Source organism: Osmerus eperlanus, chromosome 13, assembly GCF_963692335.1.
Source record: "Osmerus eperlanus chromosome 13, fOsmEpe2.1, whole genome shotgun sequence".
In the NCBI taxonomy this organism is placed as follows: Eukaryota; Metazoa; Chordata; class Actinopteri; order Osmeriformes; family Osmeridae; genus Osmerus; species Osmerus eperlanus.
This window is the reverse complement of record NC_085030.1, coordinates 9,399,310-9,520,552: the sequence shown is the minus strand read 5'-3', so window position 1 is coordinate 9,520,552 and position 121,243 is coordinate 9,399,310. Positions and strand designations below refer to the sequence as shown.

The following is a 121,243-nucleotide window of genomic DNA, read 5'->3' as shown; positions in this document are numbered from 1 at the left end:
TAACCTGTTCTAGTGCATGGGTGTGTATGTCAGTGTGTCTGAGTCTGTGTGTACGTGTGTGTGTCCGTGAGTGCTCGTGTGAGTGTGTTCACAGGGAGGGGGCAGTTGTATGTCCTCAGTGGATGACAACAGAAGTGTGCTATGTTGCCAAACCTCTGATATAGAGCTACAGCCTCCGACATCCCTAAGGGACAATAGGGGGAGGCCTGGGCATTTCCCTCCCTCACACTGTCCCATCAATCGCTGTGGGAGCCTGGGGACCTCCGGCCAACCATCAGCCTGTCTCTGTCCATCACAGGGTCTGACAGGAGCACTGGTCGGCTTGCTGGCTGGCTGGTGGGCTGGCCGTCCCTCTGGCCAATCTGCACCTCAATCAGCCCAGTGCTGGTGGGCACAGCCTGCTCCTTCTGCTGCATGTCACAAAGAGCCAGGAGGCACAGAGGAAGTGCAAATATCCTCTAATGGCCTTGATCCAGATGGATGCGCCCATGACAATAGGCCTCCGTGCCTGTGGTGGCCTGTCAGCGGGCAACACAGGGGCCACCACAATGACTCAGCAGAATTATGCATGCAGGCCCAGGAAGCATTGACATGTTAACGAGCAAAGCCAGTTGCTATGATAATTGATTTAGCCCATTCCAGGACAGAGGGCTCTTTTCTCTCACCATCTTTTAAAGCCACTTTTGGGACATAAGGCAGGCTGAGAAACAATGGAGAGAGTAGTAATAATGGGATTCAGGAGGGTACCTTTTCTCTGCCTATTCACCACTTAACATGAGGTCATATATCTCTAAGTTTCAGGGTTGTCGAGGGGGACCCTCTTGAGGGGGGGGGGGGGGCGGTGCTGTGGCCTTCGGAGGTCACCTCTGCCAGTATGCTGACTGACAGGCAGCTTGATGGGAGGTAGAAATATGACAGGGACAGGGTCGAGCCTGATAAGAGAGTGTGCGGTAGGGAACGTTTGAACAACCTCCTTCCACTCTTTACCCAGTGGACGTATGGACCAGAATGCTGTTCGTAACGGACCCCAAGCTTTTTGAAGCGTTGCTCACAAGAAAACACCATCGGCCTCCATCCACCGCTGTGTGAGTAATATCACACCTGTCACATGGGAGAGCTGACCTGTTTAACCAAACATCAGCATCAATGACATTCCTCCTGGTACTTGGCTTTTGACTGGGATGTTTGGTTACGTCATGGGGAGCCTGATAACCCTCCCCCCCTCCTCCCCCCTCCCCCCAGGCCCCATAAGGTCTCAGTGAGAGTGACCACTTGTGTACAGCTGGGGAGTGTTTGGTTAGTAATGTAAAACCAGGAAGCCTTTGAAACCTAATGAAGGGCTCTTCTGGAGGAGGTTGGAGGTTCACCGTTATGAGGAGACTCAAAGCCTTCTTCGAGGACACCCTGGGGCAGGTCAGGGACATGGACGACTCCTCTCCAACTCCAGCTGCACGCCGGAGTGTGTGTGTGGGTGTATGTGTGTGTGTGTGTGGAGGGGGGGGGGGGAGGGTTACAGTGTGTCACTTGCATTGTGTGTGGGTTATAGTGTGTCACTTGGAATGCATGTGTGTGAGTGTGCGTGTGACAGTTCGAGAGTGTGTGCTTGTGTTTACTGTAAGAGAGTGTAGTTTGGAGTGTGTGTTGGACATGATGTGTGTTCCAGTTGGATCACTGGCATGCCCAAAGACCCTGCTGTGCTACTGGTTTCATTCAAACCAGGCCCAAACCAAACACAGGGTGTGTATGTATTGCCACATTAATTTTTATATTTCCTCCAAATGGTGCCAATCGGCAGACAGGAGTGGAGAGAAAGGATTACAAAGCACAACTCTTAGCACTTTTAGGGCAGCTTTCTCCCATGTTAACAAGATGGTAGTTAATGCTCCGGCGTTTACTACGGTGGTCGCATGTATAATTAAGATGCTGTTGCATTTGTCATAAAAGTCCCCGGGGAGCAGGAAATGTTGCTAGAGCAGTTTTCACTTTGAACAGTGGAAAATTAAAACTGTCAAAACCTCACAACGCTGTTTTGACATCATTCCAGCGTTTATGGATTTTCCTGTGCGGTGAGGTCTTGTATAAAAAAAAAAAATGGACGGGGTTTAAGTGTTTCACCTTGTGCTTGTTGGGGAAACAAAGGTTACAATGTTTGCTCAATGCAGATGCTCTTCTGGGAGGTCTGGCCTCAAGTGCTAATTCACGGGAACCATGTTTGCGTTGCACCCGTCAATGAGGAGATGCTAATGGGTTTGTCCTCATTTAGATAGGAATGACCTGTTTAAGAGTCAAAATTCCATCCATTTATCAAGCTTTTTCATAAAACTAGCTCCTCTAGCTCCTCTAAACTGCCTTGTTAGAGACATTCTTTCCTTTCACAATAGATGATTTAAAACAAAGACAGACCCTTGTGAGAGTACACAGGAAAAAAGAGGGGTCGATCTCATGGAGTTTTGGTTTTTGGGGGGCGGACGTGGGGGGCAAAGCCACCCTGATAACCTCTTAGCCCAGATATGAGCTAGTATGGAACAGATGTGTATTCATGCACGTAAGTGCCAAAGACGAAAACATTGAATTGTCGCTAGCCTTTCAGTGCTTGCCTGGGTGGGATGTGTTCATCTCTGTTGACAGTCAGACTTACACACTGTGAACTGAGAGCCTGTTCGCTGGAGATCAATCATGTTGGCAGCAGAGAGTTCTGCTGCCTGTGCTCCACCTCCCTGTTTTTCAGGGTCAATCGGTACACCACAGTATTTGGAATGAACTAGTTAAAATCTGTTTTAGACTGCTAATGCTGGCCCAGTGTGGTGTGGAGGTTCTGGTGTACGATGTTTAGTCCTGTGTATCAGACAGCAGTCATGGTGCCAGCCAGCGTGGCCCCTTTGGTATCTGTGGAGACAAACGGGGGTTGTCATGGTCCCCATCCTGTCCCCTCCGTCACACCAGGAACCTATCATCCCCATGACTTCCTATCTATGCTAACATGGGGATCAGAGGAGATGCCTGCCTCGTGTCACCTCTCTCCTTATCTTATCACCCCACCTCTCTATCCTGCATCTGTGCATACCTGCCACCCTGCATGACGGATCCCCCCAGCCAGCCCTCCATTTCCAGCTCTCTGTTTCTCTCCTCTCTGTCTATCCATTGCTCTGTCAAGCCCACAGCTCTCGCAGATCGTTTGCCTTCAAATGTGACGTTTCGTGGTCTCTGCGTTGATTCACGTAAAATATTTCCGAACTTCCCCAGCATGTGCAGTATATAAACCAACAATATTTAAAAACCTATCCACAGCGACATAATATGCATTCTACATACAAATCTGTCTCACTCTCAGCTGAGGAGCTTTACTTAACTCTTCAATAAGTACAACATACCACATGTGAATTAACAAACCGAACAGATGAACCAAAAGGGATAGAAAAAAGTTGTCTCGACCCCTACAGTATTTGGGTCCAGAGTTGGGCAGTCCAGACAGTAAATCCGGTCTGACTTACCCCCCCTGTGGTCCCCTACACGCCCCCTTAGCCTCTTTGTCTCCATTGAGCCGTACCTCCCCCAGCCTGATTATTTCTTATCATGTATTTATTTGTTTAATCCACCCCTCCCCCTGCATCACTTGGCAACCCGCTCCCCCATGCACTGGCTGTCTGGCAGTAAGGCCCCTCCAGCCCCTCCCCCACCAACCCCCCCCCCCCCCCCCCCCGCCTCTCTCTAGCCCCAGTCCCAGTCCCAACCCAAGCCACCACAATGGGCGGAGGTTCCCTCCATAGCCCAAGAACCCCATCCGTGGGCGGAGAACCCCCCCTTCACTTGCATGCGGCCACCACTAGCCAGCCCGTATGCACACCATAAATAATGGATGCATTAGCATGCATGAATATCTTTTTAGGGGGGGGGGGTTGGGGGTGCCTTAATTCATTATTAATCCCCTCACAGGCAAAGGGGACTGGTGCCTCTGCCTGTAGCGTAGGGTCCGACTAAACCCTGCTTTAGGAGCTCTGTCTCAGTGTGTGTACACACGCTCCCCCTCGCCCTCCCGAATCAGCCTCCAGCCACACCCAACAGCCTGACTCCACCCACCCCCCCATCCCCTTCAGTCGTTCCCAAAAAAAACACATCTGGAAAGGGGGATAATCTTCAGTTTGAGAGGGGGTGGATGGGGGGGGGGGCTCGTCCCAGGGGGTCCACAGCAGGGTGACTGTACCCTGTCAGGGTTTTTTGGTGGCAGGTGGTTGACGCTGCATTTCACCAGGGTTCACCGGGGTTCGTGGTAATCAGTGGCACAGGTATGGTCTAATACATAGCAGAACAATGGAATCAACCCGTGTCTATCTAAGCTGTCACTGTTTTGAAGGTTAAACAGCCTTGTTGCTATTGACTTTGAAGTTGCCATCAGCGCCATTTGGTCCTGGGATGGCAGGCCTGGTTGAATGGAGGCTGGGGGAGGGGGGGGGTTGACAAATACGATTTTTGGTCACAAAGTGTAATGTGGGGCAGGGGGGTTATCGAGGGGTTATCGAGGGGTTACGTGGCGATACAATCTTTTCATTGAAACAGTAGCTGGAAAGGAAATGTGTTTCATCAAATGCGATGTAATGCCGTAATAAGGCTCAATATTAAGCTGGGTTTGGCTCATAAAGAGCACGTGTTGCTGGCAGATAAAACATTTAACACCAGTAAACAACAACCACATTGGAACTCTATGTTTGCGGGTGTGGAAGTTTAGGTAGGGAAGGTTGGACTTGTTTTCTTTAGACTTGTGTGTCTGTCAGTGTGTGTGTGTGTGTGTGTGTGTGTGTGTGTGTGTGTGTGTGTGTGTGTGTGTGTGTGTGTGTGTGATTATGTGTACGTTTTTGTGCCTGCGTGGCTAGCATGAAACATATTCTGAACCCTACACCCCATCCCCCTCTCGCACCACTAGGTTGCACTGCCTGACTCCCAGCCTTCCCTCCTGCCTGCCTCAAGCCCCCTGACTCAGTCCAGCCAATCACGGATCTCAAAGGGGGGTGGGGGGCGGTGGGGGGGGGGGGGTGGGGTGGGGGGGGGGATGGGGGGGGCACGCTACAACCTCCTCGAATCATAAATCATTATAATAAACACACACACCCACACATACACATGCACCCACACACACATTAAAACACGCTGGATATTTGCCTCTTTAGTCACATAGATATGAATGTACATAATCCTGTTTGCTTGAACCACCATGCAACATAAATATAACTGACCCAGATAATAATGTCAAACTTGAACCACAGCTTCATTATTATGTGTTTCATAACAGTCCTCTTTTTTCTGCAGAAAACTGCAACACTGTGTGCTTCCAAGTAGCAGAGAAAAAAGTGAAACATTTGCTTTTTTAGGATTAAACTATGATACAGGCCTTTTTCCCAATCAAGGTATTTGTATAGAAAAGGACCCACTTGAATATACTTTCTGCACTCCCCTTGGATTACACTTTACACTTGTGTTGAGTTATGATAGAAAAGTAGAAAAAACATGTACAAAAGCCAATATGTCTTACGTGTGAACAGATTCTATTCACCCAGGTATTCTGGATCCCACCAGCATGGGATGTGCTGCAGCATGATTGGTGGAGGAGGGATGGTGCGGGGGGGGTGTGGGGGGGGGGGGCTGTGGGCTGCAGGGGTTGTTTTGCTGACATGGAGAGGGCCCGGGTTCTGGAATGTTCTCAGCTCAATGTTTGGGTCTGGGCTGCGTGGCGCGGGGCCGGGGCTGCTTTGGGGGTGGTGAAGGCTACAGGCACCATGCTGGGCCACTGAACTCCAGTCAACCCTGGGAAGACCTCTCCAACCTGCACAGGAAATTGAAATACAGTGCAGTATTGGCATGCTGATGGTCATCTATCAGCGGGGCCGGCGTGGGGACGGGTGTAAGGGGAGCCCCGTCGTAGATCAGAGATAGGCTGCTGGGCCCGGGTTCAAAGGTAAAGAGGAGAGACCTGGGTCTGGAAAGAAGATAGGGCTGCTCACAGGGGTCCCTGGCCCTCACCAACCTCCATCACACAGCAGCCAGCCCTCACCCCGACCCCGGCCCTCACCCACCTCCATCACACAGCAGCCAGCCCTCACCCCGACCCCGGCCCTCACCCACCTCCATCACACAGCAGCCAGCCCTCACCCCGACCCCGGCCCTCACCCCAGAAGTGTCCACCCTGCACCTCCTCTTCATTACCCAGAAGTCCAGTCATGTAACCCCTCCCACCCCCAGGGGTGCTGTCTCTATCAGCTTACTCTAGTTCATGTACATCAGCGCAAACTTAGCTGGGTGACTGAGAGCCAGAGGAGAGATAGACTTGGGTCAACAGCCACGGTTATGTAAGGCCAAACTCTTATCATTTTAAGTACAAGACCACATGCATAACATTAAGGAGACACACACTGATTTTTGAAGGTAATGTAATTTGGTATAAGAAAGTTAAGTCATTCATGGGGTGTACTCCCTTTTTCTCTGTAATTATTGCTTGTCAGCTTGAACTATTTCTTTAATGTTGCATATTAGATTAAAACAGTAGGTGATGATGCTGCCTCCATTGCATAATGTCCTCAACGTAAATGCGCACATCGCACCAGGAAATGCAACTCGACTGCATATCGGTGAGGGAAGGGATAGGGCTGGATCACACTGAGATTATATAAAGTATAACGGGCGGGTGTCACCGGATGATCGGAGAGACGTTAGGTACCACTTTAAATGTTCACAAATGTCAAGACGGCATAAATCTCAATTACGTATTGTTTTGCGTGACCTTGTGAACTCGTCCGCCGTTTGAACTGGAAAGAAATTCCATTCATTATATTATTTTATTTCTGGATTACTGGCTTGTTATGTAGTACATTGACAGGAAGTGACATCAACGGGTCCGAACTCAGAACATGTCGCAGGACGGGTTGACTTGCATGTCCAGAACCTTATTGTCTAAAGGATGCTCCGCTGCAGGTTCAGAAGTGATGTTCGCTGATGGATGCAGGAGAGAACCACGCAGGCGAGACAGACACACTGGAGACTGAGTGAGTCGCGTGCTGACTGAGCGCTTTTTAAAACCGTGACTTTCATCCACGCAAGTTCAGATGCAGTGCCATACTTTTTTCCATCTGACATCAATGACGCAGTAACGAATAGAGCTGGTATTGTGAAAAGGGTGTTCCTGAAATCCGAGTGTGTCGTGTTTTCAGGGATATAGTGGGCACATCTGGATGTTCGGCAGTGAGACAAGTGACACAGTCGAGTTCAGTCTGAATGGCAGGTTCCTCTGTCAGAAAACAGAGGGGGGTTGGAAACGCGTCAGACCGGCTGAAGTGGATACTTAACCGCTGAGATTGTTACAAAGAGCTTTAGCGCATTTTTGTGCATCGTATTAACAATTTAAACAATTTTACGTCATTAATAATTTTATGTCATTAAAAAAATACCGGTGACTGGAGTGTAACATCCTAGTGTTGACGATCAGTTGGCGCATCTCTCCTCCGCGGGACAGCGAGGATGCTTTGAGTCGACAATTCCGTGTCTAGACTGAAAGTGCTGCAGTCGGTCACGTGGTATTTGTTATTGTCCGCCCTCTTTTAGATAACCTAGTATGTGGATAAACTGTTAGTTTCATAATGGATTGCAATATACATAACAATTTGTACTGAATTTCTTGGCATGGAGTTCCACTCTCAAATTCAGTGGCTGAGATACATAAATGGTTGGATAAAATACCAATAACTTGTATGTATTTGCATCGATTCAGAAGGAATTGTTGATGTTATCTATCATTATAATTCAGCATCTTATGAATAAGCATATCATATTTTGTCATAACGTGTGCTACTATAATTTGTAAACTGGGTTCAAATATATTATACAATCTTGTTAAAAAGTTATTGCACGGTACCTATAACTTAAATAGTTCATCACATCATAGTTCAATACTGACTGAAAGACCAAGTGAAAACAAGCCTTCTTATCATAAATGTTTTAACTGATGTATGCGAGCAAAACGATGCTTCCGATTAGCGTACGTGAGTAATATTGCATGCTTTCTTCACAACTGCTGCTGCTGCAAAGGCTGGCGTGATGCCCTTCGTGCAGATGCCTGTGGGATTACGAGTGTGTATGACTCATGCTGCAGTTTGCTTGCATGTCTGCAGTCATAGCTTTATTATTCATGCTTGCGTGTAGACAGGGGTACTTAATCTCTGGGTGGACTATGACATTGTCAGGGTCTGTGTGGACCTGCAGTCCAGGCTGTGCAGAGGAGTGTGAGATAAACTACCAGGGACTGGGGCTAAGCATGGCAGGAGCTAAATGCCTGGCCTGGCCTGGCCTTTGGGGCCAGTGGTAATTAGCTGGGCCAGGCTAGTGAGCATGGCCATATATTTACCGTGCTGAAATGGTCTGGGCAGGGGGTCTATTGGTGGTCGACAGGTGCAGGGGGAGGAAGGCGTCAGGAGTTTGGGGGAATCGAAACCAGAGATGGGGCACAGCAGCTCCTCACCCCCTGCCCTGGGGTCAGCTCCTCACCCCCTGCCCTGGGTCCCAAAGCTGAGCAAGTTCAACAACTTCCCTCCCTCCCTCCCTCCCTCCTGCACCCGACCCCATCCCAACCCCCACCCCATGTCAGACTGTGTTTGAATGTGTGTGTGTGTGTCACAATGTTGTGTGTGTGTGCCTGTGCGTGTTAATGTGGTGGCTAGCTAGTGTGTCATTGGGTTGAAGGGGTCAGTGAGCTGTGTTTTGGGTGCAGTGATCATCTGTCTGACTATATTTTTCTCAGTCTGGGAGACAGAGCTCTGGGAACAGTTCCCTTCACAGCACCACGGGACTGGTAAAAGCCCATGACACATCCTCTAAAGAGGTCTCACTGCTCTGGCATTACATAATTTTTCCACTCATTCATTCCTTCAACCATTAATACATAAATAATTGCATTGCATCATTGGCATCATTTTCACTGAGTAACCTCTAGCTAGATGAAAAGTCTGGTGTTTGATGTTAGTTCGAGGTGTGTTTGAGTAGTAAAGTGGTGTGTTGTTACTGTGCTGTTTTCCCGCTTCCTGTTCTGCTTGGACGGCCTAATCCTAGTTACAACCATTACAAATCCTGCTGTCTTGACGTGAGAGCCCAGACAGGAGACTGCCTCTGCAAACTTGGTTTCATTTAGCATTCCTCTGGGCTTTATGGGCAGGTGTTTGAAATTACGGGCAGGATATTTATTGGAAACTTTAAAGGCAACATTTTTGCTTACCTCTCAATTAGACAAACAGACGCAGGCGCATACAGTGCAGCGTATGGACACAAACGTGCATGCGGGCCTGTGCCCTTACATGTGAACCAAACGTGCACACGCATGGAATTGTGCAGAGAACTAGGCATGCATGCACACAAGCATGCACACATGCTCTCGCGCTGTACGTGGCCTCACGTACACACAAGCGCGCGCACACACACACACACACTCAGAGTGGGATGCAAACGACTTAGCGGGGAGATCAGATCCTCGGGGGGCCCTGTGCGCGTCCCTCTCCCTCCTCTCTCTCTGTTGCTGGAAGCGGGCGAGAGATCGGTGACCTGTAATTATGGAGGCTTAGCAGGAGCTGTGGCTCCAAGGTGCTCCACTCCAGTCAAGGTGCAGCCTGGAGACCGAGGCTGGCCCCTTCTCAGGGCCTGATTGTTGACAGCTGGGTGAGCCATGTCAAGTGGCAGGCTGGGAAATGTAAAATCCCTGATAAAGCACAGAGCCCTAAAAAGCCATGAAGCTCCTGTAATGAGGAAAGTGATGGGGTTTGGCTGTGCTGAGCACGCAGCAGAAACTCTACCGGCAGAGTGTGTGTGTGTGTGCATCTCTGTGTGTCTGGGAGGAGGAAAAGGGAAGGCGGTGTGTGTATCTGTCTCTCTCTGCGTGTCTCTGTGGTGGAGAGGAGAATCAGAGTGAGAGAGAGAGAGAGAGAGAGAGAGAGAGAGAGAGAGAGAGAGAGAGAGAGAGAGAGAGAGAGAGAGAGAGAGAGAGAGAGAGAGAGAGAGAGAGAGAGAGAGAGAGAGAGAGAGAGAGAGAGAGTGTGTCTGTGCGTGCGCCTCAGAGGAGGAGAGGGGAAGTCAGAGTGTGTGTGTGCTTGACTCTTCTAATCCGGGATTTGGTGGGATTCACAATATTCCAACAATGTAAAACCCGGTAGTCAGGTCAGCACTGCCACAGAGAGGCAACCCAAATCTTCCCAGGGTCACCCGTCAGGGCAGGAAGACATAAATCATACAGCTACTCCGCCGGTTCTGCCTCTCATGGATGACTACACTTTCTCCCTTTGAAAATCCACCTTAATACCCATGTAGACCTACAGTTTGAAGGTCTATGTTACAGTAAATGCAATCCTGCTTCAGAACAGTGGAATGATTCCCGATATTAGCAGCGGCGTTCCGCTTTAGAACGATTCCCGAGCCGCTGCAGCCGTTAAACGCATTCCTGGTTTTGTGGAGGCCATTATCCCTGCTTCTTAATCACCACCTCAGCTTTTTATAAGCTCCCTGAGTGTGTGGCTGGGGGGAGGGTGGGGGGGTGGGGGGGTGATGGGGGGGACCACATGTGGGCGCAAATCAGGAAACACGCACACACCGACACCGAGCCCCCCCTCCCACCTAACTTGATCTACACTAACCCACTGAACTGAATCACCCCTCCCCCACCCAACATCCCCTTCCCAATGTCTCTTAACTCAAATTGCCAACTCATCTGGAACACAGCCCCCCCCCCCCACACACACACACTTTTTAAAAGTAATCAGATCTTACTAGCTCAGCTAAAACAATGCCCCTCCAACCACATACCCAGCCACCCACCTAGCCGTAGATATACACTCTGTTGTGTTGTACTGAACACCTTGAACCTGACCATCTGCCCCTCTCTCCCCCCCCCCCCCCTTCCCTCCCTCCCTCCGCCTTTTCCTCGTTCCTCCATTGGCACCTTCAGCTACCGTTAGAACACACCCACCACCAGCATGGTTGGACTCAGGATGTAACAGCTTCTGATTAGACAGTAACAGATTGGTCAGAGGATAGAGTGATGGTGGTATGAAGTGATGGATGACAGAAACGTTAAAAGAGGGAGCAGCAGTGTGGACCCCCCCCCCCCCTCTCTCTCTCTCTCTCTCTCTCTCTCTCTCTCTCTCTCTCTCTCTCTCTCTCTCTCTCTCTCTCTTTCCCAGTGGAGGTGGAGAAGCAGAGGCAGGTCTGGGAGTCCCCGGCGCACACTCGTCCACTCCATCCATCACTCTCTGCTTAGGGCCCGCTCCCCATCCACTGGGGAGGGGAGAGCTGGAGAGATGATTGAGGGGGGTGATTAAACTCAGCTGATGTTTGCTGGAGCGCTGGTGGTCATCTCCTCAGATACCCCCAGCCTGTTTAATGGCCTGGCTGCCTGCCTGTCTGCTGTGTTGCTAGTAGGTGTGAAGAGGCTTGTCTGGCTGCCATAGGCTCAAGTAGGAGCTAACAGCTGGGACCCTCCCAGAGCTTGCATGAGCCCTGGTGGATGAGACGGGGCGGTGGCTGTCAGGGCCATAACTCAGCCGGGGGACGGCAGTCTGCCAGGAGTGTCGATCAGAGAGAGAAGCAGAGGGGTTTGGAGGGTGGGAATGGGGCCTTGGTTGGGATGGCAGGGTGACTGTAGGAAGGGGTGGGGGCCTTCTGACTGTTTACCCTGCGCTTGATGGCCCCCCTGCCTGTGGCCACGGCAATTATCACCTTGGAGGAATGTGGAACCCTCGTGTTAAATTCCCCCTGCCTACCCTTCCCCTGTACCCCTCCGTACCCCATTCTCAGCAGGTCAAGGGCGGAGGGTGCTGTCTCTGCGAGATGCATTTAGATGAGGGAGTTGGGTGAAGGGAGAGGGAGGAAGGGAGGGAGAGTGGTTGGGGTATTAGAGCGTTATTCTGGAACTGTCTGGGCTGCTGTCCAGCTGCTGTCTTCCAAACACCCAGCTCCCCTCCACCCAACCTCTCTCCACCCAGCTCCACCCAACCTCTCTCTACCCAGCTCCACCCAACCTCTCTCCACCCAGCTGCACCCAACCTCTCTCCACCCAGCTCCACCCAACCTCTCTCCACCCAGCTCCACCCAACCTCTCTCCACCCAGCTCCACCCAACCTCTCTCTACCCAGCTCCACCCAACCTCTCTCCACCCAGCTCCACCCAACCTCTCTCCACCCAGCTCCACCCAACCTCTCTCCACCCAGCTCCACCCAACCTCTCTCCACCCAGCTCCACCCAACCTCTCTCTACCCAGCTCCACCGAACCTCTCTCTACCCAGCTCCACCCAACCTCTCTCTACCCAGCTCCACCCAACCTCTCTCCGCCCAGCCTCCCTACAGCCAGCCCCGATTCACCCAGCCTCTCTCAACTCAGCAGCAAAAGCACCAAACTAGGTAAATAGGATTATCATGGTCTATTTACAATGCAAATGGGATCCCCTTCCTCCCCGCTTGATTTAAGGACTCCCTCTCAGCAGACCTCACACCTTGTAGGTACACACAGGGTGAGGTACAGGGTGATCTGCAGATTCACCTGGCCCCCAAGTCCTCAGGCATCATCTGCTTCGATGTAGCTTGATTAACCACATTGTTTTTTTGCATAACCTTTAACGGCTGCATCTTTTGTTTCACTATTAGGTTTATGTCTACCTCAATAATTTTTTTAAAATCACTAACGCACATTGAAGGCCTTAGCTGTCTGGACTTTTAATGTGTTTGTTTGTGTCAAGCTGTTTTTAGTACACAAGTGTAAATCGCAACTTTACAAGTGACTGGAGTGAAACAGAATGGATGCCTGTGTGTTTTGATGTGTGTGTGCTTGCACATGAGAGAGGTGTTGGGTCCAGGAGGGTCAGCTGTGTGTATGTAGTGTGATGTAGCCTGCAATGGTGACACATCTGTCTGTGATATTGGAAATGGAGGACACACACACACGCACGCACACACACACACACACACACACACACACACACACACACACACACACACACACACACACACACATGCACGCAAACACCCTTCTCTCCCCTGCCTCTCTCCCTATCTTCCCTCTCCTGCTATCAAATACAGGAGTGAGAGAGGAGCAAGACTAGAACACAGTGTGAGATGGACCATCAGAAGTACTGGATGGACTTGCACCATGGAAATTGATTCGGTCTTGGGAGCACCATTTCCAGAGCGTGATTGATGCAGCAAAGCTCATACATTTTAATGTTCTGTTTGACAGCTACTCTTTCAAAGCGATCTGCCCAAAGACACTGTGGACTGTACAGTTTCCGGGAAGATAAGAAATAGAGAACCATTTGTCAGTATGTCGATCAGCCCGTATATTCCTGATGACGGCTTTGACATGATACAGACTGTATTTACTCTGTAGTTGCAGTTGGAGAAGGAACTAAAAAGTGTGCAACGTAGCGACTCTTCAACTCGTACCTCAGTTGACCCCCCCAGACCAGCCACTGGGCTCTGTGGTGAACGTTTTGCGTTAAGCTCACCATGAATGAGCAGTGCTGTGTGTGCCGCCAGCCTTGAACCTGAGGAAGTCTATGATAAACCCAGGTATCCCTGCAGTGTCCTTATGTCATCTTGTCCCTTTTAATTCGTGGCACTACAACCTTGCTTCTCTCCCCTCAAACCACGCCCCTTCCCTCTTCCCTATGTCCCTGGTGTCATCATTTATTTACAAGCAGACAGACACAATACACTCATCTCTTGGAACAACCCCACTGCCCCAAAGGAGGGAGTCAAGAGTTCAGCCCAAATCCACAGCAACCTCCTCCCCAAAACCCCCTTACCTCCTCCACGCCCATCCTCCTCAAACCTTCTTGCAGGGAGTTTCAACTTCATCGTTGTCATGGAGACCCCCCACCCCCAGCCCCCCTGGCCATAGCCCCTCCCACTCCTGGGGCTCCCCCTGCAGCCTGCACGGGGCCACATGAGATGAGAAGAGGAACGGGGGGGAGGGAGGGCAGCAGACTATTTTAGGGTCTCAATCAGTGTACTGTTAATTACCATGCATATCCCCATTGAGGAATACTCTCTTTTGATCTGGATCTGGGCTTTCTCATGATTATTTATTCAAATGGTGTAAATACTGTATCTGGGTTTGTCTGTGTACATTGTTTGTACAGTCGTTTGCAAGGGCCATAATAGGAAGGGATCACTGTAGTTGTGTTGTGCACAGTTGAATCAGGAGAAGTAGACCTTCTGGCCCTCTAAATTTGGCTCACTCAACTTACCTTCTTTAGCAGTAGTAGTTTGTAGTCTATCTGATAGCCTGACTGGAGATTCGCTGCTGGCACACTCCTGCCTCCCATGTGCATTACTCACTTGAGCACTCATCCACACATCCACTCACACACACACACTCTCATTCACACGCGCTTCTGCCTGGCTACACACACTCATGACACACCCAGACCCAGGCACTCTTGCCTTACTTGCTCACGCACCCAGACTCACACACATTCAAGCACCCGCTCCCTTGCACGGCCGGTAGCATGGTAGTAGTAGCGACAGACCGAGAAAGAAAGAGAGAGAGGGATGATGGCTTTTTAGAGTCTCTACTCTCAGGGAATAGTATGTTACATCACATGACCTGTCCTTGAGGACTAGTCCTAGACATTGCTCTGGCTAGACTTAGGAAAGTCTATTATATAAACTCATGTGTGCTACTACTACTTATTCCCTGCTGTTGTTCTTCTACACTGTCCTTATGCACATTTCATGGTTGTTCCGGTGTTTGTGTAACTCTGCTCATCACACAATGCACAGCTAAGGAAATATGTATTCCCTCTGTTGTTGTCAGGTGTTTCCCCTGTCCATCCTCTCCAGCAGGCCGGTCCTGCACGTGTGTGTGTTTGTGTGTGTGTGTGTGTGTGCATGTCCTCTCTCTGGTTCGCTGCCTCAGCACAAAAGAACGACCAGGCCACCCTGGTCTTTGTTTTGCTCTTATAGGGAACTACCATCAGATTTAGGCTCAATGAGGCGTCTCCGTTTTGTGGGGTCTGATAAAGTGCTAACTAAATCGTCTGGGCTGGCCTGGCCCAGTGTTGTCCAATTCTATTCTCCATAGTGTGTGCGTGTTTGTGTGTGTATAGGGGAGGGGGGCAGCCGCCTGCCTGCTGAATGTATGTCTATGTAATGCTTGGTTGGTGCTGAACACTGGGGAGGGATGGGAAGGGGAGGGGCATTGAGGCAGGTTTAAGATGTCATCCAGTGTTAGCCGCTGTCTGCTGGGCTTAATTGTGACGAGGGATGATTAGGAAGGTGCCTGTTTAAGGCTCAATGAAAGTGTGGACTTCTTTTTTCCCCTGGTTCAATAGGAACCCTACTTTAAGGGATCTGTCCATTCAGTTTTCAAGATGGCGTTAAGGCGCAAGACTTGATATCGACCATCATCGTTACTTAGTGGAAACTCTCTTGGCCCCTGTGGTCTTCCTCTCTGGAATTATGGTAACATGCTTCATTTTCATGGTTTTAGTCATAACTGTATCCCTAATTGGCTTTGAAGAGATTAAAAAAGGAAAAAAAGTAAATTTGACACTAGCTAGTCACGCTGTGTGTGTGGCGTCTTCCAGGGCCTCTTCAAAGATGGCGGCGTGATGTAGCATTGCCTTCACCTTCCAAACCAAGCCGGACAAACGTGAGGATGGTCGCCTGATCAACGTCATTAAAACGAGCAAAACTAATACATGTTTGGGGAGAGGGGGACAAAGAGGGTGGGCCTTGGGAGTGCTGTGGCCCTTGTCTAAAGGAGTTAGGGGCCCCTTGTCGGCGTCCTGCGCTCCAGAAGCTGCTGTGATGGTAATTACCAGCCAGGGTGCACGTGTGGCAGTGTGGGAGGGAAGGGTGTTCCCGTATGTGTGCCTGTATGCCTTCACCCCGCCACCTCCCATCCCCCCACCCCTGCCCAACCACCAATGCATGACTCAACCCAATACCCCTCTGACCGACCACGCCATGCCCAAACCCCCCCATACCCTGCGCTGGGGAGAGGGGTACCAGAGAGCGAAAAAGCTTGTGTTGGGGTGTGCGGGGAAGAGGGGGAGGGGCATCTTTGACATGTCTGCTGGGAATGGCCGGGACAAAGACCCATTCCCTGCTCCGCCAAGTGGAAAATGGCAGGAGAGGAGGAGGTGAAGGAGGAGAGCCAGATACAGAGAAGGGCAGAATTAGGGAGATCGACTAATCACCAGGGCAACCCACATTGAATTGACATGTGAAATTTGGTTTCACCTAACAAGTCTATGGCAACATGACAATAGACTGGCCAGGTTGCAGTGGGGAGCCAGGGAGTAGATGTGACAACTGATTACCGAGCCATGGTCTTTGTTGGGAGCTGGTGCTGGGTGGAGGGGTTAGGATTGGGGGTTCCACTGGGGGATTAAAAGCCATTATGCCTTTTACCCTTTCAGACAAATCACTCTTGATTCCATGTTTCAACATGTAACACACTCTTAACCCTATAAGGGAGTTGTTTGCGTGTTTATGTTCATGCTTGTTTTTTTCCTTTCTTCTCTCTCACTAAACCTGTGAAAGCCAGCCAGCTATTTTCTTCTACATGTTACCACAACAACCGTGACCCTGATAATTCCAGGGACATGAAAGAGTAAAAATAGGGAATGCGGAAAAGCACAAATGAGGGTTGGAGTCTGCCCAATGTTGCTTTTATAAGAATCAATAAGCTATTAAAGGTCATGGTGAAGGCAAGCAGCACCTTGAATGGCGATGTCCTAACTCCTGAGTGGAGCCTGGTGACTGGTACCCTGGTAACCAGGACAGAAAGACTAGCAGGCAGTCTATTCACAGCTCACTCATTCTATAGACTAAGTACATTGATCGCTTTCACACATGGACAGTTATTGACTTGTCATTGTCTACAGCCAGCACACATACACCCCCACCCCTGCCTACAAACCGTGCTGCAAGAACTCATTACAAGTCCACAATAGAAGGCATACTTAATGGAGCTTACCTAGGGGACATTGTGTTAGTCTAACAGACGCTCTCTGCCTCTCCTCCCAGGACTGATGGTGGGAGCTCACCTTGGTGGTGTCTTACCTGTGCGGCTCAGTCAGGAACCCCCAGGGGACCCAAGTCAGTCACATTACTATCACCATGACAGCCAGGCACGGGTACGTCCTATTGGTGTCATTACACTCATACAGTTGTGATGAAGATGTGCTGCTGTGTTTGAGTTGTTCAAACACCCCCCCGCTAGCTATTGTGCTGCTGATAGAGTTTCTCATTGTCAGAGGTGACCCTTTAGAGCCATATGAAATCCCGACGTGGTCTCAGAGGAGGTACTTCGGTGTTCTCTTCCTCCCTCTCTCTCCTCCCTCCCTCCCTCCCTCCCTCGCTTTCTCTTTTCCCTTGTCTTCTTGTTGCTCTCACTCCCTCTCTTCCTCTGTCTCTCTCTCTCTTTTGCTCTTTCTATGTCTGTCTATCTGTCTTTTTGGGATCAGGGCCAAAAGATGTTTGTGTGAGAATGATTCACTGACTGCCTGTTCTTGCTTGTCTTGCAGTCACGCTCTCTCTCTCTCTCTCTCTCTCTCTCTCTCTCTCTCTCTCTCTCTCTCTCTCTCTCTCTCTCTCTCTCTCTCTCTCTCTCTCTCCCTCGTGTGATAGTAGTAACCCCCCCCCCCCCCCCTGCGTGCTCCCATCCTCTCTGTCTCTCCGTCTAGCGTGCATGCCAAGCAGAAGACTCCACCAGTCAATACACTCTGTGATGCTGCTCTGTTTGTATCAGAGAACGGCCTTCTCTTCCCAGCCACACACACACTACACAAAAACACACTGCTCACACACACACACACACACACTCCTGCCATTGATGCCACACCCCAGCCAGCCAGATATCTCGGCTCCTGGCCAATAATCACAGCTGGATTGGAGGGTTTAAATGTGTGTGTGTGACCATGGGGGAGTGGGGGCAATGTCTGGTGCACTGGATTGGTCCACTCTTACGGAGGGCTACGACAGACACTGATTGGATGGTTGGTAGCGTGCAGGACTCTGTACTGCTGTCTAGCACTGCCTCCCAGAGCGCTCTCCAGCAGCTCCGCATATTGGATGGGTTACAGCTTACAGCCATGCAAGTGTGTCGGTGTGCCTGTGTGTGTGTGTGTGTGTAAACGTGTGTGTGTGTGGCTCATCTGTGCGAGATAACTCTCGTCCTCTATGAGTAAATCTGCACTGTCTCCATTCCCCAAAGTGATCACGGAATGCATTCTCCTCACCCAGACCCGAGCGTTAAATATTAATGGTGGATTTCACTTTTGGCATCAACAATCAATTTCTCTGGCTCCTGTCAGTTAGATACATAAAGTAATGTCTGAAACATTGTTCCCCATGCCGTGTTTGAACAGGTCTCTCTTGAAAAAGAGATTAATCTCAATGAGAATAACCTGTAAATGTAAGGGTTACATGAAACACATTTAAAATACATTTTGCTGGAAAGGCAACCAGTCATGTTACTCCACCACTTACAGGGAATGCTTGTATTAAACAGTAGGTTTCTTTGACGTGGGTAGAGCAGAGATCTGGCTGTATGCAGGAGGTTTGGTTCCATCCTCCTCTGTTATTGTGACTGTAATGATACTGAGAGACTGGATGCAGCTGCCACTATCAGACAAAGCAGCAGGAGAGCTTGCTGAGGCCGGATGGCTGTGTGTGTGTGCGCGTGTGGATGTATGTGCACACGCTTGTGTGTGTGTGTGTGAGTACCCAAATACGTGCGAATGAGACGTCTGTGTGAGAGAGAGAGTGTTGGTGTGCATGTGTGTGTGTTTTTGCTTGGATTCTCCCCGACGCCCCCCATATACACACACACACACACACTTTCACCTCAGCCTCTCGGCCACTTTTACCTGGCAACAAGCTGGGGAGGACAGAAGGAAAGGAAGAGAGGTGTGCAAGAGTGGAGGAGAAGAAGGCAGGAGGAGAGTCAGAGAGTAGAAGAGAGTAGAAGAGAGTAGAAGAGAGTAGAAGAGAAGAGGAGCTGCTGGTAACTGCTAGTCTCCATGACAGAGTGTGTATAATGAGTGGAGCCTGGTCTGTAATTACACATGTCATCGCCATCCACTGTAATTGATGCAAGTGCAGCCCTGTGGCAAAGCCAGAGAGGGCTCATACTCACACACACACACACACACACACTCACACTTGCGCACACACACGCACAGACACAAACACGTGCACTCACACACGAACTCAGACAAACAATACACACAATTAGACACAAACACACACACATGCATACACACGTCCCAGCGTAAGCACAAGCATATGCGTGCACTCTCACACACCAATGTCCCATATCACAAACACACATGCGCGCACACGCTCACATGGACAGCTTACCTGGAATATTGCCAGACATACATGCATGGGCACACACGTGCAACCCCCCCCCCCCCTCCCCCGCCAACCAACGACCCGCCACTCATCACACACGCTACACACACACCACACGGCATCGCTGGCAGCCCGCGGAAGGTCTTCTTTATCTTGCCTGTCAAAAAAACACACAAAAAAAATCACCTGCCTGGCATCTCAATCTCCAGCGCTTAGCTTAGCTTAGACCAACCATCTGGCTCAGCAACTCTGGCTGCCCCTCTCTCTACTCACTCTCCCTCTCTCCCTCCCTCCGTCTCTCTCTAGCCCTGGTTTAATGTGTGTCAGCAGTCAGCCTCACAGTGGTCTTAGCCAGGATGCTAACGTGGCTTCCTATCCTTGGGCCTCGGTTGGTGGGTGATGGTGGTAGTGTGTGTGTGTGTGTATCTGTGTGTGTGTGTGTGTGTCACAGATGGCAGAGGGAGGGGTTGAGGAGGATGGAGGAAGAGGGGGGATGCTGGGTGATGGAGAGCTCTGTCGGAACCCTCAGACAGCTCGAGCGTCTCTCAGGCAAGGTGGTCCGTCTGCGGGCATCTGCACTGGCACAGACCCCCCCCCCCCCCCAGCACCCCCACCATCACCAAAACCATTGCTGCCGGTGAGAATGCTGCAGCGCTCCTTGGCAGGGTCGAGGGTGGCAGGGTCGAGGGTGGCAGGGCCGAGGGTGGCAGGGTCGAGGGTGGCAGGGCCGAGGGTGGCAGGGCCGAGTGTGGCAGGGCCGAGGGTGGCTCGGCGTGGGGAGGTGTCGCTGAGAGATGCTTTATGGAAGCAAAAACCTCCAAACAGCCTAAGGAACTGAACTCTGATGTGTTTGTTCCACTGCGGAGATGACAGAGTGTGTGCTGACGGATGATTAGCACTGGATGTGGCACTGGCATGCTCGTGTAGGGTGTGCGTGTCATCATCTCTTTGATTAAGAGTTGGATTCTAGTTTGGTGTCTGGCTGGGAATCTTTGAAGATGATCAGCTGTCTTGTGTTTGTGACACATCTGGACACATCGCTCAGTTCTCTCTGCTGGCTATTGATCACCGAGTAGGGGCAGCTGTGATTGGCTAGATAGCCTATTAAATTATTGTTGAGGACATGGTGGCCTCATGAGGATGTCAAGAAATCCACTTTGTCCTTGTCAAAAGAAACTTGCTGTGTACACTTTTTTCTCTGTTCCATAATCTATCTCTCTTCTGACATTTAGCCAAGCTGCATGCTTTCGACTCCCCCCACATCCATCTATAAAAAGGAAAATGGCATAGTTTAAGCAATTGCATAGAAATTCAATACATTGTTCAACAGTTTCATTGTGCACAGAAAGGCGCTTACAGGAAGACAGAAAGGGTAATGGTGCTCTCTTTGTTTCAAGAAGTGAGTGACAGACATAGTGGGAGGCCTTGGCTTTTGACACACACACACACACTATTAGCATCTCGGTGCGAGCGTTCTGCCTGAGTGACAGGGCCTCCGTGGGCAGACCGGGTCCCGTCCCATAATCCACAGTTGTTTACGGCGTGGGACAGTAGTGTCACAGCGAGGAGACGCTAGGCGCACACACTCACCGTCCGCACACACACACACACACACATCTGTTAGCAAGCATGGCACTGAGGTCGCTCCGGAGGTGTTGGTATGCACTGATTAGTGGCGGGTTGGCGCCGGCAAACCACCATGTTTCCTACTGTGCTTAGGCCTTCGCGAACAGTCGACAGAAGAGGCAGTTGCCATGGTTATCGGCCATTTTCTCGTCAGTGCATCGTTATCATTTGGGTTTTGATTTATTCCTACTTAAAGCCCATGCCTTCTGTAGGGACCAACTGTTAGACAAGCAGACCAATTGTTCCGCCATAAGTACCACCATTCCGGCCTCTATGTTCCTCACAAAGGACAAATGAAACACATAAAGAACGTGTGAACATAGAAAAAGTTGTGTCAACATCTTAGACCTACTGGTGCTTGCAAAGTATGGGGGAAAATGGCTTTGATGAAAGGGAATGAGATGGCCATCGTAATAATCTAATAACAACACATTTTTGCATGTGTTTTTGCAAGTTGAAAACACATGTTAGTCACACTTTTTGATCTCCCTTGAAAATGAAATTGCCAAAACACACCTTAATAGCACCTCCGGGTAAGATAAGATAAAAGTGAGATAGGATAGGAAGCTTTTTATGTCAAATTGAGCTTTACAGTGAACCTCTCTCTCTCTGTCTCACTCTTTCTTTTTCTCTTTCTGATGTTTTTTATTAAGACCTAACTCTTTCGTAGCATGACCCAAAACTGAGCGTAGCTGCATCTCAAACACAATTGTCTAGCACAGTCACCTCACTGCAGTATTGTGACACACATTTGGTCTATGGGGTCAGGGGGTTGGGCTGGTGCTAGGGCTAGGATGCCTTCGTGGGCTAGGGCTGGGGCTAAGGTTCAGACGAGGGGCTGGGGACAACCCTATTTAGTGTTTAATAGCCCTGTAAGCTGTTTATTTAGACCTTTTGCACCTCTCTTAACAGGAAACTGTCTACTACAATTGGATAACCGCTAATCAAATATATGCAGGACCTGAGTCAACACACTGGGGTGTGATATGTTGCCCTCCTCTCCCTTCTCTGCCAGACTCAGGTTGGAGCTGCCTTCTGCAGGCTTAGATCAGCCATCAGAAGGTCTTACCTCTCCCTGGATTCAGGACTTGGCCCCAGCCCTAGGTGTCTCTTCTCTGGCCCTCCTGACCTGACCTGCTCTGCTCTCCCCAGCCCTCTCTACAGCCTTCCTCCATCCCTCCCCCGGCCTGCCCAGGCCAGTCTGTCTGCTGGGACACCAGGCACCGTGTGACTGTTTGGAGAGCGTAAAGATAATCATGGGGCAATTAACGGGCACCAAAAGGCCACCATTAGTGAAGTGCAAACTGGTGATAGGACCTGGGGATGGGTGTGTTTGTGTGTTTGGGGGAGGAAGGGCGGGGGGGTGGAGATCGGAGGAGGTGAGGTGAAGGGCAGAGGCTCAGGAATAACAAACTGGAATGCTCGCATTAGCATAAGGAGTTTTTCTATGATAATCAGCAATGGTATATGCAAACGAGTCTGGTACAGATATAAGAGTATGTGGTCTCGGGGGCATGTTTATTTTGATAACAGTATTTACTCAGCAGATGCTTGGGGAGAGCAGCTGGAGCCATTGCTGCGTTCACATGTTAATTGGAGGGCCAACTGTTGTGACTCTGGTTCAACATGGGCCCAGGCAAAGGTTGGGAGGTCAAATGGAACCCTTGTTGGATTGTGACAGTGATGAGAGCTGGCATTTGTCCTGGAAATACTGTACTACACTGGTATTTCATGTCCTAAGTAAAGCTTTACTTTCTATGACTATAACACTTTTCATATCACTATCTTTCTCCCACACTTTTTCTCTTTCTACGGTACCTTCCCATTTGGTTCATGCTTAAAGTTTGGATATCCATTTTAATCTTCTTTCTTTGTGGTCCAAATCCCAAGACTGTGAATGATATCACCGAGGTTCGGTCTCTAAAAGAGAGAATGCGAGCAGGGGATAGGAAGGATGACAGAAAGAAGAGGAGGAGAGAGGGAGTAAGAGAAATCTGCCTTTCCTATAGCAACAGGCAGCTGCCACTCCTTGATCATGTGCCTCCCAGGAAGTGACTGAAATTGTTGTTGTTGTTATTTTACATATTCGTGATTCAAAAACAGAACTTGAATGGCAGCGAGCCCCCTCTATCTTGGTGACAGTAGGTTACCGTGATCCTCACCAGTGAGCAATGGGAATACGTGCCTGGAACAACAAAGCGAGCAGAGCTTAAAGTCTTATCCAGCCCCCCCCTCCACACACTCTCCCCCAGGAGCCCCCTCTCCTACTGAACGAAACTCACCTAGACCCACACTCCGTCATGTGATCAGAGAACACAGACGCACAGCATACACACACATTATTCACTTTTTACGATTGCTATATGGAGAGCAGTTGATTTCTGATCTCTCTTTCTCTTTTTTCTCCCTCTGTGTATGTGTGTGTAAGTCTATGTGAGTGCATGTTATCTCTTTCATAATCAGAGGCAGTTGAAGTGCCTCTCTCTAACTAAAGTGCCCTACATCTCAATGACTAGGTTAGGGCCCATCAAAGAAAAAATGCTAATTACAGCTCCAGATGCCAATTCTACCGACATCTATATCAAGAGCAATATCCCTTTAACTTTAACACCATTGTCAATGTAAGATGAACATTATGTGTAGTATTTGGAGCCATATGAATAGCAGTATATAATCTGTGACAGTATACTGAATCGCTGTCCTTTTGGAGCAAGGATGACAACAATGCACTGACAGGCAGACATACAGTCAGGCAGGTTGGCAGGAAGGAACAAATCCACACAGATGGGTAGACAGAAGGACAGACAGACAGACAAGTGAATAGACAGCCTGGCAGGTATAGAGACACACAGAAATAGGAAACATGCACACACACACACAAATACACATTATGAACACTCACTTGCACATACACGCCTACACAGACTTATGCACACATACACACACACACACACACACACACACCCACACATATATATAAACACATACACAGGCACACACACTCATCCATCCGCCCCCACACACTCTGGTAGCTGGCAGTGGGGCTTGACTGTGGTGGCTGCTCGGCTGGGAGGGTTGATGGGGACTGGGCCGGACAATGCTGGGCCTTTTGTCTCGCACGCTAATTGAGCGATCCCTGTGACCCCGCCATCCCTGTTCAGTGACATGACATCAGCACCAGGGTCACTGCCCTGAGCCCGGTGCCCGACACCCGGCCGCTGGCTCGGGCACGAGTGAGGGATGGAGTGCAGTGCAGTGATGCTACATGGTTGGTCTGCTTATGTTGTAAATGCGATATTGTGCATGAGACGCAAAATTATACAGTATTAATAGAAAAATGATTTCAGGTCAATTAATTTAGAATGTTATCAGTTCATCTTACATTGCGTACATTACAAGCCAGATTGTTTTCTCGAAAAGCAAAGAAAGGTTTATTTCATTCTTGTAAAAGGGAGCAATAAAAAAAAGACAGATGTAATAGTTTGTCTACTAATAAAATATTTGTCACTTTAACCATGCCCAAAGAACATCTGCAAGTAATTAAATAAGTGGTTTTGAGTTAACAAAGTAGAATTCTTAATTTTGTGTTGCTTATTATAGCTGGTAACCTGTTGCTAGGCAACGTAACGACAGCTGACGGCGGGAAGTCAAGAATGGAACCTTCGGCTGGAGTGAGTCAAGAGGTGACATTTGAGGCTCGTTTGCATCACAATCTACTTCACCAGTAATTCCTTGAATTTACTGTGCTGTTGCGATGCATGTGCTGATAACCAAACCAATTCCTTTAATGGGGAATTGCCTAAAATAGGCCACATTCCTAGTCTTTCTGTAGCATAGTTTAGGAATAGACGTAACTGCATTTTGAATTAAACATCTTTCTGTTTAGTACAGCTCAATCTGTCATGGATAAATCTTGGTTTATTTAAATCAGCAACCCCTGTCAATGTTATGTGTGTTGGCATGATGAGTCACTCTTACAGAATATGTATCTATTTATATGTCATTGACTTGGGCTTAAACTCAAAGAACACAAAGTACGCCTGTTAATCAGAGAACTGTGAGTGAATGACATGGCCGGTAAAAAAAAAAAAATGGTTTCAGTTTTATTATTTTTGAATATACAGTGTTTAGCGTTCTTCATGGTTCCTTTGGTGTCCTTTTCATCTTACAGAATATTTTAATTGTTTATGCATGTGTGTTCATGGTGGTCTGTTAGCTGCATAGATGCTTTGATATTGTGAGAGTATGCTGGAGGATTTCTGCTGTCATGAAGGGACGGGGGCAAGTATTTGTGTGTGTGTGTGTGTGTGTGTGTGTGTGTGTGTGCGTGGGGGGGGGGGGCAGATGAGCGCCAAAGTAGTTTTGAAGTATCTGTGAAAAGACCCCTTTTAATCCCTTTTATTTGCTTTGCTACCTCCACAAACCATTTGTCCACACTCCTCTCCTCTCTCCTCTCCTCACCTCTCCTCTCCTCCCCTCTCCGCTCTTCTCCTAGGCATTTAGTGTGCTACTGTGGAGGTGCAAGAACCCACAGACAGTTAAAAAAAGCCATCTGGCCAAGGGGGGTGGAGTTGGATAGTGGGGGGGTGTTGGGTAGAGGGGAGGGGAGTCGTGCTGAGCAATCAAAATGACGGACAGCAGTGAGAAGTGTTTTGCGGGCTCCCACAAACATGCGAAGTAGCCCGACTTGTGAGCTTTCACAGCTCCCTCTGGTCTGCAGGTAAACAAGACCAGGCCAAGGTATGCATAGTCTGCCTGTCTTAGTCAGTGTGTGTGACTGTGAGAAAGTGAGAGAGAAATAGAGTTGAACCAAGAGATGGAGATAGAGAACGGAGAGAGAGTGTGAATGATTGTGTATGATGTGAGTGCATATTGTTTGTGTGAAAGAGCATATATTTGTTTGGCTGTGTTTTTGTGTCAAAGTGTTTGTTAGCTCGTGGAGGTGGGCAGCTTTGTGAAGCCAGGGTTAGCAGGTGAAGCAATACAGCATCCATATTTCATGAAGCGTCCAAAAACTCTCCACCGCATTCGACACAGACTCTAGTTTTAAGCCCCGGTGCCAAATGTGCTCACAATCGTTTCTCACCCTCTCTGAACAAATATTATAATCCCATTCTCTTATGCTTCCATCCCCCCTCCACCCCCCCACCCCCCCCACCCCCCCGATCGCGGCCCAGCTCCCCAAGTGAAAAACCCTCCTTATGTGTGGAGGCTTCATTTTTCACTCTCCCTTTGGGGCTCTGTTGTCAGAGAGCAGCCCTTAGGAAGTCTTTATTTCAGCCAGGCAGGGCCTCTCGCGTTCCTCAACCCTCTCCCTCCGTTCTCATGGCTGTCCCCCCCACCTGCTGAGTCCCTGATCCCAGCCAGGGCAGCGCTTCAGCGGGGGACAATTACTGCCGCTCCCAGGCTTTGATCATCTGACCACATGGAAGCACAACAGCTGACCACATGTTTCAACAGACAAGAAGAAGGAGATGGAAAGGGAGAAAAGAGGAAGAAGCTAGAATATAAAGAGAGGGGGGAGAAGGAGGGAGGAAGGAGGAGAGAAACACCGGACAAAAAGTCCAATTGTACAATAGGAGCTTTGCAGAAAATGCTATCAATGTTTTTTATTTGTGTTGTAAACTGTTTTCTTTTATGGTCATGATTATGAATTTGGATTGGGGAAAACATACTTATTAGTATGTCTGGCCTCTTACAAAGTTCCGATTACATTTTCCTCTTCCTCTTTTGTGATTGTGGCAGAGAAGGAGAGAGAAGTAATTTGAGGTGATGCTTGTAAAACTGTAATTCTGACGCCTTTGTCGGCCAAATTGGCCAGCTAAGACTTGGTCTGCTGTTCTCTCTGCCCCAAACTCTGGTTCACTTTCAACAGGCTCTGCCACAATGTCACAGTCTCCCCATGTTGACCAAACACAGGTCACCCCAGTAAACCAAGCAGCGCACAGGGAGGCCAAGGAACATTAGGCCTTCTTCAAAGGATAAGGCAGAAACACCGGACTACCATCACAGTGAGGCCCGACCCCCCTGTATCACAGCAGCAAGGCTGTTTTTGAAGGGTTGGTGGCATGCGGTGGGGGTGGCGGTGGTGAAAGGTTGACAGATCGGTGGTAAGAGTTGTCGATAATTTATTTCCGACCAATGCTATTCAGACCATGAATCATAACATAAGAGCAGAAATCAGAGGGAAGGTTGATACTTCATCTACTGTGTTGGACTGTAGAGTATCTTCAGTAGCCATGAAACCACACACAGTTCCTGCTTTACCACAGACGGTAACACTGCATTATAGGAGGCTTTGTGATGATTGAAGGTCTGATGGAGGCTGGAAGGGTGGAAGATGGTGGTCTGGGTGCAGGCTAAAGGGGAGATGGGGGGAGGGAGATATGGCGGGAAAATTACGGGCCAAAAAAGGATGGGCGGGTGCTGTTTTTTAAGTCTGTTAGCCAATGATGGTCTCTTGGAGTGCCCCAATTGTCAAGCAGATCACTTAACCATAAGAAGGGAGCCAGGAAAAGAGGCTCTCCAGTGGCATTCTGAGTCAGTATGGAGCAGCAGGGCTTTCTGTGACTGGTTGACAGCTTTTATTCTGACCAGTCTGACAACTTGCACTCTTGCCTTTCTTCTGCAGACAGGAATACTTAGACAAGACGTGTGCATATGTACACACACATGCGCACACAGGCATACACACACATATACACACACAGACACACAGACACACACACACACACACGCCACTGCTCAGCAGTAAATAAAGAATTTAATTAATGTATAACTATGGGTTGTCATGAGTGAAACACATTTTTGTGTGATTAACAATTGATGACCTATACAATATTGCAAGTTTGATTATTTACAAATTATCATCTCACTAAAGCTAAGTATGCTAATGTTCTTAATTTTCTTTTTCTTTCGTCAGTGTAATATAAACAAAAGGAAAAACAAATTACTTCAATTTGCATTACTGCTATCTATCTATACTTTTGTTTTATTGAGTACATTAATAGAATTAGTAGCTAGATAAATGAATCAAATAAAAAAGTTTTCCTTAAGTTGTCATCAAGTCACTAAAGATCAAAATGTCTTTGTTTGGTGCTGAGTATGAGTGAAGTTGTTTACATGACAATAATACACTTATCTAGAAGTTTATATCCCTGCTAAGACAACAACTTCTTCTTTCAGTAAAGAGGAAGTCATTTTATGATGTAATTACCATCTCTGGCACTGGCCAATTGTGTACCTTTCTTAGTTCATAATCATTTTATCCGGCAGTTAAAAATAATTAACAAGTCATGCTCTTTTGTCGTCCACCATTTTAGGTCCTCGGTCCGGCAATGAAAGGCTTTTCCATAAGCACGGTCACATAATAGTGTCAGGATCCATTTTAAAGTGCAGTAATTCAGCGCTTTACAAGGGCTCATAAAATCCCAACATGCCCCGATAATGAGAAGCATGAATGGAAACTTGGAGTTCCTTGTGGCCCCCGGGTTGGTGTGTGTGTGTAGAGAGAGAGAGAGAGAGAGAGAGAGAGAGAGAGAGAGAGAGAGAGAGAGAGAGAGAGAGAGAGAGAGAGAGAGAGAGAGAGAGAGAGAGAGAGAGAGAGAGAGAGAGAGAGAGAGAGAGAGAGAGAGAGAGAGAGAGAGAGAGAGAGAGAGAGAGAGAGAGAGAGAGAGAGAGAGAGAGAGAGAGAGAGATGGTGGGGGTGAATGCTGGGAAATATCTCCTAGGTGAGAGAGGGAGACATAGTTGAAGAAGAGGGACGGGGTGGGGGACAGTTTCTGAGGACTGCTGTGATTGGTGCTCAGGTGTACAGTGGTGTGTGTTGGACTGAAGAGCCCCCTGGGTTGCTCCATGCTCAGAGTGATATCATATGGACAAGAAGCAAAGGTCACAGACATCTCAAGCACATAACTCATCTTCCCTGAGCCCATGCTTTGGCAGTCTTTATAGTGCCTTGACCTGTGACTTGACAGTGTCTTGACAGACCCTCCGTGTGTGTGTGTGTGTAGTCTGTGTAAGTGTTTGTCTGCTCAGACATGTACACTTCTATCTCTGTCTGGGTGTGGGTGGGTGTCTTTTTTAATGAAATGGATCTAATGAGGTTGGCAAGGTGATGGCAACCACGAGCTAGGAGGGCTGTCTATCTGAGCTTTGACTTGGCAGAGTTCTCCAAACTTCACAGACAGTCAGCCCACAGGCTGAAAATCCCTTAAAAATTTCTCTGAAACCTCTGTTCTCCCCAATTTAGGTAATCCCAGGTATTCCACCTCAAGAAAAATAAATGAAACAAACCCGAATGGCACTCTTTCCTCTGTATTTGAACGATATGGAGGAGTAAGTTCCGGTGTCTTCAAAACCTTCTCCTAACCACATCCACTGCCACACAGCCAGTAGGCTTATCTTCACTGCTATGTTTTCTATAATAGTTTAATAAAGCTTTATCTTGGGGCCTTCCCTGAAGCATAAGGCTACAAGACAGGTTAGTACAGGGCAGCTGCTGGAACCTGTGCCAACATGAGTGTGATTTACACTCCATGAAGAAAGCTGGCCTTGTGGACTGCTGGCTAGAAGCACTAGGGAGGCTGGACATGACCATAAATCACCCAGCACTGCTGAAGAAATCATACGAAATCCAGGATTGCAAGGAACATTTAGAGTTATTACTGGGGATCATAAATGTAGCTCTTATAAAGAAGCTTTGCCCTAGGGAGAGGAGAAGGGAAGGCAGAGGAAAGGAGGGGAGGGGAAGAGAGGAGGGGAGAGGAGATGGGAGGGGGAGGGGATAGGATATTGAGAAGACAGAAGAGAGCAGGACATGGGGTATTTAACAGGGGTACAGTAGACTGATGGCTGGTGGGATGGTCAGTCTTGGGATATAGATTCTCTCCCTCTTTCCCTTGCTCCACTTTTCTCCCTCCCTCTCCCCTCCATCTCAGCAGCAGTCACATAGACCCTGGCCACAGCTGATGCCAGTCACTGGAGATGAATTATTCACTCACTTGTCAAATCAATAATGACCTGGGCGTTTCTTCCCTCTCTCCTTATGGCCTACTTATTGGTTTGGGGAGAGGACAGATCATTTTGATGAGAGCTTGTCCAACTCCAAAATGGGCTTTTCGGGCTACGATTGGTAGTTGCCTATGTTTTTGGGCCCCTGCTGGGATAAAATGGTTGTCGCTTTTTTTTTCTTGAAGATTCATCTTTGAAAATTGGGAGTTAGAAAAGAATTCTGCAATAACTGGCTTATAGTTGGATTGAAATGAACGCACGTGATTTCTATGACAGTTTTGTCCTGGGAAATAGACACAGGGTGGCTGGATGGGGGCTGTCGCCATGGCACTGAGGGCATGGGCACGTTTGGATGGTTGAGCGGGCACAGTCTACCCCCTGCCCCTCCGTCTCTGTTCAGATGTCACTCAGTGTCGCCCAGCCTGTAATTTTCCATCTACTGTAACAGTGTGGGCACACCACCACCCAGCGACTTTAAAATAAATAAATAATTCATTAAATAATTAGTATCTCCACAACAATCTCTTTTGTTCTGTCAATCTAGCAGCACTCAAAAATCCTTATGAGAGACAGACATGAGATTGAGAAGGGGGAGGAGAGAAAGACAGAGTTCTGCTATTTTGAGAGAAAATTGGAACCAATTAAAAGTAATCGAAGGCTGATAAGTAAAAAGCATTTTAAAAATCTGATGCTTTAAAAAAAAAGAAAAACTTGGATTTGATCTCTCTCTTTCTCTCTTTCTCACATTTCTGACCTGAGTGTATGGACAATGACCATGTTATGTTGAGTTGGGGAGATATGAAAGGCTGTCAGGCTGGCAGAGACAGCTATAATGGGAGATGGCATTTGAGGTTACATGAAGAGAGAGGGGGGTTAATTCTACGTTAGGTGTGACACAACATTTTACCATGATTCCCACTAAACATATCCACTTACCAGTTATACCTAGATCAGTGCATTCATGGCATAGTGTTTACATCAACGGTGACATTGACAGTGGCCGCCTTCCAAAGTGCTTCTCCGTTGTCCCCACCACCTAGACAGCCACAGTGAGACGAGTACACAGTGTGACTAAAGGCCTGTCAGTGGTGGTCTGTGTGAGTTGCCAGATGTGTCTGTGACTCTGTTGTCTGTCTGTGCCGGCTTGGAAGAGCGGGGGCCTCCTTATGCTTCCACTGGCTGAGTCGTCATTATCATTGCCAGATGCAGGAAGCCCATAAACACCTATCAGTCTGTGGGGCCCCGGGTGAACACTCCTCACCCGGGGGCCTCTCTCCTGGAGCAGGGACTCTCCACAGCCCGGCTAGGCCAGCCATGCATGCTAACTCTAACGGTTTCCATTTACTACTATAGAAACCCAATTCTTTAATAGGGAACAAAAAAGATCCAATACACTGCTTTGTTCTCCGTGCCCCCATCTTTGTTTCTAGCTCTACGCCGAGTTGACGTGTCTCTTTTTAGGGAAATTAATGGAGAATTAATGATTTGGTTACTTCCCTGTCGAGCAGGAGCTTGGGTCTTGTTTTTAATCGGCAGACTTCTAGAAACTGATTGGAGCAGAAGGAATACGCCCAGTCCCCTCCTGCCAGACCTCACAATGAACGGGCTGATTTTTTTGATAGGGTCCTTCACTCAGGGGGCCAGCTGGAATTAGAAGTGGATTAATAATTTTAAACAAGGCTAAACCGCTTGGGTTGTCTGTCTGTCTGCTCTTAGCAATGCTTAGCCAGTGGTCCGTCTGCTGTGGCCGCCAATGAGTTACTCGTTACTCAAAACAATATATGAAACCCCAATGTCACCCTGATCGAGTGTTTCCTTTACTCAGTTGAAGTTTAGGGCAACTAAGGAAAAGGTTAGTTAGGAAGCCAAAGTGTTGTACAAACTTTATCATCTGTTTAATCTGTTTTAGTACTGATTTCTCTCTCTCTTTCTCTCTCAAAATCTCTCACTGTCTCTCTCTTTGTGCCATGTGTTTTTGATTCATTGTTTATAGTTGACCTATTCACTCCTCAGTGGCTGAAATTGTAGAGATCTAGTCTGTCATTTAGACAGTCTAATTTGGAGATCCAACATGCCAATCGGTTGTTATCCTACTCATCCTAACAACAACCCCCCCCCCCCCAGTCTCTGTCTCCTCCCTCGGAGGAAAAACACCCTTTGACACAAGGTGTTCCAAGGAGGACCAGACTGACTGGAGTACTGTACTAGCTGAAGGCCCTAGCTTAAAGAGAGAGGAGGCTGGGTAGGGAGAGCTGGAAAGATGCGCTGTGATGATAGAGCTCCAGAGAAGCCCGGTCACAGAGACAATGCTCACCTGTTGTCCTTTCTTACAGAACTGAGCTTGGGCTTCTTCACAGTTCTCTTGTTAATTGTGTGTGTCTGCATATGTGTGTACACGTGGGTTTTTGTTGTGCGTGAGTTTGTATATGTTCATGTGGAAGAGAGTCTGTGCGTGTTTGAGAGAGAGAGAACATTTGTGTGTGTCTCCCTTTGATTGAGTGTGCAAGGTGACATGGAGCGGAAACAAAACCGCTCTCAGTTATTAATTTTAATTGTTCTGTCTCTTCCTCTGCTGACAGGTCAGGCTGCTTGTGGCTGATGGGGGGGATTTCTAAAGGGTCCAAATTATCTACAAGGGAACACTAGGTCTGATACACCATTACACTAGTCCCCATATTATTTCCATTTAGAGTAGACCACTCAGGGTCGCCATGTCTTTAGTGCATTGAATCTTAATGAACAGTCCAAATGGACATATAGAAAGCACACATACAGATAAAGACGGACTAAAACGGTCAAAAACAATGACAAACTGACTACAGCATAAACCTATGGTTTTTTCCCTTTAATTTAGCCATTATAAAAATGTTCCGTGAATGTAGCAGGAACATTAGCCCCCTTCTGAGCTATTATGCCGGCTGTCTGGTGTTGCAATTTCACACTTCACTGACTCCGACAAGCAGTCTAGTAGAATCTCCATGCCCCAGATTTCACCTTATTTAGGTAATACAGAGAAATCGTTTTTCTGTACAAGGTAAATTAAGCAAAGTATATGACAAGCACACTATCTGAGATTTACTTTAACCATAAAACTTAGAATGAAAGGCTAATTAAAGGCTGTCTTTTCATCAGGTCTGTTGGCCACAGATGGACACAATCAGAATAGTTTACAGTAGATTTAGGCTACATTTAATCTAACAGATTCTATTTTACTATAATTTATTCTCTTTAAAAGCAGTATTTTACAAATGGAAACAAGCTCGTGAGATTGTTGAAACGTTTTCAGGTGAAAAGTGAACTTCCTCGAGAACCATTGGACGCTTAGCCTACAAGAACAACAAAATCCAAAAGTAGTTGTAATATCACTTTTACACAATTTACCAGTCTCACTCTTCTACTCCGTCAACCTATTCCTAATGTATGAACTACGGCATATTAAATGAGTAACAGCCAGACAGGAGGGTAATTCATTATTTATGTTTGCAATAAACACAAATTGTAGATGTTTCGTGGCTCAACTGCATCTCAATCTTAGTCGTAAGTGTAAACCAACATATTGTGGTGGAGAATAGCCATTAGGTGTAACGTAGGACAACATTGTTTCAGGATGAAAAACATCTTCAAAATGTCAAGATTAACGTGCAAAAGTTGAACGAATAGCCAGTTAACAACAACAAAGCACCTCTGTATGGGTATTTTTGAGATTTGTTGAAAATAGGCTACTTATTTAAATCTAGTATCTGTTTCCACTCCACCCACCATTCAATGACTTCGTTAATTAAAACGCCTTGGCCTACATTAATAACTGAGATAAGCTATACCAACTAATATCACAAGAGTTTCATTCAACTCGCTCACAGAAGCAACTGACACATGAACAATTTTAACAGAAAATAGGCACAATTTTGCCCATAGTGCATGATTGAGGTTTCCTTGACATTCGGTTCAACTGAGCCTTTCAAGGACATGCCAGGTGAATCGTTAATAACACGAACCACTGGCTGCACATTTTATTTTCGTGAGAATGGCAAGGCAGTAGGCCTCAGTTAAAATGTGAAAACCGTCACATCAGAAAAATGTACACCTGTTCTTTGCCGAAAAACGTAGTCGTTGCGTTAACTAAACACGAGACACGTTAATGAAAGTTTAATATAGGCCTAGGTCGATTAAAATGCCATTTTGATTGTTTGCTTTTTAGTTATTGATTACAAAATTAATACAAGTAATATTTTATTGGCAAGAGTACTTTAAACACGGATACAACAACAATAGCCACCATATCGAAGCAACAATATCGAAAATAAAAAGGCTACTTGAGGATGAATACAATATTGCTATAAATAATATTAATTACTTTACTTTACTTTAATTACTTAGAAACATTGTACAATCTAATATTATGCTTAGGCATTATTACGTTAAACTTCTAGTCTATGGGCTTAGAACGTACAGTTGTTATCTACAGATCACCAAAAAACAAGCAAACAAGCTCCACAACATTCAAACATTTTAGATTGTCAAATGGTCTGTTATTCTTGTAAGATAGCTTTAAGTAAAATGTAAAACAGTTTTTGGTTTCAGTTAGCACATGGTCCAGCCCTTCCATAAAAAACGAAATATGTAATTCATCATACCAGTGGGACTGATATCATTTCTTAATTTAATTTAAAGTATCGTTAATATATTTTAAAGGTGTCCCTTGCTCTCAGAAGCGAGTGAAGTGTAGAAGAGAAAATGGATATTGCCAATCAAGGACAATCCCTTACAAACTACTACTGAAATAAGAACATGAGTCAAGTTTCTACACAAATAACTCCACTGTGTTCAATATTTCAGATTAGTATTTTTTTTCTTCAAAACATATCTTGTTACCTCTAACCTATGTTCATTGTAGTTTAAAAGAAGAAACAGTCAGTTTATGTGAAGCTAGAGTGAGTTGCAAAAGATACATAAGTAATGTCTCAGCTCAGACCGAAAAATAAAGTTCCATTGATAATTGCATAAAATAGAGAAATGTAGAATTACATGGTACAACAAATATGCCAGGACTGTGCACTCTTAAAATGCCAGCTGAAAAAACAAACAAAGTATATCATCATCTTTTGTCCCTCATAAGGCTGGTCCAGTGGAGAATTGAAACAGGAAAAAGCAATTACTGGAAAGATTGTCCCACAGGCATTGAAAGACTATCAGCATGAGGGTTGGGATTGGCTCTGGGACACCTATGGCCCTTGCATTATCCTGGTATGAGGTCGCTTTGGCAATAGCCTGGCAATTTCCGCCAGCACCTGGCTCCCCACCCCCCTTTACCAGGCCCTCCTACCTGTTCTTTCCTTTCCTACCTCCCTCTGTCCTTCTATCCCTCTGTCCCTACTTTACCCATGTAGACACCCCTCACTTTCTCATTGTGTTCTCTTAGAATGGCAGCTGTAGTAAAAGAGCAATGGGTGGAAGACCGGTCACATCCAGTTGTCAAGGCCAAAGTTAATGACAGATACACGCATGCTTCACATACATGTGCATGAGGAGAGAAGTTTTCTTATTCAAGGCCAAATTGTCTGTTAATCTATTGTAGACAAATCACATGCGTCCAGAACCAGTTTAAAACGGTGCTGTAACAACGACACTAGAAACACTACTATTGCAGTGAAAATATGACCTGTACTTGCTATGTGGAGAGGATGAGAGCAAGGCAGGAGAGGTGTAGACTGTGTTATGTCAGCTGTGCAGCATGTGCAGTGCCCCAGAACTTGAGTTGTATCTTTGTTGAATATCTGACTCTCTCACACCAAGCAGGTGTCATTACATTAACCCCCCCCCCTTCATCTTTCTTCCATCTCCAGATGTTCCCTCAGCACAGTTGTGATGGATCATAGGTGATTCATCAGCATGCTCTCAGTCCATCCTTTATAGACCCCCCCAACAGGGTTGATCACCTGGGGTCCTGCATAGTTACCCTCGCATACACTCAGAGCACACCTACGACCTGCACTAACATCATGGTGTTGGGATTTGTCTATTTTCCCCTGTACTCAATATCAAACTCTTTGGCATTGTGTTGTTTCCCCCTTTGGCTAGGCCATTGCCCCCCGGTGTCTCGTGTGTGTTTTGAGCACGGCAATGTAAAAAATTGCTGTATGATTGTGTATCGAACCTGAAACACCTACACCCCAAACTAAACACATTACTTCCAAGTGGAAATGTTCCAAAACATATTGAGAAACAATAAAATGTCAGTGAGTTTTAATGCCCAATTAATTGATATATGAAATCCCAGTGGGGATTGAACGATATAGAAATGTATTCTCATTTGTGCAAAATGATATTGCATATTACACTCTGAAACTGAATAAAAATTCACATCCATCAAGAATCCAAAAAAGTAACGGCCATTGTTGGTCATACATCATATGTAATTAATTAGATTTAAATAAAGCCAGGATGGAACCCTAAATGTATATACAGTGTCCAAGGTGTCCAAGAGTTACTGTATTTGGGCACATAACAGAAGTATGACCAAATAACTACAGCCAAATTTGTTTTTTATTGTTTTACTTTAAACATATAAACATTTTAAATGATTCCAGTGAAACCAAATATGGCACACGAGCAGAACTGTGGGATAAGTTTACCATAGTTAGACGTGAGTTGAACATGTTCAGTTTCTAGACTGAAAACAAATGGATACATGAGCATTGACTGATTAAATATTTTGCTAACCCTGTGCTTGACCGATATGTTGGAAAGATTTGGGAAACTTTAATGATAATGTTTGTTTTCATACTTCATTGTCTGTTCATCTCCTGCCAGTGTAGCTGGTTGATAGTTATCTGAACCCAACCAAAAACACAAGGATTGAGGTTATTAAATTAGCTAAATAACATTAGGTCTACATGGAGCAGGGCCATTTGTATCCGTGTCACTTAGGAATTCCAGTATGCTTGTCTTTGGGAGATAAGACTACTAATGCATGTTTGTAACGATTATGTAGGCTACCTGACTAACGTAAAACTGCACCTGCTGAAATTGGCGACTCGTGTTAATTGTGCCAAATCCAGGCATCGTAATGCATGGAAAGTTAAATGATTGGAAAGTGATTTCTCCCTTGTCAACATAATGTTTAACACAACGCCTCAATGGAAACTTTATGATTGATGTGGAGTGTATTGTAGCGACGGCATGCATCTGTGGGTATGTTGAGGCTTTCCAACATGTTTTTGCCCAGAACGTTTTGGAATTTGCGCTGCGTAAAAGTCTCTGCGCGATGTAAAATGTACCCAGGTCTGAAGATGTATATAACCTTTAAACCCCTTCTTTTAACGAACCGTTTCAAATCGATGACATTAACTCGTATTGTCCTATATATTCTTTGTATGGATGAGGAGGGCGGGAGAGCTGTGATCTGCCTGAAATCCCTTGCCTAAGGCGAGACATTGGCACAGTGGGGTTTTCTCGTGGCCCAATAACAAAAGACTGGGCGGCTTTCAGGTGCAAACATTATTGGAGAGCAAAACTATGCAGGTTAACAACAGCAGCGGTAATTTGAAGGCTGTATCAGACGTAGACTTACTTGAGAGTATAAACGTGACATGGTCAATGTTCTTTAATTTGATTATAAACCGCCACCAAACCTCAAGTTTGCGCTTGCACGATAACTTAAGGGAACAGTGGATGTGTTGGGCGTAGCAAGTGTAAAATGATGTCAATTGCTCATTTGACACCTTTCAAAAGTGTTGAGAATATATCTGTCAAAAGACAAACGCTCTGCAATATTGCTGAACATCTGCTTTGCTGAAAGAGCGTTTGCCTCGACCTCGACTCTGGGGACCTATTAGTGTTGACTCAAACGCCTGCTCTGATGAGAGATTCATCAAGTCCTTGACACACTCCCAGATGTTAGAAATTTAATACACGTTTCTTGATCGACGTGTGATTTATACTTTTACACTTTGTGCCAATTCAACACTAGAATTATTATTTAGGGGCGAAATAGACGAGGGGGAGGGTTGACATGTTCAAGTAGTGATGACACCATGACGCTGAAAGTTTTGTAATGGACGGTGTGTAGTTCGGGGGGGGGGGACTCCAATAGAAACTTAGGGCCTACTTTATTTGTAAGATGAGACTCGAATGGTAGGCCCAGATAGAAACCTAGACAGCAATGTAGCTTTCATGTCCTTCAGTCTGTTCCAGAACTATAATAAGTCTTTATCTCCCCTGTTTATTATCTTCCCAGCTTCATAATTGCACTTTTCCTTGCCTCCTTAACATTGCAAATGGGATCTTTTCCGATAACATGCAAATATATTGGAAATGTAAATATCTCTAAACACTCAATTTACGAATCATTGTTGTAAATAGCCTAACAATGCCATTGTGCCACTCAGTTAGCATCACAAAAGCCGTGTAACACGTTTGGGGGAAAAAAGATTTTGAAGTACATCCTGTTGTGCTCAATGAACAAGCCTACCTGCATATCAACACCCGTCCGGCGATCTGCAGGTGAATACACAAGGGTCAAGGCAATCAATTGCCCTGCAAATTAATGACTATGGTGAAGGAAATGTCGGCTGATTGTTATCCCACTTGGAAAAACAATGGTATTATCTTTTTATACTATCATCACTATATATTATTTAATAAATATCAAATTCTAAGAATAAACTATTTGCGACAATTAGGCTACGTAACTGACTGTGAAGCCTTCAAGGCTTGCACTTTTGGGCCATTCATAAAACAATTAAGATTTCATGGTATAAACTTGTTTCCTCTTGAAAAAATCTACATTAGGGAATAGCCTAAACTTGAGACTAAAACTAACTTATCTGGGTCCCAGTTCAAATTTAGGAACTGAATCGTACATTGGTTATGTGAGTTTGTGTTTCTTTGAGAAATATAGGCCAGTGATATCAACGGCTCGTAAAGAAAATAACATGGTTTTGACTACCATTGTTATTCTACAAACAATGTAAAACGCAACTGGATTCAATAAGACACTGAACAAGATGGTTACTCAGTTTTGTGCATTTGTGCCACACTGGTCTATCTCTAAGCTGTAGACCCAGAAGCACAGGCTATTTGACGGGGGTAACTTTGAGACCTGAGTTTTTTATTTATTAAATATTTAGAGAGAGCAATGCTCTCTGTTACTAGAATAGACATTGTGAGTACTTCGAAGCACTCCAAAGGCAAAATAATTTTGCCACTGAGTTAATTAAGATCACAAACTCGGTTGCGTGACAGAAAGCGTTTGGAACCTGCTTGTATCGCTTTATCCTCTTACACCGCGCTCTCCCGCTTAGCCAGCAAATGCTATGAGCTTGAGGCGAGAGGGGGTTGACGAAGGTATGGAGAGGGTTGACGGGCTAAGTCAATCAATTCATAAAACTACGAGTTATGAGAATCAGTTCGTTGCAGAACAGGTTTGAAGGCATGTCTGTTTTTAGGACGACTATCCGCCCGTTGCATGAAAATAGTTGATTGCCTATGCGTGTAGCTTTTAGTGGGTATTAGGAGGTGCCAAGATGGATCATCGTTATCCTATATGACTGTGCGCATGGTGCCCGTAACCTAATCTAACAAGTCTATATGAGAAATCGAGATGAATGAACACTGGTATTCAAACATAACCCTGCAGCCTATTCATCTAGCCTGCACTGCTGTCACAGCCGCCACAAAACTCCTACCACGTGACTACCAGTGCGCTCTAATCCATTGAGAATCCTACGAAAGGAACCCTTTCATGTTTTTCTTTTGGATATAGCCTACCCAGTTTCTCTCCCCAAAAAGACCATACCACATCATTATCGGACTTCGGATGTATGTGCAATTTAAGGTATGATCCCTCTATCCTCCCGTTATAAATCACCGCGTGGAGGGTTCAGAATTGTGAGCTGGGCAATGAACACCGTTATTCTCAGAGCTACTCGTAGAGAAAGCCTGTCCCATTTCTTGACGTCATGGGGTCCACCAGAAAAGAACTTGAACTGCACTAAGAAAAATGTCCTGGCGAAATAGAGGAATGCGCTTGCGCAAGAGGGAATAACAGAATTTAAATAAATTCTTAAATCTGTTTATAGTTGAAGATGGGGGTAGGGCCGGCTTGAGATGGGGTTAGACACTGTGGGGGTTGGTATACTGCGCAATATGGGCTTTATTAATAAACTATGAAAATAAAAATACTATTCATCAATGCAATAGTATAAACTAAAGCAAATTTCGTAATCATTTGACAGCAAAGTGAACAGTTTGTAAATAATGTGAAATAGGAAACATTGTTTTAAGTAACTCATGTTTTTCCATAATACTAGGCAACGCTACTGAGCATTGTTTGCTTTAAAGTGCAGTCCGTGATGTTTTGTACTGAATTGTTTTAAGAACTGCTCTACTTGGCTTATGTATGGACGTTACATCAAACTTCCACGTTCATGGTGTGTCCTTATTTGCCCATCTCAACTGATCAGACATGTCTGATTTGCAAGTACTCTTTTTGCATTGAAACTTTCATTCCCATGGGTTAATGATTCGCTCACTGCCAAGAGAGTAGCCTACCAAGTAGGAAAGCTAACAGTTGGTAACTTTGCCATCCCTCTCCCCAGAAACAAGATGCTAAAATGGCGCCTTCATCAGTGTCAAGTTCAAGTGAACTGGCGCCTCAAACAGTCTGGAAAACAACTGAATTGCCTCGGAACTGTGAGTAATAGGCTACACCGCTGACATGAATAATCGACGTTGCAGCTGTTACTTTTCAGTTTTTTTTAATTTCAGTCAAAATTTATGTTCACATTTCTTCATAAATAGTTGGTAAAACAAATCAACCAACAAACAATTGCCTACTTTAAAAAGTACAAGAAACCAATGTCCCTGTCAGCTAAATAACGAATAGGCTTACTGTTGTCATTGCCTCGATTGTGGCACAGTGACACAGTTCATCAGTAAAACATTTTGCTTTTCAGGAATAACTTGGAGCATTACCCATTTCTCCCAGAAAGTGTTACAACATCACATTCTAGCTGCTTTTATACATCAGAAATATTCTTGGACTTCTGAACATTGGGCATGAAAGGTGGTGGAATAAGAAAAGGTATTTGTTTTAAATTAAGGTATATAAAATAGTATATAAAACATATATTCCTTAAATTATTTAAATAAACGTATTTCATATATCACTGTCACTTACGAGGTACTGTTTTTTACATTTTGTTTTAAGAGTAGTGCTGGTGGTCTGAAATCGTTCTCATATAAGCACAATATATTTTGTGTATGCATAAGATTCAATTCTTGAGAATAGGTTACAATGCAATGCTGTAACTCTTTGAGCCACTGAACATATTCTCCCCAAGCCACATATATCTAGTATTCCTTTGTCTAAATCTTGTTCACACAGAAATGTCATATTGACAAGTTATTCACACAAAACAAGCAAATGTGTAATCAAACTGCTCTATATGCAACACCACAGTACTTATAACAGATAACACGCTTAGTTTCACAGAAGAATTACATTTAAAACAATGCAAGCTGACAGACAAAAAACTTTTATTTTGAAGATACTGTGTTGTGACAGTTCCATTGTTGCCGATGGACACATTTAAACATACTTGCACAAAGACATTGCTGGAACTATAAAGGACTGCCATACTCGCTCATATGTTTGGGTATTTGACCTTAATTTGAAATACTCCAAATACTGTCACCTTGGTTTAGAATTCATGAACTTTGTAGTTTGTACTAATACATCTGCAAATGCGGCGAGTGCAATGGCTGATGGATGTCTCATATACTGATGTTATGCTACACTTGAAGTCTACTCGCTGATTCTATAAAAGTAAAATACACAAAAAGTTAATTTGACCAAAATGCGGATATCGACAGAATCGTTTTATATAGTTTGTCAACTCACTTGACAACAATTCAGCTTTACAGAATTGATGATTTACATGACCAATGGTCTCATAAGCTAAAGTAAAAAGTGATGGAAAATCAGCATTATATAGACAAATCCATAATATTTATATAGATGATATCTCAGATCCAAATAAGACACATGTATTGGTTAAAAAAAAGATACAATCGCAATATTGGAACTTTTGAGTTGACGATTTTGTTCAATGTTATGCTGGTTATGACCCAAAACTGTACAGACTTGTTAGAAAACATTTCCATAAATATCATTTCAGTTTCAGAACGTATACCCATAATTAAATTACAAATTGATAAATATGGCATCATGGATATGTATTTACAACGTTATTAACAAAAGGCAACGTTATATTCAACGGTAACAATCGTAACCTAATACCACATTTCTCCACCTGAAAACGGACGTTGACAACAGATTCGACCCCATCAAACAAGGAAATACATTCACGAGTATATATTTATTTATGATTTATTTTTTGTTCAAGTTCAAGACAAAGACTTTGGCACGTTTCTTAAGACTGTCTGAAGTTTTAACAATCAATTGAAAGGCGACAGTATGTGTCACCGTTATATAAAACACCGTGAAATATTTTCATTTCCTTTTTTAAATAAATTTTGAGAAAATACATAAAATGAAAAATAAAATAATCATCTGGAATCTGTAAACTAAAAAAAGAAAAACATTTTATTTATTCTTAGAAAGTATTATTTTATTATTTATGATTTATTTGTTTTCTTCGAACTCGGAATAAAAGTCAAATTTCGTATCCTGAGAACAGATGCGGGCTGCTTCCGCTTGATTGCTCTCATTTCTTCATGATCTTCAAATCCCATTTTATATACCTTAATGTGAGTAGTTTTTAAGGTTTCCTAAACCTCTTGGTCCACACTGAAAGGCTGCTTCTGACTTCAAACGTACCATTCATTAAAGTTGGGTGGCAGTCCATCACTGTGAGCAGACGTGTTTTGTACAGCTGACGGTGGTGTTTTTGTCGGGTCTTCAGTGTTCGCTGACACCAGCACTGGTGGTGTGGACGACTCGTATCCAGAGCTTGCTGCTGGAGACGACTCGGAACCTTGAGACTCGTGTACCTGCAGTAATGAGAGTGAAAAATTACAATAAATGAGGGGTTCCAATGATGATTGCTTTAGGCCGAATTCTTGGTTAACAAGCTTTAACTGGACATTTGATATGTTGCTTGCTATTACATAGGGTCATGCAAGACATGAACTCCATTACTTTTCTGTTTTAATTCTCGAAAAGAAATGACTTTGAATAGGCATCTCCTGAAAGCTAAACAGGTGTACTATTCAACTATAGCTAGGAGACAGCGTTGTGTTAATGTGTATAAGGTGTAATGAAGATGTTAATTACCTTCATGTGTTTCCTGAGAGAGCTGGGGTGTGTGTATGACTTGTCGCACACTTTGCAGATGTATGGCTTGTCAGATGTGTGCACGTGCATGTGCTTTTTCCTGTCGCTGCTGTTTGCAAAGCGTCTGTCACACCCATCGAATTCACACTTAAACGGCTTCTCACCTGTAACATGGGATAAACACAGTTTAGTATAAAACGCAGATATAGTCTAACCACTGTAATTGCAAACAAGCATACACACGCTCACAAGCTTGATGACAGAAATATTGCTTGCGCTACTGAGCGTTTTTCATTCAAATAAGATAGGCTATTGCATTGAAGTGCACTATTATGCATCTAGTTTGAGTAGTACAATACTAAAGCACTGTAATCTAATTTAACTGGTTATGTTCATTAACACAGTTGGGTTGAGGCTAATAGGCTAAGCTTAGGCTAGCCCAAGGTTTGGGAGGTAAACAAGGAAAGTGACAAACTGGTGTTCAGTCACACAAAAACACCCGCACCAAGACTGCTCCGTCTAAATTTAGTTAGGCTAATGTGCTCACACTTTAGCGTTTGGGCAATATGTGCCCCACTCAACCTCAACACACACACACACACACACACATACATGCTTCCACGCATGCACAGCGCGACACTAAGAGTTTTGTTTTGAGTTATAGATCAAGTTAACGCAATTTTAACAACACGTAGTAAATGTGTTAGGCCTTCAGCATGCCACAATAAATTCCTAACACTGGACAACCCCATCTTTAATTCAACATATTTTCTAATTGAAACCAAGAATAACAAAACATAACCTACTCGGGCCTTTGCGTCCCAGGCCTACGCTGCTCAAACAAACTACCTAGCCTGTCATTAATTATTAGAACACCCATGAATCGTCTTGTTCAAATAAAACAACATGTTTTGATTAGGCTAACAAATGACATTCGTTTGTTGAATGAGTGCTTAGGCCTACCTGTGTGTGTTCTTTTGTGAATTTTCAAATTTTCCGACCTGGCGAATATTTTTCCACATCCAGGAAATGGGCAGGGGAAGGGTTTCTCTCCAGTGTGTACACGAATATGATTCACGAGTTTGTACTTGGCCTTAAAAGATTTCCCTTCTCTCGGGCAATCCTCCCAAAAGCATATGTGGTTACTTTGCTCGGGGCCGCCAACGTGTTCCATTGAGACGTGCGTCACCATCTCGTGCATTGTACTGAAAGTCCTGTCGCAAGTCTTTTTGGGTCGGTTCATCTGATTTTCATCTATCCATTTACATGACATTTCTTGCTTAATTGGTTGCCTCATATATCTAAAGAAGGCCCCTGGACCATGGTGTGTCGGCACATTCATCCCCATATTCATATTGATTGGATGGTTGTAGTTGTGGAGCTGAGCAGCGCCATAAGGATCCGTCCGAGGGCTTGCGACCGGGCGATACGGGTCAGGTCTTCCAAAAATGTCCCCGCGTAAACCAAGATGCATTTGACTGTTGACTACATGTCCACTTGGTGAAGTATGGCTTACCGCCTGGTCGTGAAGCCCTGGAAATAGCAAATGTCCAGGGTTATCAGAGATTCCAGGAGGTCCGTGCAAGCTCCCCGCAGACGCGGCAAAGATCCCATGCTGGGCACTCGAAGCAGCGGACTCTCCCATGCCACGGTTCCGGAAGAGAAAGTCCCGGGTCGTATTGAACGCTCCCCCGCCGTACGAACCCACCTGTCCGCTGTGATGGTGTCCCAGGGCAGCTGCATACCCAGTAGCTTGCGGGGTAAAAGCTGAAGTCTGGCTGGAGGCGATATCGTGAGCCACCGGGCTGATTTTGAAAGCTGCGGAGTGAGAGGAATCAGCGAAGGGATTCAGTCCCAGACTTGGGTCTCTGTTTCCTATTTCATGGTGTCGTGGTGTTCCGAATCCCCCTACTCCTAGCGAAGGGAACTGCGGACCGCTATCAAGAAGCATAGTCATTGGGCTAAATCAGACGTAGACAATGAAAGAAAAGAAAATTAAACTGAAAGCCCAGGTTAGTGGAGCTTACGCTAGGTGCGAATAACGGGAACACGATTGCGGTGTGCTGAAACAGTAAATTTCAAAATAAAAAAAACTAAATGAAACAAATCGGGGAAAAAACAATCCTTCGGTTGTAGAGTGGGGAGACAACTCCCGTAACTGCAATCCGTGAGAAAGAGGATCAAACTTCCCCCCCTTTCCAGTAGAATGATGTCCTTGGACTGATAAAGTCAATCACTCACTCCCTGCACATAAATGAACTCGGGAGGCAGTGCTACGATGGCCAATGAGAGCTCAGCTGCCCCTTTAGCACGTGACGCCAACGAAGGGAGTTAATTGGCTAGATTTCTGTTGATTGGCACAGTTTGGTATTGAAAATGGCAGTTCGTCTCAATGGTTTAATTTGATTGGTTGGTTCAGGCATTATTTTTGCAGGTAAAGTAACGGGACACTCGCAAAATATGGGTCTTATTTTATTTCGCATGTTGATCTCACAAACTATTTAGAAAGTTAAATAAACATAATTTCTTCACTTTCAAATATATTACCAGAGGCCAATAATGTTAATACATATTTGTTCTAATGCAACATAGGCTACTTTGTGAAAGTGGACAGGCGGTTTGAGTTCAGTGCCTAACTTCATATAGGCCTAACGAATAAACCCATTTATTCACTACTAACACTATAGTTCTGTCACGATCCAGGCTAATCTTGTAATATGTCTTTAACCTACAAATGTTTAGATCAATGTATCTATGTATGTATGTATCTCTCTATCTCTATATCTATTTGTCTATCTATCTATCTCTTGTTATCTGAGCATTTTGGCTCTTATTATGAGAACATGAATGTACTTGGCAGAGTTCCGAAATGTGGCTTTCTTGAGCCGCTCGATGGGGGTGGGGTGGGCTATTTTTTTTTTTTTTGCAAAGCTCTATAGGGTGTAAGGCGGGGGAATAAAAGACAGAAAGAACGATGGCAGTAATTGTAATATCCTGAGATTTTTTGCCTAGCCAAAAATCCGTGCCATTGAGCGAGTTTCACAGGGTTGTCGCTGACTCGCTGCAGGATACATAAAATCTGATCAAGTTCAGAGACGCGTTGAGTGCTTCAAACGGCGCTTTATAACTCCAAGCCTTTCACATCCCTTTCCCCTCAATCTATCCCAGGAAGGAGCTCACATTCTTTATTTTAAGCATCTGAAAAAAGAGAAGTCTTCAAATCAGTCTTCATTCTGCTTTCGCCCTCATCCACCCCGCAATCACTCCCACAACATTTGCGTCGAGAAAAGTGTTTTAAAATGCAAGGTGAGTTTGATTTATTATGTAGCTTAATAATCATTTTCGCTGCCTCTTGAAAGACAGTTTGAGATAAAAGTTTAAGCTGTGCACGTGTTCATCCTTTACATATTACGGATTCTTAGTAGGCTAACCTTTTGTTATGATAACCAATAGCCTACTTCGTAATGACAAAATAACTAAAAAATAAACATGTAACTTATTTATTTCAAGCGGTAGCTATAACTTTTTGGGTAAGTTACACCGTTTTTCTCACGCATTAAGACTGCATTAAGAATCTCAACCAACTCTGCAAACGGTAAACGGCAAAACGATTCCTTCGCCCTCTTTTTTTCACCAGCTTCACGCGCTCAAACCCTCTGTAGCTTACTCTTTTGCCTTCTCTCTTTTACACACGTTACACACACTCTCATACCCTCCCTCCTTCACTCACTCTCTCTATTACACACTCACGCGCACTTGCATCCACCCCCATCTTCCCCTTCTCTCTACTGCCCTTCACCCCCCTTTCTCTTTGTCGCACACACACAAGCACACGCACACACACATCCAACACTCAGAGGGAGAGAACATGAGTTAACTGTGAGTTTGCCTTTCAGTGTTCGAGAATGAGATTTATGGCGACCTTCGTGAACTTTCGCATGTGACAGGCAGTTCAGTTTTCTTAACTTTCCCTCCTCGATATTTTATTGGCTTGTTGGAGTCGGCAAGGTTATTGTATATGGTATGTTCACAGTGAGAGTGTTACTATAAAATGATTAACGATTAGAAGCACGTGCACCGTTGTCTCTACAACGAAACACATTATTCATCTAGTTACCACCTTTCCTGAACTTGTGGGTTGCGGACAACATGGCAATCGAGAGGCTTCGACCTTTGGCCCTGAAATGGACTCACGAGTTGTTATAGGTTACTGTCTCCGTCAAATAATCGAAAGCAACTGTTGCACAGAGAAGAGACAAAAACATAAGCTGTAGTAAAACACGACAGACCAGTTTTTTTCAATAGCAGTTACTGAGTTGAATAAATATGAAAATAAGGAGAATATGTATAACGGATTTCATATGCCTGGACAACTGAAGCATGCAAGTCTAAAGCTGTAACTTAAATTAATGACTTAACTAATCTACCAAATTGGGCCTGATTACCTATCGCAGGTTGGAAGACCAGCCTTCCAGTTGTAGCGTTCAGGTCAACCAATGTCGTTTCTCACTTATTTGGGCAGATAAATAGTTTTGAATAGACATTTTAAATAGCTATAGCCTAGATTTCTGTCTGTAAACCCGAAATATGACGATACCTTTTTAGAATAGCAAACAGCATTATTTGTGATATGCTGATGCTGATTCTCTTCATTAGCCTATTTGCAGCGTCAAACATTTTTGACCTTTAACATTTGTCTGATCATACATAACATAGATTTATATATTTTACATATATTTCATGCCATAGATGTTGCGGGTTATTTTTATTGTTATAATGTAGGGCTATGGTAAAAAAAAAATCTAGAATTACAAAGTTTCAAAACATTTTAAAATTAGCAAACCACACCTATTCGTTAAAATATTGAATTCTGGATGCTCATGTTCAATTTGACCACATTTGTTCAATTAGAAAAAAGATAAATTTAAGATAAATTTTCGTGCATCATGCTTCAGCGGGTTTAGCCTAAACGTCTATCGGGCATGCGCTTTGAATCATAGACATTCTTGACTATAGGCTACATGCGTAAACTTTAAAAAACTCACGACTGTTGATTTCCTACAATCAGCAATGGTGTCTTCCCGGACACTACAAGCTGTATTTGATAGTTCATATTTGTTTGACAATGTAGGCTATAGGCAAAATAGCCTACTGGAAGGATAGGCTAAATCTGACCATCAATTGCATATTTAAGCAGACGTAGGTGCCGCATGTGCACGAGCCTTCATTGAAGAAACTTCATTGAAACGCGATAAACAATAGTTGGATAACAACTACGCGTTGCAGTGAATTACATTGCAAAACATATATATTGTGCAAACTGTGAATGCGTTGGTCCAGCAAAAGATTTAATATAAAATATAATAATACAAATAAAATCAATGGGAGCGATACTTTTCAGTCATAGACAAGTAGGGTTTTTTAAATTAGGAAACATAGGTGTTTTTGTAAGGAATATATATTTCTGCTAGGCTTTTGGACGTTTCTACATTGATGCAAGATGCATGTCTGTATTGGAAAAAAAGAAAGAGAGAGCTTTGAAAGTAACTTTGTTCTGGTTTGATATGGACATGATGGATATGATTTTCCTAACTGGCCTTCATCAATTGAGTGGCCTTCAAAACCATGAATGATTCTCAGCCTCTTGGATGCATTGACATTGCGATTGTTTTGAAATTACAGTGACAGAGAGACTGAACCTACCATCACATTTCTTAAACCATTCACTCATGTTAACCACTTCCTAGAGTGAATGATCAGTGAAAGATTGGTATACCAGGATATTAAAAGTCCATCCATAGCACTGCTTTTGTACATTGCTTGAGGTTACTTTTTACACAGACTCATGGTCTTATTTAGCCTCATCGTCTACTGACTATGTCAGTACAAGGACAATGGAATGAAAGCAACACAAGCCCTCTTGTAGATAGCCACAATGATACATGTGTCCTGTATTTGCAGACTAAAGGCTATGTCATGGTTAAATTCCAACCTGCATGAGTGCAGTGTAACTGTGCCGAAAGAGATGCAATACTCGTTTCATCTTATTAGTTGGTGATTTAGGAAGGACTAACATAGTTTATTAGTCCTTCATTGGTAGTAAACTATCTCAAAAACATACTTTTAGTGCTAATTTGGCTTACCATTCCTCATGTTGAGCAAGCCACCCCCCCCCTCCCTTCCACACACACACCACATTAAAAGACAAAAAGTAGCTATATTTCTGTATATGCTCAGTTGAGGTCTAGAGGTGAGTTCTCCTGGATGGGCTTCTACTGCCTGTGAGTTGTTCATAAGAATTGCTGTGATATGGCTCAACAAGTTAATTGACTCCTTGCTGTGGTTTATTGGAGCATCTGTCTGCAAATGGCTTCACCCCAAACCTGCTAATTCATCTAAATTTCATAAAGTCATGGTAATACTGTAACATGTGGTATCCTTCATTATCATATTATTCACAGACAGACACATACACACGCTCATTCACACATACATACAGAATGAATGCGGCACCAGTAGGTACGGTATGTCCCTCTTCAAATGGATCCATAAAGCTGCCAGCTTATGAATACTTTAAAGTGCCACAATATCATAGAATATGAATGGTGTGCTTGGGCAATGTTATGTCTACAGGCAATCTTGCACCACTAGATTTTTATCAAGTGAAGGTTGATGTACACGGTTGTGCAATTGTACATAAAACTGTACTGAGGCGTCTTTCTAACATGGCGACGGGTGCCATTTTAACCCGAATTTCTATAATCGCACATTGTTGAGGAGGCAAATAGATTGTTTAAGTTAGATTGATACCCTATCAATGTATTACAGACCACATTCACATCCTGTCACAATACTGTTTTAATATTGAATCAAACAATTGCAGTACTTCGCTCTAATGTTGTTTGAGGTCACGATGCTTTGACCTTCTTGGATTAAGTCTATTAAATGACCCTGTTGAAGTGTCACATTTTTTATGTGATTGAAAGATTGTCTGGTCTGATTCATTCTACTTTTTATTCTGTACCATGAAACCACAGATACTGTCTATATACTTGTATTTGGTCACATTTATGTTTGATTGATGGTATGTTTGAAATATAAGGTATTACTCAAAATATTACCATGCAGTTTTTACCTGCTAGACTGTTCCTCAATATTGTTTTATCATAACAAGCCAGTGGTCCTCAGCACCTGACACAAATCTTTGTAATGATGTCTTTGAGTGTGAAGGTTGAGGATTTCTATGAGCTTACTCTTTAACAGATAAGAGGCAAATTACTAACTTTCATCAATTTTAGCAGCCTTGTGCCATTTCCTTCAAAATTGCAGATTGAACGATCTCTATGCTGAAATTAATGATACTATTCTAATGATTTGAAGTATACCCATACCTCCATATGAGTAGACATTTGGCTATGTTGCATAATGTGTTGTAATGAGATGTGTATTCACAAGGTGCTTAAGTTAATGTAAAATGCTCAAAAATTTGACTAGTCTCATATCAACGTTGTTGGCTGTATTTGTAGCATTAAGTCATAATCATGATATTGTTATCAGGTTGCCACCCTTCAACCATTAGCCTACTAAATTAACTGACTGGAAAGGTGAAGTAGGGATACGGTTTGGTAGGAAGGACTGCCCCATTCATAAAGACTGTTTTCAGATAAATACATATAAAAAAGTATGAATAGCCTATTTCTCAGAATTATTGTCCTGTGTTACTGTTAAGATGAAGATTACGTAAATCCTTTGAATCCTACAACCCGCAGTATAGGCCTAGGCTTGATGCCCCAGTAAGGGCCCCTGTGTGCTTCCTTCAGCCTATAGGACTGGGACATTGACATAAGAACAACTAACCAAGAGTTGGAGGAAAAATTATGTCCAATTTAGAATGATAGATAATTGCCATTATTTCTAAATGTCTAACACAAGAATGAAAACACAAATGTATAAAATGTGTTATTTAATTACTGGCCATGTGTGGCTACCTAATCCAGTTATTGAAGTAGAATATTGTGAGTTATTTAGTTATTTTTTGGAAATGTTGGACCCACTCTTGACAACGCACTTTTCAACAGCATATTTCAGCTCTCATTTGCGGCAAGCTGTATTTTTCACAACCGAATGGACAACAGGTGCTGTAGTTATCATGTAGTAAGACTATAGTGTCACTTTGGACAAAGCTGTAGTCTATCTTGAAAAATATTTTTTTGCATTTATACACAAATATGGCCTTACTTAATTAATGGTTCAACGTTAAAAAACGTTTTGACCCAGAACTATTCAGTTTATTGTGTTATAATTGCACAGCCTACTTTAATACATGCATAGACTATCAAATCACATGTTGACTGAACCAGGTCGCTCTTCCATAAATAAATTGAAAGCTACGCTGGAAACAATTACATCCTTGCTGTTATTTTGTTGTTACCTTGGTACGTTAATGGCTGTGGCATTAATTTAGATGTCTGTTGTCATCCAGAAAAGTTGTCTAAATGCAGCTGTAATATCCACAAACAGTACAGAACATGCCAACTATTATAGTCTGTGAATTTCAATGGGACAGTCACAAAAAACTGTATATCCTCACCACAAATTAACCCCTTAGTGTCATTTTCAGACCAAGGGGTCGTAGCCAAAGTGTGGATCAATACGTAGGCTATGAAAATAGCCTACTTGTTGCATATTTGTTGGAGCTCCTTTAATTTAATTATTGGTAGTGTGAGCATATTTAACCGTATGTAAGTAACACGAATTAGAAAGGAATCCTGTACCTTGAGAACCACAATCCTTGCATGAGTCGATGCTGCGTAACACTTGTTTACAGCCTTTTAGTCATAAGATTTACGTTTTAGCAGGGCAGACCAACCAGATTTAATATCGAAAACGGTTGTACATGCTTTGCTATTTCAAATTACATGGCAATATTTAAGAATGTAGCCAAATGAAGAACACCTGGGGCTTTATTTATTTCATTTGCAAATGTATAGGGACTCTTATGTCTCGATTCCGTATCAACAACTTGGTTCAACAATTATACGTAAGATGTCATTGTCATATGTTTGGGTTGTTTTTGGTCTATATCAGATTGCATCGATAGCTTGACAGTTATGTTCTATCAGACAGTATAAGCAATATAAATAATGTCGAACTTTAAGGCGTTGTAATATGGCGCCTGAAGTTAAAGAGGCACCAATATTTGGCAGTGTATACGCGGCACATTTCAAAGCATTTTCTCTGCGATATTTGAAAACGGAGTCGTGCAGTGAACGCCTGCGTGTCCCTTTTAAAACAAACCCATGGCCTGTCAATCATAGCACATTCCAACCAATCCCAAAGCGCCCTTTTTTAAAAGCAGGTTTGCCTGCTGTGCTTTTATATTGCTCCATGGCCTGTTTCGAAGCATTTTTACTACCACGGTTATTGCCACAAATCAAGAGGGCAAAGTGAACGGCATGGGACTCACACCAACTTCAACGAACTTGAGTCTGGTTCCTGCTCCTGCGAAGTTCACGGCCAAGAATTTCACATGCAGATGATATACAGCAGGGAAAATGGAAACAAGATTTCTAGGTAAATCTTGAGCACTAATTTGGTTGATTTTGCAAACTCACAGCCAAACTCACAACAAAACATGACAAGCCTGTCGAGGTTTAGTGGCTGCCCTCTTTCTTGCGTCAACCCCGGGGAGAGCAATACTGATCCCAGCGTGGGGCTGCCACCTTTGGCAGGGGAGCACATGGGGCACCCCACTGGCAGTTCCTTAAAACTCTGCCCCTCGCACAATTTGCGAGACTACCCCGAGACGAGGTCCAGTGCATATGTTGACCATTCGGTTCCCCATTTTTCAGACTCTGGATACCCCAGCCACCGGTTAGAACACAGCCCTAGGGGCATTATCATTGGAGCCAATCTTTCTGGAGCCGGCATGCCACCCGTCACTGATCAACTGGCATCAAGAACGAACCAACATGGCGGGATTGGGAGGTATCGTGACCTCCCGAGCTATAGAGATACCAGAAGCCACGCTTTTTTCACCGCTTATCACGAGCAGGCCCATGGCTCCACCGACGCAACCCGAGACCTCGGAAGCCAAGTGATGTTGGGTCTACCTGGGGATATCCTCTCTCGGACGCATCATTACGGTCAAAGTATAAGTGGCCCAAGGGGAAACAGCCAACAACTTGTCACCCAGTTTCTCGGTCTGTATAAACCGCTGAACATGGCAATTCAACGTGGAGGGGGTGACGCTTTCCTCAGATGCTCTAAGCAAAGCCTCAAGCACGAGCTGGTGTGTAAGTGGAGTGACGGCCAAGAGGGGGTCGGGAAGCAGCTCTGCGCCAGAACTTTCGGGACCATGTATGAACTTGTCACCCATGTGACAGTGGAGCATGTCGGAGGACCAGAACACTCTGAATACGTGTGTCACTGGGAGAATTGTCCGAGGGAAAGAAAGCCTTTCAAAGCCAAATACAAGCTGGTAAACCACGTCAGAGTACACACAGGGGAAAAGCCCTTTCCGTGCCCTTTCCACGGCTGTGAAAAAGTTTTTGCAAGGTCAGAGAATCTCAAGATCCACAAGAGGACACACACAGGTTAGTAACAACAGTGACTTTAATAATAATAACATAACAAATTGTTAAATTGTATTGTATTGTAATAATATTATAACGAATAGCCTAGTACAAACAACAATAATTGTAAGATTACAAGGGTACACATATGTATAATATCCACCTAGGTTTCGACAATCGTTGATAGGTAATCGATAATAATATTTTAATGTCGTATTTATAAACTTCAGATTATGTTCATGTAAAATATCCACCTAGGTTTCGACAATCGTTGATAGGTAATCGATAATAATATTTTAATGTCGTATTTATAAACTTTTAATTCTGTGCGAGCACAGTAGGCTAAGTTACCTTATGTACCAAAAAACTAGGAGTTGATATTTTTACAGAATTGTATTTGAGGAAAAATGACTAGTAAAATATAGTATTTAATGTTCTTGACACTGAAATATAGATTTCACAACTTTTGATTGTTACGGTAACAGTTCATGTTTACGGGAAATCACTTATAGAGTAACCTATCTTTAAATTGTTATTATTGAATGTTATTTTATTTCAGATATTTTTATTTCATATAATAGTATTTGTATACAGTTATTATTCATAAAATATGGTGTTTTATTGTGTGCATACTGTATGCAACTAGCAATTCTTTATATGAAAAAATGGCTGTTTTGCCGCCGTAATTGCACTCATCAAGAATGAGAGACGTGAGGGAGTGAAAATAGTTCGACAGAGACCCTGTAGTAAGGCTGATACAGGCCCAGTTGTTTGGGTGCCGCTCCCACTCATTCAGCGAAATATATAAATAAATGCTGGGACACCAGAGAGTTGTGACGTAGCTTTCACGATTCGCTCAGTTGCAGTCTCAGTTGGGACGATTCTCTTCTGCGCTCGCGCAGGCACAAGGCTAGTAAAGAGCTCAAGCGCCAAGTAGGTTATGAGGTATAAACAACACAGTGCCTTTGTAGTCGAAGTCAGCTTTTTCGCAGAGATCAACTGGATTTAAATGCTTAAGCAAAACGTATGTGCTTTACAAATACTTAAAAAAGGCAATATTTTTTGCCATTGCAAATACCAAGTAAAACGAATGTAGTTGAGCATTGAATAATTTAATTTTTGTCTTAGTATATTTTTATCAATAAGAAGTCTGCATCATAAGATATATTGATAACACACACACACACACACACACACACACACACACACACACACACACACACACACACACACACACACACACACACACACACACACACACACACACAAACATATATCTTTGTTGCCTATACTGTGGAATTGATTTGTTAACATTAGTTTTACCATGACTTGTTGGAATAGATTTGTCTTCAATTGAGCTGCACATCAATTACAAACTGTCATTCGTCAGACATTTTGGTTAAATTCAGATTATATGCTTTTGTATTCTGAGATGATAATCATGCTTTGACTAGCTGAGGCCAATATTCAAATGTTCAATGACAGTAGGTTTAGGATTCATATTATATTATACTTCCTCACCTTATGAAAGTCTGAATAGGACAGAGTTGTTATAACATTGTGTAACACATGCTGATAAATATTGCATTCATCTCCCTTCAGTTTGGCAATCTAGCACATAATGGCCCTCCTTTCTTTAGCCTGTGAATACTCTTGAGGTAAATCACAATCATAGTGATGTTGCCTAGGATTACCTTTATTTTTACACAGCTTCACTCATTACAATATGTTGATATGTTATTCATTAGCCGTGATGTAACCAGTGAGCCTATTACTGCCTTTTTGGAATTCTCTGTGTGCTGTTAAATACTTGGTTAGAATACAGAACCCATGTCACATTGAGACCTTTCATTTTTACATGAACAGGTCAGACAAATATGTCGGAATAAACATATAATCTGATGGGGGTTTAACCAGTCTTTCACCACATGCAGAACATGGTACATGGTAACAAGCGGTCATTTCTCTCTTTGCATGTTTAGGTGAAAAACCTTTTAAATGTGAGTTCGAGGGCTGCAATCGGAGGTTTGCAAACAGCAGTGACCGAAAGAAGCATTCTCACGTTCACTCCAGTGATAAACCCTACATGTGCAAGGTCAGAGGGTGTGAGAAGTGTTACACCCACCCAAGCTCCCTTCGAAAGCACATGAAGTTACACTGCAAGTCCTACATGGCCAAAAGCATTGATGGGCGCTCAGAGGACAGGGTGCGCCTTTCAGAAGCCAGGTCACCTGAAATAGCGGAGCAAGCTCAAACAGTCCCATCCACTTCCAACACCGTGACTCGCGTGCTGCCCCTCACCTCATCTCAAGATTCCTTATCCCCAGAGATTCGTGAGGAGTCATCTCTGAGGTCACGTTTCCATCACACATTCGACAACAGTTTGGACTACTCCACACACAGGTCACAGCCTCTCCTGGATCCATTGTTGATACAACGGAGTAGTTACAGGCCCGAGCCTCAGTACCCATGCAGCCAAGCAGGCCATAATTTTGCTCAGAGCTCCAGAACTTTTACGTCCGGCTCTACATTTCAGAAAAGTATTGTAAATGGGTGGTATACGTGTCATAGTGGCGTGGATACTTTCTCACCAAAGCAGTGTAATAACAACATATCTTCGATTTGAATGTCAGCATATTATGGTATTGCCCTCATAATAAATGCCTGAATATGGACCTTTTGTAATGAAATAATTGGTATAGTGAGGTTACATATTATTTACTGTATTTACTGTGGTTGTTTATGAAAATGTATGCCACGTTGAAGTTATTATACGTCATAGTAAAAAAAGGCTATACAGCGTTGAAAAATTTGTCATGGTAAGCTTTAATTGTTGTGACGCAGATAGACCTATTGTAGGCTCGGCTTGAATCAATTGTGAGACGTGCCTATGTAACACGTGTACAATAAACAATCATCGTTCCTCTGTTGGGTTGTTCAAATTGCAAAACATAACTATAAAGCTATATCATGTTTCTGATTATCATTTACATGATAACCAGTAACCAATACTTAAATAAAAACGAGAATGGGATTTCAGTGGGAATGTTTGCTGTATATAGGCTGTAGGGCTCCTAAGAGATAAAGTAGCAGAAATATTACAAAAGGAAGTATTGTGTGCAGGCAAGGAAAGTGTATTTCGTTGAATGTAAATTTAGGGTATTGTATTGTCGGAAAGGAAACATGCATTAATCATGCACTTCTAAATGTAAGTCAGAAAATGAAAATAAAAAGTATCATTTAAGCATCATTTTTGCGTCAAGTTCAGTTTGTAGCCCATGGTTCATAAGGGTTTGTGCCTCGGTGAAGTGCTTGTGAGCTCTTTCACAGATTTGTTAAATATCATGTTAACGGATGAAAGCAGTGTGCATTATAAAGAGTTCAGCTGCTTTGCTTTATTCCAAGCAAGAATTGAGTATAGTTTATCAAGGAAGACAACCCCCCCACACCCCCATACACCCAAGCTTCTGTGCATATGTATATTTTATGCACTCTTGTTTGAAAGTTTTTTGGGGAGCACAATCAGTTGAGAGCACAATCCATGGATGATAATTAATATGTTAAATTAGAATTATACTGTACATACTGTAAAATAATTATGCATTCAATATTTCATTAAAGTGTATTTTCTTTGATCAAGCCTTATGTGATTTAGACCAATCAATGCCTTGGGCAAGGAAAATATGCAAAATTGCCACAATGACATCTCTCAGATTATGCACCCTTTGTTTATCTCAGAGTGACTAGCTAGGTATATTCAGTTCCGGTTTGTTGGGGAAAAATGTAGTTTATCCTTCAGTAATATTCCACAGGCCACATGTCATTGTACAGCGAATGCCAAGCATGGTCACTACCTATGGCTTAGGCCCACGCTCAATGAAGTTGTGATTTGTTTAAGGTAAGACATAGGCCAACAACCACCTATTTTATATTAATCAGAAAAAGTCAGGTATCACTGACATTATGTATTTAAATGTCGACATTTCTAGCTTGTTTATGATTTTAGATGATTATAAGCTGCATCTGTCAAAAATTGCCATATTTTGCTCACATGCTCGTCAAAATCAAAACGTATGACATTTACACAGTTGAATAAAGAATCTAGTATTTTTTTGTTATTCCAGTCATCCTATTGGTCTCTAAACAATGCGTTTCATGTGTTGTTCCAAAAGCCTTACTACCACTCCACCTGACAGTTCTTCAAGTCTGTATTTTCTTGTGTGAGTCTGTTAGATTTTAGTTATATAGACAAATTACATTGAAAACAAAAGTTTGACCACATCGCATTACAGCAAGGCTGAACACTCCTATATATTACTGAAACATGCATGACAGCAGTTTAAGAATTACATTGTACAGAGGATGCTTTTAGTTATGACCTTGGCAACACAAGGCTTATGCAATGACTTATGGCGTATTGCAATACATGTTCTCATCATGATTTTGAGTGATGTATTGAACATTTTAGTACACCGCAAATACATTATTTACACTCAAAATATTCTATGAAGTAAGAACGTAAAAGGGAGTGGCTGAAAACCAGTGACCACAGAATTAGGCTCAGCTAACTAAGCCGCTTATTTCTAGTGGGTTGGTGGGGATGTTCCTGACTACCTGGACAAAATTGCTAAGTAAGAATAGTGACACGTAAAAAAGTCCTTTATTTTGGACGGGAGCCGTGTTGGTTCTGCACACTTTTTACCTATTTGCAGTTTCTAGTACCTTAGCCGTCACTACCTCAGCATACACAGTCTAGTTCCTTACATGGAAGCACTTTACAAAAGGGGATACACTTGTAGGGACTTTCATCTGAGCGGAAGTGTGCTGCATTAGTGTACAGTATGTCATACACAAAAAAAAGAAGAGTGTTTTGATGCGGTCTTCTGCAAACCCCACTGAGTTCGACCACGGCTGGGTTTCCGCCCTCCATGTCAGCCGAGGGAAATAAATACTCAAGCGTGTCAGAGTCCAGAGCCATCTGCTTGGACTGTCGTCCAGCCAGGCACACCACGAGGATCCCTCCCCAAGATAAGACAGACAGTTTGGGTGGCTGGACGTGAGACTGTTTGGTTTTGTGAGAGGGTCGTAACTACTTAAGGAGCTACATTGTCTCCTCACGCTCCACCCTCAGCTCTCAGGTCAATACAACTCTTTGCACAGGGAAGTCATATACAGTCATCAAAATGACATCCGTTACTGTTTCCACGCAGCTGATTTGTGACTTATTATTAGTAGTTTTACCTTTCAAATGTCAAAGGTAATCCAAAATACAATAAAGCAGATAAATGAGATTTCTTATACTTATTCTCTGTATCATAAGCTTGTCACAGGTTCATAATAAATGGCACTCCAGTACGTGTTGTGATTACAACCATTCTAAGGCATAGAGGCAAAGCTGCAGCATTTCTTTCAACCCAAAGCTCATCTTAACTAAACCTCAGCAAAAAAACTATGACATCTCTATTAAATCACAATAGATATTTCTCTTTTCCCATTCAAAATGTCAGATCTTCTCTCTGAAAACATTTTGTTTGGGGGAAGACAGCGATTCCATTGTGTTCATAATTGTGGCCTACAAAATGTCTATTTCTTTAGCATGAAAAAATCTATTTCTCCATTTGATCTGTTATGCAAGCGCAGTTGGAATATATACACAGCAAGGCCAGAACGGAATACCCTGAAATGAGATTTTTCTCGTCACTAATACCCACAATTACTCTATACAGAAAGCACATACATATTCAGCTCTAGATTCTTTTCACTGACAAAGCAATGGCAATATTCCATAACCACCAAGCTCAACCACACCCTTCCCTCCCCCCGCTAATCACAACCTCTACTGGATGATGGGCCCTCCTCCCAGTTTGCTGTTTAATGTCCGCCATTTTTACTCGTGTGCACTCTGCCTAGCAACAAGAATTAACAGCGGTTTTGGGATGCATACGTAGAGCTCTTTTTCGCGTTCGTATGACCATCCACTGAATCACTGCTCGTTTGGCCTGTATATAGTGCCCAGTTCTCTGTGACACCATACCGGGATGTACGGACAGGTTCCATCAGTGCACCGGAGGGTGGTCTGCTTTGTCGCAACAGGGCTGTAGATGGGCTGCATCACCTCATCATTATTCCACTTCCTGTTTAAGCGTTGATGTGTGTCCACTCCCTACCATTCTACTCAACCTACAGCCCGCGTGGTTACACCAGCGCTGGTGCGTGGCTGCGTCGGCGTGGTTACACCAGCGCCGGTCCGTGGCTGCGTCGCCGTGGTAAGGGGGGAGTGAGGCCAACCAAGTGTGATTTTAATTGGATCCCTGTTTTTTTCCATCCTCCCCAGGTCAAGCCAGTAGTGTTGTTACCCCCCAACTCGCTTTCTTTTCATCCATCCCTTGCACACCCCCTCTTTTTTGCCACCTCCTCTCATTCCTCTCTCTCATCTGTCTCTCCTCTCAGCTAACTTCACCCTCCATGACTCCTTCACACTGGCCCCCTAATCTGTGCCTTCTCTTCAGTGTGGTTTCTCGGCAGGTAGGTGTCCTCCACTTTATTCTCCCCAATCATACAGCAGGCTCCGCTTATTTGTTCCCATCTACTGTATTTTTGGTCTTTGCCTCCTGCCCACAAAAAATGACAGTTCCACACAGTAAACTGGATGCAGCAGCTCTCTGCTCTGTCACCAGTTGTTTCATTCATTTTCACTCTCATTCCCTTTCCAAATAGAGCAAGTGAGTGTCTCAGGGGCTTGGCACACATGCAACTCTGATGCTAACAATGTGTAATGAGGGTGGTTGTGGAAAGGCAGGGACGTTGATTGTAAAGGTTAGGTTGTACAATACGTAATCCGCTTGTCAAAGAGATGAAACGCTAGAGTCAGTGGGAAATATTACTCAAGAAGTGTATCACTGAGTCACGTGACATTTCTTAAGAACATTCACAAGGTAATCTGTTACACTTCGCTTATCAATGCGCTTTCTAAAACCGCGGCAGCCAGTGGAAGGTCTCTTATGTAAGACAATGCAACAATTACAGTTAAACAGGAGCGGAATCATTTGGAGGATTTGGCGAATGGCAAAGCAGAGATTCGGAGAGCAGAAAGCAACTGTGTTCTGATCTTATGACATGGTCAGACTGATCCCTCCGATTTCTCTCTCATCTTCATCTGCAGTGCAGTGTTTTGGTGTCAGTGGTGGTGCCAGCCCCCTGTGTAGCTCAGCTGGTACCAAGCCTTATTAAAACAGCCCTCTATTCACACTCCCCAACTGGGGCTCCACTGTCAACTTAAGCTCAAGCCCCTCAAACACCCAGCTCTCTGATTCTGACTACTATTGTCGCAAGTCCAGGTTTCCCCCGAAAAAAGGGATATCGTAGAAGCAGCGTTGAGGCAGCATGGAGGGGAAGAAGACCACGCCCATCGCAGTATCTAATGCATTTTGCTCTTTTGATGCATTCCACTTTACCCCTGTGGATGGTTCCCCAAAACATATCCATCTTTTTTCATTCATTATCCATTCCTTACATAAGAGCTGTTTCTGACAGTTGCCAGTCTTTGGGAAGCCATGGAGACTTTAAAGGTCTTCTCTGAGCCAATCAGCACAGGAGGTTGCCTACGAGACTTACAATGGATATTTCATGGCAGGATGCAAAAACAAGTCAACAGGAGACTCGCAGAGAGGAGGTCCATAGTTGTGGCTCCGTGTGTTGCAAAAGGGCAACGCAAAGTGAATCCTTTGTGTTTGTCATTCAAAATCCACTTCTCTACGTTTTTCTGTGGTGGGGTGTTGGAGCGATTGAAGATGGGGCAAAGTCTTGCAAGCCCAGTACCCGCAAGGGACTTTGCCATCCTTTCAGGGGGGTGACCCCAACTTTTTCCCCCTTTCTTCTGATCTTCCATTCAGATCTGAGTCATCAGAGATCAACTAGGATGGCTCCCTTACTGTCCTCCACTTCTTGGCAAGGGCAACTGGCAGCTTTCATGTACATGGAGAGCCAGATGGATATGCTCAAAACAGCACGCTATAAAGTAGATATATTAGCTTCTTCTCTCTTGCTGCCTCATCGCATTCGATCTGTTAGAAATGATACGTTACTTTTTAATATTGATACTTAATGATTTACATTCAACAGAATGCATTTTGAGCACTTGTAAAAGAATGCTATGCAGCCTTTGATCAAAATGCCCTTAGAGCTGAGTCTCTTACATATGACCAAGATAGAACCAGCAGACCCCCCGAGTGCCTGTTGTCTTTGCTGTCTCTCAACACATCACATTTCATTAGTAACATTGAATGATTGTTGAGATATATCACTTGAATAGTTGTTCTATGAATTCATCTCCATCTTTTGAGGACGATTTTATGTTATAAAAAAGGGGTGATCACATTGATTGTGGTCCAGGGTATTTCAAAGCGGTATGTAATCGCGGGTGTTTAATTTTATCTGTAGTAGGATACGTCGCGAGGGGGCTGTGTAATCAAGCCTGTGAACTCCACATCTGAAGGAAGAAAGGCGTTTCTGATCACATCCCCACTGAAGTCCATCCTTTGCTGAGCGTGTCTGAGTTGGTGCTCTCAAGCTAATGCTACTTGGCACATGGCAGCTAAATGAATACATATACTTGACATGACGGCGTATGCAGTTTTTCTGCTCGTGTCATACTGTATGTACAGGTGCAGGGGGTCCGCAAAGGTGTGCTTCGGGGAGCAGTAAGTGGGCGAATGTATGGCGATCTCGCTGTTAACCTCTCCACATTACAAGAACACCTCAGGGTCCAGCGCTAGAGTGATGGATGTCGGGTGGAGGGGTGGGGTGATGAAGACCCAACCAGAACCAAGGAAATCCCCCTGGGCCATTTCAATTACAGTTGGAGCCAGCTTTCTCCCCCACCATGATATGTTGCTTTAAGGCCGTGACATTAGTGCTTGGGACAAATGGGATTTGGTGTGGTGCTGACCCTACAGTGTAGGGCCAGTGCAGGGAAGTTTAGAGGTACAGACACAGAAGCAGGGCTAAGTGGTTTAAAACACAGCCTTTAAACTGTAGTCAGTTCTTCTATTTGTCCAAGCCAATGATGAGCCAGCATGATGTCCACACATAGTACACACTAGCAAGCTGCAGCAACTAGCAATGCGATCTTGTGTCATTTTGTTTCTTCAGAAGTTTGGGAGTTTTTGATGGCCTTTGCATATCAGTAGCCACATGGCAGGGAGCACCAGGGCATGGGAGAGGGGAAGCACACACCAGTGTGCCTTTGAGGAACCCAGGTAGTGGATTTAATAGTGGGAAGAGGAAGGTAGTGGACTGTCCCTTCATCTTTTTCACGATCAATAAGATAGCCTAACCTCCTATTGACCACGTGCTATGATATGGTAATGTGATCTACAGTGTGTTGACTCTCCTGAGCCCTGAAGATCAAAAACAAGCGCCAATGGTCCATACAGGTGTCACACATCAGCCTTATTGTGGTCATGTGGCCAGCTGATCGCCCAGCTTCGCGTATCATGACTGTTTCAGACTTTTTAAATCTGTGAAGTCAGTACAGATGTCCTGTACCAGTGACTCTTAAAAATGACCAAGACAGATAAGACTATCTCATTCTGAGCTCCCAGGAGTAATCCCATGTTTTAGATGGATTGATTGGACCAAGGATCAAAACTCCATCCTCATCAAAGAACAGAGTATTTCATAGAGTTCCTTGAGCCCTTTATTAGAGTGGGATATAGCTGAGATAATTAGCAATCATCCCCGGCTCCACACCCATATCTTGTTCATTACCATAAACCTGCATGGCCACTGTTGTGGATGTCACACATGTTATTCTCCCAGTTATGTAAAACAGAATTATGCAATCACCCAGAGAGAGGCCCCACAAATATTATTTTTCCCTCCAAAAAACGATGTGTAAACAGTGCAATGTCATTTTTTCTTTTTTGCTTTGGCCTTTGGCTTGACAGATATCAGGTAACTGCAAAACTATGTCTTGATTACTTCAAAAGTCACATGAAGGATTGTGTTGTACAATCACAAGGTTTAATATCCGTACTCTGTAACCTTAAGGTGCACTTAATACCCCTAGGGAGTCAGGTGGCTGAGCGGTTAGGGAATTGGGCTAGTAATCAGAAGGTTGCCAGTTCGATTCCCGGCTGTGCAAAATGACGTTGTGTCCTTGGGCAAGGCACTTCACCCTACTTGCCTCGAGGGAATGTCCCTGTAATTACTGTAAGTCACTCTGGATAAGAGTGTCTGCTAAATGACTAAAGGTCATACAGGTGTTGCATTTTTAGCACACATGCTTGACTTTATTACAACATAAATGCAAGCTTGTGCATTAATATTACTAATTCAGTGTTGGGCTTGTATGTTGGATCAGGCTAATCTCCAAAAGACAATGTATGTCGACTCAATATGTTTTGATGTGTTCATTAGTAATGTCTCAGTGGAACCATGCATAATGCCAATAAGCCGAGCACTAAAACACTGTATTCTTCAGGGCCCACCTTTCAGCTGATTACAATGGCACTGTTACTACTGTTCACTACTCCTGGCTGCATGTGTCTTTTGAAATACAGAACTTATGGTTAGTTTCAAAAATATTTCTACAAAAGAAAACAGAAAAAATGTATAACAAATTAAAAGGAAAGCACAGTAAGTGCATTGGGGAACCAGCATGGGCTGTCGTTAATGCACATATAGTATGAACATGACGCCAGAGGCTAAGAGATGTCGTTGACGTAATTATGTAAACGCTTTTTATTATTCAGGGACATAATGAAACTGCCGATTATGTTTTACATTTTGTACATCCATCATCTGACATTAGACTTATGCATTCACTAGAAGGATGTCTATGTTTGCCTACTGTAAAGTCACTGGATATAACATTGTGGCATGTGATTGCTTTGACTTCTTTAGCCTTTCCTTTGAACATCTGAAGTCACTGGATGTTTTGTTTACAAAGCCTATTTAGACAAGTAAGGGTTGGAAATAATTAGGCCTGCGTGCATGAGTGTGGACATATTCCCTTTCAATCAGTTAAAAACCAACTCTGTTAATTAATGTTCTGTGCCGTTACTCTCCCCAAATAATTTCCTTAATAGCTACCACATTCCTTAGATCTGCAGTCAGCAGTGCATATTTTACTCTTTGTTTTTCCCCTTCATACTGTTTTTGTTCTCTCTTATACCACAGAATACCCGTTGACCCATATTTTTGATCTCATATTTGAAGTACATAATATGATATTCTGAGTCAATACAGACAATGGATACACTATTATTAGTTATATTTGAAGTACTGTATTACCCTCCTTCTAGAAGCTGGTTAAATGTGCTGTGTGTTCCTGTATTCCCCCAAATGAAAACATTAGCATCTCATTTGGGACTGGGTGAGGGCTGCGATTACCTCATGGAACTGGGTTATTTCATCACAGAGAAACCAGGGGAATTCAGCTGACGGTGCTGACTTTACTCACATTCCCCAGCTCAAGGTAGAGTTATGGCGAAGGCGTATCACACAAATCACACATGACAACATGAGATGGCACCTTTCCTGGTGTTTGTCTGGAAAGGTCCCCCTCACGAACATTAACATCCGATTTATCCTCTACACCATTTAACAACCCCCTCCCAGCCCCCTCCACCCCAACCCCAAAACACACACATATACACACCTAAATTGAAACAGATCGAAAGAGTTAGCACTTAGCTCTTAGCTTTGCCACCACATCCTGGAAAATTACTTCCTTCCAGACGTCAATTAGTCCTGGGAGAAGCCCAAGAGGAATCCTACACAGAAAGAAAGGATGATCAAAATCAGAGAGTAAATAGCATGACGCTCATCCCTGAGTGCATAAATTAATATGCAATGCTCACATTTGTGTGCTGATTAAAAGGCTATAGCACGTGATGAGTTATCAAAACAAGAAATAAACTACTTGGATTAATATTCTGCCTTTTAATTGGATAGATGAAAGACGCAATTAGTTGCACTTGAGTCAAGAATGTGTCCTTTTTCAAGTTGTCTCTTCCTTGTTTAATAGGAAAGGAAAATATAATGTGATAGTCATTCCTACTTTCTTTTTTGCATTAGGTTAAATCGTAATTTTATTTACTTTTTGAGTTGGTCTCTGTCTTTGATCTTGGATTCTCCCCAGATCCCTAGTAAACATTGTACAGCATGTCCGCAAGGTACTGCTTTCCCATCTATGACCACGTTGCTGTTGGTTCAGCACTTAACCTTTTAGCCCTTTAACCCTTACCCAGCCTTGTGAGTATAATTTAATGCAATTGTCTGGACTGCATACCAAGTGCAGATAGAGAACGATGATCAAAGCATCCCTCTTTAACAATGTAAAATACTCGTATTTATGCTGGACTCTAATGCCAGAAATTTGCTACAACAGTTTATGTCTCGGATGACAAAAGGCAGTCCCTTTATCTTACTACAGTTCTCGACAGTCACCTATTTATCCAGGATATTATTCCATACGTATAACTTACAGCCCAGTGAGGTGGATGAATTGGCAGTAGCTCTAACCCATCTAGGTGCACACAGCTGTGGAGAGGGACTAGCTAGTTGGCTGGATGGCTCTGTTGTTGCACAGCCCTTACTCATCAATCACAAATCAAAGCTTTGACAGTTCCCAACATTAAAGGACTTGTCCTGGTGTGTCCTGTGCCGAGAGGCTTCACTTTCCACTGAGCATATTAATATAGGTCACAAGGAGAGTCATCACTGATCGAGGAGAGTACAGGGATGCTCCAGAGCCACCAGCTCTGCTCCAGAGCCACCAGCTCTGCTCCATACACCAGACATACTCTACTGGTATTGATGCAGCTATCAAAGACACTGTATTACTGATATACAAGGTACACTGTAGGCTTACTGATGCTATGTGATATGCATGCATGATAGACAGATTTAAAACTGTAGTTGTGGTGACCAGTCAAAAGCAAGCTTTGCTAAAGAGATTCACCAAATATGCTCACTCTCATCATAAGGAACTGAAGGGAATGTGGAACAACCAACAGCCTTGCTATGCAGTAGAGGGTACTCTTTTTAGGTTTTAGGAGGCACTGCACAATTGAGTTACTGCTCTTGAGTTTTGAGTTAGAAATTAGTATGTTTTGTTGAACACATTTGTTTTTGACAGGATAGCATGTTTATTTCAGTATTTTCCAATACATGTATTGAAAAGTTTTATGCATGGAAGTGTATATCATATGATTGTGTTGGTATAATGAACCTGCTTGTTCTCAGTAGTGAGGAGCCTACAACAAAAAGACGTCCAATTTGTTTTGAAAATCTTTATCAAAGAAGACGGGGACTTAGGCCAAGGCTATTATCATTTTATACTGCTACATCGCAACCTCGCCACTGACAAACGCTGTTTTGCATGGGGTTACTATTTTAGTATTTTTTTCTAAACCACACAGTAGAGAGGTACTTCATTAAAGGTGGTGTAGGCAGGTTTGCGAAGCTATATATTTTAGCTTCTATTCCAAACGAATCAAACCATAATATCCCACCCCTCCCTTCAAACCACTCCCACAAAACACATGAACGTGTGGCCTGACTACATACCTGCTGAGAGAGTCTAATTAGGCCAGGAGAGAGATATTTTCTCACAAATTACCCCATGTCGCATTCACATGTAAGAACACACACGACACTATCATAATGAACATAAACATGGCTAACGTTAGTAGGCCTACTCACTACTTTCGTCTTTTAACTGTGAAATCTGGAACTGGAGTTTGCCTTTTCCGCCATTATTGTGCCTCTAGCTTGGTTGTTTAGAATACCTCTGCCTATAGCCTAGTTGAAAACTACAGTAACACGCATTGAGTGCAGGGGCAGAGTGCCCGCAGGTCGGTAGGTAGACAGACAGGTAGCCCATCCCATCATCTCGCAACCGTCTTAATGATTTGTCATGTTTATAACAGTCCTGCGTTGCCCACAGATGTCGGATTGATTTCATATTACCATCAAACCTTCAAGTTTATTTCGGGCAAAATATGACAAAAAGTGCTTCTCAACAACATTGCCTACACCATCTTTAAACTTTCTCAAGCGTAGCACATTATTTGCTTCAGTGAAAGCCTGCAAGAGCAACTTTAGAAATTGGCGGCTTCATTTCAGTAACATATCCCATCTTACACCTTTTGTAGTATTGAGGTCATGTTTCGTTAATCTTTTACGCAGACTCTGAATCCACCTTTCTGTCTATGGTTGAACACGTTTATGGGCTTCTAAGGCCATTGTGACCAGTCTTCTATTTATTTAATACAATTGTAGTGTGAACAGAAGAAAAAATAAACAGACTGACTAAACATACGATTCTTCTTTTGGGTTGTGAAAACCCTGTGTAAGGACACAAAAGGGGGACGTTTTCACCGCGGAAAGTAAATTCTTTTGAAGTGGAACGAATCATCTGAGGGATGGTTCTCGTTGTCCTAACAACGCAGCTGAATTGGAATGAGCCTCCCTTTTTGTTGAAGATATGTTTTCTTTCTTTCATTCAAAACTGATGATGATAGTAGTTTCACGCCCTGTCCACCCACATTGTCAGTCCAGAGTTTTTTTTTAAAGATAAGTCTTTACTTGGAGACGCCTAACACACGGCGGGTGACTCTTGGACTGTGACGTCAGCCTCGCCCTTCTTGTCTCAAAGTATTTACGCTTTATTACGCCCTGAGAGTGAAAGGAATCTCACATCAAATCCTCACCAATAACAGTTCTTTCGAAAACTGAAAAGATGCTTTCATGAATTGCCTACTTTTATTCATTTTCTTCATGATTATTCTGCATCAGTCATCAGTTATTTTCTGTAAGGGCGTTGAAAGGCCTAAACAAGAGCATCGTAATATGCCCCAACCGCATGCATTTGTCAAATTGATGTTTTTATTAACTAGACCCTCTTCATGTGTCTGGTCCTTATCAGGCAAATGATTATAAACTTAAATAGATGACTGATGGACGTATTGATCAATGACAAAAATATGTCTTTGGAAATAGCAAAAGTCTATTTAAAGGGATGTAACTGTCAGCTGTAGCCTATGTCAACGGTTCCCTCATACACCCTCAGGGGCTTGTAAAACGTAACTTTGCCCCCCTGACCTCAGACAGAAGAATTCCAATCTCTCACCCTTACTAAATCTTTTTCCCTTTACACTGGCTAGGCTATATCTTTGCTTCGCAAAGTTATAAACTGCCAGCCTTTTATGCAAGTCCTAGTAACCGAGGCATTTTATTGTCACCACGGGGGTACCGAGTTCAGGCAACAGTCATCCAAAAAGAGAGGTGAACTATTAGCGACAAGGGCGGGAGGAAGGATAACTTTTACTGACTTGTTGAAACCTCTGCCTGTTCACCGTTCTGTGGCCGAGGGCACTGATAAAGACATTTAGTGACGCATTTGAAACATTAGGCAGGCGTTACTTGTTATAGGAAAGCCTTGAGTATAGCCTGATATTGCCAAGAGCCCAAATACAATTGTAAGACATACAATTTCAATATCTGTGTCTTCTATTGAAAATGGTGTTTCTTCCACTACTAGCAATGACGTAGGCTATAGGGCTGTGCATGGTCTCATGCATTTCCATCGGACATTCACAGCAGTGGGCAATACGCATTTGGTATAAAGTCCGTGCATCATTGACACAGTGAAAATGGTTATAAACACGTCTGTAATTGAACATTTTGTATTTCGTATTTTGAAACACAAATCACTGATGCATGCCGTAACATTGTTTATCTGATTACACTGAATAGAGGTCCAGTTGAGCCTATGCGCCTCCATCGGTGTACAGGTGTGTGTCAGAGTGGTGAACTTGTTTGCATAATGTTTTTGAGAAAGCAGCCTGCATTTTGCTTACTCTTCATCTTTTAGTTGTAGAAAAATCTGTGACATGATTTTGTTGTGTAGCCTTCAGGCCTTTTATTCCTGCTATACGAAGGTAAACGTATTTGTATTCATGCACATGAAATGTTCCTTTCCTACAGGTTGTTGTTTTTATAGGTTGTGTACAACTTGTATTTTAGTCATTATAACGACTGAACGGTCGATCGAATGTCAGACCATTTAGACAACCGGGCGGGAAAAGGCCTACAATATAGGTGGGCTATGGGTCGGCTACGCTGCAATGCTATTGAATTATTTACATTAAACTTATTTACATTAAACTTCTACTTAAACTTCTACTTAAGTAGCCTAGGCGTAGGCTACTTAGTAGCTTACTTAGTAGCCACTACCTCTATCAACAAATTGAATGGTGGTCCCATTCAGGCTCACGAGAACATCAGCGTGTTGCGCTTTCGTTCTGTTCATCTTATGTTATTTAATTACATATTTTCGTTAACCTGAAGGGATGTGATCTCATTGAAGGTAGATAGGCGGTTATTTGTGGTTAGACTGCTGATGCACGGTTTGAACACCGCTCTAGGTTACTATGCTCTCCGAGTGATGTCACGCAGGGGTGGGTCCCTGTATGAAGCCACTAGAGGTAGTCTACCCCCGCCCCCCCAGCTCTCTCTCTCTCTCTCTCTCTCTCTCTCTCTCTCTCTCTCTCTCTCTCTCTCTCTCTCTCTCTCTCTCTCTCTCTCTCTCTCTCTCTGTCTCTCTCTCTCTCTCTCTCTCTCTCTCTCTCTCTCTCTCTCTCTCTCTCTCTCTCTCTCTCCAACCCATTGAGGGAAAAGGGCTGGGACTATAGCGCCTGCTTTGATGTTGTTTTCGAGATGCAAAGTAAACTCAAGGTACATTCCGATTTTGACACTACTGAAGTTTTACTACGACTCTATACATGTTATAAAATTGGACCTCGTTATAGGACAGGAAGTTTGCAATGCGTAGGCTATGTGGCACTATCATTTGAAAGAATGAGGAATTTGCGGAATAGCCTACATTTAGGCTTGACAACATATATAGCCTAGGTATAACATAGCCTATCTACACTAGCCTAGCCTAGTATAGATAGCCTACTGTCTAAGCTTCGAAAGAGACAGTGAAAGAGAAATTAAACGGGACAGGCTAAAACTTCGTTATGTTTATTGCAGACTTAATAGTAAAACTATTGATAAACTAAACGACAATTCCAAAAATCCGTAAGCGCACTGAAATGGAAAAAAATGGACTAGCCTAATTGACCATTAACTCAATAACACATTTTCTCCACTAAAGAGCAGATTATAGACTCAAACTATTGGTCGCGTGATGTTTGTCTGGAAGTTCCAGCATTCCCTTGGCGTGCAAGTATTTTTGTCATCTTTGCACGCCATGCGGTATCTGGTTGTCATTGTCGCCACGGCAGACTGGGAGCCGGGAGTGGACGCCAGCACCGTGCCAGTTGGCTCCACTTTGTGAAAACAACAGGCAGACGCAACACGATTCTAATCTTAATCGTTGCAGACGTGAAGGTCACTCTCGTGGCGATTGCTGTTCATGTGTTCCACTAGGTACAGTGCAGAACCATAGGCTTCACTTATATATCTACTTAACTCATTTTGTCAATAGTTACACACCAAGCACGGGTGGAGCGGTGGGGCTCGATTCAAAGACAGAAAAGGAAGATGCCGCTTTCAAAAATGCGCTGAAAAGATGTAACTTCAAATATAATTAACACTTAGGCCTACATTTTTTATCAATTTAAGGTCAAGTCGTTTTACTTGGATATTAAACTTTGACAACTAGCCTGTAGTTCTACGTTGGATATTTAGGCATGAGAGAAACGTGTCTTTCAGACTTCCCTGTCCCGTCGCAGGTAATGTAAGGTCATTCGGGACAAGTGACTGCAACAGACGTTATGCAATACAGGATGAGGCAGGGATTTATAAAGCTTGGCTTAGAGGCTATTTATTCATCATTTATCTGAAAAACTAGACAAAATAAAAGTCAATTCGAGTTTAAAACCGTTAGAGCCACGCTGTGATGTAGGTACAATAATGTGATAATATATCCCCGTTAAATGTTGCAAATTTAGGCTACTTAATTACTTAAAGTATTGCGTCGTAGAAGCACTTGTTATGGATAAGTAGTGGGGTTATATCTGGTCTTATTTTTCTCATAAAACACAATAAGTAAAACATAGAAAACGCAATATACAAGTAAAAACTTATTGTTAATTGTTATGGGTTATATTCTCCCAGCTAATACACTCCAGGACATTACCTCAATGTTATTTTAGTCTCCACAAAGGCATGGTTACTTACCAGTGGTATCAACTGACGAAAGTTATGTCCCAAGACTATTCAGGACGTACAAATGTGGGGACCTCTGAATGTCCTAATGACGTTATTTAGTAACGTTATAAAAGTTGTCTGAACGTAGGCCTCACGATTAGATCCCCTACTGGTACTTTAAGTAAGGATTACCTAAAATAACGTTTTCACAAAGTGTCATGATGTACAAGAAATCTACAAGACATTTGTAAGGTTTTACAGAGTTACTGAATGTCACAGCCTGTTTGGGAAATTATAGGTACATTGTTCCCCATTCACAGGTTATGAATGTACCTATAATGTACCTATAATGTCCCAAAAAGGCGACATTCAGTACCTCTGAAAGACCTTAGGAGAACATTATGAATGTACCGTCGCGAACAGGCTGTGACATTCAGTTCCTCTCTAAAACCTTGAGGGAACAATTGTCTCAGTTACGTTTTTTGTTAGCTGGGCTTATTACACAATAAAACAGACAACAATGTGAATCTTTGGGAATTTAGTTCTCGATAAAGTCAGGTTATTTTAGGTAGGTTGAATAATTTATGCAGCATATGGTCAAACAGAGACAAAGATTACAAATATCACTAATGTTGCTGGAGCACAGGACTGTACATCTGGCCATCAGTGTAGTTAAAGTCTCTTGGAGACTGCAAATATCAAGGGCCCGCTGATTATTTCTTGCACAGCAGGTTTGGAAATTATTTGAGTGTTGGGCTAATGATAACAAATGAGCTCTCAGAGCCACATGCCCGGGCCCCCTCACTATCATGGGGCCTATTAAAAGATAATAATGTTGTAATTAGCTTTGCTTTTTAAGGTGAACCTCTGCCCTATAAATATCAAAACTATATTTGTGCTTCGTTTGTGAACCGTTAAATTAACAATGTGGTACAACGTGTTTGAGGCATTGTTGTTTCAGTGTGTTTTTTTATGGCACCTTCGTTGAAATATGCCACAAGATTGCACTGCAAGGGAAGTGTAGTTGGTTTCCTCTACACACAAGCAGTGTTATGTGTCTCTAAGTGTGCCAGTAGAACACTGCTTGTAACAACCTTGCTTTGTAAACGAAAATCAAGCAAAACCTCAATGTTGTCCATGATCAACACACAGACAAACATCGTTATTTGTTGGGTTCTTTATTTGCTAGTGTCCTTTGTAAATTGCAAGGCTGGGACTCGTCTACACAGCAGTCTTAAAAATGTATATTGGAAATGTTTTTGATGTTGCACCCCTCTGCAGACACTTTCAGCTGTCTGCAGGTCTCCTAGCAACAGCAAACAAAGGCAGGGCCCATTTCAAGTTTCCCGCGGAGCGGCCGGTCCGGCGGTGCCTTTGATCTTGACTGGGAAAATAGCTGAGTGGGCACTACTCGCATTTGTCTTTCATTTACTCTGAACCCCCTCCCCAAAAGCTCTCTGGAACAGCCAAATCTTCATCTGTCCCCAGCATAGAGCCCCCTCCGCCCCCTCCACCCCTCCTTTTAATAATCTACCATGGAAAAGCTGCTCATTGAAACATTACAGTGTTTGGTTGAAGTTTGGCATTTTGTTTTGGTGCATAGTTACTGGAGTTAGCAGGGAAGACATTTAGTAGACTGCCGTTTGTGGTTTTGCTGTTTGGAAAGAGTGAGTGTCCAAACAAAGTCATGGGGATGTTCTCCATTGTTAATGTCTTCTCTTCAAAGCAGAACTAATACAGAATTTAGAGGCCTGTGTCCTAGGATTGTGGCCTCAGTTCTTTTATGGTCACATAATGTGTGTGTTTTCGTTGTCACACAAGCGTGTATAGTTTTCTGTGTGTGCATGAATGGAGCTGAACCTACTGTATTCTCGCCTAGGAAACAGAGGTTGCCTGGAGCTCACTAGACAAACCGCCAAGCTGTTGTGGATTTTCAGGGTCATGGGGTGTCCACAGAGGCCTTCTATTTAGAATTCTACAACCCAAAAGTGGGACGCAATGGAATTTTTCTTTTTTTTTAAGTTGATGCTTGCCGAGTAATAATGCTTTCGAAGTAGGTCCTGGGGAGTGTAATATAAATAGCACACTCTTGCTGTATGTATAAAGATGGAGGAGGAGAGATAGGGTAATAACTCAGGGCTATAGAATGTTCTCACTCTGGTGCCCTGTTTTCATCAGAAAGCGCTCAAGAGATTAAACAAATGGATGTGTTCCTCATTGTTTTGCTGTAATTTAGTGTAATTGATGTTTCCGTCCACTGCAGAGGCCTGCTAAAGCAATTGGTTGTGTGTTGTAGGGGGACATGCATCCCAGTGGGGTGTATTGACGCAGGCTGCTCCCTAACACAGTATTGTTGCTGTTTTAACACAAATAGTCTCCAATTTTTTGTGTGTCAGATCTCTGTTTAAACAGTGTATTCCAACTTATCTGACAATGTACATGGTGTCACATCCCTGAGGGAGTTTAACACAATTGTTATGTGTATATATTGTAATTTTGGCAAATATTTACATTTACATTTGCATTAATTTAAACTACAACATAAAATCCTGGACTGTCACCTATCTTATATTTCTGTATGTTTGTGCAGAAGCAAAGACACGTGTTAGGATCCGCTCAATCTGTGTTCTTCTGCCATAAATGATTGTCTTGGAATCGCTCCATGCATGTTTGTGCTATATAGGAATCTCGCCTTTTGACTATATGACATTTGTGAAGAGAGCACAAAAAACAATTGTACAGAAGGAGTGGGGGTGGGGTGGCATTTGTCAGTGCTCTCATTGGGGTTCAAAAGTAGGATTTAAAATGTCTGTCTTTGTCTAAATCCACACATTTTATTTTTGTAACTGAGAAATCTGTTCAGAGACCCCAACATTTTTCCAACTGTCAAGGGTGTCGTTTGTCAGAGAGAGAAAAAAAGAAGTGAAACTGTATTTCCACCCCCAGTCCTTCTGTAATATCCATGGCATGTTGTTTCCAAGTGGTAAGGTGAGAGTGTGTTGTGGTACGTACGTGTGGTACAATCACATCCCATTCACCAAATATGACCTTTTACTGACATAACACACCCATCCCAGGATTGCTCTGTCCTGTGACACACATACACATATACACCCACACTCAGACCAAATATGCACTCCAAAGAAATTCCTCTTTGACATTGTACCTAATATGACAGCCTCATCCTTACGCTATTTGAGGGTAACCTCTGAAAAGCTAAAGCTAACCGACTCTGTGGTATTGTCCTAAGCGATTGAGACATTAACCTTCAGTGCCGCCTCCATTCAGTGTTGTATCTCCTTCTCTACTCCCCCGTCCCCCTCCTCCCGCTCCACTACTCCTCCCTCAAGTCTTTCCTCACAACCCCTCCCTCTCCACTCCCTTTCTCTCTGCCTCAATCCCTCTTTCTCTCTCTCTCTCTCTGTCTCTCTCTCTCTCTCTCTCTCTCTCTCTCTCTCTCTCTCTCTCTCTCTCTCTCTCTCTCTCTCTCTCTCTCTCTCTCTCTCTCTCTCTCTCTTTCTCTCTGCCTCAATCCCTCTGTCTCTCTATATACCAGCCTGCCTGCGCTGTGAGACAACCAAGCCATTAGTCACTCACAGCACTGATAATGAAGCCACGGAGGTGGTCCAGGCCAGCGTGCTGCAGGAGCAGGAGCAGGACCCGGGGAGGAAGGTAGATTAGGATAATTGCCTGGTGTCTGGGGCACAGAGAGAGAAAGAGAGAGAGAGAGTAAAGAAATGAAAACAGTGAGGGATGAAGAGAAAGAGAGAGACAGAAATAGAGAGAATGAGAGAATAAAGATGTTTCACTGCTGCACAGGAGCATACTCAATAAAAACCAAGTGCAGAAATCATGACTGACAGGGGCAAAGAAGAAAATTGTAACAAAATGCAACTTTTCCCCAGGTATTGAAAATAGAAAGAAGCTGCTGTGTGATCAAATGAGAAGCGGTGAACTGAGGAGAATTTTGCTTGCAACATTTGTTGTCGTTGTTCATCTTCCAAATCACTGGATGTGCTGTGTGTATGTTTGTTCATCTAAGTATGGCCAGGGTCTCCTTCACATCAGTAAGCACTAAATATCCTCACTCACCGATGCTTTGAAGAATCCTTGGAGGTCAGGATTTTAAATTATGGTCTGCACCCACGCCACACTTCCTGTCTCCACTCACACAAATCCATTCGCCACACAATGCATTTCAAATCAAAGCAGAGTCCATGCCATCCATACCATGCCTTAGGAGACATTAAGCCATAGTATGTTACTTTCATGTATGATAGCATGGACCCTGTAAGCTTTGATGTGCTCACTTTTTAAAATGCTTTATTAATAATGACATACTGGCTCCTTCTGACGCTGAAGCTACTGCAACAACCCAAACCTGGCTCCCCTCTCTGTCCCTCTCTCTCTTTATCCTTTCTCTCCCCACACCTCTCTCTCTCCTCTATTCCCCCTCTCTCTATTTCTATCTCTCTCTTCCGTCCTTCCATATCCATGCCTACCTACTCTTGTTTTGAAGAGGGCCTGTGTGTATGTGTGTGATTACAGAGAATAATATGGACTCAGAAATGAAGGGAGAGGAGAGAACCTATCAGAGAGCTGCTGGTACAGGGGGCTGCTCTGCTATTGGCTGCCGCTGAAATCAGACACATCTTCATTTCTTCTCCCATCCATCCGTTCGAAGTGCCCTGCTTTCACATCCAAGTCCCGGGGGGAAGTGTCAGGATTAGAGTCCCTGTCTTTTGGCTGTGTGTGCATGTACTTGTGTATCTGTGTCTGCATGTATGTGTGTGTGTGTGTGTGTGTGTGTGTGTGTGTGTGTGTGTGTGTGTGCGTGTGTGTATGTGTGTGCAGTAAACATCTTACAGATACAGAGGGCTGGGCGCTAAGACACTGATAACACTAACCCTCCTCCAAGCTTGGCCTAGATACAAATGGCTTGTTGGAGCTGGTTGCTGGTTTCTAGGGACTGTGTCATTCCAGCTATTCCACCACATCTGCTCAATGTGAATGACTGAGGCTATGGCAGAATGCTCGTTTCCTGAACATGAGAGAGCACTCCAATTTGTCTCGCTGGTTTCTCACTTACAATTGTCAATGTGATTTCAACATAGTATTTTACTCAAATGCACCCAAAAACACATGTTCAATTACCCCTGAGCAATATCCTAATTGAGCATTCTCTGTCACCTCTGACAATGATATCTCAATACATCCCTTTATTTCTTGTTGGGATGTTTCATACTCTGTCACTAACCAATGTTTACAATGTCTTTATGCTATGTTCTTTGCAGTGACATCCCATAACAGCTCCAATTGGCAAGTCAAACAAATCACTGCATCACTACAGCTGAAGCTTTCTCCGCTCAAAGACTCCGAGCTACGAGAGAAATCACCACAAGACTGTTGCCAATGTCGGCACATCGCCTTGTCTACTACAGAGCAGCCAGTTGACACTGGGTGTCTGTACAGTGGCGTGACTTGGACCAGAGGGGCCCAGCCCAGCAGACTGACTCCTGTCCTGTCTGCCCAGAACGGAGCTCCCTCCCCGGCTGCTCCAGGGGCACCTGGCTCCCCTCCCTGCCATCCCTGACTGGATCAATGACTGAGGCCATGACAGCCCAGAGACCCAGGGGCCCCGGGGTCAGCATCAAAAGCCCCCTGCCCACGTCCTGACACCTGGTGCTCTCTTTAGGACGAGGGGGTACATTTCCAGCCCCCATACCGCCCCCCTGCTGCCCCCACAACCTCCATGAACAGGCTGCGGACATGGGACCAGGCCCTCCGTGTGATCTCCCTGGACCCCCCTCCCTTGCAGCCCACATGGGGAGGGAAGGTGAGGGGTCAGGCCCATCAGACCACCACACACTTCCATGTCCATTTGATGAAGGGATCTGTTTTTGATTTAATAATACCAACTGAATCCTGATCCCCCAACATGGAAAGCATTGAGTGATTGCTTGGAATGTGTCTTATCTGCAAAGCATACTCTTCATATGTGTCCGCCTGGTTCCCCTGCATGGTTAGTCAAGCAGTCTCCATTCAGGGATAAGAGAAACCCACAGGCCATCCTCATTTACTCACTTCAGTGAATACTAAAAGATACACAGACATAGCATCGTTCATTAATTTTTTTTATTGTGTTTCACTAGATAGTAAACACGGTTTGCACTTCAAGCAATTTTAGAGAGATACAACATGCTTTAGTTTTTTAATAAAAGCTGTTACAACAGTGTTTCTTCCTCCTGCATCTGTCTCTCCTACTAGGTAACACATAGACATATTGCATATGTCCACAAGGACAATCTGTACATGAGCTCCATACATCCATATTAATGAACACAGATTTATCTGACTGCTATCTATCGAGCCCTGCCATTATTTCCCTTCAATGTGTTTGCAGATCCCAGTATGTCCCCTACTCTTGTGAACAGGGATGAAAAGAGAGAAGATATGGAGGGAGAGGAGGGGGAAAAAGGTCTGATGAGTTTGGCATGGAGAGGACGGAGGCTGAGACAGATGGCATGAAGTCTGCGGCACTCTGGCGGGGCTCGCGTGGTGCTAAAATCCTCCTCGCACATTCCAACAAATCCTACCAGGAGGCTGGAGAGTCTGCCACAGCCTGCCGAGGATCCACACGCCTGCCCACATCCCTGCCCATCCCTACCATCCCTAACCCTCCCCCCTACATCCTCACCCCTTATGAGGGCTCTGATCAAGGGCATGCCCCCCTCCCCCTTCATACTGTTCGCACCAAGACCTTCACCCTAGACGATCAGTCTGAATACTGCATGCATTTGCCGTTGTTTACATTCGAGCAGGTTCATTGCCATGTAATAATGTTATGTGGAGGCCTGCCTGGATTGTCTCTGTGCAGTAGGGTTGGGACGGGGTTCGACTGGGTGGGACTGGGTGGAGGGGGTTGTGAAATTCATAGAGGTCCTCTCCTGCCACTCCAGTGTAAAATCCCATTGCGTAAACATTGGGCCAAATCATACAGGCAAAGACTGCACAATCCATTTATATCAGAGGAAGAAGACATAAGGAGCTTTTCAATTAGTCTCACTCGTGCCCGCATCAGCCTTGGGTCTTGATAAGAGACGCCGGGCAAGTTGAGCCCATCACAGTCCAGACATGCACGGCTCAGATTGACCCATATTCCCACTTGGTTAGTGAGGGCTTATGCTTCTCCGTATGTACAGTGTAACTGCACAGTAATTATGACACACTATACTGTAAAGTCCAATAGCTTCCCAACTCTCACTGCATGACATCTTTATGTGTCCCCTTACCCAAATTGTTTTGGATATCGTTTTACATTTCCGGGAGAGGGCTTTGATGCAAAGTGTTGATGCGCGTGGACAAGTGATTCATATAAAAATGAATTGAATCTACAATACAGTTTGCTTAGTCCCTCATCCACCCCCCTTCTCTCTCTGTGTATACATCCAGTATACAATATATACATAAACACATGGATGCATATACAGTATATATTCCCCTTTATTTCCCTGCTCATTGCCTTCTGTTGGATCTAATGAAGGAGTTGTGAGAATAGGAGATCCTGAAAGAGGGTAGCAGGGGACTGGGATATCACATTACTGTTCATAACAATAAAAAGAATCGTCTGTTTAATCTTTGTATGTGTTTTTTGCTCTGATGTCTCTCTCTTCGTGAAGTGCTTCTAGATGTTTGAATAGAAGTGTTTCCCATTAAAAGAAGATACAATCGATTTTTGAGTGTAATTTGTTTATTTTCTCTAGTGCCTTGTGGGAAGGATGTGAGGGGCTAGTCTGATGAAAGGTACAGTGGTGTACCATCTGGGCTGCCTAGTGTGTCTCAAAGCCCCACATGCCGGGCCCATCTCAAACCCAAAGCACTGAAGACAGAGAAGAATCTGCACAGTTACAGCTGGAGTTAAAGCCCTGAAAACACAGGAAATGTAAATCAACTCCCCCGCCCAAACATGACATACAGTATGAAAATCTATAATTATACCACAGTCAATCTCTTACAAAACGGGTCATGGACACAGCCTTTGAGAATGCCGGTCTTATTGGTAATTATAGAGAATAGAGATAAGGCAGTCTAAGGGTTGACCACAAAATCATAGCATACAGTACTGTATAAAACCAGACTCTTCAGACTTTCCAGCGCCAGACACATTGGCTGTCCTTCCTTGGTGGCAGGGCAGCATGGCATCCCAGAGCCCGCTGGCACAGCTGCCCCCCCACAGGATGGTAGAGTGGCCGGGTCGATGACCCCACGGGGCGCCCCTTGGCCAAGTCTGTCCATCCTCCGGCCAGGGAAAGGGCAGGGACTGGGAGGCCAGCCTCTCAGTGCATTGATCAGAGGCCAGGGCTCCATTAGCTCCCTCAGAGCTAAAGGTCAGCTAAGGCCAGTGGAAGGGGCCAGGGTGTGTGTCCTACAGGGTGACCCACTCTCGCACCCAGGGAGTGAGTCCTTGTCACTGTGGTCTGTCAGCTCATGGCCACAGGAGGGGTAGGGAGTATCTCTCCCTTGTCCTCCTGTCATACCATCCTCCCTCACCTCCTCTGACCCAACCTCAATGTATGGGTCAATGCATCCTGATGGCAAAGCCCTTCTTCATTTCCCCTATTTTGTTTGATTTTAGCTACGTTATCATTGTTGTTTTCTGAGATCTTACTAAACCCTGTCCAATCAAACACTTCTCCTTTCTAATTTGCCTCAATAGAAATGGCACCATTAATGAGACAGCCCATTCATGGGCGTGTACAGATGATCACAGAAACACAATTACATCAAATTTCCCATCCAGACACAACGTGTTGCATCAAGCTCATCGCTAAATGGCAAGCGTGTGGTATATGGTCTATATTAACGAAGCCCACCTGCGAAAGGGGATAATTGTGGTGCTAAATGCTGAGGAGGCGGACGGGAGGGCCGTGTTTCCTGTGTTGTTGGGAGGGGGTGGGGGAGTGGGGTGTGATGGAGAAGGCTGTTCCCAACTCTGCAACACAAAAAGGCATAAGAGCTCATTTACACATTTACCCGTGAAAACAGACAATGTGTGCACACCCATGTGCACTCACATGAACACACTCACAACACGTTTTTAGTTCGAACACAGGGTGACTTACAAGGAGTAATCATTTTTAGCACACACATAAATACACTATCCTACACACAACAGTGTGGATACTTTCCTGCACACTCAGATACACACACAAAGATGATTGTCTTTCTCCTCTCTCAGGTGGATTTTTTTTCTATCCAGCCATGGAGACCTCATCCTGGGAATTTGAGCAATTTCTGATTGAAAACAGTGCCGGTAATTAGAGCACTCACTATTTGTAACCACTTGGCATTGCATTAGTATGCAAAGCTGGCAGCCAGCTAATCTGGGGGAAAACGTTTGTTTCCTTAATTGCCCTCTTAGGACAAAAGTGAAGGAGGGGGGGAGAGAATAGAGTAAAATGTTACGTGCAAAAGAGAGAATGGAGGCTGGCGTGTTCAAGGGATGTGAGTCCCTGAACACAGGGGTTAAACTCTACTAATGGGCTGCAGACAACACACATGGGCATGAACACTCGGGCACAGAAACACACACATTCACTCACACGGGAAAAAATGTCAAATAATAAGTAAATAATAAGTGTAACAAAGACATCATGGAAACCTTCGTACCTTACTCGTCTGGTCTGTTGCCGGGCAGTCTTTTCTATGTCTCCCACCTGACACCCCCTGGCCCTCACCCCTCCTCCTGCTCACCTCCAATATCCAATATTGAGTGGTCTTGCCCATCTCTCCTTTACACAGTGTGATTTCACAGTCAGGGTATGAGTAGACTTCAATCTACACCTCATCATACTGAAGGTCATGCTGTCACAACCAGCCCCCTTGTAGTTTTGACCAAGTTCCAGAAAAGTCCATGTAATCACCTGCTATGAAAGTTAATTACGCATAATAATGCATGTAATTATTACTCATTATTATTACTATTATTAACTATAATATAATGGAAATTCATTGTCACCTTCCTTTCAGACTCTGAATTCCACTGGGATGCTCTCACTGTTGTCTGTCACATCTAATACAGGGCTGTTCTTCTGTCTGGGGTATAACCGTCAATACAACCCTTCCTCCCACCTCAATCAAACTGTCATCTGGCTTCTTTCTGCAGTGGACAACTGTTTCTCTGTCCTTTACTCACCACAATGAAGGAGTCCTTTTTTCTCTACATTTAGTGTCAAAGTTTACCTGCACTCCCCAAGGCTATTATTCTCTTTTCATCTCTCCTTTACTTTTGTCATACGGCGCTTGTCCAATCCATTTTTCCCTTACAGCTTGACTTTCACAACCTGTTGTGTTGGGTTGTCTAAGATGAATAGGTGTGCTTTCATAGTGTTCTTCTGGCTGGCTGCATCATACATGTGCTATGTTGTCTCCCTATTGTGGAAAGATAATGGCTTGGATTGACATTTTGTTTTGTTACCACCGCAAAAAGTTATGTGCATTATACCGAACATTATATTGGGTTTATTGTGTGGGTGCACTTTGATTATGCCTTGTTTACGCAGCACTGTCATTCTGATAGTGCAGCATTTTCTGTGTACCATTAATTTATCTCAAACATCTGTGTACCATTAATTTAAGAAGCATGATAATGATGATGATTCTCTGTAATTGCAGGACAGAAGGATCCATGTCTTGGCAGATATCATGGTCTGGTGTTCTTCATAGCCTATACACAACACACACACACACACACACACACAGTAAGAGATCAATAAAATGATGCTTTACTTCAAACAGACTTCAAATTAACTGTGGATGTGTAACTGTCACACCTAGAGCATCTTTGGTGTGATGAGATACAGGAATTTGTTTTTCAAACAGATGCATGCTCATGTATTCTCATGCATTGCTCCGAAACTGAAAATGTTGGGACATCTGTGTTCGGATATTCATAGGTTAACATCCACAGCATAAAGTCAAGATATATTCACTGTAGTTTGCTAAAGTTCATGTATGCAGAACTATAAATACAATTAAATACTTCTAAATACTAAATACTACAATATTTACATGTATAATATATGTATAAGATATAATTGTTACCGTTTTTATTTCCGAATGTCATTAGCTTGTTATTATTGTAGTAATTATGTCTATTAAATGTAATGAAAAATGGTTGCACGTGAATTACATGCAAGGACTCGCTTGGGTGGGACAACATAAAGCCTAAATGTTAGCCTTTCTTATAAATACCATACTTTGTCAATACCAAAATTGTGCTTAGGTCTCATAATTCTTAGTGAGGGTAGGGAGAAATGAAGGTAATGAAGGTTTCCGTCCGTTTAGCTAGGGCTGCTAATTAAATTAACTTACCTGGCTGCGCACCAGTACAACATTTGGGCTGTAGGCAAATGGTTGATGGCCTAACTTTCGGCTGAATTCATAAATGGACTAAGACAGACACTTCACGTCTACACAAAAACATTTGTAAAGGCCTACGTAAAGAAAATAGGTTACAATTGTGCTTTCAATTAGACCGCAGTCAGAACCACATGGCCGACGTTTTCCAATGATTACGGTCCCTTTACTGCCACTCATTCAAGTCTGTGAGTAATAAGGCCTTAGCTTGTTAACTAATTTAATCTCTCTTCAAAAGTCAAACGGGTTTTTCAGTTAGGCAGTAAAGAAAAAATATTTTCCCGGAGATTCTTGACCTTGGCTTCATAATGTAGGCTAGCCTTCATAGATATGCTGGGCCTGATCCATCACAAGGCAACAAAAAAGCCTAATTACGTTGCACTGGTTGGAATGCATAAAAAAAAGAGAACTGATACTCGAAACATGTATTTTCAATGTTTGTTTATGATAGGCTAAACACCATTTCGTTCATGGACCATTAAAAATACACATTTCACACGTATCGCTTGAGACGTGTGAAATATTATATTGGGAGTCAGGTGGCTGAGCGGTTAGGGAAGCGGGCTAGTAATCTGAAGGTTGCCAGTTCGATTCCCCGGCTGTGCAAAATGACGTTGTGTCCTTGGGCAAGGCACTTCACCCTACTTGCCTCGGGGAGATTGTCCCTGTACTTAATGTCAGTCGCTCTGGATAAGAGCGTCTGCTAAATGACTAAATGTAAATGTAAATTATAGGCCTAAGGATTTATTCATCCTAAAGTTGTAGTGGCCCTATAACAACATTAATAGTCGACTATGTGTATTGGAGGCTCACCTGTTGAATTATTACGCCATCACGAATTTAAGACAATGCTTTAAACCTTAAAAGAAAGGTTAAGGTTTTCGTTAATATTTCATGTTGTTTTACATTTGTGGCTTTGTATGTCAAGACATTAGGCGACGAAACGCCGAATCAGTAGCTTACAGCCTATAACTCTTGAACTCAATTGTATAGGGAAACTCATTAAATAGACTAATTAATTATTGGTGTCATGTAGCGTAGTCTACACAATGGTAAAAGGGTCAAAGAAACAACAACATAATTCAATAATGTTTGACAAAACTCGTGAATGACAGTGAACACCCGAAACCCGCATAAACTGAACAGTTAAGAACTTACAGGCTAGTGAATTAATTTTAATACACAATTTTATAAAGCCTAGTAAAAACCTTTTTTTATAGTTTGGAAAACTTACACCTCGGTAGGCTACTTTGAGCTATTTCAAATAACCTATTTAAAACGATAAGATGAAGTAATGAGTAATTTATTAGACATACTTCTTACTAATTGTGATTTCCTATCACAAGTTAATTTTTCACAGACGTACATTTCAGTAATTTTCTGCCAACCGTTAGATCTCAATTACTACGGAGGACAATGAAACTAGGAGTCTCGATCTGCAGACGCACATTCGATAAAACGAATAACTTTTTAACGTTTAATTAGGATAAATAATGCCAGGCTAATAGTTAAACTTTTTAAATACATTTTCAATAGCCTTGAAGAAGGGATACAACATCTAGACCCAAATCGTCTAACAGTCCAAATGCAGTATAGCCTAACCTACAGTAAAAGGATTTGTTCGTGGGTCATTTTTCATCTGAAATTATAAAACTAAAGTTTCTCTTTTCCAAACAATTGTAATAGCCTACAGGTGGCAACAACGTTTGATAGAAACAGCAAACAAAATTTCTAATGGAAAAAACATGTTTAATATAGAAATAACTTAACAAGTCCATATTTCACAATCTTCTTTTATTGGACCATTACAAAGATAAACTGCAAATGTTGTTATATCGACTAAATGTGCCATACATGTGCAGGGGACCTTGGACATTAAACCAAATAAATGTATAGGCTATCAATCTTAGATATGGATTGCAACCCTTACAGCTAAGTATGAGTCAATACATGCATAGAATTCAATGTACGTTGGCAAACTATGATAACTGTGTGGACATGACCTCATTAAGGCACCAGACAATTACATTATCAGTCAAATAATGCAATTATTAAGGCTATAGCCTAAACCAGAATCGGAAATATAATTTATTTCACCCCCTCCCTCTCTCTCTCTCTCTCTCTCTCTCTCTCTCTCTCTCTCTCTCTCTCTCTCTCTCTCTCTCTCTCTCTCTCTCTCTCTCTCTCTCTCTCACACACACTTCTCTCTCACCTCTATCTCTCTCTCTCTCTCTCTCTCACACACACATAATTTTGCATATTCAATTATCCTTTTATGGATCAGAATTAGGATTTTTAATTAGACCACCACCCATGTTCTAAAAATAAATCGAACGTAGACCATAGATGCTCATTTTTATGATTTTTCTGAGAATCTCAAAACATGAATTGCCCTGAGATGAGGTGAGATGTGTTTCGAATAGGTCATTTCACTTGTTCAATTATAATCAAGTCTTGTTTTTTTTTATTTATAAAACTACAACTTCCAACTGAAATGTTGTTCAACGGATGCAACACTTCCTTAAATTTGTCAGTGAGACAGTGGAAGGCCAAATGGCTTTTGTGGAGGGTTGATTCAGCCCCTGTGTGTACGCTGAAGTCCAATGTTCTCGCAACAAAGAGGGGGGCTTATCCACGTAATTTACACAATGCATAGGTCCGTGTTTACATGGGCTAGAGAGGGCCTCATCTTTTTTTTTTTACACCGGACTTAAATGCTAAAGTGGTGCATCGCTTACTTGTGAAAAGAGGCCCTTTTCCGGACTATATGTGGAGAACACTTCAGGAGCTTCTATTCATTTATAAACCCATTGTGAAGGGTTCACCAGAAGGAGCTGCTCTGTCTGCAAAGCACACCTGTAAATGCGTGGCGTTTACTCAAAACGTAGCGAGAAAAAACAGAATTTCATTTTTGTATACATAATTTACCGATTAATTCTGTTATGGAGTGTCAAAATATGTAGGGTATATGTAGGACTATATTGTCTGAGGGAAAGTTCTATGGGCGTATGTGAAGCCCTCTGTGACATTGCTTGAAAAAAGGGCTATGCCTACAAATACATTTTGATTTGACTAAATGCCATAAGTAGCAACAGCGTGCCTTGCGGGATAATTTAATGATTATCATTAACGTTTAAAATATTGAATCAATATACTATGAATTTTGTTTCGATTGCTCAAAAGTGTTATAGGCCCAGAAGTCTTATTGAGGCAGGCAATATAGCCTATATTTTAGATAGCAAGGGTCTCTTGATTCCTTGCAATTTGGTGCCATGATATGCAGGGACACAGTTAATGTTTGCAGTGTTTTTGGTAAGGGGATCTGAAATATAGTCGTAGGTAAATTGCAACGTAAAATGTATTTTTGTTTGTTACCATTAAAACCACGGTAAAGATTATACAAAGTTGAATTATTGCGGGTTTGTGTGGATGTAGGATACAGTTATATGCTTAAGCAGACTATTCATATTGAGTGAATCCGATGAAAAGCAACAACTATGACGTAGGAACAGTCGTTACCACCTGTTTTTTCTTATAGGGTGTCATCGCAAAAAGTATTTTCACTTTAAGCATCTTAGGCATTACACATTTTATAATAATATGCACACAATTATTGTCAGTTAATCAAATTATGTCTTACCTTCTCTTGTGCTATTTATGGAAATACAGTCAGATTGTATGTGTGAGTTACAAACTGACAATCATTCTTATCAATCCTTGTTTTAAATAACCTTAGCGGGACAATTAAATACCCATGCTTTGTCCAACTAGCATTTTTCAAACGTTGTATTACCTCTTCTTACATTGATTCTTAGAGTTACTAAGGTAAAACCTCAGCATAAAAAATAAAGAATAGCCCACAGAACAAAGTGCTATGCCATCTTAATAATGTGTGAAGAAAATGGTCTCAAACATGTATAACCTTCAATCATGATTTACTGTATTCATTAGCCTAGTAGCCACACCTAAAACAGATTCCCGGGCTAGTGACGGGGTCATGTGAATACATTTCTACCCCATCTGTAGATAGGCCTACCATTCTTTATAGTTTCCTTAATTACGTTTTTTACATGAAGGCTGGATAATTATTTTGGCACTGCCAGGTAAATTCCTGCGGTAAATTGAAATATTCTTCTTTAATCCTCCCTATAATCCCAATTCTCATGGCGCTGAGATCTGAAGGGCAGGCGTCACATGGCGCTCAGGTTGCATCTCAGGTGAGCCTACGTTGCAGGGGGGCTCGAGGGATCCGTTCTCGCCGTTAAAGGCATGAAACAAGATTACCAGATTATTATTAATCAAGTATTTTCTTTTTCGAATAGTAAATTCACTGAAATAACACGTTATCTAATGAGAAGGAATTGCAAAGCAATCTCGTGTAAGACAGCTATCCCATGTCTCTTCCAATAAATAAATCATCAGTAAACTACGAAATTAGGGTTTGGTCTGCCTGGATGCTCTAATTACATCATGATGACAGGGGGATGGATGAGCTTGTATGATTAGAGTTGGGAATAAGATGACGTGTTTATCACTGAAATTTGACACTTGTGTTTGTAACGAGTTGGCAGTTTAGGGTATTATTCTTTCAGTGAATATCTGAAACAGAACTACTAAATTACACACGTTATATGACATCTCAGAACTGGGCAGGTCCCAATGTAATATTAGTATATCAAAACAATAGATCTGATAGGTTACACTGCCTTGGTAAGACCCCAGGCACAGTCTGAGAATCCAACACATTTTAAACCAAGTAGAGCTTCATTTGGTAGTTCCAGAATGTTAGAAACAGTGTATGCCTTTTTGGTAAGTGCTGTGATAGCACCCCACAAGTTCTCATTTGTAGTCACCTGGAAAAGTTCAGTCAGGCAGAGTCAGTCTCTGCTCAAGCAGTTCCTGTGTCATTCTTTACAGGGCAGGGTGGCAGAGAACAGTTGACGGAGGAGTTGTGCTCAACCCAGTTCTCTGGAGACCGGGACATCAAAGCAGACCAAAGCTCACATAGAGAGCACTTTAAGCCACCACGACTGTGACAACAGAACAACCAAAATGGGAGTGTCACATTTGTCAAACGGAACAGAATCCTTACACGAAGACTTTGGAAACACTTTATGCAGAATTTGGAAACAGCGATACTGTATTCCTTCATTCTGACCTGAGAAAACCTAAAATATTTAAATATTTAAAGTAGTTAGAGGAAAGGGAGGACAGTGATACAAGATCCAGTTAGCGAAAAAGTGGCAGTAAGTGAATCAGTGTGGGGGATTTACAGAAGCCTCCCCATTGACATGGAAGGCATAGTCAGAACATGTACGATTTTCAGCAGACCTGTCAACTGACAAGGACACAGCTTGAGGTTGAGAGTGATCAATTCCCAAACTACCAACAAACCATGGCTCTGATAGCAGCATTTTATTTAGCAAAAAAGTAATGTCTGGCTAGATAAACTGTCAACTTTTTTATTTGCATAGCAAATCTCACGTTCCCTCCGGATTCTGAGTAACTCTAAATCATAGATATAACATAGTGTTCTGTCTAATCCTGAGAATCAAACTTTAAGGCTACAGTTGTGATCGTTTCAGATCTTCTTTTGGGAGTAGTTGAGGAAGCATCTATGAACTGAAGCCTGGTCCTTTTGTCCTGAGTATGCCAATTCAACAGGTCTAATACTAGAACTTGTCTTTGGTCACTATTTCCACAGATGAAATCTGATACCCAAAGCACTTTCCTCTTCAAAGTAATCTCCTGTTGTGCTTTGTGGCCACAATAGTGTCAATCTTGTACTTTCAAAGCCCCATCCATGTGTCAGCTTTGAGTTGCTGTCTGTACATGTCTCTGGAAAATAAAGTTGAAGCTTTGAGGGCTGGCCTGAAAACAATAGTGAACAATATTGAAATTACAGTGTAAAAAAAAACATTTCCCTAAATGTTCCAATTGATTAATATTTAAATGGTGCCCAGCATACAATTAACAAAATGAAACCAATTGTTTAAGATAGTTTGAATCACTATTTCACTTGTGTTTTGTTAAGCGCCATCATTCTATGTTATAATGCTTGCAACAAAAGAAAAGAAAACTTTTAATTTTAGTTTGCGCTGAACAACATGAGTTGCCTGATTTCTGAGGTCAACTCTTCAAGTAGATCATTTAGGCCAGTAGGCCAATAACATTACTTGTTTATTTCTACCCTGCACCAAAGATGAATCGTTATTAGTTTTCATCAACATGGACGCTATTTATTGCATATTTACTCTTCTCCAAGAAGTTTAGACTCATATGATTAAGTATCAGGTAGTGGGTTTGTAGACTTTTGGCAAAGCCCTGAGACTCTGAAGTAACCTAAACAAAAGCAAGCGAGAGATCTGAAGCTCAATCCACACCAATTGATTGGGAATGTTCGAATAACAATGATCAGATTAAAAGAGCGGCAATCTCAATAAACTTGTCATTCATCTTTTCAAGGTTCAATCATATCTGTTTTTTTTTTTGCATAACTATGAGACTATGATTCTAATCCTCAAAGGGACTCTGTGCTACTTGGCTTTGCACTGTAGTCATTCAAGGTCGCAACCCGGCAGGAAATATGGGCTGCCATAGCAACACAAAGATGGCTTCTGAGGGCTTAGCATAATTCTTCCCTAATAGAAAAATAACAGCGGCAAATCCCGTCCTTAGTGAACTGGCTTATTCGATAGAGGCAGACTCCCACCTGTGAAGCACATAGTCAACGCACCAATGTGCAAAGACTACTGGGAGATGAAAAAGGGTCCATCTTTGGAAAGGGGACTGGGGATGGGGGGCCTCAGACCAAGCCAAATTCTTTCTCTCCTCTGAAGCTGAAACAGCCTGCAGTGTGTCTCAGACTAGCTTGAGCTTTTTGAAAATGGACAATATAAGCTGCCAAATGAATCACAGTCTCTAAATAATACTTATCTTTGAAGAGCTTATGCCTCTCTCTCACTTTCTCTTTCTCTCTGTTAAAAGTTTTTTAAAGAATCTGGCAGAAGCAGGTATGGAACAAACCTCATTAGGAGATAATGTTTAAACATTGGAATGAAATAAACTGGAAAATGGAAATATAGAAAAAACTATCTCAGAATCACACAAAGGTTTCAATCATTTTTGTAAGGTGCAATTGAAGTATTCACAGAGTATTGTCCCTTGTTCATTGGTATAACTCACTTCATTGTTTTGTTTTATTGAGAAACATCATGGAGCAACATACAAAACAAAAAGTCAGTTCATGAGAATTATCTAAATCTGCCTTGCAACACCCTCTCACTTCTGACTGTGTCAACGGTGATCACAAAATATCCGCACCCCTCCCTCCCTCCCTCCCTCCCTCCCTCCCACTCTTCTGCCTCTCCTTGTGTCTTTGTTGCTATATACCAAGGAGATGGAGTCTTGTCAGTGTGTGAATCTCGTCAAGATGATGGGCGCTGGGGAGAGCATAAATTACCGCCACACTTGAGAGTGCGAGGCATGTAAGTATCAGCCACTACAGCAGTGCAACATACTCTGCTTATGGAATCACTAATGAGGCGAGATACCCGGCAATGCTACAGCCACGGTGATTGAGCCAACAAATCAAAGGCTTTATGAAATCATTACTGCCAGGACTGGCTAGGAAAATTAAATCATTGCCAAAACACAGGTTTCCATAAGAGGACTGTGCGTACTGTTATGTCTCTCTATACATGTCATACAGAGACTAACGAGTCTGCTGCGATCCTGCTACACACCTGGCTGACTCATTCATTTTCAGCCTCGGTCGATTTCTGTTTGTTCACTATATTATTCCCCGAAGTCTTAGCGTCTGGCTCTGTCACTGCTTCTGTCTTCTGGAGCCCAAAGTATCTGCGCCTTAGATGCAACCTCTATACAATTATTTTATTGTGTATAAAGGATATTCCAGTCAGTCTAGATGGAGTCTGCTACTGTCCCTTGTTCCCGGCTTGGGATAATCTTCTCATAGTCAGAGGTGTTTTCCTATTTTGTAATGCATTGTTCGGAAGCATCTCAGGAAGGTAAAGTGACACCACAACTCTGAATGGAAGATAATTATTATATCATAATGTGCTTTCAGCTTCTGATAGGAATAGCGGAAAAGCTTTCAGGCTGGCTGTTGCCTAATGCCTTATGTCAATAACAAAATCATAGAGTGCTGGAGCAGTGCTGGAGCTCCAAATAGAGTTATCTACCATTTTTGAATTAATCTTTCTAATCTACTATTCCTGGTTGTGATAACCTTAGGGGTGGCTTATTACTACTTAGACGGTGCTTTTGTCATGCAAATAGGATTTCACCAGCTTTCGTTTCTTTTCTTATCTGGCTCTATCTCTCAGCTTCTGGGCAGATGCCCAAAATGTCAATTTTTCTAATTATTTTCTGAAACCATATTCCCATCCCATTGTTTGATGAATGATTTATGCATCCACGTTATAGATTACCATTCTAAATTATGTGTTAATCTTTTTTCTTAGCTGTTTGCACCTGTATGCCATAGAAAACTCTTTATGGAATCCTGAGGCTTCTTGGGGCTCACCCATATTGTGGGCTGATGGGGCTTGGTGTCTTCACCTTGAATGGGTCATGACAGTCATAATGGTGGTATGTGGCGAACCCCTGGTCTGTAAAGTACGCCCTCAATGGCAGGGTGAGCAGCAGAGGAGACAGCGGTGTAATTAAATCAGTACTGGATGCACGATTGACCAGCAAGAGCCCCAACTTCCCTGCTGTTCCCTGAAGGGAATCCTACTGAATCTCCCCCCAAAGCCTCCTGTTTCAGAGACTTACACCGGGCACCTTTCTACATCAAAGACCCGCTCAGCGGCCCTTTCTCAAGGACTCACGTCTCCAGGAAAGAATGGTCCCTGCTCAGATATGGACACCTTTGGTCCAATTTATCTTGCACGGCACCTCCTATCCCCCCCCCCCCCCCCCATCCAGGGACGTTTCCACGGCTGGAGCGGCTATCAGGCGAGATCACACGGCGAGGTGCGGGAACATAAAGGCGAGGAGTTACTGCGCATCCTACCGGGAGCCTCAAAAAGGTTCTATTAAAACGTGTTCAATATGCCGGTCAAGGCTTTCAAAGTGCTGTGCACCCTCTAGCCCCGGCAAACTCAAAGGGCATCAGTGCACGCTTCGTAAGGGGAATCTGGCCCCCATTAATTTAATGAGCCCAGGGTATTAGTATGCCAAAGCCAACTGTGAAGCCTCTCTCCTTTTCCCCACCATCTCTGGTTGAGTTTTTGGAGTGATCCCCCAACTTGGTAGTGACAAAGGAAGAGCAGGAAGAGCAATGTGTGCATCAAATCTGAGATAAATTTCTCAGTCCTCAGAGGGCAATTTCCAACAGTTAGGATCTCTTTGAATGAACTGGAAACGGAGCGTAAGGTGTATTGCCATCAGGAGAACTCTCCCTGCTCTTTGCCTTGACTCACACCCGCTAATGTCTCCAAAGGATAATAGAAGTAGAATGAGCCAGGCGTGAAATGATAGGAGATGCTGGGCATATTTGCATGCCATTATATCAGCATGGGTGGAACTGCTCTGTTTGTTAAGGAAGCATTGTGTCAGCCATTTTGTTTTGTCAGTTGTCAGTTTAGAGTTAAGAGTGACTGCTCTGAGCAAACCTCATGTAGTATTCTGTTCCTTGACTGTTCTTGCCACCAGAGAGGGAGAAAGAGAGCAGGACAGAGGGTCTAGTTCTCCTTGGAAATTTGACGTGCATTTGACAGTCACCTGTAACAGATTAGGAGGATAGTGGAGTGTGCCGGGGTCCTTCAACCAGGAAGCAGTGGCTGCTGGAGCTAATTAAAGGCATAGTAACAAAGTCCTGCTCAAGATCACATCAAACAGCACTCAACATGCCAGTCTGGAGTCTCATCTCAGGGGTGTCAAGGCCCATCAGGGGATGACGGAGACCCTCTGTGACCTGGTCTGGATGCCTGCTGAGCTCTGGGTCTGACCTGAGGACCAGAGGGTGGGCTGCAGTGGACCAGGGGCTCGCTGGGGTGCAACACTTACCTGTCTCTGTATGCTTGAAAGTGGCTACATGTCTGCATGAGTGTTGGGTCTGGGGACTGTGACCTGCACAACAAAGAGAGCAAGAGGTGAAAGGTTAGAGGGAGAGGGAAGGCTTAAGAAAAACACACATCAGGCACATTGACTAAACATGATCAGAGGGACACGTGCTCCCACAGAGCCAGAAACAGATGCCCTGAAGACGTTCTAAAGAAACGTAAGCCCAACGTAAACGTCGTCTTTGTAATGATAGCGCTTAACGTAAGCTCTGCCTGATTAAGTGAGAAGCTTCTCTCGCAACTGTCAACATTCCGCTTTTACGGGCTGACACAAGGAAATTGTGTGAGGATGCTGTGCCTATATCAAAGATGCAGCGCTGCTTGTCTTCTCATCCTTCCAGTGGAAACTACAAATGATTGTTTTCTTTCAAAGTAAGACCAGGATCACCTTAGAGAAGTGCTGCTTTACCGCAGAGAACCCTAAGCCTGAACGAGGAAAAGGTGAAAAAAACATTCAAGAAGCGCTTTCAATATAAAAGTAAGGATCTATGCATTTCTCAGCTTCTTCCCTTCCCTTTGAATCTGTCTGTCAATCACTCAATCTGTACGTTACTATCCAGGGAAACATATGGAATCAAAGCCACTATGCAACCATCCATCACTCCCACATTAGGTTGCAGTGATGATATACAAAATCAAAGACAGTGGAAGCAGTCAGTCCTACTCACTGGGACGGGAGCAGTTCTGACATCTCACGCAACCGACCAACATCCACTCTTAAAAGATGTCAAGAAATCAAACTGCTCTTTTAACCTAGATTCTCCTTGCAGCTCACAGTTCTCTGTTTGAGAGCCTCTCTCCATATGGCCGTCTTTTAAGGGTTATGCGAATGTTGCAGTATTTCTTAGAAAGCTTGCATGCTTCTAAATCCAATCGGGTCTGCAGATTTAGCTATTTCCATTCAAACGTGTACCATGTTGCCTTAAAACCCAAAAGTGGTCTGTAATGGTTGTTAAGACAATTCTCCTACAGGACAAGTTATTGGATAATTTACTTTATGTTAATCAACCAAATACCGTATGTTAAACAGAGACTCAGTCAAGGCAAGGCATCATTGTAAGATACCAAACCCAGGTGTTCAACAAACCAGGTGACCTACTGCAACACTATTATCTAAGTGAACATTGAAAGGCTACAGTACCTCAATACCAGAACTCCCCACATCTTGCACAAATGCTTTAAACTAAAATAATACATAGACAAATTTGTAAAGATATCAAACTCCTTATTTTGAGTCGTCTTATTTCATCTGTCTGATATGTAATGATTTTTCAAATTACGTAAATAACTAATTTACAAAAATGTAACTTTTTCTTCTTCGATGTCCTCCAAAAATGAGGACATCGACTATGAAGATAATTTAATTTGACCAAAACTTTCCATGTGACGTGAATGATGGGTGGCTGCATGAAAGGGGCGAAGGGGGGAAATAAGATGGGTGGCAACTGCACTTTCAATTTGCGGCAGAGAACCAAGCGGAGTGAAGCGTAGCAGAATGTCGTGGGCGGCGTCTGATCTGGCCGCTGTGAAGTGGACGGCTCCGGGTCCTTTGCCGTGGCACCCAGGTCCACTCCCGCTGTGTCCTACAGGCAGATGTCTGCAGTATGGACGCAGGGTGGCTCTCGGCGGGAAGTCTCACACACCGCACGTGGGCCACCTGAAACAGGCCTGGGCTTGCCACACGGTCACCAGGCGCACACACGGACACGAACACTCATACATGACCACATGGATAACCAGTCACACACACATACGGACACGCACACTCATACATGACCACATGGATAACCAGTCACACACACGGACACGCACACTCATACATGGATGCGTGGACACATAACACATCACACACTCGTAGGCAAAAAGATCGATGCTCATGTCATTCACTCTCCACACACATGCCAAGCTTATACCATATAGGGTGCTTTCACGATTGTATAAGCATAGAGAGGAATTATACATTTTAAAAAAGCACAATGACAGCAAGAAACATTCAATCTGGCCTTTGGTGCTGTGAAAATGGTGTATGCCAGCCAGTTGCTAGAAGGTCTGAACTGAATGAAGAAAGCCCTTGACTGGATTTCAGAACCAAATAGTATTTTGCCACCCTGGGTAGCCTAGCTTTACCTGTTGTGTAGAAGAGAGTAAAGGCAACTTTGTGCCTCTCGGTTTTCTGGTTCCGTGCTCAGAGTGGCAGGCTGTGTGGGATTGTATACTGTGCTCTTTCAGAAGCCGTTGTGTGCTCTCAATCTCTTTACACGATTCCCTGACATCCAGGCTCCACTTTAGCCGGCCTCCTCTAACTGTGTAATCAGCAGATGTCTTTATAGAGCAGCCCAGTGCCGTGTGCTCTGCACACCCTGCCTGCTTTGCCAATTTCAGTTTGGTGATTTTATTGCCTCTCCTTTACATGATTATTCTTTGAGGCCCAGCAGCCATGTCAATTCAGTTCTTAATGTGCCCTGAAGTCACCAAAACTGCTTCCCTCAGCACTACAAATCCACACACCCTAAAATGAGTGTCTATGTGTGTACTTCAGTTATGCCTGTTAATATTATCATTTTTCAAAACCGCCCTTTTCCGCCCTTCAATGAATAAAGTAAAAACGAGAGAAATGTTTACACTGTTCACGTTTGTGGGGCGATGATATCTATAATTTTAATCTGTAATAGTAGTTCAGGTTATAGTTTGTTAATGTTGACAACAACAAGACCGCAAAAGATAGCGACTAAAATTACAATTCTACTAATAGTTGGTACACGTTAGTCAAGGACATAGTGAACCGCACATCAATCAAATCTAAATATTTTATATAAAAAAAAAAAAACTACCAACATCTTAGGATATGCAAATGCAATATAGTCACACCTAAAAATATTTAATCGTTTTCAACCTTTCAGCTACACATAATTAAAATCAAATTCTCATTTAACACATCCATCAAGTTTAAAATACAATCAAAACTGCTTCTAAAACCGTTGTCTAACAGAGTGCCACACAGTGAAATAACACTGAATTATAGCACTATTTGACCACACAAACCCATACTGAAGACGCACAATCATAAACCCACATTTTGAATACCCTACATACAGTAACAGTGGGCCTACTTGCCCCGATTAGGATTGCAGTATTATAACTGAATCCCTGTTGCTTTTGCCTCACTTCTATGTGTAAGAAAACAACTTTAGCTTGGACTGGTTTACCCCGCTATGCCACAATGAGCCATGCCCGCCTGGTAGCCTGTTACCAACCACCTGGGCACCATCAGGGGATCAACATGGCAATGTGTCCTGTCTGTCACCATTATCATGTCAATGATGGCGGGACAATAACAGCTTTGACAGTGTTGACTACTCATGAAATGAGCTGTCATATGATCAATATTCCTAGTCTGTTGGTAGTAAATGGGTAAGGAGATAGAAAGAACAAGGATGCCCCTAGAGGGATTCAATAATGTCTCTTGTTGTAAATTGTTACTTTATCAACCTGCAATGGGAAAATATTTTCATTTCATTCTCATTACAGGGTTGAAGTAACCCAACATGTCTATTGAGATACTAATTGCCTTTTACACCAGTGTTGATATTACTGTCACTTACACCTTAATGTCCCACCTAACCTTTATGGCAAAATAGCTTGCGGCAACATTGATGAAATCCCTTCTTATTAATTGTGTGATTGTGCTAATGTAATGACAAAGAGATGGATGTGAGTGTGTGATAGTGTGTGTATTCGTGTACGGGTGTGTAGCTGTATTTGTTGCATAAAGTGTTGTTTGACGTGTTCGAAAAGCAAGAGTTTTTCACCCTGGCTGCGTGGTGACAGATTGGGTTTTAATAACATTATATCTTCACAGTTGTGACTCACAGGCTTGTGTGTTACTAAGTGAGACTGAGATTTAGCACTCCAGATGAGGAGTTATGAGGGAAAAACAGGTCTATCTGCTTTGCTTTAACATATCACATCCTCCCAGGGCTAACCTGCGGTTCACTGAAACCAAACAATCTTCAAAACCCTATGTGTTTCTGTCGTCAAACCCCTGGGCGCTGCATATCTGGAGTTTCTAGCGCAAATATAGACAGAGAAAAAACTTTGGGATTGGAATGACCTGAAACAGCATGCAACATTATGCTCAGGAGACTCTTAGCACAGATACAATCTCGTGAAAATATCAAACAAACATGAGATACATAAATGCAATCAAATGGATAACAATGGTGGTAGAAAAGAAGCATACACCATTTGAATTGCAAAGAGGATAGGTTATTAAAGCGTTTGGAGAGACGCGGGGATGTACCCTGTCATTATGTCTCAATTTTACTACAACCGCAACTACACCTTGATTATCCCATGTTGCTTTGCGGTGTGTCGCACCACCAAAATTACACACTTCTTTATGGCCATGTTGCTGTGGTTCTGCTGCTAGCCACACCACTACTTCTATCTCCTATGACTTTGAATGGGGAGCTGAGGTCAAAGCAGTCCTCTTCTCTCTCTGTTGTAGAGCCCTCGGGTAGGAAGGGTGCAGGGGGTATCTCTTTAATACCTCTGCTTCAGGCTCCCAAAAAAAGCTCATCCAATGTTAATGTTGCATTAACTTGCAGAGCCACTGGAAGGTACTTCCAACCCGGGCCACCCCCCCTCATCAGCCATGTTTGTTTTCGCTCGCTTTGCGTTATCAAAAGGCTAACTGCTTTACAGCGCCTCCTGCTGCTCCCCGGGAGGAACATTTCCCGCCTGGAATTAAGGATTCAGCCCTCAGATTAAAAGGTAATCACAACAGTCTGTCTCAGCATGTTTTAAATTTTTATTATTTAGTGTTTTCTTATTTAGCAAAATATGCTTTGGAATGGTCATCCCAGGATATCGCAGAAATAATTTAACGTTTCGTCATACAGCAAAACTGCTCTTTGAAAGTCCAGTCGAGTGGGTTTCAAGTTGATGGGTCACTATGTTGTGTTTTTGCGAAGAAATCTGCTTTTGTATTCAAAACTCTTACTCACAGACAGACAAGTCAATTGACTACGAGGTGTGAGTAGGTGTCCATCCTCCACATAGCAGTAGCTAAAGGTAAACAGACATGAAATAAATCTGTAATAGCTAAATACTATTTAGGTATACTGCCTATATAGTCCAATAGCTGAATTTGGGGGACTGGTGCCTAAAGGTAAGAGTGAGGCAGTGGGTAAGCCCTGAGCAGCTTGTCCCACAGACCCCAGGACTGGGCCCGAGGTGGGGCACAGAGAAGGGGTCCAGGATAGAGACTTGGTGTGTGTGTGCTGGGGGGGGGGGGGGGGAGGGGGAGGGAGGGAGGGAGGAGGGGGATGGGTGCTTCAGTGGCTGTCACTACCGCTGTCGGAGTGCCCATGCTAGCCGTGCTTGAAAACTAATAAAGACGCACCCTGGCAGGACCCTGTCACCCCAGCAACGAGATGTCACCATAAACAAGCTGCAGGACGTTGGCAGTCCACTTCCTGCTTATATAAAGGCAACCCGTTTTTCTGAAAGGAACATTACAGGCCTTCCTCAAGGGGACATGGGCAAATTCAAATGGCAGACAAAAAAACGATAAGTTATATAACTGCCTTTTGTTATCCTTGAAGGAAGATCTCCTAAAGATACGACATTGCTGTATTTCCTGCTCCTGTGACGGTCTGACGTCACTTTTCGTCACTCTAGTCCACGTTTCACACAATTAATGTTGCTGTTAACCTTGTAGTACAGGTGTCAACACTGTTGTTTGCATTGATCCAAACAGTTCTGCGTTGTGAAAACATGTCCCCTTTACCTCAACGTTATTGAATAGCCTTGCTTTGTCAGTTGCACCTGCCCTCTCTGGTTCCCCACTCAGAGGTGTTCAGATAAAAAATCCTGCTGAATTGGGCACGCATAAACAGGCCACCAGACACGTGTGCAGCTTCAGACAACACAAAGTAACATGGAGCAGAAATATAGCATTTAACAGACACCATGGCGATTACTACCACTTAGAAGGACCTTAGTATGATGCTGGGATGAAATGACTGATCATAGATGCCATTTTCAGTTACAGATTTTACAAGTTCAAAACTTATGGTATCACTGTAGGAAACAAATTTAAGTGCTACCAAAACATAATACTACAAATGTATTTAGACTCTTCCTGAATTTAATTGTTAACATATGTACAGGATATGGTGTTTTGTGGGGTGTTTGCAAGCCATTATGAGGAAAATAGGACCACAGAAATATCCTTCTGTTCGCGCCGCCATTTTTGCTTGCACTCCTTCCTTCGCTAAAACACTAAAGGCCCACTAAAATAGTTCACTTTCAGGAATTATTTGATTAAGCTGAAGTTGACGTTTTACCGATTGATGATATCTGTATCCATTATGTTATTAGAAATTACATTTTATATATATTTTCAATATAGTAAGGAATTGTCCAGAATTGTTGGATTCTGTGTTTATGGTTATACCGTTTATTATTAAAATGCTTCTGATGGATAAAAACTAATATGTGTATTTCCGTAAGGAATAGTGAGTAAAAACAATAGACTGATTGTCGACTGAGTAATATTGAAAATATAAATATGTTTGAATGATTTGGCGATATCTATAGAATTGATGAAAAATCCTGTTTACTTTTGGTAAAAATTAAACAGGCACACTGCAGTTGTGTTGTTCTACATGATTGTATGGATATTTACGTGTATTTATGTATACCAATAGATATATTTTTCAAATATTTGACTGAAACGCATGCATCAATGTTGCTTCTGATCATTTTCTTTGACAGTTTTCTTTCTATTTCCATGTACACCATGTACATTGTTCTCCAAGTACATTTGAATGAAGTTTCATTTAAGCACATAGTATTATCTTCATCAAATTATAAAAAACAGATACCTTCAAACGTTCAAAATGGTTTTACATGTATGTTTGACCTCGAATAAACAATTCACCTACTAATTTGACTTCTTCTGTTAAAACATTTCAAAATTAACATGCATTGAGGAAAATTATCTTTCAAAAATCAGTGTGTTTCAAGAGGAGATGGTATACATCATACGTAATGGCAATGCACTAAGTTGCGAATATAAAACTTACATTTAATTAACCACAGAACTGCAGTGTTTAAGTTACAAAATTAAGCAAGTGTGAAATTGATGAAAATAAATCACAAGTTAGCGCTACAATTATATAATTAATGTATTTCATTTGATTCATTGTAATCATATCTATGTAAAACAGACCATAATGAAGATGAAATAGGATAATTATTTTAGTTACAGAATAAATAAATAAATAGTTACAAATACTATAATAAAAATATTTTCAATATCAAAATGCAATTGCACACTTATGTTACGTAAAATACACTTGATTGAAAGGGTAAAAATACACAGTAGCTGCTTATCTCCTAACAATATACATTGAGTTCTATTCAGCACTAACAGTGCTTATTGTTTGCTAAATGATACATAGTTTAACCTAAGAATCTTTGACAATAGCCAAAACAATTCTGAAAGTAGATAATGAATGTAAACAAGCCCCTTTAATCATGTACACTCAGGTTCTTAAACACAACTTCTAGCAAACTTAGTATGCACTTAATAATGTCTACATCATGCGGCAATACAGTTTATTAACCTTTAACGCGATATTGTTGTTTAACACTTTTAAATAGTAAATATTAAGAGTAAGTGATTCTGAAGTAGTGAGATGAAAATAATGAAATAATAAGGATCAACAAGCAATGTTTTCAAACTTTTTGTTAGTTTCCAAATGCTTATTATTCTGAGCACATGTATTGTTTAGATCTACTTTCTCCACTAACACAAACAAAAAAACACTGGGCGTTGTTGAAAAACTTTATAGCTTCTGTCAGATCATTTGTCCTCTGAAAAATCTAGCAAACAAACAATGGAAAAGCAATCAAACATACTTCGTATGTGGTTGTTTGTTTGTATATTGCCATCTGTTTGTAAGTTTTCTTTTAATTCTTTCGATTACTTTTGTTCGTAAAACTTTATGTATAACATCAAAAGATAAATTCATTAGCCATTTCAAGTTGGGATCTAATTGGCAAGAGTTTCTTTTATTGTCAGTAAGTGTTTGTATTTCTTCAAGGGATATAGTCATGAATAGATGACTCTTGAGTCATAATTTTCATAATATTTCATGATATGAGAGAATCAGCTAAGGCTGAGACTTGATCAAAACTCGTCATCCAAGTCAGATGTTTCTCTCTATGAGACTGGAATGTGAAACATCCCAGAGTTTGAGAAATGAAAGCACACCATCTGTCTTTCATATGCTCATCTGTTGAGGGGACATTAAACTCTGCCATCAATGTCCCTCACACGCTCATCAGGACCCTTTACAGAATTCTTTCAAGTAACAATGAGAAATCTTCATTCCTTTATTAAACTTTTGTATAATTCTGTTTGGATTCTTTCTGCAAAGATCTAGAAGTTCAAGTAGACACTTGTTAACATGATAATCAAGATGAATACTTTGCTTTGGTTCTGTCTATTTTGCTACTTTATTCAAATATCTTATGTAACAATATTCTCTAATACAATATATAAAATCTAAATTAAAATGTACTATTGCATGATTAACAAAACAGTATTTAGTTTTATAATGTAAAAGGTGGTTTTGGGACTGGAGCAAAACTCATCACCCATTTTTCTTAAATTTCCTTCTTCATAAGACTGTACAATTACAAGTTTTGGATGTATAATAACTCACAAACTGTGCGAAAACTGACTGTAAATTTGTACATTCAAAATCCCTCCTCTGTAATATTCCTTTCAGAACCTAAAAAAGAGTAAAAAACGACTGGGGGATAAAGTTAGCTACCTCATCTTTTTCATTCACAATTACAAAGAAAATCTTCTCTCACATGATTTCCTGAAGTTAACCTAACTCACAGGGAGAGAAAATGGAAAAAGAATTGGGAAGCTTCCCTTGTCTCATGCTATGAAAGCTTTCAATTACAAGGGCTCAAAGAGAATTTCACGAAGCAGTCATTTTTTACAAATAAATAGAGTATAATGAAATAATTGCCTTTTAATATAACGTTACAATGTCCATATTCTTACTGCCCTTGTAAAGATAACAATGACTGCTCTGCCAAACATGTCAGGAAAGTTACATTTATAATAACATGGCAAAATATGTGTCCATAACAGCCAATTTTGAAGAGAATTGGCATAATTCTCCACCTTACAGTACATATTTATTCGTAACGAAAATTCAATTTATACTTCGAAACGCTGTCAGACACATTGTAATGCTGGATATTAAAAACTACTAGAAATTAAATTTTAGCACTGAAATGGTAAAACTCCAATGTCTGTACCCCTCAAGCTATCGTATGTTTCATAGAAACTCATCTTGCACAGCAGTTATGACACAAGCTAATTCCATTTAAGACTGAGCAATACGCTTGCAATACGCACCCATCATGCCACTAACAATGTTTCTACATAATTTTTAGCTTAGCATCAGGCGGCCATTTTGTGTACATTCAGTTGAATTCAAAAGACTGTTTCATATCATACATACTCCACCCTGGTCAAAGGATGGTCCAACAGTATATTCATAGTATCATTAATGTACATTGCCTTTCATGACTACTGTGATTGAGTCATCCCTCCATATTTATAGTGTAAGAAATGGGTAGACTTTCTGCAGGATGGCGTATATATGCCTCCTTTCATTTCCTGTGTTCCAGAGGGTATTTAGTAATAGCCTGCCACATGGCTGTCACACACACACACGCACACACACAAAATGGGATGAGCTGATCCCCTCCACAGAGTCTGAGTCAATCACCCGCTGCCCCCACCTCCACTCTCTGCCTGCTACCGACCAAGCCACAGGATGTATAGCCCAAGCTGTCCAGAGGTGACCTTGGCTTGTTTACTTTAATAGAGATTCACTAAGCTGCGGAAGAGTGGACCGAGACCCTACACAACAGCTGATCAACCAACACGTGTAGAATATTGCCATACGTTATGAAGGTGACACGAACCCCTTTATTTTGGTAAGTAGGACAGTAGGAAGTAAACGACTCAAAACCCATTTATTTTACATACTAAGATGTCCCAAACTGATTTTTTCAACCACAAATGCATTCTGAGAACACTCTTTCTTATTAAATGTACTCTTGTGTCATTAAAGGCTTGGAATCCTTTGAAAATCAGTAATTTACATATACATGATCAATTAGTTATAGGTCCACCAATTAGGGTAACATCCCCAGAATATTTTACTGGAAATCAATACATTTTTAATACATTTTTTTACAGTAGCACTTGGATTGAGGTATCAAGAGAGATAAAGAATATACTTTCTAGATTAACGGAAAGCCTGCTTTCTCATTAAAATCCTACATCTTGCAAAAGAAAGTGAAAACACATTCACAAGGCAGCGTAAACAATGTCAAATGAATGCAAAAAATGTTATGCAATGCACCCACAGCACTGACAAAACTGAGATTGCCTCAGCAGCCAAACCCACCCATCATGTCCCTATAACAATCCACCAATGAAGCCATCAGGTTGTTTTCAGTGAGGGATATAGATGTGGGGCCCTTCCCCTGTCAGACCAGTTCTATGACTCTCAGTACCGAGGCAGATCTTTCTATCACAAAGGTTCCTTTGCAGACCCTGACTATGAACTCCATACACACAAACACACCGACACACCCAGAGAAAGTCACTTACCTTGGAGCTGCTAACACACACACTGCTACGTGGCCACTGGAGCCAGGGCCGTGACTGGAGCCAGGGCCCATAAAGGTAATGTCCAGCGTGCAATGGAACACAGGGGCGTGACACTGGTTGAGAGGAGGCCCAACTCGGAGTTCTCTACTCCCCCAGAGATCTCACTGCTACTCCACTGACCCACCAGTACAAGTAAGAGAGCCAAATCCCTTTCAGATTGAGTATTACACCGGACTGCCACAAAAATCAGAGCAGGCCTGGCCCAGCACAGGCAGGGCTCGCCATGGGAGTGGCAGGCGGCTCTCTGGTGAGATTTTTGGGGAAGGATTATGGATTGAGACGTACAGCTGGGAGGCTAAAGTTACACTTTTCATTCCCACTTCGAGGGGGTCTTGGCTGCCTGGAAGACAGTCAGATTTGCTGAGACCTCTCTTTCTTTCCTTCCTAAATGGTTGAAATTTCTCATGTAGCATCTCTGGTTTCAGAACATTATTGTTTTTGATATGAAAAAAAACTACTTTAAACAACTATTTGGCAAAATGCGGTGAGAAATACCAGTAAAAAAAATTGTTTTGTTTGTATTATTTCTTCCAACAGAAGAATGAGAAGAATAAAGAAGAAAGGGAGAGGGCACTGTGAAAAGTCTTCATTCACCAGAAGACCAGAGTAAAGAGAGAGCAGTATGCCCCCTTCTGGCTCTTTTCTTCTCTCTCCTCTTTTCTTCTCCTTTTTTCCCCAGCGTCTGTAGATGTGAGGAATTGTCTTTTGATCAGCTTTGACAGAGCCCAGGCGGAGTGTAGAGTTGCTGGTAGGACTCTGCCAAACCATGCACGGCAAAAATGTCCCTAATAAGAGAGTAATAAGCTAACGAGTGCTGGGTGTCCGTCTGATCAACATTCTGGGGGCTTGTTTGTGCCAGCACACCCAGTGACCCTTAACGTGTGTCTCTCCCTCTCTCCAACACTCTTTGGACTTTCTGCCAGGGTGTTAAGTTTCACCTGGTTTGTGCCATATGCTCACAGCCGTGCTGCAAAAGTCTCAAGTCCGAGCATTTCAGTTTGAAACAACACAAGTGGAGTAGCTCCTCTGTCCGATTCACTTGATAGCCAAGTGGAAGTTCCGATTTTTCATTTCAGCTTGGAATTGGCATTGCTGAAAGCTATGGCTGGTTAAACACAGGAAGTGGAGAGTTTGCGCATACAATGTGATTGTGTCCCACCTACAGGCCACACTGCTTCACCAGGGACCAATCCTACGACTGACTGGTCCCATTGTGTGTCGGGGTTTAGAGTGGTCAGATATCAAAGGACCCCCTCTCTGCAGGGTGGATTCAATGGAGCTCAATGGCAGGACGGGGATATAGCTAGCTACCTCGAAGAGCCAGCTCCTCACTAAGGCATCCTTGCACCCCAAATAAACACATCACCTACTTCACAGAGGGAGGAGGACAGCAGCAGCACCAGGGTTTGGCCAGTGCCACCTCTCTCTCTCTCTCTCTCTCTCTCTCTCTCTCTCTCTCTCTCTCTCTCTCTCTCTCTCTCTCTCTCTCTCTCTCTCTCTCTCTCTCTCTCTCTCTCTCTCTCTCTCTCTCTCTCTCTCTCTCTCTCTCTCTCTCTCTCTCTCTCGCCCACAATGCCACAGGGGAGCCCAGTTCTGAAGGCGCTGTTCAGGAGGAGCCGAGCTTGGGATTAGGGCCTGGTCCTGCCTGGTCCTGGGATGAGGCCTGAAAGAAGGCCTGTGTTGGGACCTGGATGTGGCAGGAGGTGCCAGGCTGGGTTAGGACTAGGCAGCCAGGCAGGCAGGGGTGGTGTGGTGCTGAGTCCCAGGCTCAGCGCTGGTAATTATGGTGGGGAGAAGCCGATTAGGTAGCGCTGAGCAGCCCAGCAAGGGGGACGGGCCCACGCCCAGCAGGGAGGGGAGTCCTGCCACGGGAGGGACCAATCAAGTGTGAAGCAGAGCACAGACCCTGGGCCTCGATTCAGTGGGAAAAGGCTTGGCCACTGGTTCAGAGCGCCGCAACTTTCACGGATTAGTAGAGACACTATTCTGGAGACTGAAAGGGGAACACAGCACGGAGGCGGCATCTATGCATACGCGCGCACACACACACATACACACACACACACAAATAATCACAAAAAAACTCCCAACAGCTGGGAAGAGGGCTGCAGCCGTCACTATCTCCATGGCAACGGCATATCTCACATTTGAGCCCAAATGAAGACACTTTGGGCTGGAATTGGGATATTTATTTCCCCGCTTAATGGAACTGTTTTAATAGCTTCTCTGCCTCTCTAGCAGAGTGCTTCCCCCTGACTGGGTAAATGAGCTGCAAATGGAGACGCGGGGAGGATCACACAAGCATCTTGTCATTTAGTGAATTACTGGATACCTAAACTGTGAATTACTTATTTAGTTGTGTGGCAAAGGATCTTCCATGTCTTCAATACCAAACTTTGAAATTTTGGATAAGCCTGATTACATCATTCTTTTGTCATTCTCAATTGGACCAAATAGTGTATCTCCTGTAGCTTTTCATATTGTCTGTAACATAAAAGTGTCCTATTGGCAAAAATGTTGAGACCAAATTTGCTAAGCTTTGTTTGCAGTGTTCATCAAAGTTGACAGGTATTGCAATTTAGCAAAATAGGCTAACATGCTGTGCTGTTGTATACTTGCAAAATGGCAATCTCTGTTACTGATTCTTACAGTTAAATAATTATATTTAGGCCCAATTGTAGTCTGTGATAAAGACCCAGAACTGTGTAACTGTGTATCTTTCATGAATTGGATTGAACATTTCTCTAAATATTGCTTTGCATAACAAAAGAACATTATATATATATATTTTTTTTTTTACATTTAATTATCCCTTAACAATGGGAAAGTCAGACCATGTGACATAAGTAGTGTACAATGGTTTTCCCAGTCAAATCAGTCATATCATTTCATTTAAAAATACTGGTAAGAAATGCTGTTGGTTTTCAAACACTGTTTGAACTTCAGCATGGTCTTATCCTCTGTTAATGTTTCTAATGAACAGTTTTGTTCCCCTTTTAGAAATGAAACAAACAAATAAACCATGATAGTGGTGCCTTTATAAGAGGGATGTAGGGGCTCAGGTCCTATTCTATTCTGTTTAATGGCTTCTCTTCCACAGACAACCAGTGTGTGTGATTTAGCATTCTTTGAGATGAGGAGAGTATGCCTGTATCCAGGGGCCTCCCCTCTTCCCCTCTACCCTCTCTCCCCTTGCACGCATCATCTGTTAAGCTCTCTCTCTTTCTCTTTCTCACCCTCTCTAGCTCTCTCTCTCCCTCTTTCCTCTCTCTCTCTCTCTCTCTCTCTCTCTCTCTCTCTCTCTCTCTCTCTCTCTCTCTCTCTCTCTCTCTCTCTCTCTCTCTCTCTGCGTTGCTCATCACGACTGGACTTTGAAGTCACACAGCTTTCTCTCTCTCTTTTCTTTCTCTCGGCAGCTTTGATGCACTTACGTTCTGTGAATAGTTCCCTTAATGCTTGTATCCCTGTGTCTTACTCTGCATTGGCACTGCCGAAATACTCACTCTCATGCCTGGGAAACGACGTCCATAAATTACAAGTTGTCAAGTGTCATTTTCCTTGTTTACAGCCATTTTGGGCTCCCTCTCCCTCATGTTCCTCTCTTGTGTTTCACGTTTAATTGCACCAATAATGTTAGCGGGGCTCACAAGCCCTGCACATGCAGCTCATTGCTGGTAAGGGGGTGCGGAAACTATTAAAATATTTTCCAGGCTTTGCGAGTTTTATGTGTGTAATTTGTGTGGATATGTCCCACTGTGTTACCACCAACTATGAGAACAGAATGAGATTGTGCTGTGGCCTGTGACACAATAGTGCAAAGGAGAGAGAGAGAGAGAGAGAGAGAGAGAGAGAGAGAGAGAGAGAGAGAGAGAGAGAGAGAGGAATGGGTGGGAGAGAAAGGGGAGGATAGAGAGAGGGAGAGTGAGGGTTTAGAGAGTGAACGGAGTGAGGTCTATACAGGAAATGTGTTCCCTCTACTACACAAACAGCTTAATTTATTGCATGTCTGCTGCAGTCAACAGCACTTTAGAACCCCACTATAATTTCCCATATGCTCCATCTATGACCACAGAGGGAATGAGGAGGACAAGGAAGGAAAGATCTCGTAGACTTGGAAATTACACTCTATATCCACATAAGTTGGAGAGTCAGCCAATGTTAACAGAAGGCAGTCTCCTTGATAATCAGCGTTCCATTTTGAACGCACAGCTGTACAGTACGTGAACTATAGGTAATTCCCAGCTCAGGGGGAGAGTTATTTCACTCAATAGTTCATCATCATCAATCAAATGGTAAATACTCATTCACACAGATTGTTTACTTTCACCAGGATGAGAGAGTACTTGATAGTGGTACCCTTTCCCCACCTGTTCTTTGCTCTGATTGACTGAGTTTCCCTGCGAAGACTCGGCACGGCCCTCCAAGGCTCCCCCAGGAGGTGTTTGTTCCCGTCAGGGCCGGGGTGCAGTGAGGGGCCAGCGTGTTGTGGGAGTCGTGGGAGACTGAGGGGGATTTGAGTCCGAACGCCTCTCCTCTGGGTCTTTTTAGGGCTGACTGAGGGTATAGCGGGCCCCTGCGACCTCTACCTCTGCCCCCCTCAGAATGACCTGTGTCTGTCTGTTCACCTGTGTTGGTGTTGGAGTTATCTCCACAGTGGGAGTCTGCTTGGCACGGACGTGACCTTTCGCTAGCGCCAGGGGGATGTGGGGATAGGGAGCCCCCTGCGGCTGGTGAGGGGGAGGGATAGGAGGGGCGGGTAGGGTGGGAGAGAGGGTGGAGGGGAGGGGATGTGGGGGGGGGGGGGGGAGCTGGGAGCTTCGCAGAGCTGATCGATTCCCCAGCGGCAGGTGGCCAGTCTGGAGAACAGCGTTCAGCACTTCTAAACCTGCCTAGACTACTAAACACAGAGCGGAGCACACTCACACACATCACACACACACAACACCACATACCACACACATACTATCCCTCACACCACACACACACACACTCACACACACAAACAGGGAGGGACAAGCCTCTCTAATAAACATCAAATCAGACAGTCATATACTGACTTGAGAAAATAGTTTGAAATATGAGAGTTATTTGACTCAATAGTTTATTTTTATCATCTCTCCCATAAGTCGATTACTTCATTTCATGTGACATATGAAGCCAGGCTGGGCGGTAAGTACCATTCACTGAGAGGTGCTAAATCTAATGAATCAAAATATGTCATTTTTTTATACGCATCCACAGCACTCAGACCACATCTGAAACCCATTTTAGAAATTCATTTAAAAGTTCGATTTGGCACAGTATTGCAAATATTGAGAGGTTAAAGTATTCAGGATTAATTTATCTGGTGTGAAAAAGGGGGCTCCATCAATTAGCCTTGCAGACATCTTATAGTGTTGCAGCTTGTTAACATGAGACCTCAGGGTTGCAGCATCTCTTCATTATGTGTGAATTTTCCCTCTCTGGAGATCCGCCGTGTCTGCATGCAGGTCACACTGTCACACCAACATACATGGGAACGGACGTTTGATCAGATACAACATGCAAATCTTCGGCTCATGAAACGACATCATTAACACAGTTTTCTCCAAACGCACGAACGCACAGACCAATGGAGAAATTAGTGAATCATCAACTTATGCATTGCAGCACCGCTCAATTCCCTGCAACTCCTTATTCATAAGGAAATAGGTTAAGCCTTGATGTTTAAATCAGAGGCAGAGAGTAAATCTCCTTAAATCCTTTTATGCTTGTTAGACAAAAGGATCTTGGTTGGGAACATGTCTTTTAGTTTGTCGTGGCAGAAACTAAATTCCAATGTTTTGGTGTGTGTATGAGTGTGTTTGTGTGTGTGTACGTGTGTGTTTGTGTGTGTACGTGTGTGTGTTTGTGTGTGTGTACGTGTGTGTTTGTGTGTGTGTGTGTGTTTTTCTCCCTCTTTTTCTCTTCCCAAACTTGGGCTTCTGCTGTGAGACAGTTGGCAGTTGTACAGACGGTCCCGGTTCCCGAAAATGAGAAAAATGATTCTGTTAGGGCTCAGGGGATTGGAACTGTCTGGACAGGGTGTACACTCAATACCAGATCAATACTACTCCAGTATCAACTACACCCAGCTTGGCTCGCTCCTCCCACTACCTACAACACAAACAACTAGAAATGAAATAGCATTTGATGTTGTTGTTTTTTTCGTGGACAAATGATTGAAGCGTGCCTCAGGCTAGAGGATCTAGAAGGAAGGAGGGAACGTTAAATAGGTCACCAGCGCTTAAGATTTTATGGTGATAGACAGCGTGTGGCTCTGTACACTCACAGTCATTGCCGGTTTTGCGGAGAACTGGTGGAGAAGTGTTTACTACCAGTGGTACCAATCTTCATTCAGACCTATCGCCGTATGGTCTCTGTGCTGTATATTACTTCCTTATTGGTTCGCTTCAGCTCTGGGCCCTGTGCACTTAGAGCCGGGAGAGTAGACCAGGTCTGGACAGCAGCATGGGGGAATTTTACTGCTTCTCCAAAATGAAGCAAACAGGCTTTATTTGCCCTTTCCTACTGAGACACAGGGAAATTATTATCCACAAAGTGCAGCAATAAAGAATTGATTTTTCAGCCATGATGAATCCAGTATGTTACAGCTGAGGCTCGGGCCTCAAGCATGTTTTATGGGCTTAGGAAGGAGAAACTCGATCCTGCAAGAAAAGCCCAGCTACTCAAGGAATAGTTGATGAAAGCCTATATCCTCAGAAATTGATATTAAGCGCTCTCACAGCGGGTATGAAGATTGCGGTAAGATATGTAGACCTACAGTAGCTTGAAATGACTGGCTGCAGCTGCATCTTGTCAGATAAGAGTCTTTATGTGGCTTTTTTTTCTTTGCCATAATGGTTGCATGTAAAGCAGCAAACAAAGGAGATGGTGTAAAATCCGGATGAAGATAAGGAAGTATCAGTGAAATGTCAAGGACTATGTGTGTCTCCCGCACACGGTAACACAGTCCTGAAAGCCTGGGTGTTAAAAGCGTTCTCGTCAAGAGGGCCTGGCTGCATTCACCCACCGCCCTATCCAAACAAGTTTGTGTCCAAGTACCACATTGTTTCAAAAGACCTTCGGATGCACACAGAAAAAAACGCTCTCTCTCAGCCTTTCACGCCCAAGCTAAACGTTTAGCCACCCCGGCTAATTAGCTGCTGTGAAAAGAGAGCACATCAAAGGGAGGCTGAGTTTGGAGTCTCCCTCGCCACCCCTCAGGTCCAGAGGTCAGAGCCTCTCCAACAGAGGAGTAAGGACTTCTTAGACCCTTGGACGCTCACCCCTCACCCCGGGCTGGAGCCAATCACAGAGTCCCCAGCAGAGGGATGCGCACCCCCCCCCCATACCCCCCCCCCCAACAAAAACAGGAATACATCAAAGATCCAGTTGGAAAAAGACAAGAGGGAAGAGAGCAAAAAAAAAAAAAAAGCCCAGCCGATATCAAATTCCCTCTTATTCTGTGCATATTCCAGTAGATTAATATAATGAATCGCTCCAAGTTGTCAGGGGTCTAAAGGGCCCTTGCTGTGCAGCAGTCTCCTCTGGCCACTTGAGAAGAATTATGTGATTAAACAGACCTGAGCATTCTGGACACAGGCAGAGAGAAGAAAGCCTCCTTCCCCCTCCATAATGCCCCTAATGAAGTGGCTGGTGGGTCCTTCAGTGCTGGCCGGGCCTTGTGCAGCCTGTTCACAATCTGTCTAATGACGGAGAGAGGGGGCTGGGGATGCCGAGCGCACTAGCGCTTCCCAATGAGCCACAAAGGGAGATCACAGGCCCCATTGTGGCCAGGCACAGGGGCTTAGCACTCATCAGCCCCAATAAACCTGTCCTCTAGTCAGGGCGGGACCCTCCCCTCCGAGAGCTCGCCAGCAGACCCACACACTCCCTCGCTGCCTCCATCCCCTCTCTCACTCACTCATTATGACATCAGGAGGACATGGCCTTATCACCCGCTGCACCAGTCCTCACACTGCCTCTCTACACTGTTTGTATTTACGTGTCAGCCTGAAATAACAGGCCTTTTTTTCTCCCTTGGCTGATGCTGGTGTGCACGGCAAAGAGCAGATCATGTATGGGGGGGTGTATCTCCATACACTGGTTGTTTACTCGTCCGGCCTTTCGCCTCCATGTTTAAACGGGGGGGCACTCCCCCCGGCCTGCACCGACGCCCGGAGTCCCTGCCAAACGTATGGAAATGAGTGCCGCCACAATGGCGCCCACAGCTGCACACAGACGGCCAAAGACAGAGGGCCAGGCGGCAGGGCCTTTCATCTGTAACCCCTGATCCCCCTCACAGCGACACGTCATGTTCACCCCAACACTGGCCCCCCAATAGAAAACTTAACCCCACCCCCCCCCCCCCCTCATGCCCCAAATCCCCCCCCCCCCCCCCACTGCGCTGTCTCTATGCACAGATGAGACTCTGGTCTAGGACCGCAGCCTCATCCATAATGTCCAGCTTCATCCAGCCCTCTTCCCTCATCCCTGGCTGACCCACATACCTTGGACCCTGTCGATGGCCCTTAGCCTCCTTTTGGTCAAAGAGAAACAGGAAATGTGGAGGAAAAGCAAACAACCTCCTTGTTATTCCTTCCATCTCCTCTTCCTCCTCTATGACACCTCTCTACCCCTCTGTGGTGAGGCCGTGGGCTAACATGACTGTGCGTAGGACTAAGGTGGTTGGATTGGGCGATGGGTATCCAAAAGAGAGAGTGATAGAAAGAGAGAGAGAGAGAGAGAGAGAGGGGGGGGTAAATAACCTGATTGCTTTAATCTCAGTGCTCGCGGCGGCGGTGGAGGCCTTTCATAAAGCTCTCTGGCCGTGTGATTCAGACCCGGCCCCCGGCTCTCCGCAACGCGCCATTGTTCTCACATGAAAATCAATTCCCTTGAAGACCCTCCTTAATCCCGTCTTTGGCATCAACAATGGCCACTTGTGCACAGCCCTGATAGACTAAGAGCTGAGATGATGCGGCTGTCTGCTCTGATTCCAGATCCATTCAGGTAATGGCGGCCAGCATCACTTTGTAGTGCCAAGTGCAGGACTCGACAGGAAGACGTTTGCGATCATAATTTCCTGCAGAGCAGAGGCCTGGGCACCCCATGCCCCCGCCAGACTTTTAATTAGGGTCGACAACCACAGAGACCCGAGATCAGCCCGCAACAATGACTGCCTCTTTGAACGTGCTCTGTCCTCTGTCCCCACTGAGCCCAGATGGACAGCACCGAGCCATGATCACGCTAATAACAATCACCCCAGCAACAGTCAGTGAACACAGCCTCAACACCAGCGGGCCATGGGCCAGAGCCTGACCTACAGGCTGAGGTTCATAGACAACTACCTTCTACAGGTGTGTACGAAAACACTCTGTCTCCGCACTTTGACGCCAAAACAAAACAACAGGGTTCTGATGAAATTACAAAGTTGAGTAGAGCACGTCGATCCACTTTGTAAGGGAGCTTGAGAAATGAAATGCGATCAAAGTGGATATTTTATGTGACAGGGAAGTCTCTGAGATCTCTGTGAGCCGCGGTAGTAGCAGCAACAGTGCTCGTCATGAGCCCGTGTGTGTTTCAGGTTAGCTTGCCTTCCCAGGGAGGAGAGACTTCTCCAACTGTCAGGTATCGCTTTTCAACAAAGCCTGACGGGTCGCTGATCTTTATATTGGATTCACACATCAAAACATGGGCAGGTTTCCTCAACTGCTGGACTCCAGAAACAAGCTTTGAAGCAGCCTTCTACCTAACTCTCTAAAGACATGGCAGGGGCACCGGAGAGCAACATCACAGCAACAATCCTCCTTAATTACAGTCAGAGCTATATCTAAAAAAGCTGATCAGGAACACAAAGGCCTTAGTCTACAGAGGAGATTTCATTACCCGTCCCTCTTCTTACCTTTTCTGTGTTTGGCAAAGAAAAGGAACAAAGGCGGAACCCTACTGATTGAAAACTAGCAGAACAGTGAAACAACAGGACACAACTGATCGCTCATGCATGGCTGGGATTAGGAGAAAAGTAGAAAGAGCATGGAGAAGAAAGAGCACAACAAAAGAAACAGGGGACTGACAAACTTTTTTCTTTTTCTTTTGAGGTGAAAGGAATGGAAGAAAAGGTCTGGTCATATGAAAAGATAGAGAGAGAAAGATTACCAAACAGAGGCAGTTGTTCTTAGCCTCTGTACGCCTCCACTCTTGCTCCTTTTAACCAACAACATGAAAGAACAAGCCAAAGTCTCTGGTGACCAATATGAGACAAACACCCCACATAAAAACGAATTTTTTATCATCATATTAGTTTGAATTCATTAATTATTTGTTTTTGAGGCACATTCACTAGTGCAGGGCCCTCTTCTTTGTTAATGTTTAATAGCAAAAGAATGGAACATTGTGATTTTGGGTTGACCAACTGGCTTGTGAAAGTCTTCAATGACACACCAAGCTAACAAGACAGCAGTCTTATCCTCCCCCGCTTTCTCTTCGTGGAAATCATCCAGCAATACTTTGCACGCCTTGCCTGCTTTGGCCTCGGTCCAAATTGCTCTCTATTCCTTTATGCTTCATAAAAAGAAGGAAAAGGTGATTAGAATCTCTATGTCTCTCTCCTCAATTTAAGATTTAAGATCTGAACACAGAGAGGAGAGAAGGAACCCCTCCTCCAGGCCTGGATGTATTCACATAGTACACCAGCCACCCCTTAGTCTGGAGCCAGGGGGAACCGTGGGTTTCTGTGTGTGTACTTGTGTGTGTCCGAATTTTGGTGATACACACTGATAGGCTACTGTGCAGGAGTTGTGAAACATTGGTCACACGCATCCATACGGACACAAAAGTTGGCCTTTTCTCAACTTTTACTTCTGTAATACAGATTTAAAAACCATCTGTGCCCATTTTGAAAATGTAGAGTTAGATTCAATCCTACATAAGGACTGCATTGAAAACATATGCACAGTCCATAAAAATATGCAATAGTGTAAACCAGCGTTATAGTGTAAAGAAAAGGATTGTTCAAATCCATACGGCAAAACGACAAGCAAAGGGCCATGAAAAAAACATCAGTCACTTAGCATAGAAAACACAAGAGCTATTACCACTGCTCCCAAACACATCATGTGCTTGTTTGGACAATCACTCAGAGTTCATTCACGTCCCTTCTTATCCCCTTAAAAACAAAAACACACAAGACACTTGTTAAGTGCTTTTCTCGAAACAAAAGTGTTGGCTGTGACTCTCTGAAAAAGAATTCCGGTGGGGACTGTTGCCGTGCCACCCCTGATTCTCTCATGGCACGTCCGAGCCCTCTAATCGCCGTGACTGCCTGACCTTTGGGCCGGCCCCCTTCTGGGATTTACAGCTTTTCACTGGCTTGACCCCTGACCCCCCCACCGACACTCTCCACACATGAGCTCCGCTGAGAGGTCTGACTGGGTCTGCCCTGCGCTGACGCAGGACCCCGGCTCCTTCAACACGTCAAAACCTCTCTAGGTGGCAAAATCCATCCAGCCGCTCATTAACCACTGCCTCCTCCCCTCCTCCGCCCCCTCCACCCCCCACCTCTTTAAAACACAGCTTCCCCCAGGGCCTGGAGCTAGAGGTAGCCCAGGTTGAAGCCTAGGCCTAATGAAGTGTGCCATGGTGTGTGTGTGTGTGTGTGTGTGTGTGTGTGTGTGCACGTGGGGGGAGGTGGAGCTGGGGGTGGAGGGGGCTGAATACCACCACATGTGGGGATGATTGCAGGAAGTGGCGCAGAGTGGCAGGGGGACCCCAGGAGTTTGGGGAGGGGGCACAGTTGGGGACACTGGCAGTGCATTCCCAGGAGCCATTGTGCGGGGTCGCTCCATGGGGCGCAGGGCCCTGCTCAGCGAAAGCCCCCTTCCAGACCAGGTCGTGCACGTTTGTGGCCCAATGAAACACAAGCCGCTGGGGGTCACCCTCTCTTAATCTTCAATTAAAGAGCCCCTCTGGTCTTTGTCTCAGCACCACATAGACAAAAAGACAGGCAACTAAGCAAACACCAGTTGCTTTAACTGAATGGACTCAGTTGTGTTTTTTTTATGTCAATATCTTTTTCTGTCGTTACATCATAGGTCGGTCTGCAAGGCACTGTAACATAAGTAACTATGATGCGGATAAGTAAGACTACAGTATGTTGTTTTTGTTTCTGGGGGTTTTAGAATCTCCCTCGGTTGGCTCGTAAGGTCTAACCTCTTACCTTGCGATTACTGCCCCCCCGCCACCTCCACCCCCACTCCCCTCCCCACCACCAGCTCCACAGAAACACAGTAGCTAGAGTAATACAGTGCTTCCTCTTTGGGGGGCAGTTAATCACCACTGAGCAAACATGTGTGTGCTGGACCGTGAAGGCACCATTTCTCACACACTTCATAATGAACCTCGTTCTACACAGGGCTCTACCAGCCCACTGCTGCCTTGCTGGACCCAGTCACTCCTCAGATTGCTTTTTTTCCCTGTGATTGCCTGCAATCGTGTGAGGAAAAAGAGTTTCCAGAGTGAGCGAGAGATGAAACTATGAAACTGGTTTGGTTGTTCGTTCATGCAAATAATTTCTGCATTCTGAAGGAGCTTTTTTCTGCTCTCCTTTACGTTGCCTGAGTGAGGCCCATTTCTTCTCCAAGCTTACACACTCTTAGACTTCAAAGGTCAAAAGTTATTATTTATTGACTTGTTTGACTACAGCTAACGAAACCTCTAGAGCTGTATTAAAGCAGTTTGGTAACCTCCTACCCAATGAAGAGCGCTTGTCTCTCTATTTTCTCACAGACAAACAAAAACAAAACAACAAAGAGTGAGGGTTCATAAAGGAGGTTTGGGCAGATGGGTCACATGCTGTCCATTGAGAGTTCAGCCCATCAGGCGCATTCACTCTCTATAAACTCGACAGGCTGCTTAAATACCTGACATTAGAAAAGAGGGAAAACAAAGAGCGAGAGAGAGAGGGGGAACAACAGATAAAATAAATAAGACCGCCTCTGTGACTGATGTGTATGGATGGTGCTGGAGAGTCAGTGACAATTAAAGAAATGTGGCTCCGGCCACAAAAGGAGGCTGGAAAACAATGAGTGTTGCCTCGAGCCCCAAATTCCCTAGCCTTTCTCCTGGGTCTGGAAGGAGCTGGCTGGGCACATTTTTTATGCCGTTCCCACTTGGACCCCCTTTAGAGTCTTTGTCTGCATTCTGGGTCCATGAGAAAAGTCAAACACATACACTTGGCTGTGGCTCACTGGTTCAGCCTCCTGCACTAGCAAATCCTAACGTGGGATTCCTAGAGGCTCTCCGCTGACATTATTACTAATAATTACACAAGCGGATCTCCATTCAAATGAAAGTAAGAGGGAAAGAAATGGAGGATTGTGCTCTCCCCCCATACTCAGAGTAAGATATTGCTCATATGTGGGCCAGAATATGTGGCAACATCAAAAGAGAAGAAGAGAAGAAAGATAAATACCGGCCAGCGATTAAAATCCATATTTATGCAGCCCAATTTTCCTTTCGAGGACATTCTGCACATTGGTTCGCTGACTCCATTTGATCTGAACTGAAAAGATGTGTGAACCTTGGGGGTCTGTGATCCCGGCCTAATGCGTTGGCAAAAACAATCAATTATATTGTAAATTGTAGGGAGAGGAGCATTGAAATGTTTGAACAACATCGGGTTTTTACAAATTAAAAAGGCAGTCAAACACCAAAAATGTGCAAATAAACAGCTTGACACAGAGGCAGTCGGGAAAAGTTGGGTCTGTCAATGCAGACATCCAATTAGAGGGAGCTAATCATGCCGTCTGAGTTCAGCTCAAGCAGAAGAGGAACTGAACATGACCTGGAGCTAGCACTCCGACCCAACATGGTACACAACACTGGCACCGGCATCCAACAGAACAGAAAGCATTAAGTGTACATCGATGCCACTTCCCCTCTCCCCAGCCTCCTCTCCACCCCACCACTCTCTCCTCTGTGGGTTTCAGCCTGTTCTTCTCTCCCCAAAACACTAGCAGCAGAACACTGAGAGACTGTTGTGTTCTCTGCGTTCTAATAATCCCCGCAGCAGCCATCTTCTTTTCTCCCTGGAGCATCCCAAAAGAATCCTTCGATAACAAAATCTCAGAGGGAGAATTACACAGTCTGCACATAAACAGTAGCTGCGAAGTTTGGCTTTACACACACGGAACGCATCTTAAAGTTCAAGTAGAAAAATACATGAAAAATCTCCCCCATGCATCTTTTTCTTAAAGTGTGTGTAATAAATCAGTGTCAAAAAGCACTGTGGTTCTGTGGAGAGCATTTACACAGAGTTTCTGGCTAAAGTCATTTTCAACCCATGACTGAAAGACTATCTATTCTGTTCCTGCAGATATCAAGGCTGTAAATCACAAACACTAACTTTCTGTGTCCAGGTCTGCCGTGAAGAACGATCCAGGCCTCAGCACGGGCTGTTTGATCTCACTGCCTGGTTTTATGATCCATCAGGAGGACCATGTATCTTTTACAGGGAGCGCTACCATCTTCAAACTGCAGGTTGGACACAGCAAGGCCTGATCAATAGATGTGAAGCAAATGTGATCACATTTGAGATTTTCCTGCTTCATAACTGAACAGTGGGTACTGTTTCAATAAATAATGTTTGATGTCTACAGTCAGTATGTATAGACCTACCTGTCACAACAAACACTGAGCTTTCATTATATTTGAAAATAACTTAATTACGAAATGACTGCAGGTTTTCAGTCATTACTTTAGATTGAAATGATTTCCAGTCATTTAGTAAAGCGTTTGTCTGCAAAAAGTTAATCAGACTTAATTCTCCGCTTGAAATATCACATACATGAGGAATCATTGGTCCTAATCTGGGAGATGTTTTCTAGCAATGGAATACATTTCGTGTTATTCCATGCAAGAAGAAATGGTCGGCACTCTCTTTGATCTTGTGCACTCACCAAGAAGAAGTAGATTAAAAGGTTCATGAAATCTAAAATAAATCTCAAATTGGTTTTTAGTGGCGTCGCTTAAGTCGAAAATTAACTTTATGCAAAACATCCACAAACGTATGCACACAGTTCTAATTTAAACAACCGTCCATAACCTATATAACTAATGTCCTCATCTCTGACACTTTACATGGTCCTATGCAGTTCTATGAAGGTTCACGTGTCACCTGAATATTTACACTCCTGGGCGATTCTTTTACATGTGCTGTGGGACCACAGCATATGAAATAATAAGCAAGTCTTTGGTTGTGTCCCTGCATGGTCAGAAGGAGACTGCAAGCTCCTTTTAGTAAGGCAGGAGTCCGAGAGGCTCTCTATTTGAAGTGAACACACAGAGCCCGTTTTGATTGGATAAATCTAGAGCTTCACAGAAAGACTCCCCTGTTTGGGGGGCATCTGATGGGGGGCCTTTCCTCCCTTCTTCTTCTTCTTCTTCTTCTTCTTCTTCTTTTTCCTGTGGCATTTTTCCCCAATGCAAGAAAAAAAGATGTCCACTGAAGCTGGGCTGGAACGCGATCATAGGCCAGACCAGTGAGTCCCCCATTAAGGTTTTGGGTTATAAACAGCATCTGTTTCAAATGGGACTAGAAGAGTACTTTTTTCTTTCTCTCTTCCTTAGTATCTGTCTCACTTTCCATATATCTATATATCTATCCCCCCTTTCTTCCTGTATCATAGACCTGACTCAAACCATCAAGAGGAAGAAAAAGACTCTTTGCTCTCTCTCTCTTCTTCTGAGTTCTATATTCCTCTCGCTCATTATGGGCCAAAAGAAAGGGATTTATTTAGCGTCAAAAATCCCAGCGCGGCACAAGCTTCCATATTGGTCGATTTAGATCTGTGACTTTCATGTGCAACAGTTCCTGTGCTATGGGTTCTGAGTGACAAGCACACACAAGCACCCCCCCCCACACACATCTGCACCACTCCACACTGCTGAGATTCAGATGATGATTGTTTCCCATAAAAAAAAAATGTTTAAACATTTTGGAACATATCTACAGCCATAAACACATTTTTATCAAAGTATATCTTCACTGGATTGTAAGAAGTTGGATGATCCACTGTAGGTACTTAAATGGGATGTTTGACACTGGGCCAACTCCTGGCTGCCATTTGCCAGCTTACTGTATGAGGTGTTAGGCTTGGTCTCTGTGCTTGGTACAGGAAGATGTTCAGTTTATGTCTCTTGATCGCTGTCAGCTCACTACAGACCTCAGCTCAGTACAGACCGCAGCTCCTTACAGGCCTCAGCTCACTCTACAGACCTCAGCTCACTACAGACCTCAGATCATTGCAGACCTCAGCTCACTCTACAGACCTCAGCTCACTACAGACCTCAGCTCACTACAGACCTCAGCTCACTACAGACCTCAGCTCACTCTACACACCTTAGCTCACTACAGACCTCAGCTCACTACAGACCTCAGATCATTGCAGACCTCAGCTCACTCTACAGACCTCAGCTCACTACAGACCTCAGCTCACTACAGACCTCAGCTCACTACAGACCTCAGCTCACTCTACACACCTTAGCTCACTACAGACCTCAGCTCACTACAGACCTCAGCTCACTCTACACACCTCAGCTCACTCTACACACCTCAGCTCACTCTACAGACCTCAGCTCACTGTACACACCTCAGCTCATTGCAGACCTCAGCACATTGCAGACCTCAGCTCACTCTACAGACCTCAGCTCACTACAGACCTCAGCTCACTACAGACCTCAGCTCATTTCAGACCTCAGCTCACTCTACACACCTCAGCTCACTCTACACACCTCAGCTCACTCTACACACCTCAGCTCACTCTACAGACCTCAGCTCACTGTACACACCTCAGCTCATTGCAGACCTCAGCACATT

At 43.7% G+C, this 121,243-nt stretch overlaps 2 protein-coding genes and 1 long non-coding RNA gene across 3 annotated transcripts; 2 read left to right on the top strand and 1 right to left on the bottom strand.

Moving 5' to 3' along the window:
* The first annotated feature begins 6,628 nt into the window (after positions 1-6,628).
* LOC134032634 (uncharacterized) lies at positions 6,629-79,789 on the top strand. Its single transcript, XR_009932039.1, has 3 exons — positions 6,629-7,031; positions 17,050-17,159; positions 77,352-79,789. It is a non-coding gene; the product is annotated as an uncharacterized LOC134032634 (long non-coding RNA).
* On the bottom strand, positions 40,769-45,538 carry zic3 (zic family member 3 heterotaxy 1 (odd-paired homolog, Drosophila)). The gene is made up of 3 exons (XM_062476828.1): positions 44,279-45,538; positions 43,316-43,479; positions 40,769-43,032 (listed from the first exon to the last, which is right to left on the bottom strand). The coding sequence occupies exons 1-3, from the start codon at positions 45,270-45,272 to the stop codon at positions 42,850-42,852; spliced, it is 1,341 nt and encodes a 446-aa protein (XP_062332812.1). The 5' UTR covers positions 45,273-45,538; the 3' UTR covers positions 40,769-42,849.
* On the top strand, positions 52,734-57,139 carry zic6 (zic family member 6). The gene is made up of 2 exons (XM_062476649.1): positions 52,734-53,910; positions 55,872-57,139. Exons 1-2 carry the CDS (start codon positions 52,950-52,952, stop codon positions 56,513-56,515), a joined length of 1,605 nt encoding a protein of 534 aa, XP_062332633.1. The 5' UTR covers positions 52,734-52,949; the 3' UTR covers positions 56,516-57,139.
* Positions 79,790-121,243: the final 41,454 nt, after the last annotated feature.

Bases quoted from the DNA above. Each gene is read 5' to 3' on its own strand.
- zic6 (XM_062476649.1), top strand. From the start codon at position 52,950: ATGACAAGCCTGTCGAGGTTTAGTGGCTGCCCTCTTTCTTGCGTCAAC. The intron at 53,911-55,871 runs GTTAGTAACAAC...TTGCATGTTTAG, and splicing joins CCACAAGAGGACACACACAG to GTGAAAAACCTTTTAAATGT.
- zic3 (XM_062476828.1), bottom strand. From the start codon at position 45,272: ATGACTATGCTTCTTGATAGCGGTCCGCAGTTCCCTTCGCTAGGAGTA. The intron at 43,480-44,278 runs GTAGGCCTAAGC...CCCATGTTACAG, and splicing joins TCACAAAAGAACACACACAG to GTGAGAAGCCGTTTAAGTGT. The intron at 43,033-43,315 runs GTAATTAACATC...TCATTACTGCAG, and splicing joins CTCTCAGGAAACACATGAAG to GTACACGAGTCTCAAGGTTC.